The sequence below is a fragment of the Magnolia sinica genome, chromosome 3 (genome assembly GCF_029962835.1).
Source record: "Magnolia sinica isolate HGM2019 chromosome 3, MsV1, whole genome shotgun sequence".
In the NCBI taxonomy this organism is placed as follows: Eukaryota; Viridiplantae; Streptophyta; class Magnoliopsida; order Magnoliales; family Magnoliaceae; genus Magnolia; species Magnolia sinica.
The window spans coordinates 83,215,426-83,359,604 of NC_080575.1; the positions used below are offsets into that span (position 1 = coordinate 83,215,426).

A 144,179-nucleotide genomic window follows, 5' to 3' on the forward strand; every position below is an offset into this window, starting at 1 on the left:
TCGGAATTTGAAAATAACAGTTTTGAGAACTTTTATAGTGATCAGAGAATATCACATGAATATTCTACGCCCAAAACGCCACAACAAAATGGTATAGTAGAAAGGAAAAATAGAGTGCTTCAAGAAATGACAAATGTAATGCTAAATAGTATGAAGCTTCCTAAAAATTTTTGGGTTGAAGCTGTAAATACTACTTGTTATATAATTAACCGCGTTTATACTAAAAAATAAAATGGTAAAATGACTTATGAATTGTGGTTTGATAAGAAGCCTACTGTCAAATACTTTCGAGTTTTTGGCAGCAAGTGCTACATCTTATATGACCGAGAAAATCTAGGTAAATTTGACACCAAAAGTGATGAAGGGATAGTTTTAGGGTATGCTCTAAATAATTGAGTGTATCGGGTTCTTAACAAGAGGACTGGTGTAATTCAAGAGTCCATTAATGTGGTTATTGACGATCACTTGAATACACCTGTCTCAAGTTCAGAAAATGATGAAGTTCTTCTAATTAATAAACTAGACTCTTTATCAAGTCAAATAACACTAAACTAAGGACAGTTAAAGACCATCCTTCTAATCAAATCCTTGAAAACCCTCTCACTGGTGTGCGTATTTGTAAACAACTTGAAGATATGTGTAACTACATGTGCTTTACATCTCAGATAGAACTAGCTAACGTAAAAAAAGCTCTTACTAACGAAAACTGGATTGTAGCGATGCAAGAAGAGCTCAATCAATTTGTTAAAAATGATGTTCGGTATTTTGTTCCAAGACCGAAAGATAAACGCATTATTGGAACAAAATGAATTTTCAAAAATAAGCCTGATAAACTTGGTAATATTATTATAAACAAGGCTAGATTGGTTGTACAAGGGTACACTTAAGTGGAAGGCATCGATTCTGATGAGACCTTTGCCCCAGTAGCTCGTCTTGAATCAATCGGACTATTTATATCCATTGCGTGCTTTATAAGTTCAAAATATACCAAATGGATGTAAAGAGTGCATTCTTGAATGGTAATTTACATGAAGAAGTGTATGTTGAATAACCATCGGTTTTTGAAGACCCTAAGCATGCTAATCATGTCTAACGCCTAAAAAAGACACTATCATTTGAAACAAGCTCCCAGGGCATGGTACGAAAAGTTGACTAAGTTTCTACTAAGTCATAACTTTATAATGGGAAGTGTTGATAAGACATTGTTTGTAAAAAAAAATATAATTATCACATACTAATAATGCAAATCTATGTTGATAATATTATCTATGGATCTACCTGTGCTAACCTGACTGTTGAGTTTGCAGATCTTATGAAGTCTAAATTTGAAATGAGTATGGTTGGAGAACTAAACTATTTCCTAGGGTTACAAGTCAAACAGCTACCTAATGGTTTCTTTATCTCTCGAACCAAATATGCTTTGAACTTAGTTAAAAAGTTCAGATTTAGGAGTGGGAAAATTTTTGATACTCAAATGAGTACTACTCTAAAACTCTCTAAGGATTCAACAGGTAAAAGTGTGGATCCTAGGTTGTATCACAGAATAATAAGTAGTTTGCTTTATTTAAGTACGAGCCAACCTAATATTGCATTTAACATAGGAGTTTGTGCTAGATATCAATCTGACCCTAAAGAGTCACATCTAATTGCTGTTAAGTGCATTTTGCGATATGTTGCTAGTTTAGCAAATCTTGGTCTCTGGTATCCACATGATACTAGTGTGAAATTAGTTGGTTACATAGATGCTGATTGGGCTGGTAACATTGATGACCGTAAATCAACTAGTGGTGGTTGTTTCTATGTCAGGAACTATTTAGTTTCTTAGCTAAATAAGAAACAAAGTTCCGTATCGCTCTCAATAGCTGAGGCTAAATATATTGCTACTAGTAATGCATGCACTCAGCTTGTGTGGATGAAAAGAATGCTAAGTGATTACGGAATTGTGCAAGAATCCATGGTTTTATATTGTGATAATTTAAGCGTAATTAATATCTCTAAAAATCTAATCCAGCATTCACGAACCAAGCATATTAACTTTAGATATCACTGTATTCGTGAATTAGTGGAAGATAAGATAATTTCATTGGAATATATTCCGACCGAGACTCAACTTGCAGACATATTCACAAAACCGCTCGACAAAAGCAGGTTTGTAAAAATTGAAATTTGATCTCGATATGTGCAATATGAATTGATGATTTGTGTCTTTCTGTATTATAATGTATATATTTTTAATTTTGGAATTTTTAGAATTCAAATTTTATGCAAAATTGAATTTTTTGTGAAGTGCACGACTAGTCGAGTACATACTCGACCAGTCGTGGCACGACCGATCGAGCATGTACTTGACCTATCGTGAAATATGGATTTAACCTTTTATTTGGGAAAAAATCACTTTTTCTTCATTTGGGTCTTCTTCTCCAACAAGCCCTACCTCGACCGGTCGAACGCATCTTCAATTCCTCCATGGTTAGTGCATTATTTTCATTTTTCTTCTAGATTTAAGTCCTTTGCACTTCCTTTTCTTCATTTGTATAGTTTATTTCATGCTTTATGATTGATTTGGGGGTTTTCTATTAAAAATCTGATCTATTAGAAACCCATCTTACCTCTTTTGCAATTTCTTTATTCCTTATTTTCTTTATTACAATGGAAGGTAAAACAAAAAAAAAGGGTCTCGTGGTCCCTCTTCATCTCGTTTGGCTCCTATCACGGTGCGCCACCTTTGGTCGCCCGAGGAAGATCTCGAGTTTGTGCAGGATATTCGCTTACGCAATGTAATAGTAGAATGGACTGTTAGTCTTGTTCATTTGGCTCCTTTTGATATCCTTCCTCTCATTCAGTCTGTAAGATGGGATAACATATTATATTGGGGTGGACCAGAATACCACTCCATTGCACAGGCTATGTATGCTTTCATTAGTGACTTCTCTTTTGAAAATATGAAATTTATTATTATGACCAGAGAAGGTCCAATTGATGTGGACTGTCATCTTATTTCTGGATTAATGGATATACCTGTTAATAAGGAAGGTGTTCTCATTAGTTCTCTTGTAGCCAAACCTTCTGAATCTAAGAAGATAATGCTCACTAGAAATTTACGTAATATGGATGCAGAATGGAGTATTGGGAATGCGCTCACTTCCAAGTTTATGTTACCCAGATACAGGGTTCTTCATCGGATTTTTATTTCAAATGTCTACCCTTGTTTTGGTAAAAAAAACAGAACTTACTACATTTATGGTTCGTATTCTCCATTCTATCATTTTTAGAGTCTCTGTGTGTCTTCCTTCTCTGATTTGTTATATCATGATTCAGTTCTGTCTCCATCCAAGTCATAGTGACATACCCTTTGCTTATCTTATAATTGTTTTAACCACCCATAGTCTAGTGGCTATGCCTGTTGGAGAGGCTCCCATTACCTAACTACCATTCAACGAATCTAACATTAACAAGATGAATTTGAAGTTGGCCCCAGGCCAAGTTGATGTGGGTACTAGTGGAGCTACTGAAGCAAATGAAGAGGAGGGTGATTTGCCTCCAGATGATATTAATATAGATGACCTCTTTGATGAAATTGAATCTGATTTTGCTGCTGATCTTGATTATCAGATCTGAAGCACATTAACAAGGGACTTCATCAAATTGATCCTTTCACACCTGCTCTTTCTTCAGGTTCAGATTCGTATTTGAATATCTGTTATGTAATAACTTTTAATACTTGATTTACTTCTTGTCTTGGACATGTGGACATTTTTTTTATCTTTATATTCTCACTATGTTATCTTAAACTTATCTCTTATCTATCATCTCTCATTCCTCATGTGCTTCTATCCTCATTTATTGGTTCTTTCCTTTGTCATATTGTGACAAAAAGGGAAAGAATTTATTCTGATATGCCTCTATTTCATTTTGATATATGTGGAGAATGAATGCGGATTAGTAGAGAATGTGGTTAGGTGATAAGTGATAGGTTGGTAGCATTTTTTTCCCTACTTGGATTCTATATCATATGGTATTGATTTGACCAGTTTGTAACTGGTGCATGATTCTTTATTATGCATATTATGCTTATCTTATTTTAATGTAGTGTATTTTATCACAAATTTGACAAAGGGGGAGATTGTAAGTGCTATGTTTTCTATCTCCTATGATTGTCAAATTCTGTAGTGCCAAAACTTCTTGGAATCTGTATCTTGTGTAGCTCATCTATATATTCAAGATCATGCAATTCATGTACAAGAAAAAAGGTCTTTACCTCAAGAACCTCAAATGTAAGAATAAGAGATATACAAGTTCAAGTACAACATCAAGTGATAGTTCAAGGTTTCAAAGCTTCAACTTATGTCAAGACAAAGTGCTTTACTTTGGAACTTAATGCTCAAGGTGAAATACAAGTCACAAGTACTTCAAGTTCAAGCTTCAAAGTACTTCAACTTCAAGATTCAAAACAAGTCAAGATATCAAGCTTCGTGTACTTCAAGATCAACTATCAACCAAAGAAAATGATGAATCAATGTTCAAATATCACTTATAAGGTATGAATGACCCTAGGTTGACCATAAGTTAGGTCATATTGATTGCATACTTAAATTAGGTCACTATATAAGTGTATAGGCTTTTTCTTGATTAGTCTTAGCTTATGTTTGACTAGTCCTATTACTGGCTCAACCAGTCCAAGAATTTCCTTGACCAGTCCAAGGTTTGTTACTAATTTTCAGGATTTTTTGTTATAGCCTCGACTAGTCGAGTGAACAGTGCTCAACTAGTCAAGCAGGCTCGACTCAAAGTCCAGCAACCAAATTGGGTCCCACACGACCAGTCGAGAGCAGGGCTCGACCGGTCATGCAGGCCACTCAACCAGTCGAGTAAGCCACTCTACCAATCGTTGAATGGCCTTATCTTATTGCATCCGAAATTTCAAAAGTTTGTTGGTCCTTCGACCAGTCGAGTGAACAGTTTCTGCACTTATAAGTAGAGCATGATTTTCAAAGTTATTCATTCAATTCAAGCAAAATGAAGACACCACTTTGAGAGATAAGTTGGTAATATTCATAATCTATTTAGTGCTCATTTAATATTCTCTTTAATTTAGCTTTTTGTATTTGATTTTGAGTTCAATATTCAAATCTTATTTGAAGAAGGGATTGAAGTTTTCCCCTTTCTTAGAATCAAAATCAAATCAAGCAAGCCCAAGGTGATTTAATCTAAAAATCATTTAGAACTTAGAACCTTTTCATAAGTGAGTGTGGGCATTGAGCATTTACTTTAAACATCTACTTCGAATCGGTTCTACTGGGCTTCATCGAAGGAGAATATCTAGATAAGTATTTTACATTTCTATAAATCTATTTTTGGTTTTTTTTTAGATTGTGCTAGGAAAAATCTCTTTCTTTTTGGTTTGTCTGAGGTGATCCAGAAAACTCAGAGTGTGGGGTTTTTTAATTGTGTAAGCCCACTTGAAAGACACAATTGTGAAGGTTTTAGGTGAACCTTGAAAAACCTATTTCATAGTGAACACCAATATCCACTGTGTGAGGATATTGGGAGTGGAGTAGTTGTGTGGCTGTTTTTCTAAATAATGAACACCAATAGATGGTTGATTGTGGTATTGTGTGAATGTTATAATTTCTTTTTAAGCATTTGTGGAGAATATTGTAATCTCTTTTATGCAAGTGTGGGAATGCTGTAATAGCTTAGTTATTTTCTTTGCTATTTTTATTTATTATTCCTCTATATCGGTTTGGGATTTTGATATATAGACCGTTCTAGGAATCAGGTTGTCCTACCATAAGCCATTGGTTTTTGGTGTAAGGTTGTCCTTCGAACAACATTTATATTAACCTTTCAATACTTGTACATTTGAGGTTGTTTTTCATTTCTACTTTGTGGAATTGTTTAGTGCTATCTTTATTTACATTTGTTTATTTTTGCATTTAATTTTTTGATAAATTAAATTCATGATAATTTCGATGTCATCGAATTGGCTTTGATGGCATCAAATTGCTCTTCAATGGGAACGGAGGAGTCTTCGATGGGATAGAGAATTGTCCTACAACCAAACTTGATTTTTCTATAATTTTCCAATGTGATCGAGGCTCCTTCGATGGAATCAAAGCTGTGTTTAATCTCATCGAACTGTTAAGTTCAACAGTTCTAGAATTCTTCACTTTGCAATCTTGATTTTCTTCCTTCTTCACTTGGTCTTCTTAGATCTCGAACTCTTGAAATCTTCAATCTTGACCTCCAAAGATCCATTCCTCACTTTGGTAACTCTTGAGCATCAAATCTATGCTTTCAACATCCTTTTCACCTTAAACACTCAAAATTACCTTATAAGAGAAAACATGTAGAAATAGATCGATTAAGCAGCATCATGTTCATAAAAGCAAGGAATAAATAGGGGGAATATGCAATATTTCACACTCAACAACAAGCGACTATGCTATTAGGGTGATGTTGGGCTAGAGAAAAGAGAAGAAGCCTTATGTAATATACTATGCGAATAGAACTCTAAATTATGCCCAAGTGAACTACTCTACTATAGAGAAGGAACTCTTATCCGTAGTGTTTTCTTTTGATAAATTTAGGTCCTACTTCATAGGATCCAAGATCATCATTAATATTGATCATGTAGCGATGAAATACCTTCTTTTTAAGAATGATACCAAGCCTTGCCTAATGAGATGGATCCTCCTACTCTAGGAATTCGATATTGAAATACGTAATAAGAAAGGAGTTGAGAATGTAGTGGTTGACCATCTCTCTACGCTTGTTCTATCAGATTCTTCTAAGCGGGCACCAATTAATGACATGTTCTCTTATAAACACTTTTTAAACTCTCCCAACTACCTTGGATTTTTATATTAGAAATTATCTTGCTATAGGTTTCACGCTGACTCATTGGATGATAAAAGATAAGAAGAAATTCTAAACCAAGGTGCACAAGTTTATCTAGGAAGATCTATATTTATTCAAGTATTACCCAGATCAAATCATAAGGAGATGTGTGCTCGACAATGAACATCAAATCTCCTTCTATCATTCACCAGCCTGAGGAGGTCACTTCTCTGCTTAAAAAACTACGACTAAAATTCTACAGTGTGGCTATTGGCTCACTATGTTTAAAGACAATCATGAGTTTTGTAAAGCTTGTAAGCATTGTAAAAAATTAGGAGGATTGTCCCATCAAAACATGATGACACTGAACCACGTCCAGATTATTAAAGCATTTGATTGTTAGGGCATCAATTTCATGGGACCATTCCCCTAATCATTCAGAAACCTTTACATTTTGTTACTAGTTAACTATGTTACCAAATGGGTCGAAGCGATTCTGTACTGAAATAATGACCATCACACGGTCATTAAATTCTTAAAAGAGAACATCTTTTCTCGGTTCAGAATGCCTTGAGTCATCATCAGTGATGGAGGGTCACACTTTTGTAATAAGTCATTTGACACCTTAAAGAAGAAATATGGCATTACACACAAAGTGAGTACTCCCTATCACCCGCAGACAAGCAGGCAAGATGAGAGTTCTAATAGGGACAGGTAGATTTTGGAGAAAACGGTTAACCCCGATCGTAAAGATTAGTCAATTTGATTGACCGATGCATTATGGGCTTAACGTACAACTTGTAAGACCCCTATTGGAATGTCTCCCTTTAGACTCGTCTATGGGAAAGCTTATCACTTTCCTATGGAGCTGGAACATAAGGCCTACTAGTAATTAAAATTTTAAATTTTAATGTGGACAATGCCAGCTCGCTGCACAAACTTCAATTGAATGAACTTGAAGAGATCTGGAATGTTGCATACGAAAACTCTAGAATTTACAAAGGCAAGATGAAGAAGTTCCATGACCGAAGCATTCTTCGGAAAATATTTGAATTAAATAAAAAAGTCATCATGTATAATTTTAAACTTCATTTATTTCTGGAAAGATTGAGATCTCGTTGGACCAACCCCTTCATCGTTAAAATGGTCTATCCTCATGGGGCTATCGAGATAGAGAATCCAATGAATGGTAACATTTTTAAAGTGAACAGTCATTGTCTCAAGCCATTCGTTGAGAAGTTTGATTCAAAGGACATGTCCATCCCTTTAATTAATTATGTGTATCAGGATTGACCTCCTAGTCTGATGGAGTTATACTTAGATTTATTATTTTCTTAGGATTTAGGATTAAGATAGTTTTCTTTTGTTTAGTTTTATGCTAAATCCTTCAGAATGATGAAGAATTCAAACTATTTCAATTTTCCTTCTTCAGGTACCATCCTTCTTACTCACTCCTCTTTTATTTTTCATTATCTCATGTTAAGTTGATTGTTTATATCTTTTACATTGAAGACAATGTAGATTTTAGGTTGGGGGTGAGATTAAGTAAACTAATTAGTGTTTTTCTGGTTATTGAGCAAAAATCTTTAAAAAATTTCAACTTCAAAACTCTTTTTGAAAGTAAAAAAATGTGCAGTTGAATGTGTATTCAAGTATGATAATGAAATATAGAATAAGTTTTGAATTTCTAGAGTTTAGTTAGTAAACCATAGAATGATTCCTCTTAATAAATTGATTAATGGAAAGTTTAAACATCAATTGAGACTAGCTAACAAATCACATGTAACTCGTATTTTCTAGAAGTAACTTGAATTTTTTATTTTAGCATGATTATTACTAAAAAGTGCTAGGAGTCAAGTTTGAAGATCTCTATCCACCTTAAAAATAATAGAAAATAAAAAATAAACAATAAAAAATAAAAAAAATAGCTAGAAAATAGTGAGATCGAAAAGGGGTACCTATTCTGATTGTTTCAATGAAAAATATGTGAAAAGGATGAAATGATTGCAAAACAGTGAGATAAAATACATAGGTGAAAGTCATCGATATAAAATCAAAAAGCTAGAAATAAGTGAAAAGAAGATAGTTTTCTTGAGGGTCAAATATTGCATATTATCCCCCATCTATATCTTGGTCCCATCTATATCTTGCTTTTATGAACATGATAATGTTTAATGTTCTATTTTACTCATGGTTGTGTTACAAGGTGAATTTAAGAGTTTGGATTGAAAAGGGTACTTGAAGCATGAATTTGATGCTCAAGAATCACCAAGGCAAGGGATGGATCTTAGGAGAGCAAGATTGAAGAATTCATATGCTAAAGATTCAAGAAAACTAAGTGAGGAATAAAGAGAATCAAAGATTTGAAGTGAAGAAAAAGAATCTTGAAATCATCCTGAAAAAGTAAATTCTGAAACTTTGGGTCATTTTGTGAAATTGCGCAGAGTGAAGTCTATTTTGGGAAACTGCACAGAGTGAAGTCTATTTTAGTAAAATGCATAAATTTGAGGCGATTTCTAGAGTTTTCCAACTAGGTGTGAAAGTTAAAGTTTCACAACTATAAATAGGATTCCCTATGATGTTCTTAGGCATCTTCTAGGGTTTAAGGAGTGGAGCAAAAGGGAGCAAAAGCTATCGCCAAGAGTTTTTCTTCTTCGTCCTTAGTTGTTTTCATCTTTTTCTTAAGAGACTTTGGTCCAATCATGTCTATGGTTGGCTAAACCTCTTAGCGAGGGCTAAGAGGTGAAGCTTGTAGCATGATGAGATGTTTCTATTGCTTTGATTCATGTTTATGTTGAACTTCATGGATTCTAATTTGATATTTAAGGAATACTTTCAGTTTTTAGTGGTTTATTGTGACTCAAATTACAATAGATCTGTAATAGCTTTAAGTATCTTCTTTTCCTGATTTGAGATTGTGAAATTAGTAAGTTCTGTTGTTCACCATCGTCCCTTGGGCATGGTAGGGTGATGGAATCCTTCCTAATCTTCACAATTCTCCTACTTTGAGATTATGGGATTGGTAAATCCTATTATTTGTCATTGTCTCCTGGGCATGGTTTGGTGATGGAATCCTTGTCAATTATCATAGTTGTCCTTCATTGAGAATTAGGTCAGTGGAAGTTTAGATTTGGTTTTATTGATGTATTTTCCAATTGGATAGGATAGGACTCCAATTCTAATTGTGTTACTTGAATCAAGCAAGAGGGCTCCCTGATCACTACAAGTGGATCCTTGGTACCATAGTTCCCACCTTTAAATTCTTAGTTTTAATTACTTAATTCACAATTACACTCCCAATCACTTCAGAATTAGTTTTACATCTTCTTATAATTCTACTTCTAGTTAATTTCATAAACGCACAAGATCAGTCCCCGTGGATTTGACCTTTGTCTTACAGAGGTTATTACTACATCGCGACCCTACACTTGGGGTTGTGAACAAGTTTTTGGTGCCATTGCCGGAGATTAACGGTTGCATTTTATGAATTTGATTAGTTGTGGAACTAGGTTAAGATTAGGATTTTTCTACTTTATATTTTTAGGTTAGGGTTTTTTCAGAATTATTTTAAAAACTAACTTGGCTTTCTATTTCTAGGTTTAGAAACTTTCCTTTTTAAAAAAAAAAAAAAAAAACTAATTTACTTTTTAATTATAGGATAAAAGCTTTCCTAATTTGTTTTTAGAAACTAATTTTTTATTTTTTATAAACTTTTCTAATCCATTTTTAGAAACTAATTTCCTTTCCTTTTTCTGTTTTTAGAAACTTACTTTCTATTTTTAGAAACTTTCCCTTTTCTTTTTTCGAAACTAGGTTGCTTTCTTAGTTCTTTTTTAGAAACTAATTCATTTTCCTTTTTCTTCTACAGGATCCCAAAAGAGAAACTTGTAATTTGGTAACTTCTTTCTAATGCTCTTTATTTCTATTTCTAGATTTAGAAGCTTTCCTAACTTGTTTTTAGAAACTAACTTAGCTTTCTATTTCTAGGTTTAAAAACTTTCCTAATTTGTTTTTTATAAACTAACTTTCCCTTCTATTTCTAGATTTAGAAACTTTCCTAATTTGTTTTTAGAAACTATTTTTTTTATTTCTAAATTTAGAAACTTTCCTTATTTGTTTTTAGGACTAACTTTTTGTTTTTCTTTTAGGTTAGGGTTTTTCTGATTTATTGTTAGAAACTAACTGAGTTTTCTATTTTGTAGGATCTTATTAACATAAAAATCTCTAATCTGGTAAACTCTTTCTAATTTCCTCTCTATTTCTTATTGCTTTATTTTTCTTTCTTCTTAGGTTAGGTTAGATTAGAATCTGAGGATTGTGAGTGTTTCATGCCCAAGTGGGTCCGCGATAACACTCAATGTCTCTTGAGTGAAGGAGGACTAGTTGAAGGATTGCCTATCCATCACAGGATTAGACATCCCTTAAGATCCTCTGAGTCAATAGAAGTTATGGTTGCAAAACTACCTCAACTTTGAGTTGAGGAAGCTTAGGATGAGAATGAGGTGCATCATGCACCCCCGCCTCGTACTCTACGAGATTATTTACAATCGGTGGGGGTGATCACACCATCTTGCATGATTTTTCTAGAGAATGCAGGATATACAAATATCAAGCCGGGAGTGATCTAACTCCTTCCAAAAGTCCATGGACTTGAATCTGAAAATTCATATCTACACTTAAAAGAGTTTGATGAAATAATAGACACTATATACTTTCTTAATGTGTCTGAGGACATGGTTAGGCAGAAACTCTTTCCCTTCTCATTAGAAAAAGGGCTAAGATGTGGTTGTACTCCCTACATCCACGATCGATTGATAGATGAAACAACATGACAAGGGAGTTAACTAAGAAAATTTTCCTGTATCGTAAAACGATCACCCTCAGAAAGTCAATCATGAACTTCGCCCAAAAGGAAAATGAAACATTCTCCCAATGTTGGGAGCGGTTCAAGGATCTTGTTAGTTCATGCCCACAACACAATTTTGAAAAGTGGCGCATAACAAATTTCTTCTACGATGGACTTGCATCCTCCATGCGTGAATTGGTCGAGACAATGTGTAATGGGGAATTCATGAACAATGATGTCAATGATGTGTGGGCCTATTTAGACAGACTTGCTGAAAATGTACAATCATGGGACATCTCTCGAAAACCTACCACTTCTGAGCCTACTCAATCAAAGGAAAGGGGAGGAATGTATACTTTAAAAGAAGAAGATGACTTAAGTGCAAGGGTGACCAATCTCACAAGAAGAGTTGAGGCCATGGAAGTTCAGAAGGATAAGGCTGAGGAAGTAGTTTGCGGTATTTACGCTTGCAACATACATACAACTAAAAATTGTCCAACAATACCTGCTTTCTAAGAAATTCTAAATGAGCAGTTAAATATCGTGAGCAACTACCAAAGACCTTTCGGTGAACCCACCTCAAATACATACAACTTCAGCTGGAGTAATGGACAAACTACTACTCCTCAAGGATTTCCTAACTAATTCCTTAATCAAGGGAACCTTCGAGAGGATCCAGCCTTAAAACACCTTCAAAATCAAGAGCGTTTCAATCAGAGTATATTGAGTGTCATTCAAGACCTTTCAAAGGCCATACATGGGTGTGGGATAAAAATTTTGATTAGGGAGAAATGGATCTTTTCGGCCCAACCTCTCCCCAACTCTAAACCACAATATAAAATTAGTAACCCAAGCTCTTCAAATCAATATGTGGAACAATCTAAATCTATCACCATTCTTAGGAGTGGTAAAATAATTGACAAATCTATTCCGGTAAAGACTGAAAATTCTAAGGACCCGAAAGAAGACACGGATGATAGACCTAACATTACCCCACATGGGTTAGAATCGAAACCTCAAGGTAGGCCAATTGCTCCATTCCCTCAGCGGTTGATTGCACCAAAACCTCTATCAAACTCTTAAGATATTCTAGAGGTGCTTAAACAAGTTAAGGTCAACATTCCTCTACTGGATGCCTTTAAACCAATCCCTTCATATGCCAAATTTCTGAAAGATCTATTTACTACTAAGAGATGACAAACTATTCAACAGAGAATTTTTCTGACAGGAAAAGTGAGCATCATCCTTAAGCAAGATGTGCCACAAAAGTAAGAAGACCCTGGTAGCCCAACCATCACTTGTGTAATTGGGAGCTACCGAATCAAGCATGCACTTCTTGACTTGGGGGCGAGTGTTAATCTGATTCCTTACTCGGTTTACGAACAACCGGTCCTAGGTGAATTAAAACCCACCCGGACCATATTATAACTTGTCGATCGATCAGTTCATGTACCGAGAGGGATCATTGAGGATGCGTTGGTCTAGGTTGACAAATTCTACTATGTAATAGATTTTATTATCCTGAATACTCAACTAATCATGGACATGAGTACTCAGATTCCTTGCATTTGTGGCCGCCCATTCCTTGCTACATTAAATGCGATTATTAATTTCTGGAATGTAGTTATGAGTTTATCTTTCAAAAATATGACATTGGAGCTTAATATCTTTTTCAATATGAGCAAACAGGTAGAGAATGATGATGAAGCCCACGACATTAACATAATTAACTCATTCGTGGAAGACAGAGCACTCCTGACTCTATACTCCGATCCTCTTAAGACATATTTGGTCCACTCCCTTGATTTGGATGATGACACGATTAGGGAGATGAATGTCATGCTTGAAACTGCACTGGTACTTAAAGTTAACCAGTGGAGGCTACAATTTGAAGATTTACCCTAAACTGATGTAATTCTACCGTCTAGCTTCAAGATACCGAAACTTGACCTAAAACCTTTGCTCGCTGATCTTGAACAGGTTTATTTAGGTCAAGAAGACACATACCTGGTGGTGATTTCATCCCACCTTGAGAAAAAATAGGAGAATATGCTCATTTTTACTCTAAAAAAAGATAAAGGAGTTATTGGGCATATCATCATAGATCTCGATGTGGTGAATGAACTCCTTTCACCTGAATGTTTCGACTCTTTGGAAGATTGTTTGACACACATTGAAGATTCAAATAATCTGAAAAGGCCAAGCTATATGTCCTAGAAGGGGGGGGGGGGGGGGGTGAATAGGACTATGCCAAATTAAATCTTTAACAGCGGAATTTAAATGAATAAAGGAAAGATAACACTTTAAACAAATCACAATACGGAAATGTAAAGCAACCTCAAAATTCAAGTCTTGACAGGTTGATTATTCTAAGGACAACCTAGCACCATAAAAACCAAGGGTTTATGGCAGGACAACCTTACTAGAACGGTTTAAGTATCAATATTTCAAACTGAAGAGGAATAAAAAGTAAATAGTAGGAATGAAAGCATAAACTATTACAATATTCCCCACAATGCTTGAAATGTAAATATTACAACATTCACATCCACACATACATCCCATAAACTTGAATGATTAAAGATATAGAAAATAAATCACACATCCACAAAACACAAAGAGTTATAGTGGTTTGCATGTGTGTACACCAACTATTAAACAACAGCCACACAGCTTGCTACTCCACTCCTAATATCCTCACACAGGGGATATTAGCATTCATTATGAAAATAGGTTTTTCTTAGGTTCACCTAAAACCCTCACAATTGTGTCTTTCTAATGGGCTTACACAATTCAAAAACCCCACACTTTGAGTTTTCTGGCTCTCATCAGATAACCAACACTTAGAGATTTTTCTGGCTTAATCTCAAAGAAACCAAAAACATAGAATATTTACACAAATGTAAAATACCTGGATTTCTCCTTTTGTAGTAGCCTGGAAGAACCAAATCGGAGTATAAGTTCGAATAAAGAAGTTCAATGTCCAATACTCACTTTGAAATGGTTCTAAGTTCTAATTGATTTTGATTCTAAAAAGTGGAATATCACAATTCCTTTTTCAAATCATATTAGAATGCAGAAACAAAATTAAATATAAAAAGCTAACAAAAGAGTATTAAATATGCATAATGTAGCTTAAAAAGAACACAAACTTATCTCTTAGAGTGATGCCTTGATTTTACTTAAATTGGATATAAAATTCTAAAATTCGTGCTCTATTTATAGTTATAGAAATCACATCTTCGACTGGTCCTGTGGACACTACGACTGGTTGTAGGACCAACAACATTTTGAAATTTTGAGCGCGATCGGATAAAACTGTTCCACGACTGGTCATAGGCACTTCACGACTGGTCGTGAGTCCTCCATGACTGGTCGTGACCTGCCCACGACTGGTCGTGAGAAACCAGAATTCATTGCTGGAGTTTGAGTCATAGCTGTAGGACTGGTTGTGAACGAGTCGGCACTATTCACACGACCGGTCGAGCAGACTCCAGGACTGGTCGTAGCTCAACCAAAAAGTTCTGAAAATTTGCAACAACTTAGGACTGGTCTTGGAATTTCTTGGACTGGTCGAGCCAGTTCTAGGACTAGTCGAATAGAGTCCAGGACTAGTCTAAGAACAGACCAAAATACATATAAAATAAACAATTGACTTATGTATTTGAAATGACCTACCCTAAGGTCAATCTAAGGTCATTCATACCTGAGACATGAAGTATGAACATTGAACATTCTTTTCTTTAGATGATGGATGATCTTTGGAGATCATGAAGTTTTAGATATCGACGCTTGATGAAGCTTGAAAGCTTGAACTTTGAGTTGTACTTCAGAGATCTTTGGAAGCTTGAACTTGTAGTTCTTGCATTGTACTTCACCTTGAGTCTTGAACAAGCTCTCGTAGCTTGAAAACTCTGAAGCTTTAGAGAAGAGAACAATGTACTTGATCTTGTAATTCTTGAAGTAGATCATTGTACTTGACTTGAAGCATTGTCCTTGAGCATGAGATGCATTGCCTTGAACATATATATCAACGTGCTACACAAGACACAGATTGTGGTTTTGGCACAACAAAATTTGACAATCAAAGGAGTAAATAACTATAGCACTTACAATCTCCCCCTTTGTCAAATTTGTGACAAAACACACTTAATAAAAATAAGAGAAGCATCTCAATAAAGAATCATGTACCAGTTATAAAAGGAAACTAGTTACAGCCTGGTTAAAGAATCAGGCACCAGTTATCATCAACTAGCATACATCATCATGCAGTAGGCAAAACACCTCCTTACTTACACCCCCTGAATAGCACACATAAATCTATAAAAATTATGCAAATTATGCTATGCTACTACCCCACATCCATATCCATAAAGAATCAATCCAAAGAAATATTTCTCCCCATTTTTGCCACAATATGACAAAGGAAGCAAAGAAGAAATGGAAGAGGAAGACTTAACAAGAGAATAATAAAGGAGTTAATTAAGCAAGATGTGAAAGATATATAGAAGCAAATTCAAAGATCACATATCAGTAACCAAAGTCAACCAAAGTCAATCTCACAAACTGAAAGAAACCAAAGTTGTATAACAGTTATTACAGACCATAGGATAAAAACACTTAATCAGATCCTGAAGGAGCAGGTATGGTAGGATCAAGTTGATGAAGGCCCTTGTTTAAGCGCCTAAGATAATTGCACATATATTTAAATTGTAAATCATGAGCAACATTCATGTTCTCTACCTTCTCCTCAAGTGCACGAAGACGAGTATCAAAATCGGATGGCTCATAGTCAGGATCATTTGCAGAGTCTGATTTAATTTCATCAAAAATGTCATCCATATTTATATCATCAGGAGGAAGATGCCACCTTCTTCGACATTCCCTGCTTCAGCTCCACCACCACCCACATCCACTTGTCTAGGTGCCAATTCTAATTTCATCTTGTTTATATTTGAATTGTTGAAAATAAGATGATGAATAGGAGCCTATCTAACAGGCATAGCAACTAGCATGTGAGTAGCTAACACAGTCATAAGATAGGTAAATGGAATATCACTGTGTCCAGGATTGAGACGAAATCGAATGATAAAATGATAGATCAAAGATGGAAGACAAACTTGAGTACCAGAGATGATGGAATGCAAAACCCGAACCATAAAGGAAGTCAGTTCTATTTTGTTACTAGAACGTGGATACAGATTTGAAATAAATATTCGATGAAGAACCCTGTATTTGGGTAACAAGTACTTGGAAGTAAGCGCATTCCTTTTATGAGTACATTGCACATCCATGTTACATAATGCTATAGTTAGTACACGTTTTTCTGATTAAGAGGGTTTCTCAACTAAAGTATGAATAGGAATACCCTCGTCATTAACAGGTATGTCCATTAGAGCCGAAATCAGATGACGATCTATATCAAATGGACCTTCTCTAGTAGCTATTTTAAACGTTAAATTCTCAGTCAAAAAATTAGAAATGCAAGCAAACATAGCCTGTGTAATAGATTGGTATGCTGGCCTACCCTAATGTAGGATGTTAGCCCAACCTACAGATTAGAGAAGTGAAAGGAGACCAAAAGGAGCAATGTGTTCAAGATCAACATGTCACTTAACAATAACATTGGGCATTCTTAAATCTCACACATGTGAGGGATCATCTTCAGGTGATCGAAGATGGCGCCTTGTTAAAGGAGTCGATCTAGATGAGGAAGCACTATGGGAAGTTTTCTTTTTCCTTCCAGCATCCATTTACAACAAGAAAATCAAAGAAACAAGGACTTACAAAAAGATGTGGAATGGGTTTTCTCAAAAATAGATTTGGGTGAAGAAAACCTCAAAATCTTCAAGAAAACATGAAATCAAGCACTCCAAGGAAAAAAAATGAAGAGATTAGAACTTGAATCTACAAGAATAACTGAAATAATGCACTAACCTTGATGAATCAAACAGTTGGGTACGACTAGTTATGCTAAGGCCCATTGGAGAAGAAAGAGGAAATGAGGAAGAAAGGTTTTTTCCCCAAATTAAAAGGTCCAGCGTGCTATATGACTGGTCATGGGTCATCCTCAACCGGTTGTGCCACGACTGGTCGAGTACATCCTCGACTGGTCGTGCAAAGACAAAAAACATGCATTTTTCACATAATTCTAAAATTTAAAATTATAATTTAATAAATATATAAACTATAATACCGAAATGCATGAATAATCAATTTAAATTACACATACCAAGATCAAATTTCAATTTATTAAATCTGCTTTTGTCGAGCGGTTTAGTGAAAATGTCAGCAAGTTGAGTCTCGGTCGGAATGTAATCTAAAGAGATTGTTTTCTCTTCCACTAATTCACAAATGTAATGATATCTAATGTCAATGTGCTTGGTTTGTGAATATTAGATTGGATTTTTAGATATATTTATCGCACTGGAATTATCACAATATAAAACCTTTGAATCTTATACAGTTCCATAATCACTTAACATTCTGTTCATCCATACAAGCTGAGTACATGCATTTCCAGCTGCGATGTATTCAACCTTAGCAGTTGAGAGCGATACGAAGCTTTACTTCTTGCTAAACTAAAAAACTAAGTAATTTTTGATATAGAAACAACCGCCACTGGTTGATTTCCTATCATCGATGTTTTCAGTCCGATTAGCATCAGTGTACCCTGCAACTGAACGCTAGTATCATATGGATACCAAAGACCTAAATTAGTTGAACTTGCAATATATCGCATAATCTGCTTAACATCAGTTAGATGAGATTCTTTAGGGTCAGATTGATATCTATTGCAAATACCAACACTAAAAGCAATATCAGGTCTACTTACAGTTAAATAAAGTAAACTGCCAATCATACTAGGATATAATTTAAGATCCACATTTTTACCTATAGAGTCTTTTGAGAGTCTTAAAGTTGTACTCATAGGAGTATCAAAATTTTTCCCATTCTTAAATCCGAACTTTTTAATTAAGTTCAGAGCATATTTGGTTTGAGAAATAAAAATACCATCAGGTTGTTGTTTTACTTGCAACCCTAGGAAATAATTCAATTCCCTAACTATGCTCATTTCGAACTTAGATTTTATTAAATCTGCAAACTCAATAGTTATGTTAGTACAGGTAAATCCATAAATAATATCATCAACATAGATCTGCACTATTAAGATATGATCGTTATGTTTCTTAACAAAAAGACTCTTGTCAACACTACCCATTTAAAAATTATGACTTAGTAGAAACTTAGTCAATTTTTCGTACCATGCCCTGGGAGCTTGTTTAAACCATAGAGAGCCTTTTTTAGGCGATAGACATGATCAACTTTCTTAGGGTCTTCAAAACCCATTGGTTGTTCAACATAAACTTCTTTATGCAGATCGCTATTTAAGAAGGCACTCTTTACATCCATTTGATAAAATTTTCTAAAGAAAGCAATGGATATAAATAGTCTGATTGATTCAAGACGAGCTACTGGGACAAAGGTTTCATCATAATCAATGCCTTCAATTTGAGTGTACCCTTGTACAACCAGTCTAGCCTTGTTTCGAATTATATTACCAAGTTCATCAGACTTATTTTTAAAAATCCACTTAGTTTCGATAATATGGTTATCTTAGGTCTAGGTACTAGGTACTAAACATCATTTCTCACAAATTGATTAAGCTCTTCTTGCATAGCAATTATCCAGTTTTCATCAATAAGAGTTTCTTTTACGTTAGCCGGTTCTATCTGGGATGTAAAGCACACGTAATTGCATATATCTTCTAGTTGTCTATGATTGCGCACACAGTGAGAGGGCTTCTAAGAATTTGAGTAGTTAGATGATCTTTAACAGACTTTAGTTCAGAGTTAGTTTGATTTGATGAAGTATCTGTTTTGTCAATTAAAAGAACATCATTATTAGAACTTGATGTAGGTGTATTTAAGTGATCGTCAATGACCACATTAATAGACTATTGAATAACACCGGTCCTCTTATTTAGTACTTAATATGCTCGACTATTCAAAGAATACCCTAAAAAGATCCCTTCATCACTTTTAATGTCAAACTTGCCCATATTTTCACGGTCACGTAAAATATAGCACTTGCTGCCAAAAACTCGAAAGTATTTGACAATAGGCTTCTTATCGAACCACATTTCATAAGCAATTTTATTATTATTTTTACTTGTATAAACCCGGTTGATTATATAGCATGTAGTATTTATGGCTTCAGCACAAAGATGTTTAGGGAGCTTCATACTATTCAACATTACATTTGCCATTTCTTGAAGCACTCTATTTTTTCTTTCAACAATTCCATTTTGTTGTGGTGTTTTCGGTGTAGAGAATTCATGTGATATTCCCTGATCGCAATAGAATTTCTCAAAACTGCTATTCTCAAATTCTGATCCATGATCACTACGGATCTTACAGACTTGAGAACCTTTTTCCATTTAAATTCGTTTGAGAACTCTTTTTACTTCATCAAGAGTTTCTGATTTATTCCTCAAGAAGGCTACTCAGGTAAATCTGGTATAGTCATCCACGATTACCGGTATATATTTTTTGCCACCTTAACTCTCCGTTCTGGTTGGTCCTATAAGATCCATATGGAGAAGCTCGAGCGGTTTTGATGTGTCATTGGAGTTCACCTTATTTGTGAGTACTCCTAGTTTGTTTACCAATCTGGCATTCACCACATATTTTGTCTACTTTCTGTAATTTAAGTAGACCTCTTATCAGTTTTCTTTTGCTTAATCTATATAAATTGTGGTACTGTACATGTCCAAGACGTTTATGCCTAACTCAGTTTCATCAGTATGGACCATGTAACACAATTGATTAGATGAGCTAGAATCACTTACGATGCAGCAGTTTTCAGAAGTTCTACAATCGGTTAATATTACTGAACCCTTTCTGTTTAAAATTTCACACCCTAGGTTAGAAAATTTTACGTTGTGGTTTTTATCATATATTTGAGAAATGCTTAACAAGTTATGTTTTAAACTTTCTGCATATAAAACATTCTCAAATAAAGGAAGATTAGAAAGTTGAACCGTACCTTGGCTAATAATCCTGCAGTTCCTACCATCACCAAATGTGATTGAACCATCAACCATGTCTTTAAGATCGGTGAATAGACCTTTATCACCAGTCATATGCATTGAGCATCCACTGTCTAAGTACCACTTTGAATGACTTGTAGCTTTGATATCCATGTGGGCAACCAAGCAAGCAACCTTAGGAGTATAATTGGTCTTCTTATGTTTGTAGTTGTCGTAAGAATGACCCACTGAATTAGATTTTAAGAGCTCCTTAAGCAAATTAACCATTTTTTCAGCTAAAGGGTTTCGGTTCTGATTATTATAGTTGATATGGTTACTTTTAGGTTTAAATGATTGAAACGTTTTGGTATTTTTAGAAAATTTTTATTAGAACTTTTATCTTTTGAGTTTGAGGACTCTCCTTTTACAAACTTAGGAGGAGTATTCTTCTGTTTAGGAGGAATATATCTATCGTAGCCCAAACCGGATTGGTCGCCACATTTTCTTGATCCAGATAAAAGTTTTTTTAAACTTTGGATCACCTTGGGCATACCTCCATCTGTCCTTCAAGTTTAAGTTTTTCATTTTCAGATTTAAGATTTTCAATAAGGGAAGTTTTGAAATCTAAATCGCATTTGCATTTTTCAAAACAAACTGAAATATGAGATTTTTCTAAAATAAGAGAATCAAAATTTTCTTTAAGCTTTGAAAACTTTTCTTTTTGAAGTTTTAATTTAACAGCAATTTTACAACTTTCCTTGTAAAGAGCATTATAAGCATCTTGAAGATCTTCTTCATTTTCATGATCACTGTTCAGATTTTCTTCACTAGTTGGATCATCATTATCTGAACAAGTGAACTTGGCTAGAGTCATAAGGGATTTGACTTCATTGCCTGACTCAGTTTCAGAATCTTTTGATTCAGAAGAGGCTTTAAAGCCAGAGGATTCATCCCAAGTAACCAACATAAATTTTCTTTTAGGTTTGTCCTTTTTAGGACACTTGTTTGCTAAATGCCTATATTCTTGGCAGTTGTAACATTGACTATCTTTTAAAGATTTTCAAGTTTTAGATTTAGATTTTTTCTTATCATTAGATTTTTGAAAATTTTGTAAAACTTTTTCGCTAGAAGGGCCATATCATCTTCTGAGTTTTCTAAATCAGAATTGCGATTGTTTTCTTGAGAAACATTTTTAGAAGATTTAAGGGCAATTTATTTTCGTTTAGGAGCTTTAAAAGATAACACATAAGTTTGTAAAGAACCAACTAATTCTTCTACCCTCATATTATCCGTATCATGAAGTTCCTGGATCGCGGTCACCTTTGAGTTAAATAGATCAGGAGTGAGAGTAGTATCTTTGCACACACTTTACTTTTTGGGATTTTATCGCCAAGACCCCACATAGAATTCACAATGTCATTTAATCTAGTATAGAAGTCCATGAACATTTCATTTTCTTCCATATGTATTTCCTCAAAATTTGGTTATGGGGATTTGGACTTTAGATTTCTTGGCAATTGATGTTCCCTCGTGTGTCATTTCTAAAATATCTCAGGCTTGCTTTGCATTATGACAGGATATAATTCTTTTGAATTCATCCGCTGATAGTGTGCAAGTGATTACATTTAGTGCTTTTGCATTGGCACTTCCCTCACTTTTCTGAAGAGTGGTCTAAGAAAAATAAGATAAGATTTTCATATATTTGGATCCATTGATACCAGTTACTTCAATGGTAGGAGGGGTCCATTCAGTCACTGTGGCTTGCCACACACTCTCATCCATGGATTTTAAGAAAATTCTCATCCTAGCTTTCAAATAGGCATAATTGGAGCCATCAAATGGAGGAGGCCTAGTGACTGAAAGGCTATCAAAATTTGACATCTTATAAATAGCTTAGATCGATTAGCTCAGGAATTAAATCCAAAACAAAAAATAATTAGAACGAGCTATTAGGCTCCGATACCACTTGAAAAGGCAAAGCTATATGTCTTAGAGGGGGGTGAATAGGACTATGCCAAATAAAATCTTTAACAGTGGAATTTAAATGAATAAAGGAAAGATAACACTTTAAACAAATCACAGTACGGAAACGTAAAGCAACCTCAAAATTCAAGTCTTAAGAGGTTGATACAAATGTTGTTCTAAGGATAACCTTGCACCATAAAAACCAAGGGTTTATGGCAGGACAACCTTACTAGAACGGTTTAAGTATCAATATCTCAAACTAAAGAAGAATAAAAAGTAAACACCAGGAATGGAAGTCTAAACTATTACAACATTCCCCACAATGCTTGAAATGTAAATATTACAACATTCACATCCACACATACATCCCACAAACTTGAATGATTAAAGATATAGAAAATAAATCACACATCTACAAAACACAAAGAGTTATAGTGGTTCGCCAGTGTGTACACCAACTATTAAACAACAGCTACACAGCTTGCTACTCCACTCCTAATATCCTCACACAGGGGATATTAGCGTTCACTATGAAAATATGTTTTTCTCAGGTTCACCTAAAACCCTCACAATTGTGTCTTTCTAATGGGCTTACACAATTCAAAAACCCCACACTCTAAGTTTTTTGGCTCTCCTCAGATAACCAACTCTTAGAGATTTTTCTGGCTTAATCTCAAAGAAACCAAAAACATCGAAGATTTACACAAATATAAAATACCTGGATTTCTCCTTTTGTAGCAGTCCGGAAGAACCAAATCGGAGTAGAAGTTCGAATAGAGAAGTTTAATGTCCAATACTCACTTTGAAATGGTTCTAAGTTCTAATTGATTTTAAATTAAATTAAGTTGGGCTAGCTCTATTTGATTTTGATTCCAAAAAGTGAAATATCACAATTCCTCTTTCAAATTAAATTGGAATGCAGAAATAAAATCAAATATAAAACGCTAACAAAAGAGAATATTAAATATGCACAACGTAGCTTAAAAAGAAAACAAACTTATCTTTCAGAGTGATGCCTTGATTTTACTTGAATTGGATATTAAACTCTAAAATTCGTGCTCTATTTATAGTTGTAAAAATTACATCTTCGACTGGTCTTGTGGACACTACGCCTGGTCGTAGGACCAACAACATTTTAAAATTTTGAGCGCAATCGGATAAAACCATTCCACGACTGGTCGTAAGCACTTCACGACCGGTTGTGAGTCCTTTACGACTAGTCGTGACCTGCCCGCAACTGGTCGTGAGGAATTAGAATTCATTGCTCGAGTTTGAGTCGTAGCTGCACGACTGGTCGTGAATGAGTCGGCACTGTTCACACAACCGGTCGAGCAGACTCCAAGACTGGTCGTAGCTCAACCAAAAAATTTTAAAAATTTGTAACAACTTAAGACTGGTCTTGAAATTTCTTGGACTGGTCGAGCTAGTTCTAAGACTAGTTGAACAGAGTCCAAGACTAGTCTAAGAACAGACCAAAACACATATAAAATAAGCAATTGACTTATGTATTCGAAATGACCTACCCTAAGGTCAATCTAAGGTCACTCATACCTGAGACATCAAGTATGAACATTGAACATTCTTTTCTTCAGATGATGGATGATCTTTGAAGATCATGAAGCTTTAGATCTCGACACTTGATGAAGCTTGAAAGCTTAAACTTTGAGTTGTACTTCAGAGATCTTTGGAAGCTTGAACTTGTAGTTCTTACATTGTACTTCACCTTGAGTCTTGAACAAGATCTCGTAGCTTAAGAACTCTGAAGCTTTAGAGAAGAGAACAATGCACTTGATCTTGCAATTCTTGAAGTAGATCATTGTACTTGACTTGAAGCATTGTCCTTAAGCATGAGATGCATTGCCTTGAACATATATATCAATGTGCTACACAAGACACAAATTGTGGTTCTGGCACAACAAAATTTAACAATCAAAGGAGTAAATAACCATAGCACTTACATAATCCCATAATACAAAATTAGGTGAATGCCTCCCGAGACAATACCTCAGTAGTTGATACTGACCGAGAGAACCCTTACTCTGAAGAACCTCCTTCCACAGATCCTTAATATTTACCATCAAAAGAGGACTTGAAAATTAAACCTAAGTCTGAAACTTCGGAATGTGTTGAGGCTATATCACCTACTGAGAATTTTTCTGAATTTCACTTGTAGTCTCTGATTCACCATATTGCTTTAAATTTGAAAATTTCTGTCACAATTGAATCATATATACTTTGGATACCTCAGGCGATTCATCGATGATTTTTTGCTGAGGCCCAAAAATTTATCCGAAAAATCATGCTTCAAGGCATCTAAGTCTATTGCAAAAAGGGCTTTTGGATGATCTTGTTGAGAAACTTACTGAGAAATTTATCTAGATACTGGCCGAAGGAGGAACCTTGGAGCATGACTGAGTAGCTTTCTCCTGCTTTCCTACTTTAGGATTATTGCTTTCATATACTTTAGGATTAGGATAGTTTGCTTTCTATTGGTTTAAATTCTTGTGCTAACCCTTCTTTACATTGAGATCCTTGTGAAAAAGCCTCAAAATTCCTTCTTCAGGTACTACCTTTCCCTCACTTCTCCTTTATTTTCATTGCCTCATTTGCATTGAATGTTTATCTCTTTTACAACAAGGACAATGTAGATTTTAGGTTGGGGTGTGGATTAGGCAAGCTAATCAATTGTTTTCTTAGTCTTTGGGCAAAATTGTGAAAAATTGGGAAAAATTTCTAAATTTTCTGCAAATTTAAGTGATCTTGAAGTTAATCAATGAATTAGAATTGCAAGATACTTAATATTAATACCTTATGTCTCTTAGATTTTAGTCACATGGGAGATCTCAAAATTAAGTTAAGTCATTGATCCTCGATTAGAAGTTTTAAACATTGATTGAGTCATGATTTCACATGTCACATCCAACTTACACATTAAAGTGTCAGTTTGATATTGAATTGTTAACTTGATGATTATTAAGGATGGAAGGAACCAACTTGGGGAATTTATCCATCATGTTTAACAGGAAGAATTGAAAACAAAGAAGAAAAATACCCAGCTAAAAAAATAGTTATCATTGAAAAGGGCTACCTATTAAAGATCTTTAAAAAGGTTGACATAGCGTGAAAGCTATCAATGGAAAAATCAAAAGCTAGAGGAATAAAAGAGGAAACTAAAAGATGAACTATAAGGCAAGCTTCGGTTTAGGTTTTGCTTGTCCTGAATGCTTGTTTAATTATCAACGTTATCATGAAAGTGATGAATTGAACCTTTGATTGTGATAAGTCTAGACTTCATCATACACCCATGAAACTCAATGTTTGGAATTGTTCTAATTGGAAGATTAATGTTTTGAACTTGATTATGAAACTTACTGAGTGGTAGAGTTTAGGAGAAGGTAATGCACAACATTGATGTATTTTATAATTCTATTATTTGGGTCGTTTTCTTAAAACCACTTGAGCTTATAAAAATTATCATGTGGTTCTTGAAATATTTTTCGCATAATTTGCTCGGGACTAGCAAAATGTTGGTTGGGGATTGTCTTAAGGGGTTAAATATTGCATATTATCCCCCATTTATATCTTGGTGTTATGAACATGATAATGCTTAATATTCTATTTTACTTATGTTTGTGTTGTAAGGTGAATTTAAGAGCTTAGATTGAAAAGGGTGCTAAAAGCATGGATTTGATGCTCAAGAATCACCAAGGCAAGGGATGGATCTTAGGAGACCAAGATTGAAGAATTCACATGTCAAAGATCCAAGAAAACCAAGTGAGGAATGAAGAGAATCAAATATTTGAAGTGAAGAAAAGGAATCCTGAAATCGTTCTGAAAGAGCATATTCTGAAATTTTGGGTCATTTTATAAAATTGCGCAGAGTGAAGTCTATTTTGGGAAACTATGTAGAGTGAAGTCTATTTTAGTAAACTGAGTAAATTTGAGGCAGTTTCTAGAGTTTTTCAACTAGGTGCGAAAGTTAGAGTTCCACAACTATAAATATGATTCCCTAGGATGTTCTTAGCCATCTTCTAGGGTTTAAGGAGTGGAGCAAAGGGGTGGATCACTACAAGTGGATCCTTCACACCCTAGTTCCCACCTTTAAATTCTTAGTTTTAATTGCTTAATTCATAATTACTCTCTCAATCACTTCAGAATTAGTTTTACAGTTCTAATTAATTTCAGAAACGTACAAGATTAGTCCATGTGGATTCGACCTCGGTCTTACCGAGATTATTACTACATTGCGACCCTACACTTGGGGTTCTGAACAGGTTCAGAATCAATTACTTTTGTTGATATGTCCACTTTAAAGTGATGAACATGGCTAACACTATGAAACAAAAGTTAACTTCTATAAAATGTGAGTTAGAAACTATTAAGCACATTAGAAACTTTATGTTTAAATCCATTATACCAATCAATTGATGAAATAAGATTCAGTTCAGTTGTTTACTAATCATGATAAGATCTAGATAATCATTGTTTCATTCCTACATCTCAAATTTTTGCTCATATATGCTAGATTGCATAGAAGGTTGTTTTCTGAAAAAATTAAAAAAAAATTTAAAATTAAAATTTGGAAGTTTGAAAGATTACTTCATGCATGTTTTGCTCGAGAGTAGCAAAATGCTGGTAGGGGGGTCTGTTGAGTGTGAAATATTGCCTACTTTCCTCTCATTATTCCTTGGTTTTATGAACATGATAATGCTTAATTGATATGTTTATACATGTTTTGTCTTGCATTGTTATTTTGAAAGCTTAAGGTGAAAATGATGTTAAAAGTATAGATTTGATGCTCAAGAATTAGCAAAGTGAGGAATGGATCTTTGGCGATCAAGATTGAAGAATTCAAGAGTCCATGATTCAAGAAAACCAAGTGAAGAAAGAAGAAATTTGAGATTACAAAGTGCAGAAATCTGGAATAGTTGAACTTGACAGTTCGATGCCATCGAACACAGCTTCGATGCCATCAAAGGAAGCTCGATCCCATCGAAAAAATTAGAGAAATCAAGTTTGGTTTCTGGACATATAGGTGAAATTCTCGATTCCATTGATGACTCCTTAGATCCCATCGAAGACTAATTCGATGCCATCGAAGCCAGTTCGATGACATTGGAAAATCATGAATTTTGGAATTAACTCGCTAGACAGTTTTGGACATTTTTCGATCCCATCGAGAAGATGTTCGATGACATCGAAGCTAGTACGATGCCATCGAAGGTCAGGCAATCTCATCGAAGGACTTACGTAAATGGTTACTGATAGTTTCCAAATTCGAATCGAACACAATGATAGAACTTCGATGCCATGGAAGCTTCCATCAAAGCTATGTAAACTGCATAAATTGAGGCAGTTTCAAAGTCGGTCCGATCAAAGCCTATATAAAGGAGTTTTCTGAGTTCTTCTAGACATAAATTAAGGTAGAAAGATAGAGCAAGGAGTGTTGTTGCTTCAAAGAGTTCTTTATTCTTCTCCAATCTTTCTTGTATAGTTAGTTTTTATGTTTTTCTTTAAGAGTTTTAGTTGAAACATTTCTTTGGTTGGTTAATCTCTTAGCTAGAGCTAAGAGGTTAAGCTTGTAGTTTGTTTTAATGTCAATCTTACTTTGATTCAAGTTTATTGGTTTATATGTTAAACTATTCATTGATTTTTGGTTTGAATAAAGGTATATTTTTAGTTTACTTTGATCTATTGTCGACTCCGTGCACAGTAGATATTAGGAAGCTTTTGATATGTTCTTACCTGTTTTGCAATTGTGTGATCTATAAAATTCCTTGACCTACCGTAGACTCCGGGCACGGTAAATGCTTCAAATTCCTTGCGATCATTACATTGATGCTTTATGAGGGAAGCAATGCAATGAATATTTAAAATCTGTTTTGGAAAGTATATGATGTTTTTACCACTTTATCATCCGATTAGATAGGATAGGACTTCGATTCCAATCGTGTTATTATTGAATCATGTAAGATAGCATTAAGATGGCTACAAATGGATCCTTGGCACTCTAGTTTTCATTGTTTTGATAGAGTTAATTCACAACAATATCTCTCAATTTCATATTTTAGAATCTAGTTCTAGTTCTAATTCTAGTTTATTTCAAAATACATGCAAAGCAAGTCCGCGTGGATTTGACCTCAGTCTCATTGAGATTATTACTATAACGTAGCCCTACATTTGGGGTTGTGAACATATAAAACTATAAATCATAGATTAAATATATCATTTGTAGTTGAATACTTGAATTAAGCATAAATCAAATTCAAGAAATCAACTACAAGTCTAGAATTTCCCAAATCAAGTAATAAACTAATATAGGCAATTATTCAAGTAATTAACTAACAAGTCTAGAATTTTAGATTTCATGTAGTTCAAGTAATCAAGATTCTAATTTAAGGAATTCTAGAATTTCCCAATTCAAGTAATCAGCACAACTCGAACTTGACCCAACCCGACCCTAACCTTGACCCAACCTTGACCCAGACCCAACCAGACACAACCCAACCCTAACTCAACCTGACACAATCTAACCTTGACATTAATTACCCTGACCCAACCCGATGCAACCCAAGAACAACCACATATATAAACATACCTATTTATCTTTTAATTCTTAAAGAGAATGACTAGAGGAGAAGGAAATCAGAGAAGGAGAGAGAGAGACAGAGAGAGGTGGGGTTGCTCACCACCGCTCGTTGGGTGGTGGGGTCGAGTGGGGTCTATGTTGACCTACTGCTAAGGTAGGTAAAAGGAAATAAGGAAGTGAGAAAAGGGGAGTCAAGTCGGGTAGGGTAAATTTAGGTTTTAACTTTGATATATATATATATATATATATATATATATATATATATATATATATATATATATATATATATATATATATGGGAAAAAGTTCTATGTGGTCGAGCTCATTGAAACTTCCCATGAGGTCGAGTTGTGTGGGCCCCACCATGATGTGTGTCAAACATCTACCCCATCAGTCAGATGCACCATTCCATGGTGGGCCTGGGGCTTAAAAATTGAGTCAATTTGTGACTTGTGTGGGCCACACCACATACAAAAGTTGAGAGGAGTTACCCTCCATTAAAACATTCATAATCATTTGTTGGGCCCACCGAGATGTGGTAACAAATCCAGCCCATCCATTATGTGTGTCCCACTTGGATGAGGGGTCAGACTAAGTTTCCGATGCATTCAAATTTCAGGTGGGCCCCACCAAGTGCTTTTATATGTTATAGGCATGTCTTCACATGATTTTAGATGGTATGCCCCACTTAAGTTCCATATACTATCAATTTTTGGGATATCCCATAATTTAAAGGGGACCCATCAAATGCACGGTGTTGATGGTCAACACGCATCACGATGGGGCCCACACAACTTGACCTCATGAGAAGTTCTCATGAGCTTGACCGCATAGAACCTTTTCCACACACACACACACACACACACACACACACACACACACACACACACACACACACATATATATATATTTCGAGTGAGTCGGGTTCGAGCTTGGTTTCGAGTCGAGTCAATTCGAACTTGACCGACCTTAAACTCAACTCGACTATTTTCAAGATAGGGGTTTAAGTTCTCAGATTGACCCGAACCAGTATACAATCGAGCTCAAATGAGTCAGTTCAAGTGAGTTTCTCGAGCTAGCTCGACTTGTGTTCGGATCTAATGATACACAAAGATGGTAAGTTCACAATCAAATTCCATTTAATCCAAACACAGATGGCCAATAATTCAAGGTACAATCTTATATATGCAACAATTATATAAATCATAAGTGGGGCTGCTCAGGCACCTGAGTCAATCCAAAATCACCTATAATCCCTTCGGATATCACCAGTGGGATTCGGTTGCTGGAACTCATGATTCCAAACATCATAGCATGCCATGTGGATGGACTACTCTAAGCATATCATAATTACATGTTCATGTAAATCCAATGGGGTAAGGGATATGTTTGAGTACATTTAAACATATTACAAAGTGCATTTAACCTTAGCATTATACTAAATATGTGTACGTGAGCATATACAAGATTCGAATCATGTCACAGATTCTAATAAGGAACTAAGCATGTTATGGATTCTAGCAATCCATCATAAATTTTATGTACGGGAGATATATTAGAAGGGTTATAGCATGATTATCAAATGTTGAGACCATTATAAGATTAAAATTGTCACAGGAAAGCTTGAAGGGAAAATCTCACCTTATAATCGGATAATCTCAACTTCGACGTAACCTCGACATAGAGAATTCAGGGAAAATCATTGCAAACCATAATTAAATGGCAATACATCATTAATCACCTAGATTCTAACCTAATTAAACTTTAAACAAGGGTTAAAGGAATTTATCTAACTCAATTCGAGCAAACCCTAACTCGATTCGATGAGTAGGGCCTGAGATCAGTGCACAATCAACTCCTACACTAAGTCGAGCTCAATTACTACTAGCGGACAAGAGTGGGCTGCCACAAATTGCTTGCGGGGACCACAATCCTATGCATGAATAAATGCTAACATCAAAATCCTAAATTGGATGAAAATGAAGGCTTTTCTAACCTTAATCACTATAAGGATGCAAGATATAGGGGGAAAGATGCACATGTAGAAAGTGCTAATGTTTTAAGCACACAAGTTGTTGTCAAATTTCATAGACAAAATGTATTGGGTATGAAAATTCAGCACACTTAAACTCTTTTTAACATTATGCCAAATTGATATATTTCTTGGTGATCTGTAGGGAAGTCACACATAATAGGAATCGACAAATCCACATGAAAAGGAGAGTCGTGTATTCTTTCTCATCCACCTTTTCTTGAGATTTGCACTGTAAAGTCATGAAGGTGGAGTATGCTTTACTGGTCTTCTCTGAAAGGACGAATGGATGTTGATTCTTCATAGCGAAGCCCAGATAGATAGGTTCCTCAAAGGGCAGAAAGTGGTTGAATACACATACATCCATGATTGTTAAACTCATGTGGCCACATCCAAAATGCAATGTATTGGTTAACCAACTCCAGAAAGTTTCTATTGCAGCAAGGAGGAAGGTATTGGCTAAATATTCATGTAGGGAGAAATTTGTTAGGCCCGTATCTTAGTCCGTACCATTCCATAGACTCTCGTGATCCTCCCCGTCGAATTCTGGCAACCCGCGACCTGTAATCGGCATTTGCGTGCGACCCTAAGTCGTATCCCTTACATTTGAGTCGGCTCGACCCGAGACTTGTACCCTCGCGACCGCGCTGTCGCCACGGTTCCAATGTTGCATCTCGCTTGCCAATGCGATACTCAGGTCAGGAGTTGTGGGCCTGCATTTATCTTGAAGAAATGCTATCCATTTATAAATCCCGAGAAGAGAATCCCTAAATCTATCAAATTAATCCTATTAATCAATCATGTACAACACCCATATCTTTCATACCCAAAAGTCAACACAACCATACCTCTCAAGTACACCCATCACTCAAATCCATCACCCACCCCATCACCTCTCTCTTACAACCCTTTCTCTCTCTCTCTCTCATTCTCCACCCATTCCCTAAGCACCAAGAGAAGCAACCGTCCAAGCATTTCCAAGCTCCAAGATTTTTCCAAGTGTGGCTCATTTCCTACTCCTCTCATCTCCCATCCTAACCCTCTAACCTTTATCAATCTCTATCAAAGAGAGAGCCAAGGAGTTTGGCATTCCATCGGACCAAGAAGATTTACAACAGTGGGTGTTTTGTAGGATTAGATTCCAATTTTTGTGATGGACCAAGTGGGGCCTACCAATTGATGGTGTGGATTTTATTTAGGACCCATCTTGATGTATGCATTGTAATCCTATGAGGGCACATAGTGGCAGAGCCCTCCTTCGCATGTTCTCTCTCTCTCTCTCTCTCTCTCTCTCTCTCTCTCTCTCTCTCTCTCTCCCTTTCCCCAATTTTCGACCCACCGTGATTGATGAATTCCATGTACACCGACCGGTGACTAGACACAGGACCCATGTGATGCAAGTGTTTTATCCATGTTGCCGGTCTAGCCATCTGACCGGGAATGGAAGAAGGAAAACACAAATATCAGCTTGACGCTGAGCAGGTGGGCCACACGTGTGGACCCACATGATGAACATCTAGCCGTCCATCCATCTGGCTGTCCAGATGGTGGAGCCCACTGTGATGTTTACGTGCCATCCTCACTATCCAATTGCTGGACAATGAGATGCACCGTGATGTATCTGATTTATCCATGCTGTCCTCCATTGCAGGACGTGGGACCCACCCACCCGTACTGCATGTGTGGGGTGGGCCTCAACTTAATGTATTGAATATCCAGACCGTCCATCCGTGGACCACGTGGGGTGTTTATGCTCCATCCACACCTTCCAGATGACTGGACGGTGGAAACCCACCTAAAAAAAAGATAATATAATATAATATAATAATATATATAGTAGTATATGGTGGGACACACCTCTATGTAAACGGATTGGCTGGAGTACCTTCACCAGCAATGCATTGACGTCAACATGTTGTGTGGGTCAGATCCTGAGATATGTGTTATATCCCAACCGTCCATCATCTGGACGGTGGGCCAGCAGCCCAGCCAGTTAACATCAGGAAGTTCCGTGGGACGGTGGGTCCCCTTTGATGTATGTACCTCACCCACCGTCCATGTAGACGGTGGGGCCAGCATGTGATGTGTGTGGGGTCCACACCGTCCAGATGGATAAGATGGTGGGACACACCAGATGTATGCATTTTATATTCACACCACCCATTTATGTGGGCTCCTCTACATGATGTATGTGTGGTATCCGCACCATCCAGACCTTAGACGGTGGGACCCACCATGATGTATACGCTATATATCCACACTGTCCAGACCTTGGATGGTGGGGATTGGATTGATTGGTGTACCTCACTCCAGCTATATAGATGTTGTATTCACGTCAACAAGTTTTGTGGGTCACCATGATGTATGTGTTTCTTCAACCCTCCATCTGTTTTAAGGTGTGGACCCACCACACACGTGTGGCATGTGTGGGTAGGTGGGACCCACCTTGATTTATGTATTTTGTATCCACACCATCCATTTGGGTGGTGTGTTGAGTGGGGCGCTCATGATGTATGTGTTTCTTTCCTCCTGTGTGGTGCACACCATGTTGCACGTGTTTTTCACCCATGCCATCTGTTCGCTGGACGGTTGGGGTCCACCTTGATTTATGTATTTTATATACACGCTGTCCGTCTGGAGCCCCCCGTGATATATGTGTTAAATCCACACCATGCATCCGCGAGGCCCACATGATGTATATCCATACCGTCCACATGGGACGTAGGCCCCACGTGATGTACATGTTTGATCCAAACTACCCATTATGATGTACATGTGGCCCATGAGTGAGGCCCGATGTATTGTATATGAGGCCCATATGATGAGACCTGATGTGTTGTATATGAAGCCCATGTGATGTGGCCCATGGTGATGTGTATGAGGTCCATTGTGATGTATATTAGGCCCATGAGATGTGGCCCATTGTGATGTGTGAGGCCCATGTGATGCAGCCCATTGTGATGTATATGAGACCCATGCGATGCGGCCCACTTGATTATACAAGGCCCATGTGATGAGGCCCATTGTGATGTATGAGACCATTGTGTAAGGCCCATTGAGATTGTGTGGGGCCCATTGTGATTGTATGAGGCCCTTTCCCCATTGTAAGTTAAATTCTATGGCGGGTTGTACTCTAAGTGCAAAGGTGGTTAAATGTCCATGTTGTAAACCTCCCTAGAGTCCATTTCCATCTTCTCTTATTGGGTTACCTAAACCGTTGGGCCCCCATTAATGATGGTGCCTTATACCATATCTTGTAGAATTACCCACACCTTGGAGCCCACCTTGTGTATATATTGGGCCCCATAGGGAAGTCCAGTTTATTGCGCTATAGAGTGGGTAAGGAAGCCCACTTATTGTACTTAGACTCGGTTCTGCCCTCGATGGGGGATATTGTGACGCTCCGTCACTGTTGCACACGTGAGCGGGCACACATGGGTGAACACTGATGTGGGCGGAGCCTAAGGGCCTGGGCGAGCTACCAATGATCGACAGGCTACTGTGCACATAGTAAAGGCAGAAGTTTGTCCCACATTAGAGGCATCATCCAATGTTGTGGTGGCTATAAATTAGATTCTTTCCTTAATTGTTGCGACGCATTTTAAATCAGTGAGCTTCGGCAAAAAAAATCTATATCACCCCTTGCCATAGACGAAAGAATATGCAGTATCAGGTTTGGTGTATCCACTGTTTAGAGCTTATCTTCATATTTGAACTAGATCCACCATCCTTCTGTGGATCCTATCATTTGTATGCATGTTGTGAGGAGTGATTGAGCATAGCATGTGCCATTAGGCTGATTGTTTATGGGACTCTATGTGAGACAGAGTTACCCCCACATGATCACGCGATACACACAGGTTTGATGCATGGCCTAGCTACGGCTGACGGCATTCGTGGACTCGTCAGGATTTGCATATTTCATTGTATCCTCAGTATATGATATTTGACTTACTATGTCTCCTTATTGCATAACTGAGCTACATTGCTTCCTCAGTATATGATATTGGCTTATTATGTTTTTGCATCGCATAGCCTGGATAAGGCTGATGATATTTATAGACTTACCAATATGTTTTCGCATTGCTCTGATATTGCATACTTGGCACTTACCTTGCGCACACACTTGCACCACCCTCTCAGCTTTTTATAAGCTTATGCATGATAGATGCATGCAGGTGGTGTTAGGTTGCAGCAGCGTTGAGCTTGGAGCGTGTAGTGGTCTTTTGGAACTTTGATTTTTGATATATGTATATTTTCCTTTCAGCACTGTATTCAACTGTTTATATTAGCGGATATGTGATGATGATGTTGCCTTTGTGATTTGGGTAAACTTGTGGTTATGCTTCTTACGAGATAAATGTACGTTAGAAAATCCTCCTTGTAGGATCGTAGGATCGGAATCTGGTGTATGGGTGCTAGGAGGCGAGAATGGAGTACTACGGAGGCTGTCGGCACTAGATTCAGCGATCGGGAATTATATGAGCTCGGTTTCTGAGTTTGGGGCGTGGCAATTTTAATGCGTTCATAGATTCATACTTGCCTCTATATGTCACCATGTTGTCCTTCAACATGAGCGAACCATTTGGCCCAGCCATTAATCAATTTTGCCTACACTCGTGGAGATTTAAATGCGTTGGAAGGATCTAAGAGATTGTCGGATTAGACAAGCCAAACTTCATTAGAACAGTTTGGAAAGCTGGATTCAAACTCACGAAGCTTTCGTGAGTGACAACAAGATGGAAGGCTAGACCGAGTGTCAATACAGCCTTGTATGATTCGATCGAAGTATTTAACAAGAGGTCATTCACTACTGATAACAGAAGATCTAGATCTTTGATGAATAATTCTAGACGGAAAGCTAGAGTGGAAGAATAAAAAGAAGATGCAACCACGATAATTGAGAGGAGAAAATTGGAAAAAAAAAAAGTTTAATGCAAGAGAGAAGAAGCATTTGGTTGTAATCTAATAAATAAATAAATAAAAAAAGACCAGTCTATCATTTTATCTTTTATCTCAGCTTATCATAGGAGTAGTGATATTTCGTTATAATCTTTAGTTGTAATCCGAATATATGCTCATATACACCGGATTTGTTCTCTATCCAATATCATTGATTTATTCTCTATCCAATATCACACAATATTTTCAAGAGAAATATTCATGTAGTTACTCGTTGTGTTTGATTTTGAGTCTTTTCTTTGTTATTTTGATTGCTATGATATTTTGAAAAATCATTTCTTGAAGAAGGTACAAAGCAACTTAACTCTAAATCCCACTCTCCAATTATCATCTGATTATTATAAAATTTTATAATTGTCTTTCTTAGAATTTGACCATATGCATTCATATTAAACATATGCTTATTTCAATGCTTGGGGTCAAAGTTCATCCATTTAGATTGAGCTGCTTTATCAATTTTGACATGCCACACACATTACTAGTGCCATGAAACAAACCGGACAGCCAACACAGACCAGCGGTAATTTTGGTCCAACTAATCTTAAGGGAGAGAAACACCCGATGGACAGCCTTGGATGACGCTCACGAGCACTACATTGCCGCATGTGAGAGGACGCTTACAAAAATATGGAGTCCCTCCAGTTCACTTGAGCATTCCTCGGGCGACTTTGCATGACTATTTGTCTTTATCCATCCTTGTGATCAGTAGCTGTTGATTTAGTATTCTCCACGTTTGCATTCCTTGGGCCCATCATCGGAAAAGTACCAGCCACTTGTCTTGAAGGAGATAAAATGATCTGCCAATCAGAATAGGCGGCCGGCCACTGCAGATGACAAAAATCTTGACTAAAAAAGACAATAATTAAATTTTCAAATGGCGGGCCACAGTAGAAGGCTAGAATCATGACCAGAAAACGACAACAATAAAACCTCCAACTGGCTGAGTAGAATTTGCGATATCTGATGTCTGTGCGTGTTAACAAGCTTCTGGCGGCTGTGGAAGATTCAGATGAACCACCGTCTGTATCTTTGAAGAGTTATATGATACTCAGGCTGGTATGATAGTTTGATACGCAGGCGCCCAGAAATTGTACACCTCGACCATTATAGCTAAGTTACAGCACCAAGATCCGATTGGCTGAAAAATCATAACCTCTCGTTGGTGAAAATTTATTTGTGGAAATAGGACTCTTTGATATTTTCGTCTACAACCATTCAAAAAATGCCCACCAATTTGATATAAGATTATTAAAGGACTGTAATTCTTGTCTCCTGATATATTAAAACCATAGTTTGGACAATTTAATTTGACGAATGTTAGGATAGATATGCAATTCCTTTTCTAAGTGCCTACTTATCATACACACACGGCTAGAGTACTAAAGTTTTACTTTTTTTGTCCTTTTCTTTTTCTTTCTTTGACGTTTTCTTTTTCTTTTAATTCTTTGAATACGGTCTCTTTAACACATTGAGATTTTATTCACAGATTCTCCGATAACGTTATCTAGCCCACTTTAGAATACTCACATGTACTAAATTCGCACATGTTGAGTGTGTTCCTGCTCATGACTAGATGCACTTGTTGCCCACGTCACTGCAAGGACTACCTGATTCCCTCCGGATGTAAATTCCCAGCAATAATTGTTCAAGGGATCCATGCAATAAAAGATTCGTGGGTTCCACCATGATGTCCATCGTAGGCACCATTATATCCTGTGGTGTGGTGTGGTCAACCTGAGATTTGGATCTTCTTCATTTTTTGGCTCATGCCCTAAAATGAACCAGCAAAATGGATGGACCGTGTGGATAAAACATATGAATCATGGTGAGGGCCCTAACTGTGGGGCACACTGTGATGTATATGCCTTACATCCACACCGTCCATCGGTTTTGATAGCTTTGTCTCGGGCATGATCCTAAAAATGAAGTAGATCCAAATCTCAGATGGACCACAAAATTAGAAACAGGGTTGTTGACCATTAAAAACTTCCTGTGGTCCATACAAGTTTTGGATCAAGCTGATATTTGTCTGGTCCCTTCATCCCGGTCTTGTGGCCTTATCAAGAGGTTGGATGGAAAAAATTTCTGATGACCCCAAAGAAGTTTTTAATGGTAGATATTCAATCACCATTATTTCATGTGGTGTGGTCCACCTGATATTTGAATATGCTTCATTTTTGGGATCATGCCCTAAAATAATCTTTAAAAATGGATGTACGACGTGGATGGAAGGCACATACATCACAGTTAGACCATAGCCAATCGGGAGATCTACAAAGCCACATCCAACAAAAAATGGCATATCCGTAAGAAACGATGGGATGTGGATTGCGTGCACACACTGTTTAAGGAAGTTCCTACCATTTAATAATAATAAAAAAAATTTAAAAAAAACTAAAAAAAACTGTGGGACCCACCTTAATGTTTGTTTCGAAATTCATTTGTCCATATGCTTTGTTATATCATTTTAGGACCAGAGCCCAAAAATGAGTTAGATCCAAAGCTCAAGTGGGTTAGAAGAATGAACAAGAAATAGTGAAGATTAAATGTCTATTGAAACATTCGTGGGGCAACAAAATTTTTGGATCATGCTAGTATTTTCTGTGTTTTCAGTTCATCTCAATAGTAATGACCTTATGAATGGTTTGGACATCATTTAAACATCACAGTCAGCCCACGGAGCTTTCAATGGTAGGCATTTTCCTTGCCTACATTTTTCTTGTCATGCAGTCTACTTGAGTTTTGGATTTATCTCATTTTTGGGCTGATTTCATAACATGAGCCAGGAAAATAAATGGACAAGGTAGAATTTTAACAAACATAATTGTTGGCCCCACTTTGCTTCCAACTGCATGATTCTAATAGTAGGACACTACTAGAAAAATGGGCAAAGGCTACGGATAAAATCCGTAGCCATAGACCTATGGCTACAGTTTTAGTCCGTACCACGACCGTAATCGTAGGTGCAGTAACAACAGGTCTGGAACCTATAGCTATGGATTTAATCTGTAGCTATAGGTCAAAACAGCCACGGATTTAATCCGTAGGAATTATGTCCGTAGCTATAGGTTACAATAGCTACGGATTTAATCACCACCGCTACGGATTTAAGCCGTAGCTATATCTGGCAACCGCTACGGATCTAAGCCGTAACAATTATATCCGTAGTTGTAGGTTACAACAGCTACGGATTTAATCAAAACAGCTACGGATTTAATCTGTAGCAAATCCTATATTAAAAAATATATATACAATTATTTGTTCATTCAATTACCACCTGCATAATCATTCATTCATTCCATTACAATCAATTACAATCATTCATTCATTCAATTACAATCAATTACAATCATTCATTCAATCAATTACAATCCTTCATTCAATCAATTACAATTACAATCCTTCATTCAATCAATTACAATTACAATAATGCTGAAAATACAAATCTTTGGCTTCATTAGAGAAATTTGCTCGACTTCACCCTGAAATTTCAAAGATAAAGAATTGAAAAAGAAGATATATTTTGACGGTATGATTTTTTTCCACAAATAAATAGGCCTTTTTTCAGCCATCACCCACCTGAAGAATAAAAAACCGATTGTAGTCCAAGTCCACTCCTTTTCCTTTCAATTTCTTAGTGACCTCTGTAAAATTACTTCCACACTCATTTATGTAGTACTTTGAAGAGTCGTCTCAAAATGAACATCTAGTAATGACAAAGTCACTTCCTGCAACAGCTTCGTATATTCTATCATCCTACAAATAGTCATAACATTCACAAATCAGAATAACCATTGGAGGAAAGAAAAACAAAGTGAAAGAAGTGCATCATGTATAACCATTTTCTTCTTCTTTTTTTCTTAATGAATTAATAAAAGCTCAAAGAGGAATGAAATTGACACAAAAGGAATGGTCTCACCATATGGTTTGTAGGGCCAAAATAAACATCAGGAAATCGGGTTCGAGTTCGGGATCGGGTTTAGGTTTGGGTTTTCAAGTTTAGGTTTAGGTTTAGGTTAGGGAGTTGAGATTAGGATTAGGAGTAGGTTTAGGTTTAGGGATTTGAGAATAGGTTAAGGTTTAGGTTTAAGAAATCGGGTTCGAGTTCCAGTTCGGGATCGGGTTTAGGTTTGGGTTTTCAAGCTTAGGTTTAGGTTTAGGTTAGGGAGTTGAGATTAGGATTATATGTAGGTTTAGGTTTAGGAAATCGGGTTCGAGTTCAGGTTCGGGATCCGGTTTAGGTTTGGGTTTTCAAGTTTAGGTTTAGGTTTAGGTTAGGGAGTTGAGATTAGGATTAGATGTAGGTTTACGTTTAGGGATTTGAGAATAGGTTAAGGTTTAGGTTTAGGAAATTGGGTTCGGGTTCGGGGTCGGGTTTAAGTTAGGGTTTTCAAGTTTAGGTTTAGGTTTAAGTTAGGGAGTTAGGTTTAGGCTAGGTTGTAGGTTAAGGTTTAGGGAATTGAGAATAGGTTAAGATTTAGCTACGGGAAATCGGGTTAGAGTTCGGGATCGAGTTTAATTTTAGGTTTTCAAGCTTAGGTTTAGGTTGTAAGTTAAGGTTTAGGGAATTGAGAATAGGTTAAGGTTTAGGTTAAGGAAATTGGGTTCGGGTTCGGGATCGGGTTTAAGTTTGGGTTTTCAAGTTTAGGTTTAGGTTTAGGTTAGGGAGTTAGGTTTACGTTAGGTTGTAGGTTAAGGTTTAGGGAATTGAGAATAGGTTAAGGTTTAGGTTTATGAAATTGGATTCGGGTTCGGGATCGGGTTTAGGTTTGGGTTTTCAAGTTTAGGTTTAGGTTTAGGTTAGGGAGTTAGGTTTAGGTTAGGTTGTAGGTTAAGGTTTAGGGAATTCAGAATAGGTTAAGGTTTAGGTTGAGGAAACTGGGTTCGGGTTCGAGATCGGGTTTGAGTTTGGGTTTTCAAGTTTAGGTTTAGGTTTAGGTTAGGTACTTAGGTTTAGGTTAGGTTGTAGGTTAAGGTTTAGGGAATTCAGAATAGGTTAAGGTTTAGGTTTAGGAAATTGGGTTCGGGTTCGAGATCGGGTTTAAGTTTGGGTTTTCAAGTTTAGGTTTAGGTTGAGGTTAGGGAGTTAGGTTTAGGTTAGGTTGTAGGTTAAGGTTTAGGGAATTGAGAATAGGTTAAGGTTTAGGTTTAGGAAATTGGGTTTGGGTTCGGGATCGGGTTTAAGTTTGGGTTTTCAAGTTTAGGCTTAGGTTTAGGTTAGGTAGTAAGGTTTAGGTTAGGTTGTAGGTTAAGGTTTAGGGAATTGAGAATAGGTTAAGGTTTAGGTTTAGGAAATTGGGTTCGGGTTCGGGATCGGGTTTAAGTTTGGGTTTTCAAGTTTAGGCTTAGGTTTAGGTTAGGGAGTTAGGTTTAGGTTAGGTTCTAGGTTAAGGTTTAAGGAATTGAGAATAGGTTAAGGTTTAGGTTGAGGAAACCGGGTTCGGGTTTGGGATCGAGTTTAAGTTTGGGTTTTCAAGTTTAGGTTTAGGTTTAGGTTAGGGAGTTAGGTTTAGGTTAGGTTGTATGTTAAGGTTTAGAGAATTGAGAATAGGTTAAGGTTTAGGTTGAGGAAATTGGGTTCGGGTTCGGGATCAGGTTTAAGTTTGGGCTTTCAAGTTTAGGTTTAGGTTTAGGTTAGGGTGTTAGGTTTAGGTTAGGTTGTAGGTTAAGGTTTAGGGAATTGAGAATAGGTTAAGGTTTAGGTTTAGGAAATTAGGTTCGGGTTCGAGATCGGGTTTAAGTTTGGGTTTTCAAGTTTAGGCTTTGGTTTAGGTTAGGTAGTTAGGTTTAGGTTAGGTTGTAGGTTAAGGTTTAGGGAATTGAGAATAGGTTAAGGTTTAGGTTTAAGAAATTGGGTTCGGGTTCGGGATTGGGTTTAAGTTTGGGTTTTCAAGTTTAGGCTTAGGTTTAGGTTAGGTAGTTAGGTTTAGGTTAGGTTGTAGGTTAAGGTTTAGGGAATTGAGAATAGGTTAAGGTTTAGGTTTAGGAAATTGGGTTCGGGTTCGGGATCAGGTTTAAGTTTGGGTTTTTAAGTTTATGTTTAGGTTTAGGTTAGGTAGTTAGGTTTAGGTAAGGTTGTAGGTTAAGGTTTAGGGAATTGAGAATAGGTTAAGGTTTAGGTTGAGGAAACCGGGTTCGGGTTCGAGATCGGGTTTAAGTTTGGGTTTTCAAGTTTAGGTTTAGGTTAGGTAGTTAGGTTTAGGTTAGGTTGTAGGTTAAGGTTTAGGGAATTCAGAATAGGTTAAGGTTTAGGTTTAGGAAATTAGGTTAGGGTTCGGGATCAAGTTTAAGTTTGGGTTTTCAAGTTTAGGTTTAGGTTTAGGCTAGGGAGTTAGGTTTAGGTTAGGTTGTAGGTTAAGGTTTAGGGAATTGAGAATAGGTTAAGGTTTAGGTTTAGGAAATTGGGTTCGGGTTCGGGTTCGGGATCGGGTTTAAGTTTAGGTTTTCAAGTTTAGGTTTAGGTTTAGATTAGGGAGTTAGGTTTAGGTTAGGTTGTAGGTTAAGGTTTATGGAATTGAGAATAGGTTAAGGTTTAGGTTGAGGAAATTGGGTTCGGGTTCGGGATCGGGTTTAAGTTTGGGTATAGGTTTTAGGTTTTAGGTTATAGGTTTAGGTTTGGGTTATAGGTTAAGGTTAAGTATAGGTTTAGGTTTTAGGTTTTAGGTTATAGGTTTAGTTTATAGGTTAAGGTTTAGGTTATAGGTTACAGGTTATAAGTATAGGTTTAGGTTTAGGTTAAGGTCTAGGTATAAGTTTTGGGATTTGAGAATAGATTTAGGTTAAGGTTTTAAGTTTAGGCTAAGGTCATAAGTATAGGTTATAGGTTAAGGTTATAGTTTAGGTTAATGTTATAAGTATAGGTTATAGGTTTAGGTTTAGGTTTATGTTTAGGTTAAGGTTTAGGTTATAGGTTTTGGTTTAGGGTTAGGTTTAGGTTATAGCTTTAGGGAATTGAGAATAGGCTTAGGTTATAGATTTAGGGTGTGGTTTAGGTTAAGGGTATGGTACCTGCAAATACAGATATAAACACGGCCTGTCGAAATGGCCAGGCCCCTCCAATGCTATCCATAGAAAATGGACAGCTTCATCATGGTCATAACAGCGGTTCTCACCTTCCAGGGACCCCCGCTCATCCGAATAGCTCCGACGCACATCCGGATCTGCTCCATTAATTTCGAGCAAATATATAAACATGACATGTCCAAATGGCCAAGCCCCTCCAATGCTGTCCATAGGAAATGGATAGCTTCATCATGGTCATAATAGTAGTTCCCACCTTCCAGTGACCCTCGCTCATCCGGATAGCTTCGACGCACATCCGGGTCTGCTCCATTAACTTCGAGCAAATACATAAACACGGCCTGTCCAAATGGCCAAGCCACTTCAATGTTGTCCATAGGAAATGGACAGCTTCAACATGGTCATAACAACGGTTCCCACATTCTAGGGACCCCCGCTTAACATCCGGATAGCTCCGACGCACATCCGGGTCTGCTCCATCAATTTCAAGCAAATACAGATATAAACACGGCCTGTCGAAATGGCCAGGCCACTCCAATGTTGTCCATAGGAAATGGACAGCTTCATCATGGTCATAACAACGATTCCCACATTCCAGGGACCCCTGCTCAACATCCGGATAGCTCCGACGCACATCCGGGTCTGCTCATTTAAATAAAATGGATTATCAAGATCATTTAAATAAAATCAGGTCCAATCAACAATCTGACCTGGAGGATTCTGTTAGCATTGTTGACTGCATGTCAAATCTTGTTTTAGGGCCTAGAAATTCAAAATTAGATACAAAAATTAGAAAAACCAAAGAAATTTAAGAAAGATAGTCAAAGTCCATGTGAATGAGCACAAGTATGCACCTATATATGAATTCTGAAAAGCTATTGCATATCACAAAATAATAATAATAATAATAATAATAAATAAATAATCCTTGCATTTGGATATTCAACAAAATGGGTTAGAATGAATTCATTTGCCTAATTCATGGAAACCTTTCGTTTGGATATTCAACAAAATTGAATTGTAATAATTCAATTCAGTTCAATAAACTCAGATTTCTGAAAAGGATTTAATGGTTTTAAATCCATGGTTTTCTGGAAAAGGTCCATTTCCTGGACGTCAAATTCAATGGGGAAAGTAAGATGGTTAATATTACTTTTCACAGTGTAAAGTTTCAGTTATGTCTCTTCTTTACCTTCCATTTTCTTCTATACAAGAAAATCCATATTTACTAATATTCCCATTTTTCTATTTTTCAAAAGCATGAGTTCGGACTCCGAACTCATTGATGGGGTGTAAATAAAATAACACAGGAGAGAAATTATGGGGCCCTGCACATCAGTCGATGTGAGTAGTATAGCACACTCCAAAAGTTGGCTGCCAAGAACTATTTGTCTGTATAAAGAAGAAAACAACACATGTCATCACCACCCCCACATACAACAAAAGGACCGGACCAGCACTAACAGTAGAGATGCACACACTAATATGAAATGATCAGATTTTTCTCTATTTTTTCCCTTCTCCATCATAAAACAAGCAGTTATTTCTTTGCGATAGGAATTTGGAAGAAAACAAAAATAAGGGTAAGCACTAGTAAAAAGAAAAAACAGAAGAAGAAGAACCATATACTCAGAAGCATGAAAAAGAACTACCAATCAGACCATGAAAAAGAACTAGATCGAAGACCCATTTGTCTTTCAGAATCAGATTCTGAGTTACTGGATGAATTTATCTTATATGTAAAATTTATCTCCCAAATTCAAATTAGAGCTTAGTGAATTTTTCCCAGCCTAGATCCTAAGTTGTTTAATTTTCTTGTGTGTAAATTGCTAAATCTGTCACCAAAAATCAGATTCTTCTTCTAGGTGATCATATTTCTTCTGCCGAATGGTGTTGATTTTTGTGTCTTTCCCAACTTGATTCTATATGTGGATTTGTACGTATTTTTTGAAACCTAATTTTTTTTCTACTGATCCATAGATAATACCATGTTGACTTTGAATCATCGAAGATCATAATTTTTTCCCATTGAATTGTTCTCTGCACACATGCTAAATTTTAATTGAATTGTGACCATCATTCACAGTAAACTTGCTGGCTTTGCTGAACTTTCAGGGCTCACCATATGTGTTGGATCACAAAGCTCCAACTAGTAGAAGTTTTTATCAATATCTGAACCATATATAAAAATAACAAATGACATAATACAGATATTAAAGGCAAGAGAAAGGGAAAGAAAGTTCAGGCAAAGTCATCTTGCAACGAGGAAATTTACCTGTGTAAAATATGTAATCAACTGTGCCAATGAAATCTCTAGTGCAGTTTGTGAACTACGGTTCATTAGTCGTGGGGTCCATTTTCCTTCTTTGTTGCTCCAAACCAATTTCAACTCCCACCATCCTTACAAAGGATGAGTATGCACTTACCTGTAACAAACACATTGTCACAACTTGTGCAAAATAAGTGGGTGGTTCAAGGGAAGTGGCAGCAGGCTGAAGTTTTACCATTGGAAGTTGATGAGTTAATTTATTTACAGGATGCAAGATTCCAAGAGTGTCTACTGTCAAGCCAAGATGCAACTCATCCACCTTCCCCATAGCCAGATGTTCATTCAACACTTGTGATGTAAAATTATACATTGGCAATTGCAAAGAATGCAAAGAAATCAATTGACACAGTGAATTGGAAAAATGAAAAATTGAAGATCATCTATTCTGAGATTCCACATAGAAAGCACATACCTTCCCAGCAATCAATTTAATCCTCATGATGCTAATAGTTTTACATGTACTTCCATGAATGACTTCAGAACCTTTTACATTCTTTGTCGAATGATGGAAAGCTATTTCACCCTACGAACATTAAAATAATCTGAAAGAGATTGCTTGATCACAGTCAAATCCAACAATAAATAAAACATACCACCAAATTTCATGGAATGGAATCATATACCTACTTTACACACAACAACACCCCTATATGAAGTGTAACTAGAGCACATTCCCCACTTCAATGGATTCAACTTTTGTAACATAAGCAAGTAAAAATCAAGCCACAAGTCAAACTGAAAAGAGTGCTTAACTAAGTTACAATTTGGGTGTGGCGGTAAGGATTTTTTTCTTTTTCTTTTTTACTTTTTATGGCATTACTATGAGGGATTTACAAACTATTGTAGTAAATAAATGGAGATATGTTGTCTGTGACTGTGCATGCACATTAACATTACAATAACATATGAACAACATTTGCAAGACAATTCATGAAGGTCTTGCAGGATACACTATGGTATTATTACCAACTCAATGATATCAACATGCACAAAAAATAACATAAACTATCTCAACCAGAAACAAAGTCACAATGCAATAACTTGCCAATCATTATACAAAGCATTGTTACATGATTAATCCCGAGAACAGCAAGGAAGAAAATGTGAGGGACCAGCTGAACAAGGGCATTGTACCTGATGACATTGATGTTCATTGCCTAGCAGGTCTAATTAAGGCTTGGTTCAGAGAGCCTCCTGCAGGAGTACTCCGAATGCCATTTCAAAGTCTTCTAGAAAGAAAAGTGGAAAAAAAAAGGAAAAGAAAAGAAAAATCCACTTGAGTTCTTTGAAACCCGTACCATGAAGCTTGAGTTATGTTTCAAGATCATGGCTCCCACGTGAATCACCTCCACTACTGCCAACGAGCTGTTTATCAATCAACCGCCTCCTTTTCTTAGTCATCACTTCTTCACGAATTCAACTTATCAAATATCAAAATACTATCAAACAGATCCCAGACCAATTTCCAAAGAAAAGCAACTTTAATTCAATGAAATCATCAATGAAAATAGAGAATTCTGCATGAAAAAACACTAAAAACAAAATGAACTTTTTCTTTCTTTGCACCAAGGCCACATCTCTTCTGGTAAGCTTTCACGTCAAATTAATGTGTATGATTACCATCAGTAATTTTTCAGCAACGATCCAGAATAAGAAAGAAAGAACCAACATACAGAGGTGAAAGAGAAGGAATAAACGTACACAAGTGTAAGACATGCAAAGTTGTAGGGTCTCTCCAATTACAGCTAGCAAATGTCTTCTTTACACACACAACACAATTCAATAATGATATTCAGACAATCACTGTAAGAGTCTCTCCAATTACAGCTACAAGAACATTTGTGTCTAGGTCCCATAAAGTGACAATATCCTCTGCAGCAACATAGCTAGAATAGAGCCATCGCCAGAAAATACAGCAGTTTTCATTGACCTTTTCTTGCATGGAAATCAAGTTCTCAATCAGAACGTGGACTAGAGCAGTCCAATCTCTGTCATTTTTGGCTCATTGCTCACCAATGTAGGGACAACCGGCGCATAGTCCCAACCACTATAAATAAATAGAAAACGAGATGTGAAAATCTTATTTAAGGCATGCATTTGTAAAACTAAAGATTTTACATATATTCCAACCATCCACATTCAAAAGAAAAGAAAAAAAATTGCTAATTTTATGAAGTGACACATTTCATTACAGAGATTATCTGAAAATAAACAATTATAAATAAATAGAACATGAGATGTGAATATCTGAGCTAAGGCATGCATGTGTAGATCTAATGATTCTATGTGTACTCCAACCATTCACACTCAAAAGAAAAGAAAAGAAAAGAAAAATCTTCTTTTTTTTTTGGCTGAATTTTATGAACTAACACCATTCATTTGAAAAATTAGCTGAAAATAAAATATAAAAACAATAGAAAATGAGATGCAAAAATCTGATCGAAGACATGCATTTGTACATTTAATGATTCTACATGTATTCCAACCATCCACGCTCAAAAGAAGAAGAAAAAAAAAACTAATTTTGCTGAATTTTATGAATTGACACCATTCATTCCAAAAATTACTTGAAAATAGAAAGTTAACAAAAAATGAAAATGAGATGCAAAAAATTGAACTAAGGCATGCATGTGTAGATTTAAAGATTCTACATGTATTCCAACCATCCACGCTCAAAAGAAAATAGAAGAAAAAGCTGACACTATTCATTACAGCTGACACTATCCATGTATTTTGTGAATTTCAGTCCATGTAAGATGAACAAACATCCCTTGTAATACAATGAGCCAAAAGAGCTCAAAACTACTCTACACATGATAGGAAAAGTGATAACAGGCGGGAAAAAGTTTCAGACCTTGAAGAAGGCTCCTTAGCTGACTCTTCGATCACCTAAGATGACTCAGACAAAGGTGTAGAGCTCTTATCAGTATTTGGGCCATTTGTGAAGATTGCATTAAGCCCAAAACTAGCATCAAAGCTTCCGAAACTCAATCCACTTCTCTCAGCTTCAGGGACATGAAGATGGTTTGGAATGATGACGTGTTTGTCTGAGAAATGCAAATCCTCTAGCTTCTTTTCTAGCTTCACTGTTACCTCTTGAGTCTGTAGCACTAGACGCAGATAGTGACTGAGAACTAACTTCTTAGTAGCCTTGATGCATAAATTAATCAAGCAAAACTCAATGACCCAAACTTGAATCAGCCGTATTTTCAAAGCACAATTTGACTTGCCCGTGCAGCAAATGTTTATAAAAAGATCAACCATTGAAACCTTAGAAATGAGTTGTATATTCACATTTTGAACTTTATCTTGGCACATACAACTGAACAAGTAAAATAAATTCAGATCAGTACAACCGCTTTTAGTGTACTATGAAGTCAGATTCTAAGTTTTTTTTTTTTTTTAAAAAAATGGTAGCTAGTAGCTACTAAGAAGTCAAAGAGTGAAGTTTTGTATAAAAGATATATATATATATATATATATATATATATATATATATATATATATATATATATATATAGATATATAAACGAACGGATAGAAATTATAAACAGATTCGATACCTGAAAGTTGCAAAATGCAAATATAGTCTATTAGTTCTAATTCCAGAGCTTATCTGCAAGTTGCATGCAAGTGATAATGGAGAGATCTATGAGCCTAGATGCAATATCCTGATACCTGCAGCCATCAATGGCAATTGTACACACATTAGTACTAAGATTTAGTGACTAAAATCATCCACTCAAAGAGTCATCATCCAAGATCATATCCAAGGCATAATCATAATAGGGAACCTATCCTTACAGTCCACATAAATTGAAGTCGTCTTGTATATAATCCTCATCAACTTCACAAAGGAGCTCATTTCCTCTCAAGCCACAGAACTAAGAGATCCATGATGAATCATCTCCCTCAGAACAGCTAAGTTCTGTCTCTTCGCTGCCTGTCTCTGAGAGGTCTTTAAAATAAAAATAACCCAGTTCAAAAATTAGGATTCAGAGAAATAAAATAATGTAAAGATATAAGAAAAGATATACCCAGAACAAGTTGTTAGGAGAAAAGGCCTTTTATTTGAGACAAGCAAATGAATTGCAATGAATTTGAGACCATCAAAGTGCTAAAGCAAGCTTCAACAGTAACCAAGTGTTTCAAATAAATGCAGTTTTTTCATATTAAGATTGGGAACAAGTTGTGACTAGAGAATTGTGGGAAAAGAATAGCTCCCTCAAACGCCACGACCCTGCGTTACAGGTGAATCTGTTTTTGGGAAATATATTGCATGCAAAAGAGATTGACCTTATCATATTTCATAATCTATCATCCAAAAAACAAAAAGCGTGTCATTCTAGTTCAAAAACAGAAATTTCATCCTATCTACATGTCATGTTCGTTGCCAAGATATATATATATATATATATATATATATATATATATATATATATATATATATATATATATATATATATATATATTCATCTGTTGTGTTGTAGCTCACCCTATAGTTGTAAAAAAATCATCTACCATTTTTCCTGCTTCATAATCTCACAATTCCTACAAACTTTGGGCTTCAAAATGGTTATTTACTACTAGTTTCTGCATCCACTCCCACAACCACTTCCTACTATTTTTAGCAGCCAAGGTTTAACTTGAGTGATTAAGATATCCATCAGTTATATGTATTCAAGAGGAACTATCCACATTCGCTGAAAAAGGCTACAGATTGGTGGCTAGGATCTCTCAATCTTGGGAGATTTTTTTTTTTTAGTTTGGTGCATCCATGGTGCACCATCCACAACACAACAGACCGATGATCTGGATCAGTGAACCATGGCCCCACTTATACAAACCGAAAACCTGATTACACTGCATTAACTTTGGGTCGGGGATCAAATATTTCCTCAACATTCTATCAGCTATTTTGGATTGCTTAGGTTCAGCTGTGTATTAGACCCAACTCCCTAAATCCCTAAATCCCCAAATCCCTAAATCCCTAAATCTCCAAATCCCTAAATCCCCAAATCGTTTCAATCGGTATTGAGATTGAGAGAGATTGAGAGAGAGAGAGAGATACCTCACTGCATATTCAAGTTCGCGGTTTGTCTTTTGACCTCAATCCCATCCAGACGGATCGGTTTACGTCGTATCTCCACCTTCTCCTTCTTCTTCTCCTTCTTGCAACGAAAGGGAGTTTTGAAAACCCTAGTGAGAGAGACAGAGAGGTTGGGAAACAAAGAGGGAAATGGGGCTGAGAGATAGAGAGAGGGTGAGGGAGCGCGAGAGATCGACAGAGGGCTGAATGCGAGAGAGAGAGAGAGAGAGAGAGAGAGAGAGGGCGGAGAGGGTGAGGGAGGGTGAGTCGCGTGTGGGCGAGAGAGAGAGAGAGAGAGAGAGAGAGAGAGAGGGGGGGGGGCATTTGCTTTTGTGAAATTGGGTGCGCGGGAGAGGTGTGCGGGAGGTGCGCGGACGGGATTTTAGGGGTGATTTATTTTAGGACTTGTGGGGCCCACCATTGTGTATGTTAATTATCCACTCTGTTCATTCATTTTAACGAATCATTTTTAGGGTTTATCCAAACAATGAGTCACATCTAAGATTTAGGTGGACCACACCACATATTAACGATGTAAATTTATTTTTCATTCTTTCTCATGGTGTGGTCCACTTAGACTTTTGATCTTTCTAATTATTGGGCTCATGCACTGAAATAAAATTTCAAAATTTATGGACCTATTAGATAAAATAAATATATTGCAATGGGCCCCATGGAGTCCCTTAAGCATAGTTAAGTTCCTATGGGGAGCTGTGTTTTAGCTACAGATTAAGTATGTTTTAGCTACGGATTAAATTCGCAGCTAATTAGCTACGGATTAAAGCCGTAGCTATAGAGCTACATAGTCCGTAGCGTTTGCTCATTTTTTTGGTAGTGGGAACTTCCTTCCACATGTAGCTGATTTCGTGCGACTAGGTGGCCCACCATCATGTTTATGAGAAATACACTCCATCCATCGAGTTTTGTATATCATATTAGGATATCAACCTAATAATCAGGCAAGTCCAAAACTCAAGTAGGCTATTAAGGACACTAGAGAGAGAATTGTCGGGAGGATGGGAGATCAGCTCACTTTTCCACTGGTTGCCTTGCTCGAGTGCTTTCGTTTGACCAGAGTCACCACAAATCAATTATTTTAATAGTACAGTTGGTTAAACCCTGTAGAAATGATTAGGATCAAGAATCCGAAGATCCTTAAGCTTAAGAAGACTATTGAGCTTGAATTCTAGAGATTTCGGGTATGGGATCGTGGTTAAAGAGAGAGAAGGTATTAGACACCCACTCTGCCCATACAAATGTACTGTCTTTACTTCAAAGGATCTGACTAATTTATAAAGAATAGGACTACTTCTCACATGCAAATGATATAATGCAACGATGGTGATGAGTAATGTCACACCCCAAATCCGGGGACGGACAACTTCCGTGATGCCCCGAATCTGGCACTCGACTTCCATATACCAAGTCCCGAGTTTGGCGCACCACAAGGAAGATTTTTAATTGATTTTTTTTTTAATTTTTTTTTTGTATATACATATGATAATACCTGCGCATGAAGATCCATGATCAAAATACCAAGCAATACTCTCCAGTATAAATCCTTAAGGTTACAAGTACAATGCTTTCTAAAAGGTACATGACGTCAACATTGCCAAATCGAAAAATAGATACAATGCATCGAGAAAGTTAAGTCTTCCAAGCTACTCCTGCCCTGAAAAAATGGGAAATAGGAAGCTTAGGCAAAAAGCCTAGTGAGTACACATGTGTGTGCAGTGTGTCCTATATGCAAGCAAGACAAATATGCCACAAGAAAATCATGTATGGTGAAAGGCATGTAGCACGTAAGGTAAGATGTCAATGCTAATGCAATGCATATGCATCATAGTAATACTCCGAGTCAATACTACCAGCATCACCAAGTCATATTTTCATTTCTCTTATACCACAACCATAACCATATTACATGCATCCGTAATCACATTATCATCATTATATTGTCATACCATATTATAACTGTATATCTCGGGAAGCACTATAGTCGATACCATGCACCAAACACTAGTAATCGACCTCGCATACCCGCCCTGTGGTGGACTTCCACCAAGTATATATCATGGAAAACACCATGGTCGATACCTATGCACTAGACACTTGTAATTGACCCCACATACCCACCTTGCAGTGGACTTCCACTTGGCATGCCAGTAGTGGACTTCATTCGCGCTTCTCCTCGCCAGCGAGTCAGACCGGTCCCTATTTGCACCTCAGTCGTTAAGCAGGTTGGACCCACCTCTTCTCAACCCAACCTTGTCAGTGGGAGTCAAATCCATGACCCATGTATCCACTTGGCCTGATGGTGAGGCAACCCTAGATAGCATAGGGGTTTAGGGACTTTCAACCCAAGGGGCACATCATCTCCTACTATTTTCACACTTCCGGTGTCCCGTTCATTTTTAGGGATAACCCAAGTCATCATCATAGATGTACATTTCATCGTCAAGATCCAACTCATGTTATACGGCACGACTATGGTATTTCAATCATCATGTATGTCATGATTATATATTAATTCAAGCAATCATGATAAGGCATACGTTCAAGTGCATATGGTATGCATATAATGCCATGAGTTTAGGGTCTGCTTAACCTCTAAGCCAAAATGACATACAATCAACATTTGCCACTATCAACTATATCAATCCATAGTCATGTGACTAAACTGAAGAGGACATATCTTACATATAAACAAATGTATTGAAGTACACTTGCACATACTATCATTCCATGGTGCATGAGTATGATCAATATCAACATGATTAAGTAGATGAATTTAGTATGTTAGGAAGTGGAACAACATTAATCAAGATATTAAATCACATACTTCTATTAACCATAATCACTAACATCAGTAATATCATCCACAGCTATCATAGTCACGAGCATTAATTGTATTCAGAATTATACCATATCCTTCACAAGATAGATATTCCATTAGCGGCTTTAGCCATTTTCTTCTATTAGGACCACATGGTTATACCCTAACTGAGCCTTATGATTAATGAGTGGTAATGACGTAAAGTACATGCACCAAGTGGTTATGAGATGAAAGGCATAAATATAACATACAGTAAATGAGCCACGGGATGGATGGTGCTGACGAAACTCATATAATGTAGTGGGCTTCACCTTCAAGTGGGTTGTTAGTAAGTTGGATTTGCAAATACTTATCATATTAGTTCTACAATAGTTTGGAAGGCACATGTAAACCTCATAAGATATAGTGAGCCTTAAGTTGAACGACTTGGTATATAATATACACATAGGAGTTAGTCCTGGTTGGGTAATGTGGGTTTGTCTCATACAACGTAGTGGGTCCTACTTCCAAGTGGTACTACAAGTAAATGGGTCCACACATAAACATTACGATAGGTCCCAACAAGTAGATAATATAGGTAACTCACATACATTAAGGTAATGCAAGGAAGAACAGTTCAGATGCACGAGGCACACGTCAGCGGGCTCCATGATCAAAATGTTTGGTTGGAAAAATAATACAATAGTGCAATAAAATACGTACATTGAGTGGGTTCACAAGTGTTCGAAAGTTATACATTCAATTAACACTATTTCATATCGTCTGACTTATTTAGAAATTGGATCTAGGTCATTTTGGAATCATGTTCTAGGATTAGCTAGCCTAATGGATAAATGGTGAAATATGCAATACTCACATCAAGGTAGGGTCCATAATCAACCTGACACACATCCTAAATTCATATACTAAGAGGTTACACCATCAGCATAGTCCACAAGTCTGAGTAATCACACAATTCTCATATGCCCACATGGTCTTATGGCCACTCTATTATCAGAAGTCCATATGGTTGAGTGGCTACACAAATGTCACTCTACTTGCCATAATAAAAGATTTAAGGTCACATGGTTGCTTATTTTTACTACACCATAACTCATACATCTATGAGCAACCACTTTATTAAGCTCTCACATGGTCTGGTTGTCGATGTCATTGTTTCACTTGGTTGAGTGGCCATACAATTAGTATCATGGTCTAGTAACCGTGTCTTAAAGCATCCAAGATACAATCTCAAGCATACCCACCATACCTGGTTACACTACGACACTTAACTCTTAAACTATGATCACCCTATACTTCATACGGAGAATGACTTAGATCGGTGTCACATGATCAAGAGACTAGGAACTAGCTTCCATCGCATCAGATATAGTTTAGTGGTCCCCACATTTGCCTCACCTATGAGCATAATGTAAGGGTTGTATTTATGTCACACGACACCAAATTAAGGGGCACTCCATTATCAAATTACATAATTCAACCTATATCATAAGTCTCATGACTAAGAAAATCTGCACGTACAACTCAGTTGTTCATGGTTTAGGTGACCATGGCTATGCCCATAAGCACGTTGTCATATCATTGGGTGGTCACTAATGCCACCTGACTTCATGTAATTGGTTGGCCTTGTGTGCATTTTACAAGCATACGGTTAGATAACTACATATATTCCGCAATTGCATATGATTAGGTGACCCTACATATGCCACATGCCCTCATGATTAAGGGGCCAAATATGTATATCACATCCTCATGCCACTAAAGTCTATATATTTATTATAATTAAATATATTTAAGACTTTAAATATAAGTCACATGATCCTATTACTTAGGGCCGTAATCTAACCAAAGTGTCAAGTGATCAAGGGCTGTCCATACTCAGCCCATTTAAGGGATTAATCATCATTACTTCAAAAATTATAATACCAGTTTGTCATACGTTCAACACATGGAGATTATAAACTCTTGTCGAAGAGGCCCAATGGTTGGCCCAAATAAGGCTACCACTAATGGGCCCACATGGCGTTCACTCAAAATGGGCCTTAACATTCTTGGGCCCACACATCAATGGAATTTACAATGAGTTCTATATGGTGGAGCTCATGGGGCTTTCCCATGAGGTTAAGTCGTATGTGACCCACTTAAGACTTAGGTCTACTTTGAGTCTAGTCCAAATCCTAAAAATGATATGAGGAAGTGGATGGTCCGCATGGATTAAATAGATACCCCATGGTGGCCTTAGGTTGGATTCAATATTTAGGTCTTTATTCTCAAAGCCTTGTATTGTATGGTCCAATTCAGGTTGGATTGACTAATTTTTGGGACAATGCCCTAAAGGGGACCCGGTACATGGGCTAGATGGTTTGAATATCTAATGCATCATCAAGATGCCCCATAATAAATTTTTAGTAATGAGAGTTCAATTTACATTATTTCAGAATGTACGACTATCTAATCATTGGATGGGCTTGATTCATGGTAACATACCGTCAAAAGGGTTGATAAAATGGATAAGCGATGAGGATCTTAAATAGATATCATGTCATAACCATGGTGGATTAAGTGACATAACACCTACATCAAAGTGTGCCATACCACACACAAGTTGAGAGGGTTACCCTCCATTGAATATTCATAATCATTTGTTGGGCCCACAGAGATGTAGTTCATAAATCTAGCCCATCCATTATGTGTGTCCCACCTGGTTGAGGGGTTAGACCAAGTTTTAGATACATCAAATTTCAGGTGGACCTAACAAGTGATTTTACATGCTCGAACTTCGAGTTATACGAATGGTTCAAGGAGATCAAAGTTATATGGGTCTTAAAGTGATGTATTTATTATACCTACACCGTTCATCTATTTTTAGAGATCATTTTAGAAAATTATCCAAAAATAAATCATAACCAAAGATTATCTGGGCCTCACCTCAATTAGCAGTGAGGATAATGATTTCACCATTAAACCATTCACAGGGCCCACCATAACGTTTATTTTCCATTCAATCTGTTCATAAGGTCACAAAGACCTGAATTAAGGGGAAATACAAATTTCATATTGGTCCAAAACTTCTGACCCAAAAAGAGTTTCAATGGTAGATGTTTAATCCTTGCTGCTTTTGTAGTGTGGCCCACTTGATAGTTAGATCTATCTTATTTTTCTTCTCAAACCTTAAGGCAAGCTCACTAAATGGATGGGTGGTTTAGATATAACATATACCACATGATCAGGCCCATGAAAATTGCTGATTTATTCAGCTTCATAAATTTATTTTTATTTTTATTTTTTGATGGTGTGGGCCACCTGAGTTTCCTGTATGGCTTAATTTTGAGGGTGACCCATTTTTAAAGGAGACCCATCAAATGCACAGTGTAGATGCTCGACATGCATCATGGTGGGACCAATGGTGGGACCCACTGTCCCTGCCCATTCCAACAAGCAGGTGCCGCTATAGCGTCCCTGGACACTCGTACATCAGCATCAGCCCCTTGCATATATGTATTTTTTTTAAAAAAATCTTTTAGTTTTGTTGTGATTTTTCATAGGTGGGGCCTACATAAAGACAATCCAACCCGTCTGTTGCATTCCTTAGCTCGTGATAGATCAAACGAGTCCAATATTTAGTATATTTTGGTGTATGGTGGGCCCTAAAAGTTTATCATTATTAAAATATTTTTTTGATGGTGTGGCCTACCAGAGATTTGGATTAACTTCATTTTTCCTCTCAATGCCTAAAATGATCTGAAAAACATGATGGACGGCGTGGATCAGATACATACATCAATGGGGTGGACTTGTGGGCCTACATCCCCTCCTTTCCAATTCAAGCAGCAGGGACGCTGGTAGCAGCGTCTCTCCCTTAATTTTTTTTTCTTGGATATGTGCACGTATGTGCATTGGTGTACATATGTGAGTTTGGCCGCCCCAATGGGCTAATACTTGGATGATTTGGATGTCATACAAACATTTTTGTGGGGCCCACTATCAATGGGTCCCACATGAACTTTATAATAAATTGATTTTATATGTTTTCTCCTATCCATCCACACCATTAATAGCATCATCATCATTATTATAATTTTCTTCACCATCAATCATACTATCTTCATCATCTACACCATTCCTAACATTTGAGTATCATATTGACCATCCATAAACATAATGAAAACAAAAATAAAAATAAGTGGGGACGGTGTACTCACCTTGATTAATTACATGGATGGCTGAGATGGATGGAGGGGATGGAATTGATGGTTGAGATGGATGGAAGGGATGGGATTGATGGAGTTGATGGCCCACCAAGATCACTCTTCTCTCTCTCTCTCTCTGTGTAGAAAAATGGTGAAATGTTAAGGGATGGAGGGATATTTGTAGAGAAATTCATAAAAATTTGGTTAAGTTAGGCTAATGTGATTACTATTAGCTTAAGGTAGGATTATAAAAATTAATTTATGATTTGTAATTAATGGTGGGTTAAAGGAGCATGGGATGACATGGTGTGATGATGTCACATATGAGGTGTGGTATGGAGAAGAGTTGACTTGAGGTGTACATGAGAGATGAGAGGTATGGGTGTGTGACATCACACACATGGGTAGAGATTCTCTCACCCATGTGTGGCATGTGCATGCGTGTATGATATGTGTTATGCACATGTGTGGAGTGGAGTACATGGCGCCTTGCGCACATGATATACTAATTATTCTTCACAGCATATCTCACAAACAGAGTATCATATAGATGCACGGGTTGTACCTCTATGATCGCGGCGACGGGGCGGTCGATATGAGATAGGTTTCTGGGTCTTGGGGTTCCGGTCAGTTGTGTGTGCACTATGCTCGGCTAGTCCAGGTTTGGCTAAGGGCATCGATCATTGTATACATGAGCATCCAAATTTCTGATGGAAGGATCCGATTATATCGGCAAGCTGCAGAGCATACGTTCGAACTGACCAACTGCAAGTTACAAAATATGTAGAAATGTGATGAATGGGATGCTTGATACTATATTGGTACTTATGGTAAAATGACTATGTAAGTTGAGCTATAGATGTCCTGTGGGGAGGGGGGGGGGGGGACCATTTTTTTATAACCAATCATGAAAAATAAATTCATAATGGAATAGATGTTGAAATCTTAATTTTAATTGAGACGTAGGACAACCTTCACCTAAAATCTTATGTAGGATAGTCTTCTTTCACGACGTCCTTGAATCTAATATTTCAAGATAATAATAAAAACAAAGAATAAAATTATCAATCACCGTAATACATGAAGAATTATACTAGTTCGATGTTTAACACATACCTACTCCACTATCAAAATTACTACTTAACGTAATTTTGGCTTTCCACTATTTTTAAGGTTTTCAAAGGATCACCTCAACAACTTCTTATAATTCATATGATTTTCATAAGCTTACCACACTAAAACCTCAAGTGATTTTCATGGGCTAACTACTACATAACCCGATGAGATTTTCATGCAATCTCAACAAACCCAAAATGAAAGTAATATAAACACTTATCTTTTCATAAACGAATGTCGATTCAAAGATACTAATGAAGCCTTTTTAATTTAAATGCTTCAATAGATGCAGCGATCCCATTTCTTAGATAATGATGGACCAATGTATGCTTAACAAAAAAGGATATAGAGATATATAATTTCTCGAAGAATAAAACCCTAAAAGTTGCATATTTAATTCTCTAATCTCAAGTTGAGTGTAGTATACTCTCTAACTGAATTTAAATCTACTTGAGAAAGGAATTCAATAATGTAAGTTATATGATCTTAAGCACAAATAGATTGTCAAATTTCTTAACACAAAAGTGCTTCAAGGTAGAACCTGAAGATCACCTCAAGATCGGCTTATGGTCAAGACAAGATCAGCACATCTTCTCAAAGAAATCGTCACCCGTATTTAAGCCAAAGTCCAAGACATAGTTTAAGACAAAGTTCAAGACAAAGTTCAAAGACAAAGTACAAGTCAAAGTAACTCAGATATTTGATATATCTCATGTGGTATAACCCTAGAAAGACCTTAGGATTAGGTGCTTTCAAAAATTCTTTATCATGTGGTTTTTCCAAGTGTTTTTGCTTAGGAATTCAGCCAGCCTAACTTCTAGTTTGGCTAGCCTAAACTTCCTCGGCCAGCCCAACTTCAATCCTAAGAAAAATAACAACTTCTCTTAAAAATTCGTCTAGCCCAAGTTTTGGTTCGGCTAGCTCAAGCTTGAAATTCAGCCATGCCTAGAAAGTTTGGGTGAAATTCCAGCAACACAAACTTTTAGAATTAATGAGAATTCGGCCAGCTGAATTATGATGTTCAACCAGTTGAATTTGACCCCGGCCCAACTGAATTTTAGATAATTCTTATCCCACGCGATTCGAAATCTGTTGAATAGAATCCGATGAACTCGGGCTAGTCGAAGCCTATCTTAAGCTAGTCAAAATTCTAACTTCTTTGCTTATAAATTGAGTCTTTCTCTCATTCCAAATTATAATGAAAATTATTATAATTCTTCTGTAAGAGAGAAAGAGAAGCTCAAGTCCTCAACAAGCTATTTGTCGGTATTTATAAATTAATTTTAATAGCGTATTCAATCCCTTTTTCTTAAGATCATTTTAGACTTAATCTAAGAGAGTAAACTATACTCTTCTTTGAGATCTAAGAGAATTGAATCAAGTAGCATATGAGTTTTTCATTTTTAAAATCTATAGAACCATATACTCTTTCTGTCTGATTGAACACTACGCCATCTACGTTCAAGAAAGAAGTCATTATACTAAAAGCTTCTGCTACGTCTTTTACATTTGAAGACAAGTATACCTTCTGAAATTCTTTTTATGTTTTTCTGAGATATCCTGTGAAAATCTCAATTGAGGTTTTGTAAGTGCTATGGTTTCTAGCTCATATAATTGTCAAATTTTATAGTGCCAAAATTTTATAGCGCATCAATATATTCAAGATAGTACAAGGACAATGGTCTTTACTTCAAGATCTTAAAATGTAAGATTACTTGTTCATGTTCAAGTACAACATCAAGTGTGAATTCAATGTTTCAAGATTCATAGTTCAAGCTTCAAGTCAAGACAAAGTTCCTATACTTTGAACCTCAAGTTCAAGCTTCAATGTTAATCAAATTCAAGCTTCAAAAGGTCTCAAGTTCAAGCTTCTATATATGTTAAGATCTCAAGCTTTGTGAACTTCAAAGATCTTCTATCAATCAAAGGAAAAGAAGTTTCAATGTTCATATATTATGTATAAGGTATGAATGACCATAGGGTAGGTCATTTTGAATACATAATTTAAAATTGTATCATTTTATAAGTGCATAGACTGTTTCTTGACTAGTCTTGGACTATGTTCGACTAGTCCTAGCACTGGCTCGACCAGTCCAAAAATTCCTCGACCAGTTCTAAGGTTGTTACTGATTTTTGAGAATTTTTGTTAAAGCCTCGACCAGTCCTGGAGACTGCTCAACCAGTCGTGTGAATAGTGCTCGACCTGTGCTCAACCAGTCCTGCAACCTCGACTCAAAGTCCAGCAATTAAAAATGGTTCCACACGACCAGTCGCGGACAGGACTCGACCAGTCGTGGAGACCACGCGACCGGTCAAGCAGAGCCTACAACTAGTCGTGGAACGGCTTTATCCTATTGCGCTCAAAATTTTAAAAATCTGTTAGTCCTACGACCAGTCGTGCCGACCTCAAGACCAGTCATAGATGCGATTTCTGCAACTATAAATAGAGCACGAATTTCAGAGTTTTATATTCAATTCAAGCTAAATCAATACACCACTCTGGAAGATAAGTTAGTGATATTATTAACCTATCTAGTGCTCATTTTATATTCTCTTTAATTAGCTTTCTTTATATTTGATTTTATATTTTGCATTCCAATTGTATTTGAAAGAGGGATTGAAGTATTCTCATTTCTTGGAATCAAAATCAAATCAAGCTAGCCCAAGGTGCATTAAATCTAAAATCTATCTAGACCTTATAATCATTTCATAAGTGAGTATGGACATTGAACTTCTACATTGAACTTCTACTCCGATTTGGTTCTTCTGGGCTACATCGAAAGGAGAATATCCAGGTATTTTACATTATTGTAAATTTCTATCTTTTAGTTTCATTGAGATTGTGGTAGAAAAATCTCTCTGTTTTGGTTTGTCTAAAGTGATCCAGAAAACTCAGAGTGTGAGGCTTTTTGAATTGTGTAAGCCCACTTAAAAGACACAATTGTAAGGGTTTTAGGTGAACCTTGAAAAACCTATTTTCATAGTGAACGCTAATACCCATTGTGTAAGGATATTAGGAGTGGAGTAGTTGTGTGGTTGTTTTTCTAAACAATTGGTGTACACACAACCGAACCACTATAATTTTTGGTCTTGTGGATTGATTGTTTATTAATTTTTGTGGACGTTTGTGATTTTCCTTTTTGCATTTGTGGAGAATGTTGTAATTTCTTTTATACAAGTGTGGGAATGTTGTAATAACTTTAATTTCTTTCCTTGTTATTTATTTATTTATTCCTCTTTATTAGTTTGAGTTTTTGATACATAGACCTTTCTAGGAATCAGGTTGTCATACCATAAACCTTTGGTTTTTGGTGTAAGGTTGTCCTTAGAATAATATCTGTATCAATCTCTCAATACTCGTACACTTGAGGTTGTATTTAATTTCAGCATTGTGTGATTGTTTATTGCTATTAGTATTTATATTTGTTTAAATTTCATCATTAATTTTTAATTTGGCATAGTCCTATTCACCCCCTCCCCCCCTTTTCTAGGACTTAATAGCTCGGCCTTTTCAGGTTTTGTCTGAGATAGCTTGTGAAAATCTTAGTAGGGTTTTTATTGTGATAGCCTGTGAAAATCACAAAGAACTGTATCAGGTTATTAAGGGGAACCCATGAAAACCTTTTTTTAGTGAAAGCCAAAATTACGAGTGTAGTAATTTTAGGAGTGGAGTAGGTGTGGTTGTTGTAAGCACCGAACCACTATAACTCCTTGTGCCATGTGGTGAATGTCTTATTATTTTTTGTGATTGTATATAATTTATTATTTCATTTCAGTAATAAATGTTGTAATCCTTTTATATACTCTTACTAGTTTGAAAGTTTGATTTTAAAAACATTTATGAAATAAGGTTGTCCTGCTTAATATTTTAGGTAAAAGTTGTCCTATGAATTATTTAGAATCAAAGTTTCAATACTCAAATGATTGAGATTTTTGTAATATTTTCATATTCCGCATTTATTTCGATTATTTGACATTTTCCTATTCACCCCCTTCAGGATATCACTAGCTCTTCATTTAAAGTGGTATCAAAGCAGGTTGTTCTGTTTTTTTGTTTTTTTTTTTTTTTTTATTTTTTGGATTTACTTCCTTGAGCTAGATCCAGAGCAACAAGATGTCAAATTTTAAAAGCATATCCATTACCAGGCCACCACCCTTTAATGGCTCTAATTATTCATATTGAAAACCCAGGATGATGATTTTCCTCAAATCCATTGATGAAAGTGTGTAGCAAGCCACTGTAACTAAATGGATCCCTCTTATAATGGAAGTAGTAGCCGATGATGGAACCATATCAATGAAAGAAATCACATATACTTTTTAGACTACTATTCAGATAAGCAAAAACAATACAAATACAAAAGCCTTAAATGTAATAACTAACACTCTATCGCCAGATAAATTTAAAAGAATTCATTTCTAGCGATATAGCTAAATAAGCATGAGATATTCTTGAAATGACACATGAAGGAACTACTATAGAAAAAAAATGTAAAATTCATATCCTCACAACCAAATTTAAGAAAATTCAGATGGAAGAAAATGAGTCTTTTATGAAATTCTATACGAAACTAAATGATATAGTAAATTCCATGTGGGGTCTTGGAGATAAAATCCTTGAAAGCAAGGTTTGCGCAAAAATATTACGATCACTTCCTGATAGGTTTAATTAAAAGGTTACTGCTATATAGGAATTAAGTGATACAAATATTATGAAAGTTGAGGAGTTGGTTCTCTTCAAACTTATGATCTGAATTTTAAAGCTCCTAAAATCAAGTCCATTACTTTTAAATCTTCTAAATCTAATTAAAAGGAATTTAATATAAATTCTAATTTTGAAGAAAATGAAGATGATATGTTTATGTTAGCAAAGAAATTTTATAGAATTTTCAAAAACAAGAAAATAATAGATTTTAAAAAACCATTTGATAAAAGAAAAGGAAATTTAAAAATTTTGAAATCTAAAACAAAAAACAGTCAAGTTTCAACTATCAGAATATTGGGATTTAGTTTCTAAATGTCCTAAAAAGGATAAATCTAGAAGAAAATGTATAATAGTTATTTGGGATGAATCATCAGAATCTGAAACTAATTCTAGAACTGATGAATCAGACCAAGAAAATATAAACGATTTGAAAGCCTTTATGACTATAGCCATAATCAGTTCTTTAGATAACTTTGATATATTTGATTATGAAACTCCAAGAAGTTACTTAAAATGAAGATGATCTTCAAGATGCATATATTGCCCTATACAGAGAAAGTTGTAAAATTACAGCCAAATTGAAAATTCAAAAAGAAATTTATGTTAAACTACAATTAGAACTTGAAAAAGTTATTTTAGAAAAATCTCATTTTTCCGATTATTTTGAAAAAAAAAAAAGATTTGAGTTTTAAGTCTTTTGAAATGCAAAAATTTAAAACTGAAAATGAGAAACTAAAACATGAAGTTTCTTCCCTTTAAAGTTCAAAGGACACTTGGAAATATACCCTTGGTGACAAGAAACTTGAAAAATTGTTAACCTCATCGAGACGATGTGGTGACAAGTTTAGACTGGGCTATATTAAAAATGACCCTTTGAAATCTAAGGATTTTGCTCTTACCTTTGTAAAAAGAGAATTCTAGAACTCTAAAGTTGAGACTCTAAAATATTCAAACAATAAAAGGAATGACTTCAAAAACACAAAACCTTTTCAAGTCTCTAAAATAAATAATAATGCCAATTTTTATAAACATCAAAAGAATAATAACAAAAATCCTCCTTTAGCTGGAAAAATTGTGGATATGCTTAAAGAGCTATTGAAATCCAACTCTAATAAGACTGGTTTATATAGAAAAAGGAGATATCCTAACTCCCAAACATAGCATAAAGCAGGAGACCTCCTAAACCTAGAACCGTAATAAAATGGGTTCCAAAAGTAAAGTGTCTTCTAATCCACACAGCTTTCAAAGAAGTAGCCATTCAAGATAGTACCTAAATAGTGGATGTTCGAGACACATGATAGTTGATAAGGCCATATTCTCAAACATCAATGAAGTAAATGGCGGCTCATTACACTTGGAGATGGAAACAACTGCAAGATAATTGGCCAAGGTAATGTACAACTTCCTAACTTACCTCTCTTTGAAAATGTTTTATATGTTAAACGATTAAAACATAATCTTCTGAGCATATTTCAGATCCATGATAATAAACATAACGTAAAATTTTTAGATCACGGATGTGAGATAATAAATGAGAAAGGAAATGTAATATTAAATAGTCACAGAACGTCTAAAAATTGCTATATAATTGATAACTCTTGCTCAACAAACCATTCGTGTTACATGGTCTAAACAGACGAGACTGAACTATGACATAAATGTCTTGAACATGTAAATTATATAAATTTAGCAAAAGAGATCACTTACATGGCCTACCTAAACTGAAAAGATAGAAAAAGTTTGTAGCCCATGTCAAATAGGCAAGCAAGTTAGGAGTAGTCACAGGAAAGTGAACTAATTAGCCATGGCTAGACCTCTTGAACTTCTCTATATAGATTTAGTCAGACAAACTAGAACAAAGAGGTGGAAAGAAATATTTTTTGGTGGTAATTGATGACTATACTAGATATACTTGGGTAGCCTTTCTAAGAGAAAAATTGGATACTCTTCATGAAGTCAGAAAACTTATAAAACGTATCCAGACTGATAAAAAGTTATCTGTGGTCAAAATTAGAAGTGATCAAGAAATTGAATTTGAAAATAGCAATTTTGAGAAATTCTACAATGATCATGATATATTGCATAAATTTTTTACTACAAAAACACCACAACAAAATGGGTTTGCTGAAAGAAAAAATAGAATTTTACAAAAAAAGGCTAATGTAATGCTAAATAGCATGAACCTACCTAAAAATTTATAGGCTAAAACTGTTAGTACCACATGTTATGTAATTAATCATTTTTATATTAGAAAAGCTAAAAACAAAACAACTTATGAATTATGGTTTAACAAAAATCCCACTGTTAAATATTTTCAAACTTTTGAAAACAAATGTTTAATTTTATGTGACCATAAAAATTTGGAAAATTTTGAAGACATAAGCGATGAGGGAATATTTCGAGGTTATGCCCTAAATAATCGAGCATACCATGTTCTTAATAAAAGAACTGGGGCTATACAAGAATCTATAAATATTAGGATAGATGATCATTCAATCACACCCTGTCTTGATCAATATGATGATGATATCAAATTGATTAATATACATGTATTTTCATCTAAATCTGTCAATACTGAGTTAAGGTTAGTCAAAGACCATCCAACTGATCAAATACCTGGTAACCCTCACACTGGCGTTCAGACAAGAAGATAACTAAAAATATATGTAATCATGTCTGCTTTACCTCCCAAATTAAATCGAGTAATGTAAATGAAGCGCTTGCTGATGAAAGTTGGATAAATTCTATGCAAAATGAATTAAATCAATTTATTAGAAATGATGTATGGTATCTGGTTTTCAAACCTACTAACAAACATGTGATTGGATCTAAGTGGATTTTTAAAAATAAAACTGATGAAATGGGGAACATTATCAGAAATAAGGCATGACTGCTTGTACAAGGTTATATTAAGATAAAAGGTATTGATTACATTGAAACCTTTACACCAGTTCCACGTCTTGAATCGATCAGATTATTTATTTCCATTGTATGCATTAAAAAATTCAAAATTTATTAAATGGATGTAAAAAGTGTTTTTCTAAATGGTGATCTAAATGAGAAAGTATATGTTGAACAACCAAAAGGTTTTGAAGATCCCAAACTTCCCAATCATGTTTACCATCTTAAAAAGACTTTTTATGAATTAAAACAAGCTCCCAGAGCATGATATGAAAAGTTGACTAAATCCTTACTTATCATAATTTTGTTATGGGTAGTGTTGACAAAACCCTATTCAACAATAAATAGTTCAAATCTATGTTAATGATATTAACTATGGATCTACGTGCGCTAAGTTATTTACTAAGTTTGTAGATCTACTGAAATCCAAGTTTGAAATGAGTATGGTCGGCGAACCAAACTATTTCCTTGAATTACAAGTCAAACAATATGAAGATGGTATCCTCATCTCACAGACTAAATATGCATTGAACCTTGTAAAAAGGTTTGGCTTTGAGAATGATAAGAATTTCAACACTCTAATGAGTACAAGTCTTAAACTCTCAAAAGATAAATCAGGTAAAAGTGTAGACTCTTGACTATATCGCAGTATGAATGGTAGTCTTCTATATTTAATTTCTAGTAGACCTGATATTGCATTTAGTGTTGGAATATGTGTTAGATATCAATTTGATCCTAGAGAATCTCACTTAACTGCTATCAAACGGATAATTAGATATGTCGTAAGTTCTGCAAACTTAGGCTTATGGTATCCACATGATACGTTTGTACAAATCGCAGGTTATACAGATGTAGACTGGGTAGAAAATGTTGATGATAGAAAATCTACTATCAGTGGATGTTTCTATGTTAGAAACTGCTTAGTATCTTAGCTCGACAAGAAACAAAACTTCATCTCTTTCTACTACTGAAGATGAATATATTGCGGCAGGAAATGCTTGCACTCAGCTAATGTGGATGAAAAGAATTATAGCTGAATATGGGATTACACAAGATACAATGACATTATATTGCGATAATTCTAGTTAGTAAATATATCTAAAAATCCAATTCAACATTCTCGTACAAAACATATTGACATACGATACTATTATATTCGAGAATTAGTTAAAGACAAAATTATCATGCTAGAATACATTCAAACTGAGAAGCATCTTGCAGATATACTAACTAAGCTACTTAACAATGTTAAGTTTTCAAATCTAAAGCATGATATTGGATTGTGTATTGTTAAATAATTATTATTTTTCTTCTTCTTTTGCATTTATGTTTATGCTTATTTGTTATCACGAAATGCATGAAATGCAAAATGAAAATAACATATTAATAAAAATTAATTAATTTTTTTCACTCAGCCCATAGCTGACCAAAATCTTCGGCCAATCAAGCACGTGCTCAGGCTAGCCGATGATTGCGCTGGTTTACCCAAAAAGGAGGAAAACTCCAAATTTATTTCATTTCACATCTTCTTCCGCGGCAAGCCGGTGCTACATTTGACCAACCCACCAACCAAACTCTTTTGTAAGTGATTCATTTTTAAATTTCTTCAAGTTTTAGGTTGTTTATTGTTAGATTTGCATCTTGGAGTAGATTTTTCTCCATTTGAAACCTTTTTTCTTATGGGTTTTTCATCAAAATCTGATCTACTATATTCCTTATATTTTCCTTAAAATTTTTCTTATGCATTCACAATGGAACGTCGTGCTAAAAAAATCTGTTCACAAGGCTTGAACCAGTTCATCTTCTAGATCCCTTCCTCTTGGCGTACAGACCATACGTTCGTCGGAGGATGATCAAGAAAATGTCTAATTCTTCCGTACAAGGGACATTATCTTAGAAAAAGTTATAAATCTAGACCACATTGTTCAGTTTGGTATAATTCCTATTCTTTCTGAGGTTAGATGGGAACACATTTTGAACTTGGGGTGGAACGACTTACAGATCCATAGTGCAAGGCATATATGCCTCTATATGTGATGTTTCTCTTAAGAATTTGTCATTCTCTGTTAAATTTGTAGAAAAAACATTCACGATTATGCCTTTTGTCATATCTTCCCTAGTGGACATTGTTAAGGGTAAAATATTACATATTAGACCCCATTTATTACCTGATTTTACGAGCATGATATTGTTTAATGGCATATTTTAATCATGTTTTTTGTTGCATTGTGAATTTAGGAGCTTGGACTTAAAAGAGTGATAAAAGCCTAGTTTAACACTCATAAATCACCAAGGTAAGCGACAGACCCCATGGGACCAAGATCGAAGAATTTACATGCCAAAAATCTAAGAAAATCACGTGATCAATGATGAAGAGGCCTAAAAATCATCCAGAATGCAAGATTACAGGGTTCCCAACATCCGTTTGGCTCGAAACTTTATATTTGGCTTGAGGACCATAAATTAACCATACACGTCGAATTTCAGGTATTGGATCCCTTTAAAAGTGGTCCAATGGACAGATCAGCCACCAAATCTCTGATTTGGGGCCCACCTGATATCAGGATATGCTTCAATTTTGGTCTCAACCCCTTATATTATATGGCAAACAGAATGGAAAGATCAAATTTCATGAATACATCACCATGGGACCCACACACGTGATGCGTGTGCATAGTGTGTACACAGCCGACCGCCATGGACGAGGCATCCTGGTTAATAGATAGTTGACCCATCTCTCTCACGGAAGAGGAACCAGCGGACGGACAGGCGTCCCCCATTTTTGGCTAGTGGACCCCACCCCTTATCCATTGGGATGATCTGGACCGTCCATTGTGTCCAGAGGGGGGGCATGACCCTCCCTATGGTGGACTTTTGGTCCCTTGCACATGTACACACATGGATCGTCAAAAAACGCAGGATAAACGCAAGTTGGTTTGATACAGTGGACCACACCAAAACCAGATAAAAACCAATCTTACTTGACTTGATTTTCGCCAGCAATCCAATGAACGGGTCAGATTTCTGTTATAACAACGATAATGGGTCCCACTAACGCCGAAAAATCAAGAATTCGCACCCTTTACGCATCACGTGCGTTCAGAGAAACCCGGATGATTCAGGTCGTTTTGTAACCATGGCTAGGGTCGGACCACCAATCCAAGCCATCCAAACTCCTCTCATGGACCACCAACCAGAGCCAAGAGCGATGAACTGATCAGATCTCACGATTGTGCATCCACCATTCCAAAAGAATAGGCCAACGCAAGGTTCTTGCATCTATCATTACGCACGCAACTGGCTACGTAACTCATGCGTAAACTCTAGTGACTGACTCCACCTCTCCACACACCGACTAATGCATGCTTTAAAAGGAGACGTGAGAGAGAGTGGGGATCATCTTGACGTGGAGGATGTGAGGAAGAACGAGAGAGAGGGTGGACGGCCTGGGAGTTCTCTGTTTCCTTTCCTTTTTCTTGGTTCCTTTTTCCTTTATGCTTTTGAAGATTTTTATCTTCATTATGTCTATGATGGGCTAAGCCTCTTAGATAGGGCCAAGAGGTGAAGCTTGTAGTGAGATGGGAGACTTTTTGTTTATGCCTTTTGTTTCATGTTTAAACTGAAGAGATTTTAATTCTAGTTTGATTATAAGGAATGCTTTTAGTTTTTAATGGATTGTTGTGACTTCAATTACAATAGATCTGCGATAACTTTGAGTATTTTCTTTTCATTATTTTGATTATGAAGTTAGGAAGCCCTGTTGTTCACCATCGCCCCATGGACATGCATGGTTGGATGATGGAATCCTTCCTAACATTCATATATCTCTTAGAATAGTTGTGGATTAGTTAATTTATGTTATTTACTTTGTCTCATGGGCATCGTTTTGTGATGGAAACCATTCTAATTTACATCCTTCTTATCTCTTGAAAACTAGATCAAAGGAAGTTGAGATTTGATTATTGTTACTTCAATTATAATAGATCTGTGATAACTTTGAGTATTTCCTTTTCATTATTTTGATTATGAAGTTAGAAAGCCCTGTTGTTCACCATCGCCCCATGGACATGGTTGGATGATGGAATCCTTCCTAACATTCATATATCTCTCAGAATAGTTGTGGATTGGTTAATTTCTGTTGTTTACTTTTTCTCATTAGCATGGTTTTGTGATGGAAACCATTCTAATTTACATCTGTCTTATCTCTTGAAAACTAGATCAAAGGTAGTTCAGATTTGATTTTTAAGGTTATATCAAGCATAGATCTCTCTCATTTTTACAAGTGGATCCTTGGCACCCTAGTTTCCCAACTTTGAATTTCTCAAGTCTTAGTTTAATATTTCACCATTACTCTCTTAGAAATCTCTGATTTAGATTTCATCTTCGCCTAGTTCTAGTTCAAGTTACTTTCAGATTACATACAAGGTTCAGTCCCTGTGGATTCGACCTCGGTCTTAACGAGATTATTACTACATCACAACCCTATACTTGGGGTATGAACAAGTTTTTGGCGTCATTGCCGAGGATTAACGGTTACGTTTTTCTGAGATTAACTTGTTTTAGAATTAGGTTAAGATTAGGGTTTTTCTAGATTTAAGCTTTTCTATATGATTTCTAGAAACTAACCTAACTTTCCTATTTTGTAGGACCCTAATATAGGCTTTCTGATTTGACAATCTCTTCCTGATTTTTCCTCCTTTCTATTTCTAGATTAGGATTTGTTTTATATTTTTAGGAATTTTCCTGATTTGTTTTATAGGACTTCTTTTACTTTAGAAACTAACTTCCTAATTCTAGGTTAGAACTTTCCTGATTAACTTTTAGAAACTAGGTTAGTTACTTCCCTTTTTAGAAACTCTTTCTAATTTTTAGAAACTAACTCATCTTTCCTTTATTTTATTTTTAGAAATTTTCTAATTCTTGGTTTTCTTTTAGAAACTTTCTTAATTTCTATTTTAAGTTTTCAGAAGTTTTTCCTTTTTTCGAAACTAGTTTACTTTCTATTTTAGGAACTTTCTAATTTTAAAATTTCTATTTCTAGAAACTAACTTGTTTTGGTTTGTTTTGTAGGTTTTTAACTTAGGGACTCCAATTTGGTAACTTCTTTCCAACCCTCTCTTTCTTTCTACATTTTTATTTCCTTTCTTTCTTTTAGGTTTAGGTTTAGAATCTGAATTGACGGCCGCGAGTGTTTCATGCCCAAGTGGGTTCGTAACAATATTCAATGTCTCTTGACTAATGGAGGATTGGTTGAGGGGTTGACTATCCATTGCAAGACTAGACACCGCTCGAGATCCCCTGAGTTAATTGAAGTAATGGCTGTTAAACCAACCTCTTCTACCTAACCTAGGGTGGAGGACATCAAGGATGAGAATGAGGTGCATCAAGCACCCCCGCCTCGTACTTTACGAGATTATTTACAACCTGTGAGGGTGAGTACACCCTCATGCATGGTTTTTCCTAAAAGTACGGGACACATGAATATCAAGCCAGGGGTGATCCAACTCCTTCATAAATTTCATGGGCTTGAGTCAGAAAATCCATATTTACACCTGAAAGAGTTTGATGAGATCATAGCCACTTTATATTTTCTAAACGTATCTGAGGACACAGTTAGGCTGAAACTCTTTCCCTTTTCTTTGAAAGAGAAAGCTAAGACATGGTTGCATTCACTACGTCCTAGATCTATTAGCACATGAAATGATATGCAAAGTGAGTCCATAAAGAAATTTTTCCCACATCATAAAATGAACACCCTTAGAAAATCAATCATGAACTTTACCCAAAAGGAGGATGAAACATTCTTCCAATGTTGGGAAAGGTTCAAAGATCTTATCAGTTCATGCCCACAACATGGTTTTGAAACGTGGGGTATTACACACTTTTTCTATGATGGATTGACATCTTTCATGCGCCAATTGGTTGAGACAATGTGTAATGGGGAATTCATGAATAAAAATGTTGATGATGTGTGGGACTACTTAGATAGACTTGTTGAAAACGCACAATCATAGGACACATATCCAAAATCAAGCACCATATCTAGGCTGACTCAATTTAAGGAGAGGGGTGGATGTATCTCCTGAAAGAGGACGATGATAGCAATTCTAAAGTGACTAATCTCATAAGGAAATTCGAGGCCATGGAATTAAAGAAGGATAAGGTTAATGAAATTGTTTGTGGTATTTGTGATGGCAACATTCACGCAACGAAAATTTATCCAACAATACCTGCCTTTCGAGGGTTGTTGAATGAGGAATCCAATGCCATGAGGAATTATCAAAGACCTTTCGATGGACTTACCTCCAATATATACAATCCTAGTTAGAGAAATCATCCAAACTTCAGTTGGAGGAATTGATAAACAGCTACCCCTCAAGGTTTCTTCAATCAAATTCCAAATCAAGTGAAACCTCAAGAGGATCTGGTTCAAAAACATATTCGAGACCAAGAGCTACTCAACCAGGACTTTAGAGCGGCTTGGGATCACTTACAACATCTATTCAAAGAATAAAGTCGCAATTAACAAATGGGGGAAAGGGGATGCTTCCTACTTAACCTCTCCCCAATCATAAACCGCAATATGAGATAGGTGATCTAAACTCTTCAAATCAGATGGAGCAAGCTAAGTCTATCACCACTCTAGGAGTGAGAAGATAATTGACAAATCTATTCCGGTAAAGGCTGAAAAGCCTAAGGGCCTGGAAGAGGATAACGATGATAGACCTAGCACTACTCCACAAGAATTGGACCTAGAACCTCAAGGGAAGCCAGTTTCTCCATTTCCCTAACGGTTGGTTGCACTAAAATCTCTCTCTAACTCTTAGGATATTTTAGAGGTGTTGAAACAAGTGAAAGTCAACATTCCTCTACTTGATGCCGTGAAACAAATACCTTCATATGCCAAATTCTTGAAAGACTTGTGTATGACCAAAAGATGGCAAAATATTCAAAAGAAAATCTTCTTGAATGAGAAAGTGAGTGTCATCCTAAAGAAAGATGTGTCGTAGAAGTTCAAAGATTCCAGTAGCCTAACCATATCATGTGTAATCGGGAACTATCAAATTAAGCATACACTTCTTGACTTAGGAGCAAGCATCAATCTGATTCCCTACTCGGCATACAAGTAGTTAGAATTGGGTGAATTAAAACCCACCTTAACCACATTACAACTTGTTGATCGCTCTGTTCGTGTACCGAGAGGGATAATTGAGGATGTGTTGTTTCAGCTTAATAGATTCTACTACCATGTAGATTTTATCGTCTTAGATACCGAACCCATTAGTAACGTGAGCACTTAGATTCCTGTCATTCTTGGTTGCCCATTCCTTGCCACTTCAAACGTAATTATCAATTATAGGAATGGTGTCATGAGTATGTCTTTCGGGAATATGACATTGGAGTTAAACATCTTTTTCAACAAGGGCAGACGGTTAGAGGATGATGACAATTTTCATGACATTAACGTGATTGACTCTTTCGTAGAAGATAGGACACCTTTGACTTTTTCCTTTGACCCTCTAGAGACATGCCTAGCCCACTCCCATGATTTTAATGATGATATGATTAGGGAGATGGTTGCCATGCTTGATAATGCACTGGTACTTGAAGTTACCCAGTGAAGGCCACAATTTGAAGAATTTCCCTAAACCGAGGAAGTGCCTCTGCCGTCTAATCTCAAGGCACTGAAGCTAGACCTAAAACCTTTGCCCTCTGATTTGAAATATGTCTATTTACGTTAAGATGAGACATATCCGGTGGTGATTTCTACCCACCTGGAGAAAGAATAGGAAAGTATGCTCATATCTACTCTCATTGAGCATAAGAGAGCCCTTAGATGGACGATTGCGGACCTCAAAGGAATTGACCCTTCAGTTTGTACTCACCGCATTTATCTTGAGGATAGTACAAAGCCCTCTTGGTAATCACGACGTAGACTAAATCCAAACATGAAAGAAGTGGTTAAGGCCGAGGTTCTTAAACTATTGGATGTGGGTATCATATACCCTATATCCGATAGTGGGTGAGTACAACTCAGGTGGTTCCTAAGAAGTCCAGAATCACCATCGTATTTAATGTCAATAATGAACTCGTACCAACTAGAGTTACTACTGGTTGGAGAATGTATATTGACTACAAGAAGTTGAATACCGTCACGAGGAAGAACCACTTTATTCATTACACGACATGCCTGATTATGCTCTTGGGGCAATGCTACGCTAGAGAAAAGAAAAGAAGCCTTATGTTATTCATTACGCAAGTAAGATTCTAAATCCTACTCAAGTGAACCACTCGACTACGAAAAAAGAACTCTTAGCCGTAGTGTTCGCTTCGGACAAATTTAGGTCCTACTTGATCGGATCCAAGATCATCATTTACACAGATCATGCGGCGCTCAAGTATCTTCTTTCTAAGAATGATGCTAAGCCCCACCTGATAAGATGGATCTTTCTACTCTAAGAGTTTGATTTAGAAATTAAAGATAAAAAAGGAGTAAAGAATGTAGTGGCTGACCATCTTTCCTACCTTAATCCCTCTGATTCACTTAAGACGGCACATATCAATCACATGTTCCCTGACAAACAACTATTCAAAGTCTCTCATTCACCTTGGTTCGCTGATATTGCCAATTATCTTGCCACAAGTTTCATACCGACACATTGGACTGCGCAAGATAAGAAGAAAATTTTCACCAAGGTGCGCAACTTTTTCTAGGATGATCCATATTTATTTAAATATTGCCCAAACCAAATCTTAAGGAGATGTGTGTCAGACGATGAGCATCAGAGTGTCATCTCATTCTATCACTCTCAGGCCTGTGGTGGTCACTTTTCTGCTAAAAAGACCACAGCCAAGATTCTGCAGTGTGGCTTTTATTGGGCCAATATGTTTAGAGACACTCATGAGTTTTGCAAAGCCTGTGAGCATTGTCAGAAATTGGGAGCATTGTCCCATAGAAATATGATGCCCTTAAATCCCATCCTTATCATAGAAGCATTTGATTACTGGGGCATCGATTTCATGGGACCATTCCCTCAATCCTTTGGAAATCTATATATTTTGCTCACCATAGACTATGTCACTAAATGGGTTGAAGCGATTATGTACCGGAACAATGACCATCGGACGGTCATTAAGTTTTTAAAAGAGAACATCCTTTCTCGGTTCGAAACGCCTCGAGCCATCATTAGTGATCGGGGCTCAGACTTTTGTAATAGACCCCTCGAGAGTTTAATGTAAAAATGCGGTATCTCTCATAAGGTGAGCACCCCATACCACCCACAGACAAGTGGGCAAGTTGAGATTTCCAATAGGGAGATCAAACACATCTTGGAGAAAACAGTTAACCCTGACCGTAAGAATTGGTCAATTCGATTGACCGATGCTTTATGGGCTTACCGTACTGCGTTTAAAATCCCTATTAGAATGTCTCCCTTTAGACTTGTCTATAGGAAGGCTTGCCACTTGCCTGTGGAGTTAGAACATAGAGCCTACCGGGCGATCAAAAATTTGAATTTCAAGCTGGACAACGCTGGCTCGCTGCATAAACTTCAGTTGAATGAACTTGAAGAAATCCGGAATGATACATATGAGAACTCAAGGATTTACAAGGACAGGATGAAGGCATTCCATGACCAACATATTCTTCGAAAATCATCATGCCATGTCAGAAAGTCCTTTTGTGTATTTCTCGACTACATCTCGTTGGACTGGCCCTTTCACTGTTATCAATGCTTATCCTCATGGGGCCATCGAGATACAAGATCCGAAGAATGACAAAGAGTTTAAAGTAAATAGACATCGACTAAAGCCATTTATTGAGCAATTTGATTCAGAGGACATGTCCATGCCTCTGACTGATACTGTTTACCAGGATTGATCTCCTAGTCTGACGGAGGCATTGATAGGTTTATTGCTTTTCTAGGACTAGGATAGTTTGCTTTTTGTCATTCTAGGTTAGTCAGTTTTATGTCATTAGGATAGTTTGCTTTATACGTTATTTTAGGCTAGTTTGCTTTCGTTGGTTTAACTCTTATGCTAAGCCGCCTTCACGCTGAGATCTTTTTGGAAAACGTCGTTTCATTTCCTCATCAGGTACTATCTTTCCATCACTTCTCTTTCAAGTTCATTGTCTCATGTGCATGCATGCTCATATGTTTCACATTGAGGACAATGTAGATTTTAGGTTGGGGATGGGAGATTAGGTTATCTAATCAGTATTTTCTTGGTCTTCCACAAATTTGTGAAAATTTTTCTGAAAATTCTTTTGAATTCAAAGTGATTTTAACCGCCATCTTTGATTTAGAATTATAAGATACGTAATGTTGGTAATTTATGCCTCTTGGATTCAGCCATCTGTTAGATTTCATAGTTAAGTTCAAAATATTAATCCATGATTAGAAGTTTTACACATTGATTGAATCATGATTTCACATGTCACACCTAGCTTACACATTAAGACTTCAATTCGATATTGAATTGTTAACCTGGTAGTCACTAGACTGGAAGGAGCCAACCTAGGGAATTTGTCCATCATGTTCAAAGAAAACAAATAATACCTAGCTAAAAAAAAAACAATTGTCTTCAGAAAGGGTTGGGCGAATGGTCTTCACCAGGGGTTTGCTCCCTATAGGTGAGGATTCGTTTCCCCTATTTGGCTTTACCTTTAAAATATTGACATAACGAGAAAGCCCTCAATGGAAAAATCAAAAGCTGTAAGAATGAAAAGTTGAACTGTAAGGTAAGTTTTGGTTTAGGTTGTGGTTATCCTAACTGCTCTTGTGATTATCGATGTTATCATGAAATAAAGAATTGAGCCTTTGATTGTGATAAGTTTAGGTTTCACTATACACCATGGAACTCAATGTTTAGAATTTTTCTAATGGATAGATTAATACTTTGAACTTGACTATGAAGTTTACCGTGCGCTTGAGTCCAGGAGAAAGTAATACCCACCATTGATGTATCTTGGAATTCTATGATTTAGATTGCTTTCCAAAAACCACTTGAGTTTATAAAAATTTATCGTTTAGTTTTCAAATTCTTTTTTGCATACTTTGCTTGGGACTAGCAAAATGATGGTTGCGGATTCTGTTGAGGGTCAAATATTATGTATTAGACCCCAATTATTACCGAATTTTACGAACATGATACTGTTTAATGGCATATTTTACTCATGTTTTTGGTTGCAAGGTGAATTTAGGAGCTTGGACTTAAAAGAGTGTTAAAAGCCTAGATTTGTCACTCAAAAATCACCAAGGCAAGGGACAGACCTCAGGGGACTAAGATAGAAGAATTTACACGCCAAAGATGTAAGAAAATTACGTGATCAACGATGAAGAGGCCTGAAAATCATCTAGAATGCAATATCACAGGATTCCCACTATCCATTCGTCTCAAAACTTAATATTTGGCCTGAGGACCATAAATTAACCATACACGTTGAATTTCAGCCATTGGATCCTTGTGGAAGTGGTCCAATGGATAGATCAGCCACCAAATCTCTGATTTGGGATCCACCTATTATCTGGATATGCTTCGATTTTGGTCTCAACCCCTTATATTATATGGCAAACAAAATGGACGGAACAGATTTGGCGAATACATCACCATGGGACCCACACAAGCGATGTATGTGCATAGCGTGTACACAGCCGACCCACACCAGAAGAGGCGTCCTGGTTAACAAACGGTTGACCCATCTCTCTCACACAAGAGGAGCTAGCGGACGGACAGGCCTCCGCCGTTTTTGGATAGTGGACCCCACCCCTCATCCATTCAGATGATCTGGACCGTTCATTATGTCCAGAGGGAGGGGCATGACCCTCGCCATGGTGGACTTTTGGTCCCTTGCGTATGTACACATGTGGAATGTTAGAAAACGCAGGATGAATGGTGAGTTGGTTTGATACCGTAGACCGCACCAAAACTCGATAAAAACCACTCCTTCCCGACTAGTTTTTTGTCAGAAATCCAATGAACGGGTCGGATTTCTCTTATAACAACGACAATGGGTCCCACTGATGCCGAAAAATCAAGAATTTGCACCCTTTATGCACCACGCGGGTCCAGAGAAACCCGGATGATCTGGGCCGTTCTGTAACCATGGTTAGGGTTGGACCAACAATCCGATCCATCCAAACTCCTCTCATGGGACCATCGACCAGAGCCAAGAGCGCTAAACTAATCAGATCCCACGATTATACATCCACCGTTCCAAAAGAACAGGCCAACGCAAGGTTCTTGCTTCTGTCATTATGCACGCAGTTGGCTGCGTAACTTATGTGTAAACTCTAGCGACTGACTCCACCTCTCCACGCACCGACTAATGCATGCTATCAAAGGAGACGTGAGGGAGAGAGAGTGGGGATCATCTTGACGTAGAGGACGTGAGGAAGAGCGAGAGAGAGGGTGGATGGCCTAGGAGTTCTCTGTTTCCTTTCCTTTTTCTTGGTTCCTTTTTCCTTTATGCTTTCTAAGATTTTTAGCCTCATTATGTCTATGATGGGCTATGCCTCTTAGCTAGGGCTAAGAGGTGAAGCTTGTAGTGAGATGGAAGACTTTTTGTTAATGCCCTTTGTTTCATGTTTAAACTGAACAGATTTTGATTCTAGTTTGATTATAAGGAATGCCTTTAGTTTTTAATGGATTGTTATGACTTCAATTACAATAGATCTGCAATAACTTTGAGTATTTCCTCTTCATTATCTTGATTATGAAGTTAGGAAGCCCAGTTGTTCACCATCGCCCCATGGACATGGTTGGATGATGGAATCCTTCCTAACATTCATATATCTCTCAGAATAGTTGTGGATTGGTTAATTTCTGTTGTTTACTTTATCTCATGGGCATGGTTTTGTGATGGAAACCATTCTAATTTACATCCTTCTTATCTCTTGAAAACTAGATTAAAGGAAGTTTAGATTTGATTTTTAAGGTTATATCAAGCGTAGATCTCCCTAATTTCTACAAGTGGATCCTTGGCACTTTAGTTTCCCACCTTTGAATTTCACAAGTCTTAGTTTAATATTTCACCATTACTCTCTTAAAAACCTCTGATTTAGATTTCATCTTCGCCTAGTTCTAGTTCGAGTTACTTTCAGATTACGTACAAGGTTCAGTCCCTGTGAATTCGACATCGGTCTTACCGAGATTATTACTACATCACAACCCTATACATGGGGTGTGAATAGACATAGACATTATAGATGATGGAATTCCAATCACCACACTATTAGAGAAAATGTCCAGCTCTGTAAACCAAACTATTACTAGGGAATTGTGTGGTTTCAATGCTTTTTGGTGATCTAGTAATGCCCTGCCTGCAAAAAAGAAAAATATTTCCTAAATACTATGTCTAACATCAGATTTTTACATCTAATGTATATCCTCGAGCTAGGAATAAGACTGATCTTAGTCACTTTATGCTTAGAGTTTTTCATTCCGTTATATCGGGTATTCATGTCTGTTTGTCATCCTTGATTTGCTACATCATTATTCAGTTTCTCTTACATCTCAAGCATGATTTGATTCCTTTTGAACATCTTAGGTCTAGTATTGCCTTTCATTATAGCGTCCAACTCCTTACGTATGAGGCACCGAAATACGAACTCCCTTTTAACAACTCAAACTTGAATATGATGAATGTCACTCCTCTTCCTGAGCAAAAACAAGGAGAAGAAGAACCACAGTAGGATAAACAACCATGGATGATATTTTTAAAGAGTTAGAAATTTCTGATGATCTAGTTGATTCTGACTACCATTCCTCTCAATTCGATGAGAGTCTATCTGCACTGGAGGAGAAGTTTGAGGCTCTGCATGTATCATAGGCTTCATTGGCCCAAATCCAACAGTTTACAATGAAGTACATGAAAAAGTACTTCCATCGCATTAACCAGAGTTTGCGGTTTAATGATCCCTCGATGCTTACAACATCGTCTTCTAGGTCAGACAGAGCTTGATTTATTTATCTTTCTTACTTATGTTGGTTCTATACTAAACTTATTTTGTGGTTTGTTTCAATACTTTGGATAACTTTGATGATGTGTTTGATGACATTTAGATATTTTGGATAATATGTTTTAGATATTTCATGTGATCTCCCTGATTTACCTGCTGCATGGTAATTCTATATTTTGTTATTCATGTTATTATGATATTCTTCTTTTGTCAACTTGTGACAAAAGGGGGAGAGAAAAGTGTTATATATGTGTGTATGGAATGAATACTTTGAATGCAGGCTAGTATGGAATAATGGATTGTATACACTTATGGATAAAAATGCGAGTAAAATGGAATGCTAGAATGTTATATGTGTATTTTTCAGGGGGAGTGTCAGTTGAGCATCATTAGTTGTGAGGTACGAAGATTACAAGGGCAACTTCAAGGTTACTACAGATGTGTATGGTTGATCTTGTTAATAAATGAGTATTTGTGTAATGTTGTGTGCTTTGTCACAAAATTGATAAAGGGGGAGGATTGTAAGTGCTATGATGTTAAGCACACATAGATTGTCAAATTTCATGAAACAAAAGCGCTTTAAGGTAAAACCTAAAGATCAGCTCAAGATTGGCTTATGGTCAAGACAAGATCGGCATATCTTCTCAAAGAAATTGTCACCCATATTCAAGCCAAAGTCCAAGACATAGTTTAAGACAAAGTTCAAGACAAAGTCCAAGTCAAAGTTCAAAGACAAAGTACAAGTCAAAGTAACTTAGATATTTGATATATCTCATGTGGTATAACCCTAGAAAGAACTTAAGATTAGGTGCTTTAAAAAAATCTTTATCATGGGGTTTTTTACAAGTGTTTTTGCTAAGGAATTTGGCTAGCCTAAACTTCCTTGGCCAGCCCAACTTCAAGCCCAAGCAAAATAACAACTTCTCTTAAAAATTTACCTATCCCAAATTTTGGTTCGGCTAGCCCAAGCTTGAAATTCGGCTAGCCCAAGAAAGTTCAGGTGAAATTCCAGCAACACAAACTTTCAAAATTCGCTGGAATTCGACCAACTGAATTATGATGTTTGGCCAGCTAAATTTGACCTCGACCCAGCCGAAATTTGCATAATTCTTATCCCACGCGATCTGAAATCCATTGAACAGAATCTGGTGAACTCAGGCTAGTCGAATCCTATCTTAAGTTAGTCAAATTTCTAACTTATTTGCCTATAAATTGAGTTTTTCTCCCATTCCAAATTACAACGAGAATTATTATAATTCTTCTGCAAGAGAGAGAAGCTCAAGTCCTTGGCCAGTTATTTGTTGGTATTTATAAATTAATTTTAATAGCTTATTCAATTCCCTTTTTCTCAAGATCATTTTAGACTTAATCTCAGAGAGTAAACTATACTCTTCTTTGAGATATAAGAGAATTGAATTAAGTAGCATTTGCATTTTTCATTTTTTAAATCTATAGAATGTTAGACTCTTTCTATCTGATTGAACACCGCGCCATCTACGTTCAAGAAAGAAGTCATTCTACTACAAGCTTCTGCTACGTCTTCTACATTTAAAGATAAGTATGCCTTTTGAAATTCTTTTTAGGTTTTTCTGAAATATCCTGTAAAAATCTCAGTTGAGGTTTTGTCTGAGATAGCCTGTGAAAATCTCAGTAGGGTTTTTATTGTGATAGCCCATGAAAATCACAAGGAACTATATCAGGTTATTTAGGTGACCCTATGAAAATCTTTTTATAGTGAAAGCCAAAATTACGAGGGTAGTAATTTTAGAAGTGGAGTAGGTGTGGTTATTTTAAGCACCGAACCATTATAACTTCTTGTGCCATGTGGTGAATGCCTTATTATTTTTAGTGATTGGATACAATTTATTATTTCATTTCAGAGGTGAATGTTGTAATTCTTTTATATACTCTTAGTGGTTTGAAAGTTTGATTTTAAAGACATTCGTGAAACAAGGTAGTCCTACATAATATTTTAGGTGAAGGTTGTCCTACGAATTATTTGGAATCAAGGTTTCAATACTCAAGTGATTGAGATTTTTGTAATCTTTTTATATTTTGCATTTATTTCGATTATTTCTAGCTCTCTATTTCAACTAAGCTATAAAAGAAATAAGAATGACTAAGCAAATAGTATGAAAAAGACTTGAATTTCTCTCTTTCTTTGTTCAAGAATTCTCTCTAATTTCGTGTTTTAAATAATGAGAAATGGTCTCTATTTATAGCTGAAGATTTAGATATTTAATCAACCTAAGAATTCCTTCGGTTGGCCGGATTTCCATGATATTGTTCCAACGACTATTAGATTTCACGGGAATTGATTTTATCAAAATTAGGCTAGCCCAAGAAAATCTTCGGCTAGCCCGAGCAAGCTTCGACTGGTCAAAGACAGGGTTTTGCCAGCCTAAGAATCCAAAAATAAAAAAAAATGTACATTGCTATAAACTTAACCTGGGTCACCCTCGGGCTGACCCGAGTTGGCTCAGGCTAGTTGAAGGTAGGGTCGGGCTGCCGAAGCTTCAGGAGAAATAAAAGATTTTTGTTGCTAGAAATTTGACCTACGCTGATCTCGGCTGACCCGAGTTGGCTCAAGCTAGTTGAAGGTAGGGTCGGGCTGCCGAAGCTTCAGGAGAAATAAAAGATTTTTGTTGCTAGAAATTTGACCTACACTGATCTCGGCTGACCCGAGATTGTTCGGCTGGCCAGGTCTGATTGGGCTGAACGAACACCCTTTTGATATTTCAAGTAAAATTAGTCATAAGTTAAAGTTTGGAAAACCATAATAATGCACTTTATCTTAGGGTCTTTTCTAAGGTCATCTTTCCCTGTAGGTTGGCAGACAAATGATCATTCTCTTGAAATCATTTCAAACCTTCTACTATGGAGATGATGAATTGTATTTTAGCCTTAAAATGTTGAAAAGAGCTGAAGTGTGCTGAAGTTCCATAGCGTATACATTTTGTCTATGAAATTTGACAACTACTTGTGTGCTTAATGAAATTCCGTCTAAGTGCAGAATATGGTGGAGCTATAGAATGTAGGCTAAGTCCTAGAGGGAGGGTGATGAGGACCGATTAAAAATTATACCTATTAAAAACACTAATTGCCTGACTTAAACTAATTTGTAATTAAACTAAATAAAGAAATCTAACTTTAAGGCTTCGAAGCCATTAGGCTACATTAGATATGCAAGTTAAGCAACTAGCCTATATGAGATAGTGTATATGAGTGTGTGGGATGTGATTCCTATAAATCTTAAGCATTCATCTAATCATGCATCATATTTAAACATTCAAGATACATAAGCATAATTAAATAAATGCACGAATAGAAATTCCAAACATTATCATATATGTTTCGGCTACGTCCTACTCCACTCCCAGCGGACTCACTCAACCCATGTAAGTATAGGATTTCACTATCAGAGGTTTTAAATGAGGTTAACCTCTAACTTTTACATCCCTGCATAAGGACTCTAAAGTTTGTGCCCTACACAAGAGCAAGTGTCCTACCAAAGCACCCTATAATTTAGCCCTACACAAGAGCCAAGGTCCTACACAACAACCTGGTGGTTTAAGCCCTACACAAGATCTAAGGTCCTAATCTCAAACCTAACATTTATGTCCTACATAATAGCAAGGGTCTTAATCCTGAACCCGACACGTATTCTCCCACCGAAGGCCTATATAAGTACTTAAATTGGTTTTTCCTTTAGCTAACCAACAACCTAGGTCCTACACAAGAACCACGTATTTATGCCCTACAAAATAGCCAAGGTCCTACAAAAGAACCTAGGTGAGTTTGAACATAAATTCTTGCACTCCAACCTACATAAGGAAGGAGCAAACAATGGACTCTTACACATGACACTTATCAGATTGAGTCTCTTTTAATGCTTCTCTTGGGTTGTTTGATCTTAGCTCTCCCATGCTTCAATCAGATCCCCGATGCTCCCTCAATCATGTTGCCACTGCTTCACCAAGGCCTTAGCACCACGACTAATCTCCTTTCATTTGATGTGTCTTCAAGATGACTAAAGTGATGGGATCATGTCGAATCTCATACAACTAATGGGTAGTTTTTTATCCTAGGAGATTCAACTAGATGGGTCTCCTAGAAGAGTTAAATAATGATTTACCAAGAATGCTTAAGTCCAATCTCTAAGAAATGGAGGAGTTTAAGCACATCTCAATGTTGAGGTTGGAATCCTCATTAGAGTTGTAATCTTAAAGGAGATGGCTTAGAACTCAATGGAATAGATGCAAGGAATGAGGGATATGCATATGGAAACACCTTACCTTTTGTTGCTTAAAAAATCCATAAAAATGTCCAAGAACCGATTACCTTTAAAAATAAAAATAAAAAATTGAGCTCTAACGGTAATAATAATATAAAAAAAAAAAAAAAAAAAAAAAAAAAGTGGCCGAAAACGGATCTGTTGATGTCATCGAAGACCTTTGATGTCATCGAAGGGGTTCGATGTCATCGAGAAAATCCAAACAATATGATGTTTTTCTTGTTGGACATATCTGGACTATTTTCTAATGTCATCAGAGGTCTTCGATGTCATCGAAGTCTTATTGAAAATTGTTGTTTTGGGTTATCTTTTGCACAACAGTTTTTCATCTCTTCTACCCTTCTTTATTATGTTTTTCTTATTCTCTTAAGGCTAAGGGATGATCAAATTAATATACTTAATTAAGAAAATATATTTAGAGGCTTTAAGGTTATTTTAGGTTAAGGGTTAGGGGTCATTAAGGCTACCTGTTTACCTATTCTTACTGCCTTGATGCTTTGGCTCCGCTGTGTCTTCAGTCTTCACTTTTTAAAGTCTCAATCGACTTTACGACACAACGACTCACGTGATTGACAAACCAGAGTGCAAAAATGAGTGCACTAACACTTAAAACATTAGCACTTACAGACAACTAACTGGATAAAGTTTCTGGTGGGCAAGCTATGATTACATTAGAAAGACACAAAGTATATGCTCACCAGTTAGATGCTAGAAAATGATGGAATGTGATGTACTGCTTATGTATATGTCAAAACGATGGTTAATTGGCTAAGGTTTCTAGTGGGCCATTTCCGATTATATCGGCAAGCCATAGTGCAAATGCCTTCTAATTAGATGCAAGAAAACAATGAAATGCAATGCAATAATGATGTGTATATGAGCAAGGGGTTTAGAAGGGAATGAATATTACATGATGCTAATGCTTTAATTTAATGAAACTGATTAAACCTTTAATGATTGGGTGAACTGTAATATTGCAAGGCTAGATCAAGTGGCTCAAATTTGTACTTTAGGGGTCATTTTTTTTCCTTAGACTAGCACTCTTTATTTTACCCTTATTTTCCTTTTTTTGTTGTTTTTTCTCTTTTTTTTCCTCTCTTTATATTTTTTGACCCTTTATTCGAAACACTTTTTAATGTATAGGAGGGGCGATTTTCAGGACGACCAGCTTTGGTCAGTTAACTTCAGATTTACTAATGTAACTATTAATGAGATTATGTAGACTTACCCATAAAATATTTTTCTGTTGTCAACGTTAATTAGCTCAGGAAGATCCCCTCACTTCATGTTAGTGAGTCGGAGGTCGCCTCCCATAAGTACTTATCTAAATGCCATGGTAGAATACGCTTCATAACCATGTCCCCTACCTTGAAACTTCTCTTTCGGACTCTCTTGTTATAGGTCCGACTAATCCTTTTCTGATAGCTTTGAGTTATTTCCCTTCCTCAACTTCACTTTCAAGCAGTACTTGAAGAGATGGTATTTCCATTTCCACTGGTACATATACTTCCATTCCATATGTAAGCTTGAAAAGAGTTGCACCTGTAACATACTGTATAAATGTTCGATAAGTCCAAAGTTTGTATAGGAGCATCTCAGACCAATCTTTGTATGCATTGACCATTTTCTCGAGTGTCACGCCCAAACTCGGAAACCAGGCTCATAAAATTTCCGATCGCCGAATCCGGTGTTAAAAGCCTCCATAGTACCCCATTCTAAACTCCCAGTGCTTATACACCAGATTCCGATCCTGGAATCCTATAAAGAGAATTTTTCAATATACATTTATCTCGTAAGAAGCATAACCACAAGTATACCCAAATCACAAGAACAACATCATCATCACATATCCACTGATATAAACATTCGAGTATATTGCTGAAAGAGAAAATACATGCATATAATAAAAACTCCATAAAAGCTCGGCCGCATGCTCATACTCCTGCTCAGCTACGACTACGTCTAGGTGTCACTTGCACGCATATATCATGCATAAGCTTATAGAAAGCTTAGAGGGTGGTGAAAGTGTGTGCTCAAGGTAAGTGCCAAGCACATAGATATCAGAGTAAGTAAAAATACTGATAATCCCATAAATGCTATCAGCCGCACCAAGGCTATGCGATGTAAGACATGAATGCTAACGACCATATCAAGGCTATGCGATGCAAAATCGTAAGCGGCTAATATCATATACTGAAGATGCAAAGCAATATGCAAATCCTGATGAGTTCACGAATACCGTCAGCCGTATCTAGGCCATAAAAATGTAGAAACATAGCAACCCAAAATGCTAAATGCAGCGGATGCAATGCAATATGAGTGTTAATGAAATGACCAAGATGGAGTGAAGTTGGGATGATAGTACATAGTATCGCAGGCTATGGGGTCCATCACAAGGGAATTCTATCCAAACCAGTCCCATACTTAAATTTGGATAGTCAGACTCAATGTGGTAAACTCCTGATCTCAGGTTAGTCGTGCCCCGACCGAAATCCTAGCCTTTGTAAAAGTACACGTAACAAATAGTTATGCACCACCAACCCGAGTGGATAGTGAATGAATGAATGAATGAGTATGCAACTCCTGCTCAATTAGTCCATATATCAGTACAATTCCTCTCTGTGATCATCACTGGGGTTTAGTACACTCTACATGCAAATCGCCACCCATTGATGCGCGACCATGCAAGTGGAAGAGACCTCACCATCCGCCTGGCCAGTAGTCAACCAATATCTACCCAGCACGTCGATAGTGGACCCATTCACGAGCTGGTCAAACTCAGACTAGCAATGCTCCTACTCTCGGGCGGGTAAGGCCACACCCCCTCCCAACCAACCATGACATAGTGGGAGACGCAGCCTCCTAGTATTCGGCCCTCATGCGCTCATATATATTCACTCGGTCTCGATATTGGGGCGTCTCCTGGCCACGGAAGTTTAGGAATTTTCACCTAGGGATATCTATGAAGCCCGTATGCTAGAACCAAATATTTTTGGTGTCGCACCTGGCCATCCATGATATGCCTGTGGAGGCTATGGCCAAGATATTGTTAGGGCGTACAGTAGTCACAATACACAATGCAATATGCATGAGTCATACAATCCAGTCATGCATCAATCCTATGCATACCATGCGCTCATATGAGATAACCTCCGCCTATCAAGGAGTCTCATAATAACCTGTCCAATGACATATGCAATGGTTAACCACATCTCATAACAAACATACAGATGATGTGTATGGGCATGTATCATGATGTTATGCTATCACATACTCATCATCGGTATTAATAACCGGCATCAACAATCGGCCTTGACAATGTCGACATTTAACCAACATTGCCCCTAAGGAATGACCCACATAGAGCCTAACATATAGTGGACCCATGACCTTGCACAAGGGCCTAATATACAACACAATGAGCTTCATAGCCTAGCGCTCAAATGCATCATAATGGGCCTCATCACATAGACCTCATATTCATCACATTAGGCCTTAAATACAGGCTCAATACACATCCCAACGAGCCTCAAATATGGGCTGCATATACATCATATGGGTCTCGACAATCGAAATCGGCCTTGACAATCGAAATCGATCTCGACAAACGGAATCGGCCTCGACAAATGGAATTGGCCTCGACAATCAGCCTCAACAATCAGAATCGACCTCATTAAACGGAATCAGCCTCAATAATCAGAATCGCTCTCGTCAATCAGAATCAGTCTATACAATCGGAATCGGCCTTAACAATCAAAATCAGTCTCGACAATTGAAATCAACCTCGAGAATTAGAATCGGCCTTGAAAATTGGAATCAGCCTCGTCGAATGGAATCGGCCTCGACTAATGGAATCAGCCTCGTCAATCGGACTCGGCCTTAGCAATCAGAATCGGCCTCGACTAACAGAATCAGCCTCGTCAATCCGACTCGGCCGTGACAATCAGAATAGACAATCAAAATCAACAATTGAAATCGACCTCAACAATCGGCCTCGACTAATGGAATCAGCCTCGTCAATCGGACTCGGCCTTGACAATCAGAATCGGCCTCAACAATTGGCCTCGAGTAATAGAATCGGCCTCAACGATCGAAATCGGCCTCGATAATCAGAATCGACAATCAGAATCAGCCTCAACTAACGAAATCAGCCTCGTCAATTGGACTCGGCCTCGATGATCGAAATCAGCCTCAACAATCGGCCTCGATAATCCGAATCGGCCTCAACGATCGGAACCGGCCTCGATGATCGAAATCGGCCTCACAAAGGGTCTAAGAGAAGGTCATAATGTGGATATTTAACAATCATTGCACATTAATGTGGACATTAAACCATCATTGCTCCCAAGGAGTGGCCCACATAGGACCAAACATATAGTGGGCCCATGGCCTCACACAAGGGCCCTATATAAATCACATCGAGCCTCATCAAACGAGCCCTAAATACATCATATTGGGCCTTAGCAAATGAGCCGCATCAACAGGCTGCACCAATGGGCTTCATACACATCAAGTCCGCCACATCAACGGGCCTTGTATGCATTAAGGCGGGCCTCATCATATGGGCTGAAAATATATCACAATGGACCACGTCCCATGAGCCTAATACAATCTCATCAAGTGGGTCGCATCACATGGGCCTAATACAATCAAGTGGAGCTCGTACCTAGGCCTCATGTACATCAAAGCGGGCCGCATCCCATGGGCCATGCATACATCACATGGGCCTCAGTACATCATAATCGGCCGTAACCCATGGCCCTAATACAATCAAGTGGAGCTCATACCTGGGCCTCATGTACATCAATGCAGGCCGCATCCCATGGGCCATACATACATCACATGAGCCTCAGTACATCATAATGGGTTGCAACCCATGGGCCTCGAGTACAACAAGTGGGCCACACCAATGGGCCTCATCATATGGGCCATAAATACATCACATCAGGCCTAAACATTGCCTGTTAAAATCAACATCGTGCAAACATTGTCCAGCGTCGTCCCAAGCTACTGGACGGTGTGGGTGAAATACATACAACATGGTGGGTCTCATAACACTACCCAAACATTGTCCAACACCGTCCAAACATTGGACGATGTGGAACAAAATACATAAATAAAGGCAGGGCCCCACAACATCATCCAAACGATTCCAGCACCATCCAGCATTGTCTGAACGGTGTGGATTAAACACATACTTCACAGTCCACAGTACTGTTTGAACGGACGGTGTAAATACAGAATACATACATCCAAGGTGGGCCCCAAATATGCAGCAAGTGGGCCCTATGTACACAGCTGGTGGGCCCTACAGATGAATAGTGTGGATATACATGCATCAAGGAGGGTTTCCATCATCTAGACCACTGACGGTGTGGACATAGCACATAGCTCATGTTGGGGCCCACATAGATGGGTGGTCAGAATAAAACCCATACACCATGGACGGTGTATAAAAATAATCAAATATAAATCAGGGTGGGCCCGTGATCTGGCAAAACGAACGAACGTTTTAGATATAACACACGCCTCATGATCAAACCCAATAGAGCTTGCTAGCGTCATCTGCAGCAGCTGAAGCTACTGGCCATCCAACAGATGGAAGGCCCAGATATAAGGTACATACATCATGGTGGTACAACAAATGGGCGGTGTGGATCAACACGTGCAGAGGCCACCGCTAGATGCCCCAAGTCCTATGGATGGTGCGGATGAAACACATCCATCAGGGTGGGCTCGGTAAATGGATGGCGTGGATGATATCACGGTGCACTCCACATTCCACCGTCTAGGGGTGCTGGACGGTGTGATGTTCATCACATCACCAAGGTAGGGCCCACCCCACACGTGTAGCACGTGTGGGTGGGTCCCACGTCCTACCATAAGGACGGACGGCTTGGATAAAAACATACCTCATGGTGGTGTCCTCACCAATATCATGCATCATGTGCGGGTCCCATGTGGGGCCACCACATGTAATGTATATATTATATATATACATATATAATATTATATTATAAAATATCTGTTACGTCCAGGCCCTGGACGACCTGGATATGAGCCACGTACATCTGGGTAGGGCCCACCGTCTGCTGGGGTGGCGTGGATAAATCGTATGTCATGTGTGGGGCCCACGAAGGTGCAGATATAACACATATATCATAGTGGGTCCTCACAGCAAGACAACATGGATACACCATGCATCAAGGTGGGGTCCTAGTAGCGTGGCCCACTAACTTTGGATCAGACCGATATTTGTATTTTTCCTTCATCAGATCTGTCCCAAAAATGGGTAGTAATATGGTGGGCCTCAAGATCGGACGGTGAGGATATTACATCAAGGTGGGTCATGAAATCAAGGAAAAAGTGAGGAGAGAGAGAGAGAGAGAGAGAGAGAGAGAGAGAGAGGGGGAGGGACCCTGCCACTATGGGCCCTCCCTATACAATGCATACGTCAAGATGGGTCCCACATATGTGGCCCTCAAATCATAAAATCAATAATAAAATCACCCACCTAAGGATCTTCTCTTCCTTCTTTCGCCTATAGCCTTTAGAGCTCCAATGGATGGACTTCAACGGTTGAGATCGATCATGGAGGGTGGGATTGGATGGTAGGAAGGTGTGCCACACCGAGCTCTTTCTCATGGAGAGCTTGGACGTCCACCTCCCATGGTTGTTTGGGAGAGAGAGAGAGAGAGAGAGAGAGAGAGAGAGAGAGAGGTGATGGGAGAGAAGTGAAAGGAGAGAGGGATGGTGGAGTGACATAAGAGGTAAGGTGCTTGTTGACTTTACGGTACTTGTGTAAGAGGGAGGTAAGGCTAGGGTGTGGGTTGCTTGTACTTGACTTTGATTGATAGATTGATGTAACATTTGATGTGATTGATGGGACATTCTCTTGGGATTTGCAACTTGCGGCATTTTCCTCAAACTGAACGTGGGCCCATATCTCCTGGCGTAGGTATCGTCTTAGCGCGTAATACGCGGCACCGAACCGTGGCGACAGTGTGGTTGCTAGGGTATAAGTCTCGGGTTGAGTCGACTCTGGAATACGGGATATGACGCAGGGTCATGCGCAACTGCCGATTATATATCGTGAGTTGTCGGAATTCGACCGGGAGGACCGCAAAAGCCTACAGAACAGTACGGGCTAGGATACGAGCCTCACATCGAGTATTCTGATAAGCATCTTATTGGCGGCTTCCACTCCTCCCTTCATCTGGGGGTGGTAGGAGGTCAACCATCGGTGTTGAATCTTAAACTTTTTAAGAAAGTCATCCATATTTTTGTTGAAGAATAGTGAACAATTGTCAGTGATGATGGTGTGTGGAATCCTTTACCAACTAATGATATTGATCTTTATAAACTTAATTACTTGAGACACTACTATGGTAGTGTAGGATGTTGCTTTTACCAACTTGGTGAAGTAGTCAACTACCACAAGTATGTATTCGTGACCATTTAAAGATTTCAATTTTACCTTTTCAATGATGTCGATACCCCACTTAGAGAAAGGCCATGGTGTAATCAAGTTGTATAGCTCTGAGGCCAGGGCATGTATTTGATTTGCATGCTCTTGGTACTTGAAACACCTCCTGACATGTTGGAAATTGTCTATTTCCATAGTCATCTAGTAATAGCGAGTCATAAAATCTTCTTTTTTCATCATGTGTCCATTCATGTGTAAGTCACATGCTTCATCATGGATTTTGCTCATAATCTTTCCAGCTTCGGTTTCATTGATGCATCGAAAGAGAACTTGATTATATGATCATTTGTAAAGAATTTCACTACTGATTGTGAATTGTCTTGCCAAACATTGGACGGTTTGGCAGTTGGTTAATGTAAATTCTTCCAAGTACTCATGGCTTTCCAGATACAGTTTGATGTTAGTATACTAAGGTTTTCTGATAATGGCGGCTTCAACCTCTTCAATGTGCAGGTAGAAGGTAGGTTCATATTGAAGTTTAAATATGAGCTCCCATTCTAAAGTTCCTCTTGGAATTTCTAGCATCAATGTTAGGGTGGCGAGAGGATCTGGGAACTGATTCTTTGCTCGTAGCATGTATGAGAAGGTGACTTCTTTGAATTGTTTAATTAAATTTTTGAGGTATACGTGGTATAGTATCAACTTCTCATCTTTAGTCTTTCAGTCGTCACTGGTTTGGTTGATGATAAGCTATGAGTCTCCAAGTAATCGTAGCTTCTTTATGCCTAAGATTATGACCTGTTTTTAGTATGGATGATGCAAGCTCTGTACTCTTTCATATTGTTGGTGTTCTCGAATGCTATATGCCTAAAGATAAGAATTGGGACATCATCAGGAGAGTAGAGAATAATTCTGATTCCATTTCGCTTGGAGTTTACTATGCCATTGAAGAATAACATCCATTCATGTAACGCCCCGGTTTTCAGAACCCGAGTATACAACTCGCTTCCTGAAAACCCTGGAGTTAATAGATCATTAAGTGGCAATCAACATAAAATCAAAGTGCAAATAACGAAAATCAAGCGTAGTATTAGCCGTAACCAAAATAAGAACAATATCCTGGTGCACTCAGCTGGGGACCCAAATACAAAACCTCAGGTTTAAATGTACTAAATAAACAAAAGCATTTAAATCTACTGGTTTAATCCAAAGTATTCCGCCGCTTCCTAATGCAGCTCCTCCTCAAACAACTCGTCATCTGCTCCCGCTGTGCTAGTCCCGAGATCCGCACAATGATCGCTCATACCTGCACCTGCGTCCTTTATATAGTTGAACGTTGATGAATGAGTGGCCAGCTTAATGTGAATTCCTCTCGAGATTACACATCGCCGCCCTAGACAAGAAATAGCATGAAAACAACCAGACAAACAAAATATAGCAAAATGCTGTCATATTATATGCATGGATGCATGAATGCACCATCGACCTGGGGATGCTCATCCAGTCGGTAGTTGGGCCTTCAACCATGGAAAGGCTGACCATTAGCGAAGCACATCACGTGCGTACATCACGTACCATATAATGACTATCTATCGTACATCACGTACGCAAATCGATAATTGGTGGTCTGGCAGCTAGCAAAACGATACCCCAATAACTCAGAGGCACATGCTATAACATCCAAAAATATCCACCCGTCATCGTGAATATGTCATGTATGCATGATTAGCCAAGCCATTATTAGTCCAATTACAATTAGCTGATTTAATAAAGCTCAAGGTCACTATAGGGAGCTCGTCACCCAGCGTAGGTCAACAGCTTTGGCATAGTATCCCATAACCACCATCCCCGACCCATGAGTCTACCTCCCTAGGGTGTAAATAGAACCCGTCAACATGTGGCAAATCAATTCTCAATGTTTGAAAAATTACCATCGCATACTGAGTAGGAATGAAGTGTTGAAGACATTAAATACATCGGTTAAATGAAATGGTATGTATGATTGAAATGCGAATAAACAATGACGATGAAAATGTTAAAATGTTCACTCCATAGTCAGGTAGGTGGAATCACTCCATAGATGGTAAATCCCCTGAATTTAACTGCCACTAATATGACCTCCATGTTGAGAGTCTAGTGTTATCATAATCAATCTTACTACACTCTGAGTACGGACTCTCTTTAAATAGAGGTTCCCCTAGAGAGATTTCGAGTCATATGTGTCTTGCAACTAACACAATAATATGAGAGGATGACATGGTGATTAAGTAGTCAACTATCTGAAGTGACTAAGGCATGATTCAATAATCAAAGTAAAAGTCATGTACCCATATAATTCAAGAGACACTAAGTAGTTAAGTCTTATCATTCATATGATCATAACTTATCAGTTCTAATGCATGCATTCAAGTAAGCTAATCAAGTGATTTAATCCATTCCAAGATATGTGTTCAAATAAACTAATCAAGTGATTTACTAATTTCTAAGACATGCGATTAAGTAAACTAATCAAGTGATTTAACAAATTCTAAGACATGTGATTAAGTAAACTAATCAAGTGATTTAATCTAAGCCATATGTTTAAGTAAACTACTCAAGTGATTTAATCATTTCTAAGACATGAATTCAAGTAAACCAACCAAATGATTAAATCAATTGTAAGGCACGTGTTCAAGTAAACTAACTGAATGATTAACCATTTCTAGGTTATCATTTGTAGTTATTATAAAAAATAAAGAAAAAAAAAAAAACTACCATTGGTCTAGTTTAGAGATGGAAAGCTCAAGGGGAGAAGTCATCACCTGTAAGGTTGTATTCCCGTCCTTGATTGAAGTTCTCGTGAGTACCTTGTGGCCCAAAATCACACAAGTAATCTCCTAAAGTCATAGTTTATATTAGTCAAATGTTCCCAAGGTTTTAACTAACTAACACATTGAAGTTGTGTGGGTTTGAAAGGTCCCACGAATAAGGCTATTTGGGCCTGAATTAGAGCGACCAAGCCCACCATATTTTTGTCCAACAAGTGGCCCAGATTGGGCCTAAAATCAACCTATAATTAAGGCCTGAACTGGGCCCAGCTACGAAACCCGATAAATGTCCAGAATTTTTGGGCAGGACTAGGTCGTTCTTGGCCTAGCAACCAAACGCACCAGCCCATGAGTTGGGCTGGGCTGCCTTGGGCCAAGATTACCCCACAATTAGGAGTGGGCCTGCTAAGCATTTGCAGGCCTAGCGATAGTCTTAAATAGTCCAATGGTGGTTTGGGCCAGACGGCTGCCGGTCTAGCACATTATAATGGGTCCATCATAGGTAGGTTGGACAGGTGCTGGCCCAGAAATGCCCTCCTTTCACAAAAACCCCCAGACTGGGCCTTTCTTTGGCCCAGCAAAAACAAAATTCACCCACGATGACTGGCTGGGCCTGTTCATTTCGGCCTAGCACTGTCCAGCAACTGAGGGTGGGCCCAGTAGTGTGTTTGCAAAGGAGCCTTGGGTTGGGCCCTACCTTGCCTACCTCATTTGCAAAGGGCCTGAGTTCAGTTTGTTTCGGCCCAATGTCCTCGAAGGTGGGCCGGCTGGACAATCCCTGGCCCAGCATTCGCTGGCCAGCAACTCCTCACCGGTTGGGCCCAACTGCAAGGTTTCAAAGGGCTGGCCCATCACCAAGGATGGCCCACTATATGGTTTAAAGGCTTTGAGTGCAGCCCACCTACATCCTACAGGGTGCGGCCCACTGATCCTTTGGCTCAGGTGAGGCCCATAGCAGATGTAATGTTGCCAACCGAGAAATGCTTCAGGCGGCCCACTGTGATTTACAGCATGGCCCACAGAGTGTGTAACTTGGTGGGGCTCGCTATGATTCATGGTGTGGCCCACCATGATGTGTGTGGTGTGGCCCACTGAGATGTTCCTCAGGTGTGGCCCACTAGTGATGTGCCTCCATCATCCATTTTTGAGCACCAACCCCCTTCCGTAGCGTCCCTGATCAACACGATCTATCAGACAACAAGCAAGACAGCTTGCTCACTAGTGTCCCCACGATGCACTCCCAAAATAGTGTGGCCCACTGTGGTTTCAAAGGGCCTGGATTTGGGGTGATTTCAGCCCATTTCTAGGACTGATCTCGATCCAGTTCCAAGGCTGATTTCAGCCCAGCACATGGCCCAAGTGGAAGCCGTTCTCAGTCTAGTTTCATGGCCCAACTGAAACCGTTTTCAATCCAGTTTCATGGCCCAACTGAACCCATTTTTCACCCAGGTTTGGGACTGATTCCGGCCCAATGTTGAGGCTAATTTTAGCCCACATATTGTTGCTAGAAGCTTGGCCCAACACCACTCAACAGCTCGTGTATTGAGCTAAGTTGGAACGTCTGTCAGGCCTTAAGCAGCTGAGAATGGTGTTCTTAGCTGGCCTTTGAAGCTAAGCTTGGACTCGACTCAGCCAAGCATTGCTAATAGAGTCTGGCCTGAATCTGGGTCACGATCCTAGCCGACCACAACTCCAATAGCCCTGTGTTGTTGGGTGGAAGGAAAAGGAAGAGAGGTTAGGTGTTACCTGGCCTGCTCTGATGCTGGCTGAGTTGACTCAAGCACAGCTACAGCTACAACAACGGACACCTACGGACAATCGATCCAAGTTAGTAAGATTTCCTTGCCCTTAGGAGCTAGTTGAAATAACCAGGGACCTTACCTGATGAAGTATCCCAGTCTCAGGACTCAGTGGGGTAACAACTCGACCCGCCTGAGTGGTTGAAAATGGCCCGAGTCGAGCTGACTCGCTCTCCCCCTCACACTCTCCTATCCACTCTCCTTCTCTCTCTCCTATTTCCTCTCCTTCTCTTCCTCCTATTTCTTCTCTAGTGCAGATCCCAAGGCATCCCAATGGCTTTTATAGCCAAGGGAGATCTCTAGCACATCTTAGCCAACGACTAAGATGAAAACGCCATTTGCAATGGCTGTTCTTGACAAATTGTTACGCGTGGGGTCCATCCGTCCTTGGGGATAGAATCCCATCGTAATGGCCCACCAGGAAAGTAAATTTTTAGCCTTGGTGGGGCCCATCTTGTGATCATAGGTCGGATGCTCCAACGGGGAAGATGGGAGGGCTGTTGATGGCAACCGTCCATCTATGGTACTTCCTTAAGATCTAGTCCATTTAAATGGACCAGATGAAGCTTTCGCTCATTGTGGGGCCCACTTTTTGGGCCATTCACACACATTTTGGAATATCCCACGAGATATTCCCTCCCTCATCGTTTTCTCGTGAGAAGAGATGCCTCACGCTTCTAACTCATGTCACCCTAAAGGGAGAGGTTGGGATCGATCCATGTGGCCCAAGGAAGGGCCCAGATTGTGCCAGCACCCATTTCCCAAAAGGGAAATGTATCCTTTTACTTTTCTTGCTACAGACGACTGACCGACTATTTTTGGCAATGGGAGAGTGTGCTCTCTAACGGACGAGCGGATGGATGGGATTGCATGACCAGGCCGATCTTGGATCACCCATGTGGCCACATGTTAGCCCACCATCCATGATCTTATCCATTCATGTGTGTTTGATCAGTTCCTTTCTTGCTACAGACGACTGACCGACTATTTTTGGCAATGGGAGAGTGTGCTCTCTAACGAACGAGCGGATGGATGGGATTGCATGACCAGGCCGATCTTGGATCACCCATGTGGCCACATGTTAGCCCACCATCCATGATCTTATCCATTCGTGTGTGTTTGATCGGTTCCAATCCAGAATCAGCGTCTCTATACATGGGTCCGGATAGACCATTAGGTTTTGGTCGTCCAAGCCCAACAAGTTCGATGGACGGTTTGGATCAGCCAGGTGGTGGCCAAGGTGGGCCATCCTGGGATCGGATGTCCCACAATCTGAAATGCAGCTCGGGTGGGAGATTTCTGCCCTTTTTTGAATGGGCATAGGTCAGCACTGGTCAAACCAGTTGCCCCGTCCCATTCACTTCGTACACGGGTGCACTTGGTGCACTCACACTTTGTGTGGGGTCCACCATGATGTTTATGATAAATTCACTCCATCCATTCATCTTAGGAGCCCCACCCAGGGGGCCTGGCCCAGTATGGGGTGGATGTGAGGCCCAGGTGGGCCGTATAACACACCCCAGGCCCTATTTGGCCAATATACATCGACCCAACGGCTGGATCGGATTGAGACTTTGTTTCAACTGTTAAATGGGGATTTGAGAGGCAGTGAGTGCTTGGCTGGCTACTCATTAGCCCTTGAAGATCGATCACCAGTGCATCGCTCCGTCTCTTTATGGCTAGATAACTTGGAAACTGTTTTAACTTAAGGTGGTTCAATTAAGCTTACCCTCATGCTGTTGTAGGCTTTAACTCAGCTCCTATGGTCTCTGATGGACAACTTCATGATGACTGGAAGCCCCATCCTGCATTCATTGAATTTAGGTTGTTTATTAGTTGAGTTTTAAAATCCCATTGTTATGGGTTTAAATGGTAACACCCGCCTACAAGAAGTGTAGGGTGTTACAATTCATCTGCCTTTCTTTCTTCTTCTTCCTTAATGAGGAAAAGATCTTCATGAGGGAAGAAGGTCTTCAATGGTTGATAATAGGGCAGTGATGTCAAACTCATATAGAAGTAGTTGCCATTTGTATATCCTTCCAATAAGTGTCTCCTTCTCGAATAGGTATTTAAGCAGGTCCATGCAAGCGAGGAGGAGGATAGGATATGTGTCATGCATTGTTGAAGCCACTGAGTTGCTAGCCTAAGGCCAAGAATGTCTTCTCGAGTGTTAACTATTTGGTCTCATAATATGTGAACTTACGACTTAGATAATATATTGCTTGTTTCTTCCTTCTTGTTTCATTGTGTTGGTTGAGGACACAGCCGATGGTGTCCACTTCTTTTAAGACGTATAATAATAGAGGTCGTCTAGGAGTTGGCATTAAAACTAGTGGATTCATGAGATATCTTTTGATGCGATTGAAGGCGGCTTGACAATCGTCATTCCATTCCTTTAGGAGAATTCTTTCGAAGGAGCTTGAATATTGGTTCATAGATGGGAATGAACTGTGCAATCACTACAAGAAAAACAGGTAAAGGCTACGACCAAAAACCATAGCTAAAGACCTTTTGCTATGGATATAGTCCGTAGCACGTCCGTCGCTATTGGTGGGGTAGCTAAAGGTAAAAAAACCTATGGTTACGGATTATATCCATAGCAATAGATATCAATAGCTACGGATATAATCCGTAGCTATAATTTCTGTAGCGAGACGCACATAAAGTTATAGATAATATTTGTAGTTAAAAGTAGAATGAAATCCGTAGCAATATGCTGAAGTTAGCCAATAGCTATGGTTTTTAGAACAAGAGCTATGGTTATTATCCATAGCTAATATTACAAAATATTAAAAAATATAAGAAAATTATAACAATGGTGTTTGTTACCATTGCAAGAACCTGCTGTAATTGATCAACTCATTTAAGCTAATACAATTAATGCTGCTAGGAATAGTATATAAAATGCAATCAAGGAAAGAACAATCAAATCATACAATGCATCTTACATTCATATTATAAATAGCAATCAAATCATACAATGCATCCTACATTCATATTACAAATAGCAATCAAATCATTACAGCATCTACACAGAGCAAATTGCAACCCTCAACCTCCTTGTTTCCTCCTTGTTTACTTACAAGACATTTATGAACAGGGCAAGTAAATGGTTCTCCGGCAACTATCTCTTTTTTATGCTCTTCCGCTTCAGCATCATTTCCTAGATGAAGTAATTTTGCAACACATTCTGAATGATAGAAATGGCCACAGGTTGCAGAAACACGGGAAAACTTGAAAGCCAAAAGGCCACAATGAATGAGCATCTTAGTCAGGAAGTTTTAAGCATTAAGGAAGTTTGAGCTATTGACCTAAAAATGTCTAAACTACACCCATTATAAAGCTAGAATGAAAGAAAATTGAATGTACACAACTACACATACCATCACTAAAGAAAATGTACCTAATGACAGCCTTACCAAAAGAAGCAGTTGCTAAGGCATGCACTGGAGCATGATTTCAGATCATATTCACAATATGATATTGTGACACATGTGACAGATAGGGGCAGGCTTCGTTATGCATGCACCCCTGACTAAAATTCATGCCAGTCCATTCATTGGGTGGGCCAAATGCGCACATAGTGTGAATTATCCATTAGTGCTTAATTGTCCATTTTTTTTCAAATACATGTGACCCATCTGCTGAGCAAACTGACCTTCTTTAGGTTGTGGCATGTACAAGGTAGGTGCACCAAATGAATGGCCCTATTCTCACAGAAACAGTGTTCCATTAGCATATCTTGAGTACCAAAAAAATTTTGGGACAGCATTACTTGCTAAAGTTTTAATTGTAATACGACTGTGTTCTTATGACTAGTTTCTTGACTCTTATCAATTCTGTGTGATTTATCTTCATGAATAATCTTGAGAATTATCTAGAGTGGTTAATGTATCTCTTTTTTCATATTCCTCGTTATACAAACAACTTGCAAGAAAGCCTTAAAAAGAATGGGATTGCTAGAATTGATCCTTATATCATCAGCAATCACTTGACCATGATTCAATTTTTACATCATAGGCTAATTTCAGTTTAGTTAACGGCATCTACTATAAATGATGAGACAAAATGTTGTTATCCCTTTGTTTTACCAGTGAAATTAATAATCTAATCCTTCACAAAAAATTGTCATCATTCAGACAAGAAAAGATCAATTTAATATTTTTTAAGACTTGAAAATTCTGCTAGAATATAACAAACCTCAGCATTGCTGGATTTATCAGAAGAGCCCAACTTCCCACAAAAAAAAAAAAAGCACTGATACCATTTGTATTGGCAATTTGCACACAATAAGTTTTAAATTGCCTGTGCCAAACCAACAATGTGAAGGTGAATGCCCCAAACTTTTGGAAGCAAGATGAACAAAAACATGACATATAGTAAAAACGAAAGATGGTTTCATAAGCGTGCATACTTTCACTTGAGCCTTAGACATGCCAAGAGATTTACAGGCTGAGTCAGCACAAGCATCTTTAGTTACATGGAAGGACCTAAAACACCTCCCTTCACAACTGTATAAAAAAATTGAGTGAAATGCATGTGTCATTCAGTCATGGAGAGACAAAAAAAAAAAAAGGAAAGAAAGAAAGGAGCATCAAGCGATGTTTAATACTGACTTGACTGAATATCAAGCCTTGAGTATGAATATGGCCTAATACCAATAGACAAAAAAAAAAAAAAAATAGATATCATGTCACATCAACAAATTAGTTATAGATAAATAATGAAGGTAAACTGTCAACATTCTTCAAAACAAAACTTTTGATTCATCAAGGCATAAACGTTGTGCACTAATTATGATTTAAAAGAACATTTTAGTATTTTTCGATTAACATTTGATTCACCAATCACCATAGACAGTAAAATACCTGCTAAATAAATAATGTACATAATGAAGTTCTGGTGTTAGAAAGATGATATGGACATCAAATAGATAATTTATAATTACAGATTAATTGCCAAAATATCTTTGGGAAGATATCCATGATAAACAATAGAAACTGCTGTGAACAGAAAAATGGTATTAAAAAACATCTTTATAGATACAGCAATATCCTTCTATTGCATGGGGAAATTTTCATTGGCTACATGCATGGACGACTCTTGAGATAAGGATGTCCATATCTACCTGGACGTTAACATCCATGAGGTGTCTGGGTGTGTGAACAGGGGTGTCTAGGGATGTTGTTGTTTTGCATTTGGATGACACCTCATGGATATCCTTTTTGTTGAAGAATGTGCTATTATGCCAGAGGAACATATATTCAAGAGGCAATCCTATGGCACTTCTGCCAACATGGCAGACACACATGAGATTCACACCTTGTCGTGAGCAGGTCCTGAAATGTCAACATATGCTCTCTCCTGGAATTAAGGCCATGTAACATTGGGTTGAATTTGATGAAGTACAGTTTGCAGTAGTGAAGTGGAGAGCACTCACTTAAGACGGTTGTCCTGGATATCGAAAAATCAGGTAAACAATACCGAACTGTTTCAGAAAAAAATCAGATGAACAACACACTTATCGAAACTGCTCAAATCAGATGAACCATTGATAGCTGATTGTTTGGAGCCCCGCCATTCAATTCACCATCAGCCGCATCAGCAGGGCCCTTTCGTGCCATCGCAACCTATGCAACAACCTCAGCAATTTGATATGTCACCCTGATTTTGTTTCTAAATGAGTGAAGCCTCGAATCCCTAGTCATTTTGGTTTTGGTTCTCTTTTTCTTAGAAGTACTTCTGTTGATATGATATGGTCCTATAAATATATCAAGCTGGGATGTGGTTTGAATAAATACTGTTATACTAGGTTCACCGATTCCTTTGAAGTTGGACGTAACAGCAATTTGAGGGCTCCTGCCTCATTATGAATGCTAGTAAATGCTCACATGCGGAAATTATTTTGGTTAAGCATGGAACTATGAAGATGCAAAGCATTAAACAAACTGAATGGCATGAATATTAGGCAATACACCTTGCAAACACATACTATACTCTCTCTTTTTTAGACTACCAAACAAACATGCATAAAACCTGAAAGTGATTGTGCAGAAAAAGAAAAAGAGAACAGGAAAAAAAATTCACACCTTGTTGAAATGTCGGTTCCCTGTAGGAGAAATTAGGGCTTCAACCCTTTCAACAGGAAGCACCAACAAGCATGCATGTATTTTATCCATATGTTCATCTACATGCACACTGTACACATGACAATCTAGCATGGATAGGTTAGGAAGATCACTTGTAGAATTGTTTTTTTTTTTTTTGCTCTGTAAGTTGTTGCTAATTTGGTGTGTAGCCATACATGCCACTGTAACCTACCACAATTTAACCAGTCTCTAGCACGTGAGGGATATGTACAAATGTTATCCATCAGAGAAATCCTTCATAATGCAATTGAGTCTTCAATTTGATATTCAAATTCAGATGAAGGGAAATGAAACAGTGTCAGGTTGGTGACATGGCATGTGCTTGGCACATGACATGGTGGGTGGGTTGAAAGCTGAAGTGTATAAAAGATGAAATGCAGGTTTGTATTAGGAATTCCAGTCGCATCATATTTTGAAGAGCTGGAAGGAAGAACTAAAAAAATAATTCATCCCTTTCCAGGAGCTAAGCCAAATCATATGAAGGTCTAAGAAGAAGAAAATAAACCTGATGTATTTTCCTGATCTTCTTCTTCTTCTTTTCTATTCTCTTCAATGTGTAAGATTTTTAACATCTTGTGAAGCTTTCATCTTCATGGATGTTGATGATTGTTAGTTTTATTGTTTGAGATTGTGAAAGCTTTTATTGATTTGATAAAATATAGAAGAGACTGATAACTGAAATGAAACAAATGACATTAAACTTGTAAGATATGCTTCCATGATAAGATCTCCTTCTTCATCACCATTTTCATCATCTACAACAATCACAAACTAGAGAATAGAAGATAGGTTAACTATAGTTTAGAGCTATTGGTCCCAAAATTCAATGAACTAGAAGAAATAACTTAGGCTAGCTTTGGATGTAGTACCCATCTAAATTTCTTATATTAGTGGTCAAATAGAGCAAGCAATCTGTTGTAGTACCCATCTACAATCAACAGCCCAACCTGTTCAAAATTTAAAATTCTAAAAATAAAATAAAAAATCAATACCCATCCTTCCAAATTCTTTAAAAGACAAACAAGTATAAGAACATATTTTGTTTCTGAACTGTAATTCTATCAATTTCTCATTGGTTAACCATATATTTTATTTTCTTGTATGGCTGTTGTTTTCTTTCTTCTCCAATAGAAGGGAACTGAAAAGCATGATTTTGATGTGGCGAGTACAATAAAGTTACAACAAATACAAAACCTGATTAGTGCCTCTCCAGCTAAAAGAACTAGATCCAAGTTGTTAAGATAAATGAGCTAGGAAAGTGCTCTCATCAGTGTTGTTCATTTTCTTGAAATGTAACATTTAATTATGCAACTAAGTACACAAATATGCACACCAGTGAAGAAATACAAGACTCATGGAAGGTACTCCAACTGCCAAAAGAGCAAAAGAGAAGGAAAAAAAAATTAACCCCAAAGATATCCTACATAATAGTTACCTACATCCACCTAGCTATATCTACAAAAACAACATCCAATTTATTGCGAGTAGCCTTCTGGATAGCTTCATTTACTACAATTGCCGGATCTTTTTCGTACCCTTTCACAAATATAGGAATCTAAAAGGTAATTTTAGCAACAGTTGATCAGCTCAGAGAAATATTATCTTACAAAAATGAGACCAACTCTCTCTCCTATTTTACAGAAATAAGACGAAGAGTTTAAAAAAAAACTATTGCATGTCTGTGAACAACACACCAACAACTGCAAGCAGACTGTAAAATCCATTTTGAATTCTATATAATTGAATAAAAAGGACTTTGGGGCCCGCTTAATCCTGTAAAGCATATTGCAGTTCTTCAGAAACTACTTAATGTTCCTTTCAGTTGAACATGCTTAATGTTCTTGTCTTCTTACCACACAACACATACATGCCCACCATTTCCTCAATTGTTGTCATCCTTTATGTTGTTGCACCCTACATAATGAGAGGATACAAATCATTTTCATACCTTGGAATTTTGTATTTTTGTAGTTGAAGCAGTGCTATTAATATCCACTAACAAACATTTTGAGATAAGCGGTGTGATCCAATAGCCATTACAACTAAGAGAACAGTTGGCAACAAATGTCATATTGGTTTTAAAGTCGAAGGCTGCATTTGGAACACAAGTGGATTTGAGTTGCAAACATTTAGTGGAAATGGCCAACCATGCAAAAGTTGGGCCACTCCATGAACATCACCTTTGTCGAGAATCAGCTTGATCCACTCATCAGATGGGCCACCCCTGTATATTGATCCAGGCCCTAGGCTGTCCATTTATATCAATTGTGTGGCCCATCTGATGAGTGAATCTAGCTAATTGTGGAGCCCACCATTTGCATGGCTCAAAGGTCACACCAAATACTGATTACGAAAAATCAAATAAAAAACCACATATCAACAGTTTCAAACCTAAGAAACTCATGTCACAATCCAAGGCATGAAAATATTGTGCTTACAGACAATATCTGTTCTCTATCATGCTCTCCCACTTCCTCTAGAAGCCTCACTTTCAATTGTTGAGGCATGTCCTGCAACATCAAGTTTCAAAGTAGGTCATCCAACCATACAACCATGTGGGCCGACTCATGGGTAGAGAAAAAAAATATGGGACTCAAATGCGATCCACACAAAACATTCCTTGTTGAGACATTTCATCAAACAGTTAGCATGCATCACATATAGGAGATTTTATAAAATAGACTTTTTAGTTTTTACAAGAAAGGCCATTGTTTAGTGACCTAAATTCTGATATTATATATGATCCATGCACTAAAAAACTGAAAAAAGGGGCCCAACTTGTATAAAATGAAAAGAAAAAAATTAATAATAACTGGTAATTTACTAACAAACTAGAGATTGGTAAAGTACATAATCAAAAGACTTAATCAAAACCTTTAATTCAAGAGACCCAAATTAGATGCATCAAGTCAAAAGCACCTAATCAATTGTCCATATCAAAAAATCCCAAATCAAATGTACCTTGATGATTTGGGCTATGATTGGAAGCACGCTGTACCGTGATGTAGCCGAAATTTTTAGGGTTGAGTTCTTCGATGATCAAAAAGGTGTATTCTTTTGCTTGTTCTTTTGACTTCAATAGCTTGTTCGTAAAAGCACTCACCATGGCTACATATGGAAGAAGAGAAGAAAAATCCTCACCTCTTGCACTTCCTCTCTTGTTATTTTCCCTACGAAAACACCACCAAACCTTAATAAACAAAGAGAGAGAGAGAGAGAGAGGTCAATTTTTGTAGGGAGGAGAGAAGGGTTTTGGGAGATGAGGGTTTGAGAGCGACGAGTGTTGGAGAAGGGTTTGGGAGAGTAGGGATTCGGTAGAAGGGGTGAGAGAGAGAGAGAGAGAGAGAGAGAGAGAGAGAAATGGGGGGAGATTTCGACACAGCTCTGTTTTGAGTGCGCGCCCAATTTTAGGCGGAGGGACCATGGACGGTCCTCTCAGGGGCTCCGTAGGGCCTACCATGATGTATTTGCTTTATCCATTCCGTCCATTAATTTTAATAAATTATTTTGGTTAATAATCTCAAACATAAAATAGATTAAATGCCTAGGTAGACCACACCATAGGAAACACATGTGATTTAATCTCCATGTTTCCTACCGTGTGGTCCACTTTAGCCTTCAATCTGTATGAGTTTTGGTTTCATGCCCTATAATAATATTTCAAAATATATAGACGGCTTAGATAGAAAACATATAATTTTTTAGGCCCTATAGGGCCCTTATACCACCATTAATTATTAATGGTGTGGCACTTTTTTAGCTACGGATTAAAACCCTAGTAATTTTAGCTACGATTTATATCCGTAGCAAAAAAGTAACGCAGTTTGTATCCTTTGCCGCTTTTTTTGGTAGTGAATGAAGTCGCTGATATACTGGATTCTACCAGGGAAGCCATAGATTTCCTTTTCTATCTTGGAGGCTGCATCTTGATGATGGCTCTTATCTTTGTTTCATCGATTTGATGCCTTCCTCGCTAACTATGAAGTTGAGAAGTTTTCCTTTGATTGCACTGAAGATGCATTTTTAAGAGTTAAGTCAGAGCTTGTACTTTTTTAACCTATCGAAGAACTTTTTCAGGTCTTCAAAGTGTCCTTCAATTGTTTAAGAGTTGACAATCATGTCATCTATGTATACCTCAATTTCCTTGTTCATCATGTCTTGGAACAAGGCTATATTCTCTGCTTGAATTCTGGCGGCAAGGATTTCCCAATGCGTACTTCCTTAGGGACTTCGGGAGTTCCCAAGTTTACTACCTCAATGTCGTCGACTACGACATTAACTTTGGTTTCAAACTTTTTTGAGGAGATCCTTAAGTTTGAGAGTCAGGTCATTATCTTCCCCACCCTGGACTTCGTTCAGACCCATGAGTTCGAAGTCTAACTCGATGTAAAAATCATATGTGTCAACTTTGAACTCATGCGGTACTTTAGACGAACTATGCACATTATTGAATGTAGGAATTGAAAGGAATTTGGTTTATGAAAACTTTGAGAAATTGAAATGCTAGTTGGTTTTGAAGATTTTTTATTTTTTAAACTTTAGGTTGTAAGGGACCGTGAGCAGGCCGGCATTGCCAACCATGACCGATCCTAACTTGACTCAAGATGCCAAGTGCTATTTAGATTGGCATTTTTTTGGAGATTGGTGCCCTTAGATGGATCATTGACCAATTCAATGGTTAGGGGAGTGGTTGTCTAATTAAAACCCCACGTTCCCTCTCCTGAATTGATGGGGGCTTGATGCAATGAACGGAAAGTCATGGTCTGGCCTGATGACCATGATTTTCCCTAGGTTGGGTTCAGGATCTAAGCTATACCCAGTTCCCTCTCGAATCACAGTGAATTGTAGCTCTTTCGGTTCTTCCATTAGGTATTGCTTTAGGATTTGCACATTGGACCAATATATGGCTAGCCATTTCCGCTTATAAGTCAAATGGATTAGACTATCATGGCTATGACCGGATGATGGGGATCTCCATCCCTGGCTATTGATGGATGACACTGGTGTAGCTGATGGTGTAAGTAGTGTGGGCAATGCATGCCCCTGGTTGACTGTTGTTAGGATAGGCAAGTTGTGCCCTTGGCTGATCGCTAGAGAGGGGAGGTTGACCCCTTGATTGACTGAAACTGAGATGGACATGGTGTGCCCCTAGTTGATTGTTGGAGCGGGGAGGTCATCCCCTTGATTGACTGAAGCTGAGATGGACAAGGCATGCCTCTAGTTGATTGTTGGAGCGGGGAGGTCATCCCCTTCATTGACTGAAGTTGAGATAGGCAATTTGTGCCCCTAGTTGATTATTGGAGTGGGGAGGTCATTTCCTTGATAGGTGGCCCACCGAAGATTCAGATTGGCTTCGTATTTTGGATCAACAACCAAATTGAGAGGGGGAATCGGATGGATGGTCAAGATGGAATATCTATATATATCATGGTGGGACAACGATTGGAGGCCACACAGTGACCTTAGGAAGGGGGACATTGCCAGCAGCGTCTCTAGATGTTTTGCATCTAACGACACTTGTAGCTACCCCCCTCAGTTTCTTGTGATTTTAAGGGCAATGGGGCCCACTTAAGGAGATCAACGCCATCCATCAGATTGGCCTCCTCACTGTAGGTCAAGGAGTTTTTTTTATCATGCCGATTGTTGGTGTTTTTCTTTCATCTAGATCCATGTGATCTAAACAATATGCTAGTTGGAAAATAAACATCATAGTGGGCCGCTTTGGCCCACAATTTGAAAGCGTGCATGGCACACCCTTCGATAGTGTGGCCCACCTGTGCACCCTATAACATCATCAAATGAGAAAAATAAAGGGAAATGAAATGGCAAAAGTAAGCAAGGGAAGGAGACCCGACCATTAAGGTGGGCCCCGCCACTATGGGGTTCACCATACACATCTAACACTAGTTGGATCGGCTCGGGTGGGTCCTAAACAAGGTGGGTCCCACCCTTGTGGGCCCATGGGAATGAAAGAAAGCATAGAAAAAGGGAGAGTTTGTCCTCCCTTACACTCACTTTGAACGATGGATAGTTGGATCGGCTCGGATTGGCGATCGGATGGTCCACCAAGCTCCTCTCCACCCCTAACCTTCTCTAATAACTCATTTCTCCGTTCTCTTTATCTTACTGTCTTGATCCTTCCTAATCCTCTCTCAAGCTCTCTCTTTTCTCTTAATCTCTCCCTAATCTTTCTTTTTTTTCTCTTTCCATCTTAATCTCTCCCTGATTCTCTCTAAACTTTTTCTTTCTCTCTCTTAATATCTCTCCATTCTTGCTAGAAAATGATAGAAATGAGAGGGAGTGAGGGAGTTTTATGGTAAGACTTTTTGGGTAGATAGGGAATTACGAAAAGAGAGGGGTAAAATGAGGAGAAAAAGATGGAAAGAATGATGGCTAATTATGGGTTGCGTGAGCAAAGCATGGGCTTGTTTGACTAATGGTGTCACGCCCTAGACTCGGTGATGAGACTCGCAAGGAATCCGATAGCTGTTCCAACCGCAACAACCTCCGTAGTACCCCATTCTCGGCTCCTGGCATAGGTTCTGATCCTGGGATCCTACAAGGAGGATTTTCATATAACAATTCCAATCCAATTAAGCATACCTAAGATCATAGCGAGTAAATCTCAGAAAATAAACAAGAAACACACTGCAAAATCCACTAAGAATTTAAACTTTACAGGTATAAGGCTCAAAAGGAAATACATAATATAGAAAGAAGGGAAAGGAAAGGTCTACAAAAGGTCCTCAGCTCACGCCAATCAAATCCATAGCTCCTCCGCTACTGCGCTGACCTACGATCTCCTGCACGCATCAATCATGCATAAGCTTATAGAAAGCTTAGAAGACGGTGTAAGTGTGTGACAATGGTGTTCAGAAGAATAAGGAGAATGCAGAAGGAGTAAATGAACAATACCAACATCTCCAGCCATATCGAGGCTAAGCTATGAATGCAGTAAGTCATATAAAGGCTATGCAATGCAATACATGAGTATTGGGCACCCTACCAAGGTGAGCAATATAAGGTTTATACAGCCGATGCAGATGCAATGTGAAGTATTGTCAGTCCTCATATCCAATCCACACATCAAGTATAGTTCCATCATAAGGAATCCACCAGGGTCAAGTACACTGCAGGATGACTGCTGCTTTACAAACCCACATAGTCAAACGAGTGTAAGAGACCTCACTACCCGCCTGTGGACAGCCAATCACCAGCGAGGTTCGATGGTAGTGGACCCATTTCATGAGCAGGTCAAACTCAGTCTAGCTATACCCCCTCACTTAGGCGGGTAAGGCCAAAACCCCATCTCAACTGACCTCGCAACAGTGGGAGTCGTGGCCTAACGGTATAAGGCACTCGGGCACTCATTTTTTTCACTCGATCTCGGTGTTGAGGCATCCCCTCGGAACCATGGAAGTTTAGGGGCTTTCACCCAAGGATATCCTATGCACCCCAAATGCTCAAGAATAATTTTTGGTATCCACACATGGCCATCTGCGATATCTCTGTGGAGGCTATGACCTTGATGAAGCAAAGGCGAATATCCACATATTATGCAATGCCAGATACATGAATCACACAATTAACCATGCATCAATCCCAAGCATCCACCGTGCTCAAGAGGGTAAACTTCATCCCTCGAGAAGATATCAGCATGTCCTAAACAATGGTACAACCATGGCAAATCATACCTCAACCAAGCATGCATATGATGCATATGGGAGTGGACCATGAAGATGAATAAGGGTGCCAATGAGGTGAATGAGAAGATGTACTCTCTACCTAACCATGAAGAGTCTAGGCACTAAACCAATTCCTCATAAGGAATACAACCTCTAGTGGGAGCCCATTTACCTGGGGTAACCCACGAGACTAAGAATATAAAGCTAGGGCCTAGATAATATAGAAACAGACCTAGCAAGGGACTAAGGTGGGCATTCAACTATACTTAACAACTAATGGACCTAAAGGGGTCCAAATGGGGACTTTCAACCACCATTGCCCCAAGGCTTCTAATCCACAAATCACATAAACATAAAGCCCAAGGAGGGAAAACAAGGCCCAAAGCGCAAGTCCCATTGGCCACAAGACCCATACATTTAGGTGAACTTAAAGGGCAGCCCATGGGCACAAATACATGGCCCAAAAACAAGTCTAAGTTGGGTGGAATCGGCCCCTTTACATTAGCCTAAAAACTAGCACTTTTAAGTGGGCAACCAAGGGCCCAAAACTACCTTTATCTAGCCCACAAGTCCATCTAAATGGTGGAAATCAGCCCAACATATGGCTAGGCCAAGGTGGGACGTTCTGGCCCACTCTGGGCCCACTAGGAAGTCCCAACAATCTGGTCATACTTAGCTCCACAAAGACCACAAAAAGGGGTAACCAAACTATGCACTAATCAAGCCCAAAAAGGGCACTAATCAAGCCCAAAATATTACCAAAATAGGTGTGCATCATGCACCCCAGCTTTCAAGGTGGGCCACACATCTCATAAATTGAGTCCAAAATAATATTCATTTGGGCCATTATTAAATTTTCAGTCCATCAACAATTTGAGCCTGCTGAAACCCAGATACTTGTTAAAACATATGAAAAATATTTCCATAAGGGCCTGCAATATTTACAATGGGGCCCCACAGATGGAGAAAGAGGGTGGTACACACAAAACAGGTGGGCCTGCTACTGGGCTACAGGCCCAGGAGCAGCCCATGGCCTGGGCATCCCAAGGCCTGGGCGTCCTGGCCCATACACACATCATAGTGGGCTCCACACATCCCTGTGGTGGCCCCACATGAGACGTCCACCTGGGGTGGTCCCACACTCCACGTGGGCCACCATAGAGGGGGGAAATGGCATGGACACAAAACATACATAATGGTGGGCCAACCTATAGACGGTCCACCATGCTGGACGTCCTGTAGGGGACACTGGTCCAGCTGGTTGGCCCCACATACATGGTCCACATGGACCTTAGATACATCAGAAGTGGGCGCCACTAAAAATACACAAGTCCAGCTGGACTAGGGCCCAAAATCAGTTGCAACTCAAGAGGTCAGCAAGGTAGCAAAAAATTCCAACAATATATGTTGTTGTACTAACTTTGGGCACTCCAATGGAGTGGGTCCAGGCCTCTAAAAATCTAAAAATTTAAGGCCAAGGTCCCTCATCATTTATACAATAAGTGAAGGTCCATAAAGATTGCTCACCATCAGAGAAAATATTTTTAAATTATGGTTTTATGTGAGACAATGTTGTTGGAATTTACAGAAAAGAAATCCAGCAACATCCCATATTGGCCCACTCTTTTAGAGACCCAAATGAGATTAGTTGAGGCTGAAATTTGGCATGCTTATAGGTGAGACATACGCCTTCAAAACTCATATATTACTTGGTACAAAAATCTTCCACCAAAAGCTCCAAAATTTGGCCTCAAGTTGACCCAAAAATCTATCCAGACAGTTCTAGACAACAACATATAACTGAAAAGAATTAAATATAAATATTATTTAAAATGGGATTTAATCCCAGAACATCATGGGATGGACCACCCCAGTGAGCCCCACAAACATCTAGACCTTCTCCAATAACAAAAACCCCTTACATGTGCCCCATTTAGGTGGATTTTTGGGGCCACATGTCCAAGGTGGACTGTTATGAACATCTAACCTCCATGGACGGTCTGTATTTTTGTTGGTCCACAAGGTGGGCCACACACACATGATCAGAGGTTATCTACAAGGGAAAAATAAAGATCCAGCCACAAGAGAAGGGTCTCTGCCACATTGAGGCCCTTCCCTTCATCACACATGCATATACATTCCATTATACAAGATACACAAGATATACATGGATCATATGATTCCTACTTGGGATCTATGGTGGAGATCCAATCTCCATCAAAGATCAAGGGTCTAGATGACCCAAGAACCTCTGATCAAAGGAATTAAATAGCATGAAGAGATCCATGGAGAATGGTCCCTTGCATGCACATGCATGCAATGTAGGATAGGCTACAAGTCATATCCATGGAGTCTTGGGGCCACCATCATCACTTGATGGGTCCCACAAGCTCCATCAATGAAAGGAGAATGAAGTCAAGAAGGAAATAAGAGAAATCTAAAATTTTAGAATGCAAGCTCACCCACCTCTTGGATCTCCAAGCTTCTACCATCACCGTGCACCTCAAGCTTCAAGGGTCATGAATCAATGGCCAAGATGGGTTTATAATGGTGAGATGGAGGGGAAATAAGGGAGAAAAGGGGCTAGAAATGGAGGGAGATGGGCTGGACGTCCAAGTCTAGCAAGGAAGGATAGAAGAGGAAATGAAAGAGAAAGGAGAGAGAGAGAGAGGTATTGTAAAGGGGTTATGATAGCATGTAAGGCTTTGGGAAGAAAAAAGTAATGATGGATTTTCTTATTTAGAGAAGTAATGATGGGTTTTGGGGAAGAAAACTCATCATAAGTTGCTAGGCTCTAGGTAGGCTAGGTAGCTAGCTAGGGTAGCCTTTATGGGAGAAGGTGCATTAGGGTGGGCCCCATGGGAAAACGTGTACACTCTACTAGTTAGGTCCCATAAACATGATAAAAGACTCAAAATGATGCATGACTACAACTTATGATCTACAACTCGGATGGACGCACAGGACGCGGCATCGGAACTGCGGCGACGATGTGGATAAGATGGCATGGGTTTCGGGTCGATCCGAGTCAGGTCAACATGACCGAACTCAAGGAAGACTGCAAACACTACTCGAAGGTCGCGAGTTGTCAGGATTCGGCCGGTAGGACCGTGTGACCTAAAGAAATAGTGTGCATACTTGGGTTAGGGTCTTATAGCTCTCCCCACTAACAAAGAAATTTCATTCTCGAAATTTACCAAATTCAGAAAAAAATAAAATGCAAAAAAATACAATCATCATATATAAAAATCATCAATAGAGAAGGCAATGCATACAATCATATAGTCAATCAAGCATCGAACAAATGGGGATAACGCCTTCTAATCTTAGCCACGCTTTCCCAAGACGCCTCAACCTTCAAATGATGACCTCACTGCACCTTCACTAGGAGAATGACCTTGGTCCTAAGAACTTGCTCCTTCCGATCAAGGATACAAATGACTGCTCAATATAGGAGGCATCCTCACGGACCTCAAGGGGCTGCCAATCAATCACTGGAATGAAGTCCGACCTATACTTCCTCAACATAGATCCATGGAACACATCATGGATCCCAGACAATTCTGAAGGTAAGGCAAGCCTATAGGCCACAGCGCCCATGCGCTCAGTAATCTCAAAAGGTCCAATGAATCTTGAGGCAAGCTTGCCCTTCGCTCCAAAACAAACTGCGCCATTCATAGGAGAGACCTTGAGATATACCATATACCCAACTACAAACTCAAGGGGTCGACGTCAACGATCAGCAAAACTCTTCTGCCGGCTCTGAGTTGTGTACATCCTCTGCTTGATAATATCCACAATATTTGACGTCACTGCACAAGCTCGGGACCTAGGAAATGATGCTCTCCAACCTCGGTCCAATAAGTAGGAAATCTGCACGGTCTACAATAGAGTGCCTCAAAAGGAGTCATGCTAATAGTCGCTTGATAATTGTTGTTGTATGCAAACTCAGCAAAGTGCAAATGCTCGTCCCAACTACTCGCGAAATCAATCACGCAGGCTCTAAGCATATCCTCAAAGATCTGGTTGACCTGCGGATGATAAGCGGTGCTGAGATGCAAGGTAGACCCCATCACCTGCTGGAAACTCCTCCAAAACTGAGACGTAAATCTGGAGTCTCGGTCATATACAATCAAAATCGAAATGTTGTGCAATCTCACTATCTCCTCAATGAATACCTTCGTAAGCCGGTCCATAGTCCAAAAAGCACGCATCGAAATGAAATGAGTCGACTTCGTCAGACGATCAATGATAACCCAGATGGTATCGTGACCGTGCCGAGTCATTGGCAAACCTGCGATGAAATGCATAGACACATGCTCCCACTTCCAAACTGAAATGCTCAACGGATGTAAGGGACCAGGGGATCTCTAGTGATTAGCCTTGACATAGTGGCAAGTGTCAAACTCGGCCACGAAGCTAGCAATCTAGCGTTTCATCCCCAACCAAAAGTACTGCCTCCTCATATCTCTTTACATCTTCATGGAGCTCGAATGGATGGTAAATCTCGATTGGTGTGCCTCGATCATCCGATCACAATGCAACCCTGGCACGTCCGAGACACACAATTGACCTCTAAAGCATAATCCACCATCGAAACCAATCTACCAGTCTGACTGCTCCATGGATGCTGCCTCTGCTCGGTACTCCTAAAGTGACTTGTCCGTCGGCTGAACCTCAATCACCCTAACAACTAAAGAGGGTTGAAACAATAAGCTCAAAAGCTGAACGATAGAAGACCGTGAACCGAACTCAAAGTCAAACTCTGAAACATCCTCGAGCACCTGTCACTCTCGAACCATCATCTATGCCACCAGGCCTCATGGTTGATGGCTGAGTGCGTCCGTCACCACATTCGCCTTACCAAGGTGGTACTGAAGGTCAAAGTTATAATCCTTCAACAATTCCATCCATCGCCTCTGTCGCATATTCAATTTGGACTGTGAAAACAAATACTTCAAGCCCTTATGGTCTGAGAATAGTTCAAACCTAACCCCATAAAGATAATGCCTTCACACCTTCAGTGCGAAGACAACTATTGTTAGCTCTAGATCATGGGTGGGGTAGTTCAACTCGTAGACCTTGAGTTGGCATGAGGCATACGCCATAGGCTTCCCGTGCTGCATCAGAACAGCACCCAAGCTAACTTTAGAGGCATCGGTAAACACAACAAAACCATCACTCCCATCAGGAAGAGTGAGGACAGGAACGGACGTGAGGCGGCCCTTTAACTCCATAAATGCCTCCTCACAGGCGTCACTCTAGACAAACACAACACCCTTTTACGTCAACCGGGTCAGTGGTACAGCAATACGGGAGAAACCCTTGATGAATCGACGATAATATCCCACCAGACCAAGGAAGCTACGGATCTCGCACGCGTTCGTAGGTTGGCCCCACTGACACACTGCATCAACGTTCAAGGGGTTCATAGCGACACCCTCCCTCGTCATCACATGATCGAGGAACTTCACCTCCTCCTGCTAGAACTCACACTTCTCTAGCTTCGTATACAGTCGATGGGCATGAAGGGTCTCAAGCACAATCTGTAAGTGCCCTATATGGTCCTCCCAGGTCCTCGAATACACAAGAATATCATCAATAAACACCACCATGAACCAATCAAGGAAAGGCTGAAAAACCTCGTTCATCAGCTACATAAATATGGTGAGCACATTAGTTAGTCCAAACGACATGATCAGGAACTCAAAGTGACCATAACGCGTCCGGAATGCTGTCGTCGAAATATCCTCCTCTCGGACCTGAATCTAATGGTAACCATAGCGTAAGTCTACCTTGAAAAAGAACCGTGCACCCTGCAGCTGATCGAATAAATCATCTATCCTGAGAAGCGAGTATCTGTACTTGATAGCGACCCTGTTGAGCTCTCAGTAATCTACATAGAGCCTCAACGAGCCATCCATTTTCTTCACGAATAATACCAGGGCTCCCCACGGTGAACTGTTGGGACGAATAAAACCTAACTCTTGTAGCTCATCCAACTGCTCTTATAGTTCCCGCAACTCCATCGGTGCCATCCGATAGGGGCCTTCGAGATAGGCATGGTATCGGGCATCAAATCAATCTGGAACTCAATCTACCAAGGCGGCGGCAAACCCGGGATCTCCTGGAACACATTCGAGTAATCATAGACTACTGGCAGTTGCTCAATACACCCTACCACAAACTCCTCAACAATACAGGCTAATAAATTGGACAACGACTCTCCTCTGGGCTCGGCAACGAACTAGAACACTGGCAAGCCAGGAATATGAAACGTGACTATCCTCGCGGCACAATCCAAGATAGCATGGTACTCAGCAAGCCAATCCATACCCACCATCGGCAACACTAACAAATCGGTAGGCAAGAACATATCGTCAACCAAAACCGGGCAAGAAGGGCAATGACGGCTCAAAACAACGAACTTCCCCAAGGGAGTCGAAACGGTTGAAGCCTTAAACGCGGAATCCGACGGAATACCGGTCGATTGATAGAACTCCTTGGCCATGAAGGAATGGGAAGTGCTAGAATCAAACAGAACATGAGCAACACAAGCAGAAATAAGGAGAATACCCTTGACAACTCCATCGGTAGAAGATTGATGGTCATGGCCCTGCGCCTGCTACGCGAATAGAATTTAGCCTGAGCTGGCAAAAGTAATAAGCCTGAAGTCTATGGATCTTGACTTTGTGCCTGGTGTATGACAATATATACTCAACCCAGGGACTGTGGGGGAGGTACCAGTCCCCTCTGCTACTGCCTCTGCTGCTGCTGTGGCCGCTGTGGAGGCCTGCCTGGTTGCCTTTACTGCTAAGGAGGAGGCCTAGGAGTGGGAGCCTGATGTTGTGTTCGCTGTTGATGCTGCTGCTGCTAAGGAGGATGGGGAGGAGGCAACTGCGGTGGCCTTTGCTGCTGCAAGGGATGAGGACAGTCACGCTTACGATGCCTTGTCTACCCACATCCATAACAAACACTAGAAAACGGCCCGAAAGGAAGGAACGGTTAGCTGCACTGATGATGAAGCTACTGTCTATGCTACAGGCTGCCTAAACTCAGATCTGCCTCTCTGCCTTTACTGATAGTGTTGTCGGGAACTATCGGCTGGTACCCTCCTCTTCCGGTCTCCACCAAAACTCTAATCACGGGTCCTCTTGGTCATAGCCCAGTCCTCCTCATAAACCAATGCTCAGTGGATGACCTGATCGAACGTCGTCAAGCAATGGCCTACTACTCGGCTGTGGAGAGTGGGACACAAACCGTTCTGGAAATGGCAGGCCTTCCTCTTCTCATTATCGGCGAGATAATGAGCAAATCTGGAAAAAACTAAGAAATGGGCCTCATACTGAGACACTATCATATCTCCCTGGACTAGAGTCTCGAGCTCCATAGCCCTCTGCTCCAGAACATGCTTGGGGAAGAACTTCTGGTTGAAACAGACCACGAATTCCTCCCAAGTCCAAACAAACCGAGAATCAGCCATCCTCGATACTGATGACCACAAATGCCGGGCCTCACCCTGTAGAAGGAAGGTAGCTAAGGAAACTCTCTGACCAGCCGGACACTACATAGTGTCGAATATCCTCTCTATCTCCATGCGCCACAACTCGGTGGCAAAAGGATCAAGCTCACCCCTGAACTTGGGGATCATGCTGCCGGAACTCATGAAATATCGCGCTCGCACGTGGTAAGTCAGACTGCACAGGAACCTTGGCGGCAGGCTGACGGTCTGAAGGACATCAGTGACGGCCTGCATCATCTGTTGAAAATACTCAACCCTAACCAAAATCATAGGATGAGCAGGGGCGGCCTCAGGCGGAGGCACGGTGTGGCAAAAGGAGCTGGAGCCTCAGAAATTGGAATAGTAGGCTCAGGCAGGGGAATAAGCGCCAAAGGGGGCGGAATCAAGACCTCAGGAGCTGGGTCCTCAATAGTGGGAGCTAGATGCGCTCGAGTAGAATGGGTAACTGGACCAGGATGGGAACCACGGCCACGAGTGCCCCACTTAGGCGGCATCGTCTACAAAAGAACAAGGATGATGACGCATATGGTCAGAATATTACAGGCTCAAACAAAAAGAAGGCTCTCGAGACACTACTTGTCCTAAGCTCGCAACAGATATGCAATGTTATCCCAAGTTATTTCAAAATTATTTCCTATGCCCTGATACCAACTCTTGTCATGCCCCAGACTCGATGATCGGACTCACAAGGAATCTGATAGCCGGTTCCGACCGCAACAATCTTCGTAGTACCCCATTCTCAGCTCCTGGCATAGGTTTCGATCTTGGGATCCTACAAGGAGGATTTTCATATTACAATTCCAATCCAATTGAGCATACTCAAGATCGTAGCGAGTAAATCTCAGTAAATAAACAAGAAACACACTGCAAAATCCACTAAGAATTTAAACTTTACAGGTACAAGGCTCAAAAGGAAATACATAATATAGAAAGAAGGGAAAGGAAAGGTCTGCAACAGGTCCTCAGCTTAGGCCAATCCAATCCACAGCTCCTCCACTACTGCACTGACATAGGATCTCCTGCACGCAGCAATTGTGCATAAGCTTATAGAAAGCTTAGAGGGTGGTGTAAGTGTGTGACAATGGTGTTCAGAAGAATAAGGAGAATGTAGAAGGAGCCAATGAACAATACCAATGTCTCCAGTCATACAAAGGTTAAGTTATGAATGCAGTAAGCCGTACCAAAGCTATACAATGCAATACATGAGTATTGGGCACCCTACTAAGGTGATGCAATATAAGGCTTATACAGCCGATGCAAATGCAATGAGAAGTAATGTTAGTTCTCATATCCAATCCACACATCAAGTATAGTTCCATCATAAGGAATCCACCAGGGTTAAATACACTACAAGATGACTGCCGGTTTATAAACCCGCACAGTCAAACGAGCGTAAGAGACCTCACTACCCGCCTGTGAACAGCCAATCACCAACGAGGCTCAATGGTATCAAACCCATATCACGAGCTAGTCAAACTCAGCCTAGCTATGCCCCTTCACTCAGGCGGGTAAGGCCAAAACCCCATCTCAAGTGACCTTGCAACAGTGGGAGTCACGGCCTAATGGTATAAGGCACTTGGGCACTCATGTTTTTCATTCAGTCTCGGTGTTGAGGCATCCCCTTAATACCATGGAAGTTTAGGGGCTTTCACCTAGGGATATCCTACACACCCCAAATGCTCAAGAATCATTTTCGATATCCAAACACAGCCATCTACGATATCTCTGTGGAGGCTACGACCCTGATGAAGAAAGGGTGAATATCCACATGCTATGCAATGCCAGATTCATAAATCACACAATCAACCATGCATCAATCCCAAGCATACACCATGCTTAAGAGGGTAAACTCTATCCCTCGGGGAGATACCAACATGTCCTACACAATGGTATATCCATGGCCAATCATACCTCAACCAAGCCTGCGAATGATGTGTATGGGAGTGGGCCATGAAGATGAATAAGGGTGTCAATGAGGTGAATGAGAAGATATACTCTCTACCTAACCATGAAGAGTGTAGGTACTAAACCAATTCCTCATAAAGAATACAACCTCTAGTGGGAGCCCATTTACCTGGGGTAACCCACGAGACTAAGCATACAAAGTTAAGGCCTAGATAATATGGAAACAGGCCTAGCAAGGGACTAAGGTGGGCATTCAACCACACTTAGTAAGTAATGGACCTAGAGGGGTCCAAATGGGGACTTTCAACCACCATTGCCCCAAGGCATCTAATCCACAAACCACATAAACATAAGGCCCAAGGAGGGAAAACAAGGCCTAAAGCCCAAGTCCCATTAGCCATAAGACCCATACATTTAGGTGAACTTAAGGGGCAGCCCATGGGCACAAATACATGGCCCGAAAATAAGTTTAAGTTGGGTGGAATGGGCCCCTTTACATCAGCCCAAAAACTAGTACTTTTACATGGGCAACCAAGGGCCCAAAACTACCTTTATCTAGCCCACAAGTCCATCTAAATGGTAGAAATCAGCCCAACATATGGCTGGGCCAAGGTGGGATGCTCTATCCCACTCTTGGCCCACTAGGAAGTCCCAAAAATCTTATCATACTTGGGTCCACAAGGACCATAAAAAGGGGTAGTCAAACTATGCATTAATCAAGTCCAAAAGGGGCACTAATCAAGCCCAAAATATTACCAAAATAGGTGTGCATCATGCACCCCAGCTTTCTCAATAAGGTGGGCCCCACATCTCATACAATTGAGTCCAAAACAATATTCATTTGGGCCCTTACTGAATTTTCAGTCCATCAACAATTTGGGCCTACTAAAGCCTAGATACTTGTTAAAACATGTGGAAAATATTTCCACAAGAGCCAGTAATATTTACAGGGGGCCTACAGATGGAGAAAGAGGGTGGTACACACAAAACAGGTGGGCCTGCTGCTGGGCTGCAGGCCCAGGAGCAACCCATGGCCTGTGCTTCCGAAGGACTTGGTGTCCTGGCCCATACACACATCAAAGTGGGCTCCACACATCCCTGAGGTAGCCCCTCATGGGACGTCCATCTGGGGTGGTCCCACACTCCATGTGGGCCACCACAAAGGGTGGAAACAGCGTGGACACAAAACATACATCATGGTGTGCTAGCCCATAGACGGTCCGCTATGCTGGACGTCCAGTAGGGGACGCTAGTCCTACTGGTTGGTCCCACATACATGGTCCACATGGACCTTAGATACATCAGAGGTGGCCCCCATAACGCATCCGTGAAATCTTGGTAAAGATACATCAAAGGTAAAGATATCCTGAACTACTGGCATGCTCCGTAGTGTCGGACCATCAACATGCTCCCAATTGTCTGCGAAATTTAGCTGGTTGACCCCGCATACATGGTCCACATGGACCTTAGATACATCAGAGGCAAAGATATAGGTGTCGCATCAGGCACTAGGTTGATGGTAAAATTGATCTTGCATTGAGGACGTAATCTAGGTATCTTTCCGAACACGTCTGCAAAATCCTGAACTACTAGCGTATTTCCAAGTATCGGACCATCAACATGCTCTAGTAAGGTAACATAACAACTAACACGGTAGTACCAACTGACCTGAACTGGGAAAGTAAAGGTCGTTCCCTCAGGTCCATGGGCTATCACCACCCTAGTATCGCAATCGATCTCTGCCTTCATTTCAGTGAGCCAATCCATATCGAGAATGATGTCATAATGACATAATAGGGCAACCATCAGGTCAACGAGCACTGTTCTGCTCCCTAAATCTATCGAGAAATCTTTACAAGTCTTAGTGGAGTCTGAGAAGGTCCCTGTGACGGTAAGCAGCCTCACCCCAACCATAGGAGTAGTTACCAACCCTAGTCACTTGATTACTGCGCATGATGTGATCGAAATAGTGGACCCGGTGTTCACTAATAGGAAGACTAGTGTACCTTGGATATGTGTCGTCACTTCAAAAGCCAGTGGCACTGTAGTTGCTGACTCAGAAGCTTCAGCTACAAGCACATGTACTCGCGCCTATTGAGAACGATTTGGCTGTGGTGCCATAGGCGGTTGAGGCAGCCTAAACCGAGGTGCAGGTGGTGTTGATCATAGAAGTGGAACTGAGATGGCCTGGGGTAACTAACGGTTGATCTTTTGAGGAGGCGCGAAGCCGTTGTCCCTCATCTTGATGAAGCAGTAAGTGTCAGTGTAACCCGACCTCTTGCAGTAGGTGCATCACAAGTCTGCTCACCTCAACTGAGTCGGTGGAGCCGTAAGTCTAGGAAGCGAATCTGCGCGTGGCCTCTTACCGAGGAATGGTCTGCTCGGCAAATCTGGTCGAGGCCTCGGACCCACGGGTATGCGTGAATGGGATAGTCTGTCCCCGTCCTGCTTAGCTCGCAGAGACATGTTCACTAACTCAACATAATTGGGATTGCTAGCGCAACACATCTTCATACGTATCTCAGGTCGCAGACCCTCAAAAAATCACCGCATATCTGGCCAGCTCCGTGAATCTATTCTCATATTCGGCCATAGTCATTCCTCCCTGACGGAGGCAAAGGAAGTCACTCTCCTTCTTGTTATGGTAGGTGAGGGGGAAATACTTCCCACATACCCCTCGGGAATCGTCCGAAGGATGCTGTCCCACCAGAGACTAACTTCTTTTTCAAACATATACGTGACCGACTCAACCTGCTCTTCCTCAGTGTAGTGCAGCGGCTTTAGCATCTTAGAGATGCAGTCAAGCCAATATTCAGCCTCCTCGTGTCTGTGAGTACTTGCAAAAGTGGGAGGTCAGAAGTGCTGGAATTGCTTGAATAAGCTGCTGGCATTCAGATTTCCAACAGGGTGCACTGGTGGTGTAGGAGGAACCACATTCACGTTCTCGACAAGAGCCCCAGTGATGGTGGTCCAAATCTACTGTTATTGCTGCATAAGGAGCATCATCTGCTCCAACCTATCAGGAGGAGCTGCCTGAGGCATTTGTGGCGTCGAGGTAGACGTGTGGTTCTATTCTGGAACCGGTGGTGCAAAAGGTGTCAGCCCATTTGTGGAGCCTGTGGCCGACTGAGAATCTGTCATAGTCTCGTGATTTGGGCCCAAACTAGGATCCGTATGGCTATCGCTTAAGGGTGGTGCCCCGTCAATCGATTCACCAAGTGTAAGACATGTTGTACTCCGAGTGGCCTTAGGTGGCATTCCCTATATACAACATAGGGTGTAACGTGTGTGAGATTCATCATAACAACACTCAATTTCTCAAGCATTCTACACATTACATAACAAAAGGAGCTGCATGCATTTCATTTAACCAAAATTGTCATAATACATGAGATGTAGTTTTACATGGTTCATGACAGAAGATGCATATGAGCTAATCTAAATAAATTTTTTTTTTAATACTAAAACATACCAACCATTCTACCATACTACTAAGCCTATCGAGGCTATAATATAGAAAACACAAAAAATAAGGAAAGAAAAGACCCAATGACGACTACAATATAGGACTAGTCGTCTGAATCTGGTGATGGTGGGGGAGCACCCTTGTCCTGCATACAGCACCCTTCAAGGTGCGAGACACTTTCTTAAATCTTTGCTTCATGTAGGCCTGACTCTCTTCAAACTTGGCCCGAGTCTCTCTGACCTCTTGTCTTAGGGTGACTTGGCCCTCCTCAATCTGAGCCAAGTGAGCTTTTAAAGCAGCCCGATCATGGTGGCGCTCATGTGTAGTAGGTGGAGAGCCCTCGTCAGAGTCTTGGGCCTCCTCTTCTTCCTCTTCCTGCTCTCCCTCTTCCTTGCTTCCTTTCTCTATTTCATTTTCGTCATCTTCTTCATCACTTTCTTCATCTTCACTTCTCGTCTCATCCTCACTCTCATCGAGTTGGGCTTGACGTTGTCATGGCCTAATACCCATGTGAAGCATAATGTCGTTGATGAAATGGATCGATGTAAGATTTTCTAGGCCAAGTCTGTAACCGAATTCATGAGCAAGCTTACATATAAGTCGGCCGAATGGGAGTGAAATATCTGTCCTAGGAGAGCGTGCGGTCTAAACTATTTGTGTAGTACGTATGTAGGCAGGCACGGCTTGTCTCCTTGCCCAGCTCTGTATAGGAAGTCTACCATCAAACACGTGCATTCACTGCGATTGCTCCACCTAGGATACACATTATGTGTGAATATGTGGTGGAGTAGGAGGAAGTCATGAGTCATCTTGGTCGCTGGGAGGCAGTTGCCTTGATTCCAGTGGATCAGGCAACCGCAAAGAAATCGTGTACGGCGATCTCTTTCACGCACACTCCTGAGATTCTTCTCGCTAGCATGAACCTTACCACGCTCCATCCCCATAATCTGAGCTATCACACCAACACCAACTGTGGCTTCCCGCCTTCCCATGAGAATAGTGAACTGTAGAGGCTCCATCGATGGGTCTTGTATGTGGGCGTAGATGGCTCGAACAGTGCTCTCACATGCACGTGACTTGCCTTCAAATATGGGCCCCCATCCGGCGTCCAACAGGAGGTCCATTGCCGGATATAACCCACAGCTTTTTGTCCACATGTGCTTTATAGAGAATTCTACAACACCAGAACCCACCATGTGTCATGTCCGGCTATAGGGCCCTTTCAAGTGAAATTTGAGGATCGAGATCCCGCTTCGTCCTCAGCTCTCGTGCGGCGCTTGTACTTGCTTCAACACCCAATTTTTGCTTTCTTAGACGGGTGGGGTGGCTAGGCCCGACTTCATCTATGAAAGCCCTCTTCTTTCCCATGAGGGAAAGAAGCATAGAGAGAGAGAATATAGCAGCTACGAGCTCGAAAAGAGTCATGAGAGTGAAACAAGATAGAGGGATAAGATGGATTGGTGGACTTTGAGATTTTTGAGACACAAGGAGGGTTTGTGTTCTCAAATGGCAGGAAATGAGGGAGATAGGAGATGGGTTTGAAGGGAATGGTGGGAGGTAGGTATGTAGTGATGATGAAGAAGAAGATTTGAGGATGATAGGGAGATTTGAGAGAAAAAAATTAGATTTTTGAGAGGATGAAGGGGTCTGAAGACTTGAAAATGGAAGAATGAAGAAAAAGGGAACATATAGAGTGGTCCCATGTGAACATGCAAGACCCCGCATGCGTGTACATCATTAGCCCAACGCGGCCTGCTGCGGCCCGACCGGCCCGCTAACCCTAGACCACAAGGCCTCGTGGTAGGCGCGATGTCATCGCGGTCCACTGGACTTAGGGCAATGGCATCCCCCCAGGGTGCCAGGAAAGTGCGGGGGCCACTTTGGTTTCCCCTGATTTGCGTCGTTTGGGCCCGCGAGTCCGTTTGAGATGTTTTCGGCGCTATCTCACGTATATTCAGGCATTCTGGTCATTTAAGTGTGGAATAGGCTGAATTATCATCTAAACCCGTTGATTGATGGTCTAAAAAAGAACTGGGATCATCTCGCATGATCACAGATGCACACGAGTCCTGTTTTAACGGTCAGTTTCGCCTGTTGGCGAAACTTGGGCTCCTACGTTCGTTTCTACGTTTTTATCGCTCCCTCCTAGCCAAAGTATGTTAGTATGCATCATATTATCATAACCCAGGTCCAGTTTAATCTAAATTATGGTCTAATACCAACTTGTAACACTCTAAAAATTAGGGGTCGAGCAAAAGCTCAGCTTCCGAGTTCCAATGCATCACTTATGCAACATAGATAATGATGATTAAATGTTGTCCGTATTAGTGCATTAAACATGAATGAGATTACACTAAATCAGCATATCATACTCCAGAGACAATTAGATTATGCACGCGGAAGACTGTGATAAATATATAAAGCATATAAGTGGTTGTAAGTCCCCAGAGTATGAACATGTCACCAGGTTAAATAATTATATGTATAGTTCCAAAATTTACAAAATGATACAATGTAATGACATCTAATCTGTATCCCTGTAACCTCGTCGACGCAACTCTAGGTCTACATAAACCCGCCAGAGAGTTACATGTAGGAGAACTCCTCCTTGTCATCATAAAAGTCAGGCTCCGCCTCATAAGCATCGCCATCACCTGTAGCTACAACAGAGTCTGGTTGGTGTTTTAAAACACCGTCCCAGAGTGGGAGTGAGTGATCAACTCAGTGGAGCTATGAGGCAAAGGTTAACATGTTATCAATTCAGTCAAGCAGTAATGATAAAGTAATACAGCAATCATATCCTAAGTATTCTTGTTAATGCAAGAATGGTATGCGATAATGATGCATGCCCTCGCCTGCACTCCCTCATCGACATCATCTCACGATCGCGCATGCACCACTCCGAACACGTGCGCTTCCTCGCCAAAGCATATGCAATGCGGTGCATGATTGTGTTAATATTTAATTAGGCTTATTCATACAGAAGATTCAAGAAGCTAAGGTACAACTCCCTTTATATCATCTACCCAAACAATGATCCATCTAGGGTCGTTAATCCTAGTTAATCACATATGATAGACAAGTTATAGGGCAACATCACCCCTGATTGAAAAGTAGTGGATAGGCAAGTTCAGGTCGCTATGGAGAGGCTCGTCACCTCAACGTAGGCCCAGTTTATACTCAAGGTCACTCCAGAAAGGCTCGTCACCTTAGCGTAGGCCGACAGCTCGAATACAGTGTCTCATACCGCCGTATTCGGCTCACGAGTTTTGAGTTGCTCAATGGACACTACAGGGAGGCTCGTCACCCTAACGTAGGCCGACAGCTCGACCACGGTGTCCCCTACCACCATGTCCGGCTCATGAGTCTTAACAGATCGTGGTACCAAGGTTAAACAAGCTTTTCGTTGGTAAGTAGTACCTTAGATTTAAGCAGTAGCGTCCATACATGGTGAACATACATTAGGCCAATCGGATTACTTGACAAGATCAACTGGTACAAGCTCATGCTAAATTAATCAATGTGGAGTACATACGCACCCCGTATGGCCTAACCACTTCGATAATCACCATACGACTCGGATTCATCGAACATATCCGTCGTGGCGAAACTAGCTTGGCCACTAATCGTAAGCCGTTACCGATTGCCTGGACTACATATTAGTCCCAATCATACTCAAATACAATAGGCATTCATATGTGATGGTCAAATAGCATGTGACAACCAATTCAAATATAAATCTCATTTGAGCATTTCAACAAACACATGGTGTACATATTATCATACATAGGCATTTCACCCATAAAGCACATAGTAGTGAGATAGATTACATGAAAGAAATTGTAACCATAGATATGGTAATTTAAAATCTTATTTCAACACCCTTATTAAATACATTTCAACAAGCAACTTCTAGTTCAGACATTTTTTCAAACACTTAGACTACACATATCAACATACATGTAATAAATTTATTATAACATATATTATGGTAAAAACTTTCACAAGGGAGTTACCACACATACAACAATCATGTATTCTCAATCAATAATCATGTTAAGCACAAATCATAATTCCATTTTCATTCAGACATTTCAACAAATACATGGAATGCATTATATTCAACATAGTTCATATATATGTGTAATACACGGAGAACATCGCATCTAAGTATGTGTGACAGTAATCAAGTCAGTCATAAATCATTAACTGACATTGAAAGCCTTGAAAATCATAATGTAAACATTTATAGTCCACACATTTCGTCGATACGCCGATTATGAACTCGGTTCGTACACTACGCCTTTGTCTATGGCACAATGGCTACCTAAATCATGAAATAAGTTAGCTATTTCACTGTTTCCCTTATTCGGATTTCTAAAACAAATTAGGGTTAGGATTTCTTACCCAAAAATGGATTCGGATTCGACGGTGTAGCGACACGGGAGAGATGATTTGGCACGTGGAGTAGTGGGAATGAATCCCAGCACCTATCTCTCTCTCTCTCTCTCTCTCTCTCTCTCTCTCTCTCTCTCTCTCTCTCTCTCTTCTCCTCACTCTTTCCTCCTCTTTTCTCTCCTCTCTCCTAGGGTTTAGGAAAATCGTATAGAATGAGAGAGGCATGTGTTAAGGCCCTTATATAGGCCCAAAATTGGTGCAAATGGCCCCAGGGCCATAATATACTTAGGTTATAGCCAAAGGGTGGCTGTTTCGGGCCAATGGAGCTCATCTGGAGGTACATTTCCTGCATATGGTCTGGAGAAAGTTCCCTGACAATGGATCTATGGCAGGTTAAAGTTTCGGTCAGATCAAATTTGTAGATCGACCGTGGAGGACGAGTTTCAGTTCAACGGCCACCATCACTCAATCAGGGCCACAAGTACGCTGACATGTATTGGAAAATTTTCTTGATCTGAGGGTGTAGTTGGGTCAAAATCTAACGATTTAAAATCTTAAATTTGGCCTGTAAGTGAACGGCCTAATTCACTTTAGCTTGAGTTTATTTTCTAAAGATATTCGCATTTCTCACACACTTTGGTCCAGGCTCAAGTTGTGCATTTCTGGATACTATTTGTACCTGATTCCTGAGATGGTTGTCAAGCCTAGTAAGGCAGTCATAATAGTATAGTTTCGCAGTAATAGGACTTTTGACATGTGGTCCAGGTCCGATACGGAGTTTCAATGTGCTCCCGAGAGCAACTAGGTTTTGAGATTTTTCCTAGGTTTTTAGGTAATGTAAAGTTAGCAATTCTACTAATTTTAGGTCTTGCAATTCGCATAGAAAGTGGTTCAAGCTAATCTACTAATTAATTTAGTTTAGTACTTAGTTAATTCTCGTCTAATTTCTACATAATTTGATCCTTAGCGATTTCCGCCTGAGGTGATACTCGGATCTTTGTACGGATTTTTTCGAGACGTTATAGGAAATAAGGGAGAGAAGGGGCTAAAAATGGAGGGAGATGGACTGGATGTCTAAGTCTAGCAAGGAAGGAGAGAAAAGGAAATGAAAGAGAAAGGAGAGAGAGAGGTGGTTGTAAAGGGGTTATGATAGCATGTAAGGCTTTAGGAAGAAAAAAGTAACGATGGATTTTCTTGTTTAGAGAAGTAATGATGGGTTTTGGGGAAGAAAACTCATCATGAGTTGCTAGGCTTTAGGTAGGCTAGGTAGCTAGCTAGGGCAGCCTTATGGGAGAAGGTGCATTAGGGTGGGCCCCATGGGAAAACATGTACACTCTACTAGGTAGGTCCCACAAACATGATCAAAGACTCAAAATGATGCGTGCCTACAACTTATAATCTACAACTTAGATGAACACAAGGGATGCGGCATTGGAACTACAGCAACGATGCGGACAAGATGGCATAGGTTTTGGGTCGATCCGAGTCGAGTCAACGTGACCCGAACTCAAGGACAACCGCAAACACTACTCGAAGGTCGCGGGTCACCGGAATTTGACCGGTAGGACCGCGTGACCTAAAGAAACGGCGTGCATACTTGGGTTAGGGTCTTATAAATGGGGAGAGAGTGACATGAGTGATGGATGGGTTGATTGATGGCTTAATTGATGGATTGATGGATTGATTGATTTAACAACATTGAGATTTATGTAAGTCGGGCCTACGTGGGTTGTGCAGCCCACGTCGAATTGTGCCAAAACTTATAATCTAGGTATCGCAATGTGGCATGTTGTGTGGCGTTAGAATTGTTGCGCCTGCACTATCACTAGGGTACAAGTCTTGGGGTGTTACGATACTAAAATAGGGTCACGATCAAAACTTGCCGATCTGGTCCATCAGGAATGTGCTAGCACTAAAAACGAAGCATACGGTCAGTCGGGTCATACACACGTTGTCTCTTTTTTATTGTAGTTCCGCAACAGAAGATTTGTAGGTGGTCTAGGTTGTAGGAGAGTGAGGAATTGTTTCTATACTAACATTGCCATGATTTGGTTGTAAGTTTGTGTGAGTGGAGTGAACCTCCTGAACTCCCTATTCATTTGTCGGTTTTGATGGGTGTACTGTTATTATTGTTGCTGTTGCGAAGGCTATGTCTATGGATTTTACTACGGCGACGGTGGTGGTTGATATCATTGTTGTTGATGTTGAGGACGGTAATGCTAGTACTACTAGTGCCCTTGTTGAGGTGGATGTTGGGGGCTTTGATTGGTGGCAATGATGTTATTTGTTTTTACACAAACCTTTCTTTCAGGGATATTTTCTCCAAGACCCCACAAAGAGTTAACTATATCTTTAGTTTTGTATAGAAATCTATGAATGTCTCATTTTCCTCCATACAAATTTCCTTAAATTTGTCTTTGAGGATTTGGATCTTAGATTTATTTTTATTTTTCACAATATTAGTTCCTCATAAGTCATTTCAAGTATATCACAAGCTTGTTTTGCTGTTTCACACGAAATGATTATTTTGAATTTATCTAGTGATGGGGTATAAGTTATAGCCTTTAAGGCTTTTGCATGAGCACTACTTTCACTTTTTTTGAGTATTTGCCCATTGATTGTAGGCTATTTCTTTTATAAATGTGGTTCTATCTTTAGTTACTACTTCCATCGTAGGAGGGGATCGTTAAGTTATAGTGGCTTGTCACACACTTTCATCTATGGATTTGAGGAAGATCCTCATCCGAACATTCTAATATGAATAGTTTGAGCCATCAAAGAGAGGTAGCCTGGATATGGATACACTTTTAAAATTTGACATCTTATAGCTTTAGATCTAGCTCTATGAGGTAAATCCAATCAAGAGCAATCTCGCTCTGATACCACTTGTAGGTTGAGCTATCGGTGTCCTATAAGTGAGGTGAATAGGACTTAACCAATTTTTGATAATCAATCTTAGAAAATAAACTCACAACAACAATTAATATTGAAATATTGATTTTAATTGAATAGTAAGATAACCTTATTTCGCTACTTCCTTGATTTGAGTATTTGAAGATGATAAATACAAGAATAAGATTATCAATCACCAAAAGACAAACAAAATTATAGTGGTTCGGTATTTAACACACACCTACCTCACTCTTAAAATTATTTCTCCATGTAATTTTGGTTTTCCACTATATTCAAGGTTTTCACATGCTAACTTTAACAACCTCTTACAGTTTTTTTTTCGCAGGCTATCACAACCAACCTCAGGTGATTTTAATGAGCTCATCACTTCATAACCCCAATGAGATTTTGACGAGCTTATCTCAATCAACCCAAAGTAAAAGTAATTTACTAAATGAATAACTTATCTTCTTGAAGTCAAAGCGAAGATATTAATAAAGCCTTTGAAGTTGAAGCTTCAGTAAATGTAGCAATCCTTTGTTTTTCTTAGATGAAGATGAACTAATGTATGCACAACAAAAAAGGACCTAGGGATATATGATTTTTTATTTTTTATTTTTAATAGAACAAAACCTTAAAAGTTGCAGATTCAATCCTCTATTCTCAAATTATGTATAGGGCACTCTCTAATTGAATTTAACACTACTTGAGAAGAGAATTGAATAAGTTATAAAAATAATATAAGAATGACAATATAAATAGCTTAAAAAGAATAAGATTTCTCTCTTTTGATTCTAGAACTTTCTCTCTATTTTCATGTTTTGAAATATTGAGAAATGATATCTATTTATAGCAAAAGATCTGGATCTTCGATTAGCCTAAGAATCCTTTCGACTTGCTGAATTTCCATGATTTTGTTTCAACAACTAACTAATTTTGCAGGATCTTATTTTGAAATAAACATAGGTTGGCCCGAGCCAAACTTCGACTGCCTTGAGATACCTCCGGTGAGATACCTTCGGTAGGCCATAAACAAGGTTCAGCTAGCCGAAGTTTTTAGGAAATAAAAATATCTGCATAGTTGGAAACTTGACTTATGTCACTCTTGGGCTGACCAAGATAAGGTTGGGCTGGCCGAACACTCCTGAATTTTCATGTAAATTTGCAATAAGTTAAATCTTAGAAAACCAATAAGATGCATTTTAACATAGGGTCTTTCCTAAAGTCTTCTTTACATGTGGTTTGGCATACAAATGATTCTTCTCTTGAAATCCTTCTGAGCTTTCTAGTCTTGAATTGTTGAGTCGTGCTTGTCTTGAAATGCGGAAGTGAGCTGAAGTTCCATATACTATACATCTTGTCTATGAAATTTGACAATCTACTTGTGTGCTTAAAACATTAGCAGTTACAACAAGTAATCTCATTTTAGACTAAGTGTAACAAGAGCCTATGGTGAATTTCTAAGTTTATGAGATCGGGATCCTAACTATTCTAAGTTTATAGCAATCATGTAGTGAAAGGTATACCTTAGGGACAATAGCGGATGGATAATATCGTTTTAGGTAATTTCCAAGTTATGCTTTAATACTAACTTCTGTCATGCTCCAAATCCAATTTGTAGTGCCCATTCATTGTAATTTGAGTTTCAGTTTGACGGCCTCCGTTGTACCCAATTTTCATCACCTAATGCCCATACACCAAGTCCCAAAAATGGAATCCCACAATGGGGATTTTCAGAATGTTTTTTTAAAAAAATAAAATAAAATTATAAAGATGTATAGCCATAATGTACCACAAACCAAAATGTCATCACATACATCTACTATAAAAAGGATTCAAGTATAGTGTTATAAAGGGAAATACAATGCATAATTAAAACAACGAAAGATCACGCACATGCTTTAGTCGTACTACTACTGCTGTCTAGCTTAACTTGCACATGAACAACGTGCCTAAGCTTACTGCAAAGAATAGAGAGCACGTGCGTGTGTGCGAAATGCATATAACAAATATATAGAGATCAGAGTATGCAAAAATGATGGAGAGCTATGCTGTCAAATCCATGAATGTCATTAGTCATACTGAGGGTATGTAATACAAAGGATTATTGAGCCAAATGTCATATATAACTATGCAATGCAAACATGCAAATACTAATTATCTAATCCGCATCATAGTATTGTTCTTATGTTGAACATCACAAGGGTCTTGTACACTTCTGACATTTGTTATCGCTCATCACGCACATAACCAAGCGACTGAAAAAGACCTCATCATCCGCCTTTTTAGTGGTATATAAAAACCCACTTAGCTCATTGTTAGTGAACCCATTTCTTGATCCCATTGAGAAAATCTGAAAAATCCAAGCTGATTGTTGGACAGTTTTAGAGGTTGCTACTCGATGGCATCAAAGGATCTTCGATATCGTCAACTGACCTTCGATGGCTATCGATGTCATCGAAGGCACGTGCAAAATTGCGCAAGTGCGCAAATTGTTTCCTATTCTAGTTGGGTAGTATATGTATACCAAGTATAATTGGGATTACAGAGGAAATTAGGGCTTCTTAAGTTGTTCTAAAGGGTTTAAGGGCATAGCCAGGGATTTAAAGGAGATTCAAGGGTTATTCGAATCAATATGATCATTTATCTATTGTAATACTGCTTTCATAGAGCATTACTCATCGCCTTGTGATGTGGTTTTTTCCCAGAAGGGTTTTTTCACGTAAAATTCAGATTGCCTTCATGTTGGATTTGTTTGTATGTTTGTGATTACTTTGCTTGATTTTGTTTTGTGTGCTTCTGCGAGTCCCAACATGGCCCATCTAGAATTCCAAATGGGTTTCTTCGTATGAGCAGTATTTACTTTTGCAAAACAAAATAAAATAAAAAGAAGAAGAAGATCACATAAAACAAAATGCAGCTCTTTTGAACTCCTCAATGTGTAATCGATTTTCGTGCTTTTCTAAACAAACAACGTTAAATGAAAGAATTAATCAATAATTTTAATGGTTACACTGGTTACACAAGGAGGAAGAAAGGATTTCAGTCTTCTGTTGTCAAGACAATTCTTCCTCGAAAATAAGCAACTTAATTTCTAGATACATGAGGGAACAGGTTGGAATTCCAGCTTTAAGTACACAACCAAGAAGTGAGTCCTGAGCTACGGTTTAGACCAACAAGGCGGTGGTGCAATTGTCTTTGTCCAATGGATCCATTGTGTTAATTGTGTCGCAATTGTCCTCCTTGGATTTGGACCATAGAAAAACGTAAAGGCCCAAAACTACCATGATTGATCCAACATGCTGCAAAAATTCAAAGGAATATGTGAGAATAGTGTTCAATATATTAGTATCGAAAAAAAACTATTTGATGCACAGCTTATTATGTGCCATCCATTTATCTTTGAGAAACTGATTGCTCATAACTATGTCTACATAGATTTTGAGAGGTGTACGGTGTTAGATCTAGAGGGAAAGTGGCTATAATGGATTACTTGCAATCACCTTCCCAAAAATGGTTTACTTGCAACAACCTTCCCCCACAAATAGAAGACAATTATACATGCCTCCCCTCTGTTTGTTAGTTGTTGAAGATATCTTCCCTCTGTTACCCTCTGCTGTAAGAGGTAGAAGGCATCCGTACCCAATGACCAAAATTCCCCAGACAGCGTACACCCATATTTGTGGTGCCACTCTGCTATTTGTATTTGCATCATAATCATCCAACAAGGTCAGGAAATCATGCTGATCCAAGAGGTCACTCCACCATAAAAATGGCGACTCATCCAAGATATAGGTGGAAAGCATGCACTCTTCATTCAGACTGAAAACCATGGTCTCATGGCGGATGATGCATAACACCAAAAATCACATTACTCAGACAATCGTGACCATCTGATTGGTGGCCCCTAAATTGCTGATTAAAAAAATGGTGGTTCTAATTCAATAGGCAAATCCTGACTGTAAAGATCATCCAATTGGTGCGACTTTTGATGTATGCCAAATACAGTGGGGCCCACAATTTTGATGGTCTAGATTGGTCATTGATGTGAATGTTAGCCACATGATGAATTGCTAAAGAAATTACCTTCCCAAGTACAAGGTGTCGCCTAGAAATATAATTTCCAGGATCGTGGTCAAAACCAAGCCAAAAGGAGCAAATGAGGCCACAAAGATGGGTCCCTTTACTCCAGGACACCATGTAGTGAAGAGGTTCGATAAGCCACAGTAAAACAAGGCCTGCATCACATGTTTGGAATCATAAGTATCGTTGTTTAGAGATTACCATTCCAACTTAAGTAGAATTATGGTATGTCATTATATGTGCATGCACAGGTATGCATGTGTCATGGACGCAACTCAATTTTAAACTAATCTAGGACAAGGATAATTGCATACAGGGACAAGATCAAGAGAAATCAGGTGGTATGGGGGTTATGAAAAATACTAGAAAGAGTAGAAAAGAATGAAAATCTCACTGACAGTTATAATGTCATTAGAAAGCTGTTAATGAGTTATACATCCAAGCCAAATGCCAAAGGCAATTGGATCCCAAAGAGTTTCACAAAATTCAATTATCTTAGGGGTAAATTTTTAGTTTGAATCAAAAGACTTGCACAATATTAGGGTGTTTCAGGATCTAGAGTGTTTGAATCCATTTAGACGTCTTTTACTATTTTTCGAATGTTCACTATTTTAGAAAAGTAACATAGCATTTGGATAGTAAGTTACTTAAGGTAAGCTACTTATGCCTCAAGTAGCTCATCTAGGTTTCTACTTAACTGCATTGTAAACACACTCCATTCAGTAGACCTTTGAGTCAAGTCAATCTGGATCGAGTCTGAGTTGACTTGACCCAGTAGACCTTTGGGTCAAGTTTGAGTTTTTAAAAGATGGATGAAAATGCTGGACACAAGATGACTATCCCATCGCATAGCATGTCATGCTATGGTTGTTTTTAGTTGTTCAAATGCTGCTCCTTGTTTGTTTGTCAATAAACAGTAACTTCCAATCATAAGGCTAATCATGGATGTGATACTTGTTAGAATAATCCTGAAGGTGGGCCACACATAAACCATGAATGTAATCAAACCCGATCAAATATGGACAGTTGGATCTTAGGCATAAGCATTCTATGGGACCTACTTCTTACAAGGAGATCCACAAAGGTGAAGAAGAACATGAACTCGGACTTGTTTCTACGATTGTTTCTCACATAATAGATGCATGTGGATGAAAGGTGCTGAAAAAATAAAGGTAACGTCACTTACTCCAAATACTATATTTAGGAGCTCTTAATCCCAATGAAGCCTCCATTCTGTGGCTTCGTGACTCGTAAATATGGCTATGACAGCTGTTTGTAATGTTCCAAAGAAAAACATTATGGCTGTCAGGGAAAACTCTGCTGGGTATCGTTTTGTCATCGGCCTCTGCAAATTCAAAACAATGTAAAAAAAACAAATCAAATTTTCTAAGCCATGATAATTAAGAAATTTAATGGCTTGTAGATGTACAAATAGGCCTCGTGAGAAAATTCTAGGGATAGACATTTTTCCTTATTTTCTAAGATAATTAGCCAAGCACACGATGGCAGATGACAGTAAGAAATGCTGGTGAAAAGACAATACGTAAGCAAATACTTCAAAAAATCAGCAAAAAAAATAAAATAATAATAATAATAAATAATAAATAAAGAAAGAAATAAATTAAAATTAAAATTAAAATTAAAAAAAAAAAAGAAAGAAATAAAAAGATCTCAATACACTCACCTTGAGTCAACTCCACTCAACCAGATTTCGCCAAGACTGGAGAAAAGTGGTTCCCATCACAACTCAATCAAAACTCAAGAAAAACTCGAGTCGACTGGAAAAAAGACTAGGCAAAGCTCGATAAAAATAAAAAATAAAGATTCAAAGAAGCTCTCAAATGATTTTCGGGCACACGTGAATCACAGAATGGCTAGATTTTTTGGGCTAGATTTTTTGGGCCCTAAGCCTCACATAGGTGACACATCTGATGTTTAGAGTGGATTTCATCAATACATCACAGTACTGCCCACCTCAATTACACCCAAAAAGTTTTCATGAATGCTTCATTACTGTGTGTGGAAAAGAAAAAAAAAAAGAAAGCTTTTGAAAGAAAAAGAAGAAGCATAGAAATTCATGTTAACATACCAGCAACAAAATCCATGTGCTAAGTGCAAGAACCCCAAGAACCACCATAACCAAGCCAAACACCCATTCTGTCAAGCTGGTTGTGCCAAGCAGACTCTCAGTTGAATCTTTCCAGAACATGAGAGTTGAAGCACCAGAGACAGATAAAAGAGTCCCAAAGATCTTCCCTTTACCCCACCAGGTGTTGATTCCAAGATTCTCTTGCATTGACATTATAGATAATATGAAAGTAAAGACTGGATTTAGGTTGACAACTGCAGCCTCCAATGTGCTAGAGATGTAGTACAAGCACGCTGATAATAGGTTTTGTGACAACGTTAACCTGCAATGCATCAATCTATTAGAATTCTCATGAATCACACACAAACATACACATGTATTTATGTCAATCTCTGTGGCCCCAGCATGATGTGTTGGAACCGTTCATCTCCTGGTGATGAGATGTCCAAAAAAAAAACAGCCATATCTGGAAGTCAGGTGGGCCACACCATCTGGAACAATACAAAGTCACGCCTAAAGCATTTAAAATCACTTCATGGGGCCCATTGGAGTTATGAAATTGCCTAAAGTGGTGGGACCCCTCGTGAAGATGGGACACAAAATGAACAGGACGGATGTCCAATCTGCATCTCATTAGCTCCACAAATAATCAGGAAGGTTTTAACGGACACGTGTCCACTATCAACTGTTTTTCTGTCATGTGACCCACCTAAGTCATGGATCAGGCTGGATTTTGGGCTCTGGGCCTAAACAATGGGTGCATCTGACGGACAGGATGGAGAGCCTAGATGGATCATCGTGGGGCTACGGCGTTTGATCCTACAGTAGGCTGCATATGCACATATATGTAGTATGCATGTATCATGTATGTTTTATGTATGTATGTACATACAGAGACAAAACACTTGCACGAGGAAGCATTCCTAGTACTGTCAATGAACTCAGGTAGTGGGCTAAAACAAATACTCGCATTTGGGACTTTGGCATGTTGAAGAATGGTTGTAATCAGGAGTAATTAGGACCCTCAAATTCTCCCTAGTTAGGATTGTCCCTCTCTTCTCATGTAAATAGGACCATTTCTCTTCTCTCTCTTCTCATGAGTGATTAGTGTTATATCTCTGTGTATTTAATTATATCTGGCCATACCCAGAAAAATATCAATAAGAGCATCTTCTCTCTAAGTAGTGTTATTAGAAAATTCGGAATTTTTACTCACTAGTTTTTTATTTTTTTATTTTTTCACATCGTATCAGAGCATCTTCTCTGATCTGATCTGGGCTATTTCTAGTTGCCGACATTGCACCAATCACCCTGCCGCAACTCAAGACCGCAATCCCTCATCACCATCACTGTGAGCAATACCTGTTCTGCCTAAAAACCATCTGCTCCAATCGGACGCCCATCTGCCGAACGGACAGATCTCCTCGTTGCTGCTTCGTCAATCCCAACGGCACCACCGCCACAATCCCAACCGAACCACTATCACAAAACCTAACTCAAACCCCAGCCCCCGTCCCCCATCCCCCCCTCAGAAGAAAAAAAATATGTAAGAAAGAAAAAATCACAAACGAACCTCCGTGAGCAGCGTCGATTGGCGCATCGACAGCGCAGCGCCTCCAATTTCGGGCACCATCTCCCCGTCCGCAGCTACCAGCCGTGCCTCCGCGACGCTGTCGATCGAACCCATCCATCAAACCCGGCTGTCATACCCATCCAGTGTCCTCGCCCTCGCCCATCGCCCTCCCGCCATTAATACCGGCATCACCGATACCATCGAAGAGCGGAACCGTAATCGCCTTGTTCGCACACCTGGTTCCTCGGTTGCAGCGGCAGCATCGCAGCCTCGCTGATCCACCGTTTCGGCTCTGTTCCAGCATCTCCGACAGTTTCGGCTGCGATTTTTCGTGCGCCTCCGAACCACCAACACTGGTGTGACCCACCACCGTCACGGCCTTCGATTTCCACCCGCCGGCGGATGAAAAGAAAAAATTAAAAAATTAAAAAATTAAAATGCTTGTTATTTTTGGTTTCTCGTTTGGTAGATGATTTTTCGTTTCTTTTCCACCCACATGGGCCAAGCCCAGTTGAAACCGGTCTCACACGCAACCATCCAGAACCTAAATTTATCGCCCTAGCTCATATTCCATGTGTGAACAACATCCAACGCTTTCAAAAGGTTGGCCCCACTAAAATGATCACTTCGTGTAACAGGACAAATATTTATTAAGTTAGATTAATGGATGACTAAAAAAAATATGGGTGTGGCTCACACAATCCGTGTCATATATTTAGACGTATAAGCTACTTTATGATATCTTAAGAACGGCAAGAGCAAAAACAAAACACTCCTTATCATGATTAAGATTCCTTAACCTTGATTAAGGAGATCACCCAATTCTCATATAAAATACATTGCCAAAGGTACTAAGTGACCCGAATGATCAGATGACCACCATCACCAATAATCACCAGAGTCTTCATCTTCGGTTTCCACACCCTCACTGTTGCCAATCACGACTGCTTGCGTGACTGCCGCCATCAGAATTCAATATAGGTCGGTGACCATTGATGCAGCAGAGATCATTAGAATTCCAACCACTGAGATTGGATTCAAGAAGGGTGGGGATTTACAGTCCAACTAGTTGCATATGGAACTTATGAGCTAGTTGGTTGTTTGGATGTCCCACTGAATTGCAACAATTCAATTTAATAAAGAGTATGGCTTGTTTGGTAGACTCTTAAAAATGAGTTCATCTCATTTTATTAACAGTAATTGAACTTATTATGTATTACAGTTCATGATCTCTATTTCATAATTACTGAATTCAATTCTTAGGCTTGTACCAAAGAGGGACTAAAGAACCAACATGAAACATATGCATTCAACTTACCCAATTAAAGCAAGTAGAAAAATCCAGCATAAGATAGATTTTGTAAGGGGAGGCCTATTTTTCCTGCAACAACAAGCATATACATGTCATGGGATATAAATAAATAAATAAAAATAAAAATAAAAAAAATAAAAAAAGACAGAGAGAGAGAGAGAGAGAGAGAGAGAGAGAGAGAGAGAGCAAATCTGCCACCACACCTTTCAAAGATAAAAGCCAATGCCGCCATGAAGATTGTAGCTAATGCAAATTGATAGACAAGAAAGACAGTAGAGCTTATCCCTTGTGTGAGTATGACCCTACTAACCACAACATAAGCCGCTGAGCTGAGCTGAACAAATATCATACTCGCATGTGGAGCTAACCTCTCTGCACTTCCTACCAAAGCAGAAGGGGCCAACATCTTCTCTCTCGTTGCAAGTGTGGAGAAATCGTTTCTGCCTGGGTACTCTCTCTCTCTCTCTCTCTCTTTACTAGTTTGGAGTAATCGTTTCTGCCTGTGTATTCTCTGATGTTCTTCAATCAAGTTGAAAGAATTACCCGAAGATCACAGCATTCAAAAACTCAGCTAGACCATTCCATGTGAATTGAGAGGTCTAGGGTATAATTTTATGGGGGTGGCACCTTAGTGTTGAATCAGCTTGCTTTTGGGGATCAAAGCCGACCGAGGGATGTCGTAACTGATGTACGGGTTAGATTTTATGAACGTTACCCATGTTAGATAAAGTAACTACGATGTGTACCGACGCAAGGTAGGCAACCGTTTTCCTAAACAAATCCACACTTTTTGTTGGGACGCGGATTTCCTGCGAAAGCCTTTCGCAGGAAGATCCTGCGCAAGGATGCTGGGTGGGTCCCTCCGATATGTTTGTGGGAAATCCACCCCGTCCGTCCGTTTTGAGAGATCAATTTAGGATGTATACCCAAAATTGAGGTGGATACAAAACTCAAGTGGGTCACACGAACTGGAAAATTGGGGGCCCCACCCAGCATCCTTGCGCAGGAACTTCCTGCGAAAGGCTCTCGCAGGAAATCCGCGTCCTGTTTGTTGTTAACCGACAGGGAAGCGGATTGGCTGGTGTACTACACACCACCGACCGGGCTGGTGTGTTGACGTCACCAAGTTATGTGGGACGCGCCCCATGGCTTTGTGGGGCCCAACGTGATGTAAGTGCTTTATCCACGCCGTTCATAGTTTTTCTCATATCAGTTTAAGAAATGATCCAAAATGTGAGGCAGGTCCAGGGCTTAGGTGGACCATAAAGTGGGGATTGAACTTCCACCATTAAAACTTCCCGGGAGCTTGAGATGTTTCAGATCAAGCAGATATTTGTGTTTTCACTTCATCCACGTCTACATGACCTTATGAATATGTTGGATGGTAAAAAAACATCACGATGGCCCTTAAAAAAGTTTCAATGGTGGGTGTCATTATCACTGCAGCTTCCTTTGGTGTGGTCCACTGGAGCTATGGACGTGCTTCATTTTTAGAATCGTATGTTAAATTGATATGTGAAAACTAATGAACGGCGTGGATAAAACACTTACATCACATTGGCCCCACATAGCCCTGCCCGGACCCGTCTGGCAGGGGTAGGACGCAATCCGCGTCCAGTTCTGTGGGTCCCATCATAAGGTATGTGTTATATCCAAAGTGTCCGTCCATTTGAAAATATGGTCGTAAGACTTTAACCGAAAAAAAAGACAAATCTAGAGGTCAAGTGGACCACACTGCAAAATGCAGTGGGGGATTGAGCATCTACCATTGAAACCCTTTTGAGGGTCACACAAGTTTTGGATCAATAAAATTTTTTTTAATCTTCGCCTAGGTCTTTGTGACTATATGATCAGATTGGATAGAAAATAAACATTATGGTACGCTCTACGAATGTTTTAACCATGAGAATCATTCTCACTACTGCTATTTGTGGTGCGATCCACTTGTACTGTGGATATGACACTTTTTGGTCCGCTTGTCCTTTGGATATGATTCATTTTTAGAATCATGCTCTCAAATAATATTTTCAATTGGATGAACTATTTGGATACGGTAAATACATCATTGTGAATCCCACATAACCTTGAGTTGTTTGTACAACTTGTTGCTCGAGGAGGGACGGCACCGTCGCGGATTTCCTGCAGAAGTCTTTTGCCGGATGTTCTTACACTACTAACCTAGGTGGGGCCTGCCTGATGTTTGTAAGATTTCAATCTGTTCATCCATTTTGTGAGCTCATTTTAAGAGATTAAACGAAAAGTCACCGAGAGCAGGATCCAAGACTCAAGTGATGTTTACATGCCATCCATACAATTGATAATGTCATTCCTGCTAGGATGAACCGAAAACACAAATATTAGCATGATTCAAAACTTCTGTAGCCCCACGGATATTTCAACAATTGACGTTCAATTATCACATTTTCGGCCCACTTGCGTATTGAATATGGTTCATTTCTAGCCTCATGTTCTAAAATGAACTAAAAAACAGATGGACGGAGAGGACTTCTCACAAACATCACAGTGGGTCACACCTGCGTTCCGTACAGGAACTTCCTCCGAAATCCTTTCGCGGGAAATCTGCATCTCATCGGCACACGTCTTTGCGGAAACAGATTGACTACTCCCCCTGCCACCAGCCTGATGGTTGATGGTCGGTGCTCCGTAGGCCCCACCATGATGTATGTGTTTCATCCATTCCATTCATTCATTTTTATGGATCATTTTATGGTTTGATCCCACCATGATAGCTGGCTCACTCACTCATCAGGCACACATGCGTTTACTAGGAATATGTATCGTTGGTTAATTTCTTTTAAATATCACGTAATGGCTAAACTGTTGTACCCTAGTTCTAATCATTCTGAGTTAAGCCAATGGGAGGGCAACACGTGACATCGTATAAGAAATAAAAGGTGGAAGAAAAGATTTATAAAATATTTGTTGAATCATAACCGCTGGCATAAATTCAATTTTTCACAATGGTCGATGGAGTGATGTGGTCAAGTTATTCAAAAGTTTAATGAGTAAGGAGAGAAACACGGTTGGGCAATTTAAGTTACACAAGGCAATCGAGAGGAATAAAGTTTGGTCGACAAAAAAGGAATAGTCACACACACACACACACACACACACACACATATATATATATACATAAACAAGGGAATGATCTAGAAAATAGCTTTTTGACTATTGTAACTATCACAGTAATGAAAGAAGGATATGGAAGAATAAGTTGTAGAAGAAATCTATAAATAAGAGAGGAAATGTACGGAATAAGGACCAACCAATCAATTTAAAATCCAACACAATTCAATAAAAAACAATCAGTCTATCAATTTATCTTTTATCTCAACTTATCATAGGGGCAGCGGTAATTTTTAGTTGTAATATGAATCTATGCTCAGACGTTGGATTTGTTCTCTATTCAATATCACGGAGTTCTTTTAAGAGACGTTGTTGTAGTTGCTCTTAGTGACCGATTGTGAGTTTTTTCTTTTATTTGATTGCATTGGTATTCTGAAAAGTCTTTTTTTGAGGAAGGCATAAAGAAACACATATTCGAAGGAAGAACCCCATCCTCCGATTATTGCCTGGTCACATACGTTCATATTAGACGTATTTGCTTATTTTGACGCTTGGGGTCATAGTTGATTGGTTTAGATTGAGCCGCTTTATTAATTCTGGCATGCCCATACACACTACACATGACAGAAAACAAACCGAGCGTCCAACATTTTTGGCATGCTCGGGGGACTTGATATAGTACTTGGGTGTCATTATTTTTTATTTTGCACCAACTATGCAAAAAGAGAATACTTTGACATAATTACATTTACCGGTGTAGTAATTTCTTGGAATCAGGAGGTAAAGAGGTGATCGTAATGCTTCAACACGCACTACTAATGTTGATGTAGCTAACAAGCCTTCAGCTCATGAGGAGGATTTGCGAGTTCAATAGGTGCCCGAGCAAGGAAATCCAAAACCAATCCTGGTGCTTGTTTTTCTAAATCCAGGTAGACTATCGGCATCCTGAGTATAACTCTTAGAAATTATGTCAGCTGAGATAGTTGATATGCAAAGGGGAATTCAGCACATCATAGAATTGTCACGAGTTCAGGCTGAACATTCACTAGTTAAGACTGAGCATTTAATAGGGCCCACGCTAAGAGCATGAATTTGTTGGTGGCTTTGTTTGGTAAAAGAGCACATGTTGTACCTCAACAATAGGTTGATATAAGTTCTGTTGGGAATCTAGCACGTACACCACTAGTTCATCCAGTACCACAGATACTTCCTTTGCAGCGAAATACACCACCTATTCTTATCCTTGGTCCAATCTAGGATGTGCTAAATTTTCCAATACC

At 38.8% G+C, this 144,179-nt stretch overlaps 1 protein-coding gene, 2 long non-coding RNA genes and 1 other non-coding gene across 7 annotated transcripts; all 4 read right to left on the reverse strand.

Moving 5' to 3' along the window:
• Window positions 1–39,510: 39,510 nt before the first annotated feature.
• LOC131240088 (uncharacterized) lies at window positions 39,511–103,853 on the reverse strand. The gene is made up of 4 exons (XR_009168620.1): window positions 102,828–103,853; window positions 43,996–44,047; window positions 39,845–40,021; window positions 39,511–39,747 (listed from the first exon to the last, which is right to left on the reverse strand). It is a non-coding gene; the product is annotated as an uncharacterized LOC131240088 (long non-coding RNA).
• LOC131241670 (small nucleolar RNA R71) lies at window positions 72,205–72,311 on the reverse strand. The gene has a single exon (XR_009169228.1). It is a non-coding gene; the product is annotated as a small nucleolar RNA R71 (small nucleolar RNA).
• Window positions 103,854–104,334: 481 nt separating the features above from the next.
• LOC131238596 (uncharacterized) lies at window positions 104,335–105,984 on the reverse strand. Its single transcript, XR_009167962.1, has 3 exons — window positions 105,849–105,984; window positions 105,326–105,397; window positions 104,335–104,801 (listed from the first exon to the last, which is right to left on the reverse strand). It is a non-coding gene; the product is annotated as an uncharacterized LOC131238596 (long non-coding RNA).
• Window positions 105,985–133,704: 27,720 nt separating this feature from the next.
• Window positions 133,705–140,319, reverse strand: LOC131240090 (WAT1-related protein At3g18200-like). Of its 4 annotated transcripts, XM_058238126.1 has the most exons (5): window positions 140,016–140,319; window positions 139,819–139,881; window positions 136,928–137,249; window positions 136,025–136,183; window positions 133,705–134,993 (listed from the first exon to the last, which is right to left on the reverse strand). In XM_058238126.1, exons 1-4 carry the CDS (start codon window positions 140,216–140,218, stop codon window positions 136,049–136,051), a joined length of 723 nt encoding a protein of 240 aa, XP_058094109.1. In that variant the 5' UTR covers window positions 140,219–140,319; the 3' UTR covers window positions 133,705–134,993; window positions 136,025–136,048. The 4 variants fall into 4 exon arrangements, 3 of the variants coding, with proteins under 3 accessions (XP_058094109.1, XP_058094108.1, XP_058094110.1); XR_009168621.1 differs by lacking the exons at window positions 139,819–139,881; window positions 140,016–140,319 and adding an exon at window positions 138,501–139,810; XM_058238125.1 differs by lacking the exon at window positions 136,025–136,183.
• Between the last annotated feature and the right edge of the window lie 3,860 nt (window positions 140,320–144,179).

What these genes read in the sequence shown, in the direction of transcription:
- LOC131240090 (XM_058238125.1), bottom strand. Translation starts at nt 140,218, where the DNA reads ATGTTGGCCCCTTCTGCTTTGGTAGGAAGTGCAGAGAGGTTAGCTCCA. An exon ending in TTGGCTTTTATCTTTGAAAG is followed by an intron (nt 139,882 to 140,015) that starts GTGTGGTGGCAG and finishes TTGTTGTTGCAG; the next exon opens with GAAAAATAGGCCTCCCCTTA. An exon ending in TTTCTACTTGCTTTAATTGG is followed by an intron (nt 137,250 to 139,818) that starts GTAAGTTGAATG and finishes GATGCATTGCAG; the next exon opens with GTTAACGTTGTCACAAAACC.